Source organism: Lemur catta, chromosome 2 (genome assembly GCF_020740605.2).
Source record: "Lemur catta isolate mLemCat1 chromosome 2, mLemCat1.pri, whole genome shotgun sequence".
In the NCBI taxonomy this organism is placed as follows: Eukaryota; Metazoa; Chordata; class Mammalia; order Primates; family Lemuridae; genus Lemur; species Lemur catta.
In genome coordinates, this window is record NC_059129.1 from 109,918,724 (window position 1) to 110,062,902 (window position 144,179).

Consider the following 144,179-nt stretch of genomic DNA (forward strand, 5'->3'; position numbering starts at 1 on the left):
TAATGATAAGCTTTTGGCTGCTTTCAAATTTTCATAGTTTTATACAAGCTACAAAATTACTTGATTTGGTATCCTTTATGCCTAATATTGTATCTTCCCATAGCAGATACATTTCTTTCATCCTAGTCTCAACTGGCTTCCTCTCTGCATGCTTTACAAATCAGAAGCTAGTCCATGGTAACTCTCTCTTCTCATCACCGCATCTTCCATGTGAGCCCATTGTCTCCCTTTCCCCTCTGATTCCACTGGGCCAAGCACACCTCCTCCAATTGCTTCAAAAAGGCTGTGTTCCCACCTCTCCCTTCTCTCTTTATCAAGACACTGGGCCTTTTAGATTATCTTAAAAATTTAGAATGCAATACATTCTCCCTTTAAAAAATTCTCTTCTAATGATTGTTTACATAAAATTTGAAATCAAGCAAAAGTAAAGTATTCTATCTAGACTCAGGCAGTGAGGGGAGAGGTGATTGGGAGAGGGCATCACGGGCTTCTGGGGGTTGGCAGTGTTCTTGTGCTCCACCTGGCCATGTTACATAAATGATTCATGGAGCTGCACATTTCAGCTATGTGCACTCCACTCTATATGTCTAATGCCTCAGTAAGAAAGTTAAAAACAAATTCTCTTCAACCCACACACTCCTCCAACTACTCTCTCTATTTTTCTGTCCATATTTCAATTTCAAAAAGTCTTCAAAGAATTGTCTACACATGCCATCTGCACTTCCTCCCCTCTCATTCACTCTTTGTCCTTCTCTCCTGAGACTTCTGTTCACAGTTAAGAGCACCCAGACTCTTATCTCTTTTCTGTCTTTTCTCCCTGGATTTTTCCCTCCGTTTTTATGTTTTAAATACTGTCTCAATGTTTACAACTACTGAATGCATTATTCTGACCTAGACCTCTGAAGTTCAAATTATGTTTGACCATCTACCTGGCTTCTTCACTTGGATATCTCACAGGCACAGCAACCTCAGCATGTCTGTATCTCAACTCATATCCTCCCCTTCATCACATACCTGGAAATCACATTATATTCTTCCCTCGCTTGAAACATTTAAACTTTTTTAGGTTGCATCTAGACTCTTAAAATGACCTAACAAGGCCGGGCGCGGTGGCTCACGCCTGTAATCCTAGCACTCTGGGAGGCCGAGGCGGGTGGATCGCTCGAGGTCAGAAGTTTGAGACCAGCCTGAGCAAGAGTGAGACCCTGTCTCTACTAAAAATAGAAAGAAATTATCTGGCCAACTAAAAAAATATATAGAAAAAATTAGCCGGGCATGGTGGCACATGCCTGTAGTCCCAGCTACTCGGGAGGCTGAGGTAGTAGGATCGCTTAAGCCCAGGAGTTTGAGGTTGCTGTGAGCTAGGCTGATGCCATGGCACTCACTCTAGCCCAGGCAAAAGAGCAAGACTCTGTCTCAAAAAACAAAAACAACAAAAAAAATGACCTAACAGTTCTAGCATGAGCTAGATTATCTCTGATTATCTCTCTCAACTTCTTATATTGTTCTATTCCTTATTATTTAGGATTTGGTAGCCCAACCATTTTTTGTTTTGTTTTGTTTTCCTTTTCTTTCCTTTCCTCTGTTTCCCTGTCCTTCCCTCCCTCCCTCCATCCCTCCCTCCCTTCCTTTCTTCATGACAAATTTCAAATATACATAAAAGTTGAAAGGATTTTACAGTAAACACTTACATACTCACCACATAGATTTTTTTATCATACTGGGTACCTTGCTGTACCCCAAATATGACAAACTCATTATAAGAGTCAGGGGCTTTGCAATTGCTCTTTCTTCTGTCTGGAAATTGCTTTCTTGACCCTTGGCCAAGGTGGTTGTCAACTCATATACCTCAGTTAAAATGTCACTGCATTTGTACATCCCTCATTGACCACCACATATATGTAAATAAATCCCTTGACTACATTATCTTTTAGACTATATTCTGCTGACTTCCTTTGTAGCTGTCGTTATATTCTGTAATAATTTTTTTGATTCCTTGTTTATTATTTTCCTCCTGACTAAATGTGAGCCTTGTTCATTGACATCTTCATATAGGCAGTATTCATCAAATATTAGTGAAATAAATTTATTTAAAATAACATTTGGTTTTTAGATTGCAAGAAGAATGTACACTCAATGAAAGACTCTTTTATAAATGGTATACTGAATATGCTTCTTTACTGCCTACTTTAAAAAATAATAAAATTAGCTAGGCATGGTGGCCTGCGCTGTAGGTGGGAGGATCACTTAAGCCCAGGAGTTGGAGGCTGCAGTGAGCTATGATTTCACCATTGTACTCTAAGTTGGGTGACAGAGCAAGATCCTTTCTCAAAAAAAAAAAAAAAAAATATATATATATATATATATAAAATATAATATTTATTTTTTGTTTTTTCTGTGTCAGAAAGTTCTACTAAGCACTTCATTGATCTTATTTCACTAAAACATGCTGTGAATACATTTATCTATAACATGATTCATGATGACTGAATGGTATTCTATTGTATGGATTTATCATAATTTATTTTAGTAATCCTCCATTCTTGAACATTAGTTTGTTTCCAAGTTTTCATTTTTCAAATCAAATAAATACTTTACGTATACCTTTGATTATTTTCTAAGTATAAAGCCTTAGAACTGAACTATAAGACCGAGGAATGGACACATTTTAGAATTTTATGATTTGTTTTGCCAGCATGAATTTCAGAAAAGTCGTAGCCTTTTAGACTCTCCCCAGTAGTACAGGAGACCAGCTTAGGGCAAAGAAGTAAGTTTTGCCTCAAAATAGGAAATAACATGTTCTCAAAATAGCTGTTCTGAAGATATTCAAGCAGATGTTGCATAAACATCTATTCAGGGAAGCTGGAAAGGGGGATTCATGTTGGGTGGCAGTTGGTTTATAAATTTTAATGACCTTTTCAACTCTCAAATTTGTAAAAATACTATTTCCTGTTCTTCATTCCTCACTGCTTAATTCTTTCAGAACACAATATTCATATGCACTTGTTGGTCTCAATGCCAAGATTACCTTCTGGTTTCTATTTACAGTTCTCATTAGGTCCAGTGTTTGCATTTCCAAGTAAATAAATGATATCTCTTTATTCTTTTCATCATGACTACACTCTTTCTAAAAAGGGCATCAGCACTGTATCTGTAGAGTGGCTGTATGGGAGGAATTCATTTTCAAATTATTAATATATTTTGGCCTCTTAATAAAACCACTTTTTTTGTGTGTGCTGAGAAGTAACATATGTGAAATTAAGACTTGATCCCTGTGAAATTAGAATCTCCATGAGAAAGTTTTCTCAAATGTGCATAACAAGAATAAAAATCTTGATGATATAAAAATTAGGAATATAACACACTTAAGTGAACTTTGTAAGGATATTTTCACTATGCTTTCACACTAAAGACTTCCAAGACCAGCATGATTATTTATATTTTAGGTTAGTGTAAGATAAAGTGTTTCATTAAAGGATTGACTATTTCATAATTAAATCACCATTGATCACAGTGGTTGTGGGTTCATTTTGTAAAAATTACCAGCACGGATATTGTGCTGCAATATCATGCATGTATTAAAAAGTACCACAATGTAAGTACTTTGTCTTTGAACACTGTACAATCAATATTCTATTACCACATTGCTGGTTTTGCTGCATTGTAGCTAAATTAGAGTGTCAGGTATAGAGATGCTTAAACCAGACATTCATGTAATGAGGATGATATAAGAATTCTAATTATTTTCTCATCTAACATGTATTTATTTATTTTTCCAGGGATTTTAGCAATAACTCTCTATTTAAAAATCATTAAGATATTTATAAATATCCAAAGGAGTGTATTAATTTGTATTATTATAAATAAAATTGTGTGACAAAAGCCACATTTTAGTAATAACGATGACATTTGTATAGGACTTTATGGTTAGCATCCAGTGGGTGTTAATTCTCAACTTGGTATAAATATAAATCCTTAAAAGTATGAAAATGTAGGCTATTTTAAAAAATGTAAATGGAATGGAAAAGTTACTAAAATACTAAGAAAGTTACATTAAAAAGTCTAAAGTATCTAAAGTATAGGTTATCTGTATAACCTTTTAACTGTAAATTCATTAGGAGAAAGAGAAAATATAGTAGCATGTATATTAATATACACTATGATAATATGTATCCTGCCACCTTAAGAAACACATGGAAGCTAATGAAAATAATTTGAACTTATCCTAAGCAATGTTATATCATCTTAATATTTTTTATTAATATAAGATCCAAATTTTTAATGTTATATACCATATTATATTAAAATCTTTATTGTATTCACTTGTATTTACTAACAGGAATTAATAAGTTTAAGTGTATATTTTTCTGTTAGTTTTTCCAGCATTGTCAGGCAGATCTTACAATATTGCCTAAGTTTTACAGGATTAAAAATTTTTATTTTGTTTCCTGACTTTATAATAACCTTAGGAATTAAGATATTTTTGTGTGCGTGTGTGTGTGTGTGTGTGTGTGTGTGTGTCTGTGTTTCTGAAAAATGGGACTGAGGAGAATTGAGAAAAATAAATGTTTTGTACACACACACACACACACACACACACACAGTTGAATAACTACAAAGGAAGAACAACATTTTTTTTTTCTTTTCATTATGAAGCATCATAGCTTTAGTGAAGCTGAATAGTGAAAAATTGGTCTTAAGAGTATCCCCAAAGAGTAGAAGAATTTTATCTGAATTGGATAAAATGTGTATCTTAGTTAGAATAACCATGTGAAATTTCTCTGTAAATTATAGACTACACACACACACACACACACACACACACACACACACACACACATTTTGTCTTGGTGGACCTGCAAGCTATTCTATGAGGCAATTGTGGCAGGTTATGCAGAGAATAGCTTGCTGTTTTTCTGGAACTGTTTTTCTCTCAAGGTAAATATCCTAACTGTGGTTTGCTTCTCTTTTCTTTAATGTTGTTTTCCTTTTTGTTTTTGTGGTTGCAAAAATAGAGATTTGAGTTGTCCCCACTAAAGATAATTCCAGGTAAAGTTGTGTGTGTACAGACAGTAGGGAAAATCCAACAAACTGGCCTCAGGAAGAGTGAAAGTTTTTGCCCTGGAGGCATCAGCAACTTGGTCAGGGACTTTCACTCCAGTCTCTGACTCAGCTACTCTCCAAATGCTTTTCTCTTTACCACCTCATTTCCTAACCCCATGTCCCATCATTTTCTCCCCTTCCTAATTTCTGTGCCATCACAATACTGTTTTATATACAGAGGGGTCTACACAGCCTTGCAGGTGTGTGGAGAGCAAACTGGCATGTCGCCAGTACTGACGTGACTGTGGATGTGACTGAGAGAGCTGGGAGACCAAAGGGGGACACCTAATTAAGACAAGCAGAGAAGTGACAGAGGTGATAACTTGACAGCATATTGAAAGAGGAATAAAACCAATTAGTGCTTCTGAAGACTGGAAGTGATCGAAGTACCATGAGTTGGTAAGATTTAGCAAACATAGGAGCTTGAGAGTTATACAAAGCTTAATTATAAAGATGCAAAGAAATTGACATTTTATGCATACTTCAGTTTTGTGACTGAGTAAAATTCAAACCTGCTACATAGGCAAATCACATAAAATGGTAATTTTGTGTCTGCCAAACTCACTCATCCCAGATAAAGCCATCTATCATGCTAAGAAAAGTATTAAGTGCAGTATTCACTTAATGTCCGAGAATTCGTGTGAATCTTGAATAGTCTGCACATAATATTGTTTCAATGGCCATCCTCATTTACTTTCAATTAATAAATTGATTTGTCTGCTTGCTAATGGTTCTTTGTTTTCCATTTGAATATCTTGAGGATGGATACCTTTTCTTTTGGCAGATTTCCAAAATATGTTCTCTTATTCTCAGTTCCAAAGTTCTCAGGAAATTATCAACTACCTCTCTAACGATCCTCTCAGAACTCAGGAAGGGGTATACATCATGGTTAATATTATTAAACTCTTTTATTATGATTATCTGACCAATAGATGATATAAACTTTAGGGGCTACATTGCTTCTGAAAGATTAAAATTAAAGCAACTGATGGTTTCATCTAAGAATAAATATAAGTTTTACAAACATAAACAATGTATATACATGAATAAATTAGAAGGTGAAAACACCCTATAATCAGCGAAGGGGTTAAGTGTGGAGTGAGAGTGGAGGGGCATATGAAATTGCTTGGCAATATAAAACAGTGATTTTACATTTTGACAGATTGTTTCGATGAGTTTGCATTAATGTGACTGCATCAAAATAGAAATGTCAAAATTTCAGCATCAGGAGATTGCTATGGGAATGCAGGCGTGCTGAATTTGGCCTATCTGGAATGTGGGGCCATTGTTCAACTGTGGTATCTTGTAACAACCAGGTATCAGATGAATAAATAAACCTGCTAACCAGATTACGTATATTTGAGAATATGCAGTTCTGCTTTGTGGCAAAAGGCATCAAAATGCCTAGCACGATATGTTAGTACCCTTTCAATTTTTTTTTTCCAGAATGATGTCAATATAATTTCTCAAATTAACATTTTTATCTGTCAACTGTTTTGGGCGAACATGGTTACCATGTCAGTACAAATAGAGAGGGAGGAATGGAAGAAGAGGATGAGACGGGAAAAGCATTTGCAGTTTACAAATACTCAGGTTGAAAAAATATTGAATCCCGGCCACTTGGGGTTGCCTTATGACACCTGACATATAATCCTAGCCTGAAAAATTACCAACTTTCTTCAACCATGAAGGGAGAAAGGAATTAAGCCAATTAGCAAAACAGACTCTTCCACTCCAAGTGGCCTAAGCTTTATTATTTGAAACATTTAGAACCAGACTTGGCAAAGTGCACAACAAATCTTAGCAGGGAACAAACCTGTGTCGGTAGGGGGTGAGTAAGAGGATAAAACAGTCAGGCCTCCTCTCTTTCCTGATCCTGCTCTTGGGATCCCTAAAGCTGTTCTGCTGTAAAATTAAATTAGTACTTTTGGGTGGGAAAAAAGGTTGGGTTAGAGTTTTTCTTTATGATAAATTACTTTAGGGGATTTGCTCTGTGAGAAAGCTTAATTATTTTTTCCATAAAAAATTCTCTCTAGCATTCTGGCTCCAGGGAGAGAACTTAAAAAAGGAGGGAGACTTTGTGGGAGATCATAAAGAAGTTCCCTCAAATATGTAATGAATATGGAACAGCTTTCCCCTCACAGATAAAAAGTAAAGATTTTCTTTTTACTTAAATGAACAACTAATGATATGGCACGGTTAAAGTCCTTCATTGTACTAACTCATCACCATACGCCGTCTTTTCCAGACGCACAGACGCAGCTGGGCGGCATCTGTATCTTTTCCCATTCTTTAAGGACAGCGGGAACCAATAGGGAGGCAGCAGGGCGCTGAGGACAGGCCTGGGCGCAGGTCTAGATTTTGCCATTTATTGGCTGATGAATGAAACCACCTGGGTAAACCTCCTGAGACTCAGTTTCTACATGTCTAAAAGTGGAGATAACAGTGTTTACTCCAGAGGTCTCTTGAGAGGAACAAACTTTACGTGAGAGGTTGATAAACTATACATGCAAGTTAATTATTGTTGCAGGGCAGAAATCAAAAGAATGATGTGAACTTAGACCTCTTTTTAGGTGGGCAAGGTTAGAAACAATTCATAAAATAAGTCCTTGAATGGCATAGATTCCAGGGATAAAACAAACAAACAAACAAACAAACAAAACTCCATCTAAGACTGCTTAAACACAATTCCAAATATTGTAAAATTCCCTACAAATATTGACTCTGCTATTAGAATAAAAGTTAAAAAGCCTTCTTTTTAATAAAGACTAAACTTTAGGTGGAGACTAAATTGTTTCAAGATTTCTGATCTAAGTCTTTTAGTTCTTTAAAAAGTATGTGTTTATTCCTATTATTTCTCTTCTCCATCCATCCATTTCTGTATCTGTCAAATATCGTTAGCAGATCCTATGCCAGATCTGCTATATTTAGAAACGAGTACAGGAGAAAGTACATTGAATTGGCTGCAACATTGCTTCAGTTTGAGCTGTGAATCCTTTGTCCTTTCAGTACCATCCCGTCCCCACCCACCTTTTCCGCTTATCCTCTCTATTGAACCAATTCTTCTTAGCCTTCAAAGACCGACTCAAGTTTTTTCTCCTCCAGTGAAGTAATCAGTGGTGACACCAGCCCTTAGCAGTCTCCCCTTGTTGTACTTACTTCTGAAACCTCTTATTTTGGGCTTACATGTGCTCCACCAGATGACTAGTAATGATTTATTGTGTATTTGAGTTTGCTCCATCCATCCATGCATTCCACAAATTCATATTAAGCATAATTATGTGCCAGATATCAAACTAGATAACAGTGTGCAACATAGTCATGGTGTCTACCCAAGTGGATCTTACATTCTAATTTATAGCTTCCTAAATTAGAATATTGCCCTATGAAGAGAGGGACTGTGTCTCATTACTGAATCATAGGATTTAGAAGTGAGATAAACAAGAAATGTTATTTTCTTCATCAGACTTACACAATTTCTATTTTGAGGCTTATTCTGTCAGGGTGGCAGAAATTAAATGTCAGTGAATTCAGAGATTTCTCCTTCTTACCTCTTTCTCCCTTCCCTGGGGTTGTGTTAAGGTTCCAGAGAGTTTAACTAGAAACAAGATTAGGGAGTGGGAAGGGGAGAGGATGTGCCTTAGGTCCCTGCTGTCATCTGGCTGCACAGGCATGTGCTAAAATGGCCTTTGCTCCATCGGCTGCTTGGTCAGTGGTCCCCATGCTGGACTGGAAATGTTTTTGTTCTCACCCACATGACTCCAGCAAATCAGGCAGCTTTCGTGGCTGCTTCTGCATCACTTTTGGGTACAGAGTGCTCATTCTGTGTCCTCTCTACCACTAGGAAAGTCTAGAAACACACAGGCTGCCTAAGACACAGCAGGCAGCCATTTATTCTCTAGTCCTGCATCTTCCCTGGGGATCTACTTGGAACTTGGTAACCAGATCTGTCTCTCTGTTTTTGTCTTTCTCTGTCTCTGTCTTTTTTCAGCAGTCTTACTGAAGTATTAATGATAAGTAAAATACTACATGTATTTAATATTTTCTGCTGTGTGCATGTCCCCATGAAACCATTATCATGATCAAGACAATGAACACACCTATTACCCCCAAAATTTCCTTGTGTCCCTTTGTACTCTCTCAAGGAGTACATACTATGTCTGACTTTAAAAATTCATGCTCAAAATGTTAAAGCATTTTTTTGTTAAAGCATTTTGATCTAGTAATTTAACTTCTTAAATTCTATGCTGAGGGAATAATGAGAAATTTTGATAAATTTGAATATATAAAATATTTGTATACAAATTAAAATATTGAAAGTATCCTATTTGTGGTTAAATAAACTATGTACATTCATATATTATGGAATTATTGAAATTATCTTTATAGAGAGTAATGATATAGACAGTGTTCAGATTATAATGATAATTTGGAAGAAAAACAGGATATAGAATTAAATGGTTATATTATTGCAAATGTCTTCAAAATTTAGTAGGGAAAAAAGAATGAAAGAAAATACAACAAAATGTTAATGAATAATGAAAAAATTTTGTATGGTTGGGTTATGGACACTTTTAATTTTCTTCTGACTTTTGATGTCATTAGAAAATTTGTCTTAATAATGTGAAGATCAATGTTGTTTTCATTTTTATATTTTCCTCAGTATAATTTCTCACAAAAATGCAGTTAGTTGTGTAGAACAAGTTTAAAAAATATTTACCATCAATACACTCCTACTAAGTATACTGGAAGATAGCAAGTCATTTAAATTTGTTCATTACAGTGTTTTTAGTAGTTAAATACAATTCTTCCTGTGTGGATCTTCTTGTGGAAGCAAATTAAATTTGGCATGTGGCCTCTGCACTTTAATAATATTTGAGCTACAGCTGACCAAATAGAAAGTGTAATCTCTTTTGTTTAGAGACAAAAGTTGAATTCTACCCTATATCAATTGTACATATAAATTTACTTCATGAAGTATTGAAGATGGTGCGTCTTGCTTCAAACCCTAGTGATTGAGAAAAGCAGATAAACAACTTTCAGATTTTTTCTGTGAATTAGAAACATTGCCAGCCCCTTGTCCTCAACCCCAGTTGAGTCTGAGAACCAAATTACAGGACAACAGTGCCAATTCTCCAACTGATAGAATGGACAGTTCCTGGTTACATGTTTATTTTCATTTTGTGAGTTTTAGCAGGTTTCTTGCTTTTGAGAGTTTAGCACAAACATAAAGTTTGTTTGAAGAATACTACTATAGAAAACAATATGTTAGGAACATTTTGAAGTTGGAATTGGAGAGAAAGTCTTTAGTACAAAGGCGAAGACAAAGAAGAAGTAATTTCTGTCCTGAATTAACCTGGGGAGGAACACTGCTAGAGGAATGCTGTGTGCGAGAGCAGATGAGATGACGGAGAAAGGCCGGAGGGAGACGGAGGGTTCAGCAAGGCCCAGTGGCACCTCTGCTACCTATGTAATTATGACATTAAATTTCAGTAAATCTTCAGCACATTCCCTGAAATTAAAAAAAAAGTTTTTTGATTAGTTGTAGACTGTTTCCAGAAATGAATCATACAGCATCTGGGGAAGTGCCTCTAGGGGTTTTAAAGAAATCCTCTATTAGTCATGAGCAATAGGCTGAGTTATAAAACCACATCTGGAGAATTACATTTCAAAAGACTCATCCTTTTCCCTTTTATGTTACCAGGTGCTGAGCCAGGTGTTTTACATAAATTATCTCATTTGTTTTCTCTGACAACATAATAAGGTAAGTATTATAAATCCCATTTTATAGATGAGGGAGCGAAGGCTCAAACAGTTAAATTAGTTACTCACTGTCACTTGAGTCACCCTGGGATTTGACAGGAGATCTGCTCAATTCCAGTGCCCCTGCCTTGCCCCATAGCACTCACTGGAATGCAGGGCATGATATTGAAAGGTGCACAGAATATGAGAGGCATGTGGCAATGAACTCACAGAGGGCAATTATTTTGTGTGGCCAGGAAATAGAGGACATGAAGTAGACCCATGTAGTGGGATCTATTTATGGTAATGTTATACAACAAAGAGGTGAAAGCACCTGATGATGTACGCGGGGATGAAGCTGTCTGGAAAGAATAACAAAGAAAAGATTAGTAGGTTGGAAGGAAGTCCAGATTCTACCAGGTAAACAGGCAGATATAGGAAAATTGCATATGTGGCTTAAGGACCTTATTGCATCCTTAATGCCTTCTGATGGATGTAGTTTCAAGTGCATGCAGGTTTCAGATAATTTAGCTTTGATTGCCTGTGGATGGAAGTGAGTTTTTGGGAAGCAAAATGTATTTTCTTTCCTCTTGGAAGCTTTGTGCACTGCATCAAATAGCCTAAATTAAAAGATTTGCATTGGCTTGTGTGTGTTGACAAAATTACTTTTTAAAGCAAATAGAGGACTTCAATTTTTCAGAAGACGAGAGAATTAGAGATAGAAAATTGGTAAGCTGTGACACCTGCACAGAATCCTTGTTTGAAGTTCAGAAAGGGAATAAGCTATGTAAAAACTTTTTTTTTTTTTTGAGAGATGTGAGATGTTAGTGTCCTAGTTTAAATATATAGAAACAGGAAATGTGTTGAATTAATTAAATAATGTGGTAATTTCCATATAGTCTGGTTTCCAGGAAGGAATGAGATGTTTAACTGGGATGTTCATGGTAAGGTGATTCAGACAAATGGGTAAAGAAATGTAAGGCAACATAGACCAAACTTGACTCCTGTTTGAAGCTCAAAACTAGCTAGGCAGAGACAGGCTCATTAGGGAGCCCTGAGTTAGCACCAGTTATAAATGGGAAAGTCAGTTACTCTGCTACTTCTGAGAAGGGAATGCTGAGCTCCTTGCACTACTGATGGGAGGGTTGAGGATAAGTACAGATTTCAGATGCAGTCTAATGTGAACCTACACTCTGGAAAGTGCCTGCAGAATGGAATATGGAAGGTACTTTGTGACTGGCAGCTTGTTCCAGATGGGTCAGGCCAACAGAGGTAATTTAATCAGAAACCACTCCAGCTAGTTTTTGTTTTTATATTTTTTGTCATGTTTTTTTTTAATTTCAGCATATTATGGGGGTACAAATGTTTAGGTTACATATATTACCTTTGCTCCACCAGAGTCAGAGCTTCTAGCGTGTTCATCCCCTAGATGGTGTGTACCACACCCATTAGGTGAGAATATACTTACCCCCTCCTTCGCCCTCCCACCTGCGCGACACCCGATGAATGTTACTACTATATGTGCACTTAAGTGTTGATGAGTTAATACCAGTTTGATGGTGAGTACATGTGGTGCTTGTTTTTCCATTCTTGTGATACATCACTTAGTAGAATGGGTTCCAGCTCTATCCAAGATAATACAAGAGGTGCTATATCACCATTTTTTTGGTCACTGAGTAGTACTCCAGGGTATACATATACCACATTTTATTAATCCACTCACATATTGATGGGCACTTTGGGTTGTTTCCACATCTTTGCAATTGTGAATTGTGCTGCTATAAACATTTGAGTGCAGATGTCTTTTTTATAGAATGTCTTTTGTTCTTTTGGGTAGATGCTCAGTCATGGGATTGCTGGATCAAATGGTAGCTCTACTTGTATCTCTTTGAGGTATCTCCATTTTGCTTTCCACAGAGGTTGCACTAGTTTGCAGTTCCACCAGCAGTGTAGAAGTGTTCCTATCACTCCGTATCCACACCAACATTTATTGTTTTGAGACTTTTTGATAAAGGCCATTCTCACTGGAGTTAAGTGATATCTCATTGTGGTTTTTATTTGCATTTCCCTGATGATTAGAGATGTTGAGCATTTTTTCACATGTTTGTTGGCCATTAGTCTGTCTTCTTTTGAAAAGTTTCTGTTCATGTCTTTTGTCCACTTTTTGATAGGTTCATTTGATTTTTTCTTGCTGATTTTCCTGAGTTCTATACAGATTCTTGTTATCAGCCCTTTATCAGATGTGTAGCAGGCAAATATTTTCTCCCATTCTGTAGGTTGTCTATTTGCTGTACTACCCAAAGTGATTTACAGATTCAATGCAATCCCTATGAAAATACCAACATCATATTTTTTAGATATAGAAAAAATAAATCTACGCTTTACATGGAACCAGAGAAGACCCCATATAGCAAAAGCAATCTTAAGCAAAAAGAACAAATTAGGAGGCATCAATTTACCAGACTTCAAGCTGTACTACAAGGCGATAGTAACTAAAACAGCCTAGTACTGGCACAAGAACAAAGACATAGACTAATGAAACAGAACTGAGAACCCAGATATAAAACAATCCTCATATAGCCATCTAATCTTTGACAAAGCAGACAAAAACATACACTGGGGAAAAGAACCCCTATTCAATAAATCGTGCTGGGAAAATGGGACAGCCACATGTAGAAGACTGAAACAGGATCTGCACCTTTCACCTCTCACAAATATCAACTCACGGTGGGTAACAGACTTAAATCTAAGACATGAAACTATAAGAATTCTAGAAGCAAATGTTGGTAAAACTCTTATAGACATTGGCCTAGGCAAAGAATTTATGAGGAAGACCCCAAAGGCAATCACAGCAACAACAAAAATAAATAAAAATATAAACAGGACCCGATCAAATTAAAAAGCTTCTGCACAGCCAAGAAAACTATCATTAGAGTGAATACACTCCAGCTAGTTTAAGAGAAAAGATTAATTACAGTAATTACAATTACTGAATTGATTACAGAATCAGTGGGGAAAATAGAGAAAACAGAAACTTTAGTTTTCAGAGACTACTTTGAGCTCATGTCACACAGAGCTAGGTTATCAAAAGAAACTGCCTTTCCTTTGATCAGTAACATTGCCATGGCGAGGGAACAGCCATGATCTGGAAGGTCAAGAGAAGCCTTGGGAAGTGCAGCCTTATTCTTAATTCTGCCTTTTAATTATTGTATATGTGTGGGTGGAGCTTAATAATGTCTGGAGCCCTAGCCCAAGACATGTATTCTGACTTCAGGGATGTGTACCAGGAGGTTGGATGGGTCATGTACTTGTTCACCACATCCAGCACTAGAAGCATTACATGTTTGGAAGGACAATGTCTGTTGTGGGCAAGATAGTTCCTAGAGATGATGTTCCTCATCTCTCACTCTTTTTGTTTTCTTTATTCTTGATGGAAAACTTTCCATGTACAACATAGTCAAACAACAAAACATTAAGTTTTATGTTTTACAATTTATGTAGCTAAGTTACGTTATATTTTCAATTACATTTTTTCCCTTCTCTGGAAGGAAAGATTGTGATATTGTGTTATTTTGAGAGAGAGTTATAGAAAATGGAGGGTGAAGTATACTTTTTTTCCTTTAGAGGGATTAACTTTCTATCCCAAATGTATACTCCTGCTGGCTAATACTCTAGATGCTGATTGCCCAAAGAGAGTGTGTTCTAGGTCATGGAAACAGAGCCACGCAGGAACTGTGATGTCTTAGCAAAGGGAAGGGTGTTTTTGATGTGTACAGTCAATTTCTCATTTTATATAATTTCCACATCTTTCTTCCTGGAAAATTCCTAGGTACTAGGATTCCACACTTTCCTTGAAATGTGCTTAGATCTGTAGAAAAACAGGTACTTTTTTGAATCCTTATCCATGGGGAGTAATCTATGTATTCTCTCATATTTTTTGGTTAGTATCTACATTTTTGAAATCATAATTTTATACTGTTGCAAAAGATGTATGTTTTGACAGATTGTGATGATTGATATTTTACAAAAACTGTTATACTACTTTTTAAAATATATTCAATGGCATCTCAAGTAAAAAAAAGTATAAATTTAGAACAATTCTATGGAATTATTGAAATGGTTCCAGATAATACTCAATATCTCAGATTTCTCAAACTTCTGTGCCCCTCTTCCTATATCCTCTCTAAGATTTAGTGAAATGTGTTGAAGGGTGAATATATAGGAGGGAGAAGTTTCATTTAACCTCCTGGCAGAGGGGAGGAGTCACTTCCCAGAAGACCAGTTGGTGAGAGGAGGAAAGATAGCCCTATCCATTGGAAATTTCTAACCGACCATCCCCCTTGAGTAGTACCACAATGCCAGAGAGGGGGAAATCAGGACATGGCTGGCTGTCTTACATTCTTTGCCCATTCAAAAGAGGATGACTTTTCTTTTTTTCTTCCTATCCTATCCTTCTAGCACAGACCCATCAATTTCATCACCTAGCTGTCATAATATCTCTTCCAGTAGTCTTCAAATTATTTTATTTGAATAACCTCAAAATTATTTTCAAAATATGTAAATGCTATCATATGTTTTAAAGTTATTGTTTACAATTTATCATTCTAACTTTAATAGTTGCAAACAATGTAATTTTTAGCATATGATAAGTATTGATATATTTGAAGAAACCATTAAAACACTTTTTAAATGTGTCTAATAGGATCTAAATATGTTTGTGACCTGACCTTGCTATTATCCACTTAAAAAATATGAACAAATTCTTCTTTAACAGTAATTTTACATTGTTTCTTTTTCTTCTAAAATTTCATTCAGTTTCTTCCATAAGATTTTATCCTACTCTTTAGGGTAAAAATGCATTATGTTTAGGGTTAAAAAACAACCCTGTTATTATATATAATAATATTATTTATATATTACAGGCATAATATTATGCATAATAACTTTTATTTTGAATCAAATATATAAATTGAAACTTATTTTATTTTATTTATTGTAACTGAAAATTTTATGTCAATGTCTGTTTGGTTTTGGTACCAGTATAATATTGCCCTCATAGAATAAGTTGGGAAGTGATTCTTCCTCTTATATTTTTTAGAAGTAGACCATTAACTTTCAATACAATTATTGAAATGGTTGGATTTAAGTCTACTATTTTATCATTTGTTCTCTGTCCCTTATGTTTTCTCTTTCTCAGTTATTCTCCCCACCTACCTCCTTTTGTGCCTCCTTTTGGATTATTTTAACATTGAATTTTTGGCTGTACATCTTTGTATTATTTTTCAGTGGTTGTTTTAGAGATTTCAATGTATATATGTAACCTTTCATACTGTAATATGGTGAATAGTATACCACTTTATGGTAAATGTAGAAATCTTGATACCTTATAGCTTTCTTTGACCCCTTCATTCTTTATGTTTCAGATATCATATAACATCTACATACATTTGAAATCCAGAACAGAGTATTATAATTTTTGCTTTCAGCAGGCCTTAAGAGAAAAAATAATCTTTTTTACTTATACATATATTGATCATTTCTGTTCTTTATTTATAAAAAGTCAAACTTTTCTGTAATATTATTCCTCTTCAATGTGAAGACTCAATCCTATCATTTCTTATAGATTATATCTATTGCTGATGAATTTTGTTAGTTTTCCTTCATCTGAGAATGTCATCATTTCTCCTCCATTTTTGAGGGCCACTTTTTGCTGAATGTAGAATTCTGTGTAGAAAGTCCTTTTATTTCAACTGTTTAAAAGTGTTGTTCCACTGTCTTCTAGCTACCATGATAAATCCATGGTAGTTCAAATCATCATTTCACTGTGTGTCATAGTTTTTGCCCTAGCTGCTATCAAGATGTTTTCTTTATGTTTGGTGTTCAGAATTTAGGTTATAAAGAGCCCAGGAATTATTTTTATTTTTGAAGTTATCTTGTTTAGGAGCAGCCAAGAGCTGTGAAGGGTCTGAAACTTTACCCTTACCTGCAAGCTAACAGGCTAGCCTGCTCTAGTTTCGTGGATTCTAGAAGAAGATACAATACTCCTAAGCACTTTATTAGTCATGGCACTGCAGGCAGCATGAACTTCATATTCACATTGGTTTACTTGCTTCCTAAGTCCTGTAGGGCAATATGGAGCAGCCCTGGCAGATATTGTACGTGCAGTAGATTTGAATCATAGCCAAGGAAAGCCCAATATTTTAGAGGGGGCTGATAACAAGCATGTCCAATTTTGTCTGAAAAAAAGACATTATGTTTTGTTTTATAATGGTCATAAAACAAATCTACCCTCTGTCTCAGAGGGAGATACTGTCTCTATCACCCAAGATTATTTGCCATACGCTTAAAAAGATAATCTGAAACAAAAGCTGATATAAAATGTGCAGAAATGCCATAGAGAATTGTCTTCTAATAAAGACATGCTAGACTTCTTGGATCTGCTAATATATATCTTTTATCAAAATGTATTAAATTTAAGGCCATTAATTTTCCAAATATTCTATCTGAATCTTTTTCTTCTCTTCTTTTGGGACTCCATTGTCCTATATGTGTAGACCTTTTGACAGTGTCCCACAGGTCTCTGAGGTTCTGCTAATTTTTAAAAAATATTTTAATTTATTTTCTTTGGATTAGGTACTTTCTATTCATTTATTTTCAAATTCACTAATTTTTCTTCTCTGTTATCACCAACCTTCTGTTAAGCTTATCTGGTGAATTTTTTTATTACAAATATTAGTTTATTCACTTCTAAAATTCACATTTTTTAATAGTATGAATTCTCTCAAGAACTCTTATCCTTTCATTCATATCAAATGTGTTATTCTTTAACTCACAGAGCATAGCTATCACAGCTGCTTAGAAGTCTTTACCTCATAGTCCCAATATAGGAGTCATTTTAGAAATGGGATCTGTTTATTGTATCTTTCCTTGAGAATTGGTCAGATCTTACTGGTTCTTGGAATGTTGAATAATCTTGGATTTTATCCTGGACTACGTGAATATTATGTTGTATAGACTCTGGATCCAGTTATAATCCTCCAGAGAATGTTGACATTCAGAAGGCAAACAACTTGAGTAGGTTCAGACCAAGTGTTCCATCTTATCTTCTTTGGCTGTAGTTTATGTCTCAGTTCAGTTCTCAAAGCATTTGCAATTCTAGTTTGAGTCTGTTCTACACACCAGTGACTCAGATGTTAGTCTGAGACATTGGCAGTGGTTCAAATCTCAGTTTATTTCTCAAAGCCATTACTGTGCTGATTTGGGTCTGCCCAGACACATGCACAAATGAGGGGTAAGCCTGAGACTTGTATAGATTTGTAGATTTAGAGGATCCTCTTTTCTAGTTCTCAATGCTCTGGGATCCCTTATACTCTCCAGCCTGCAAGATCTACTGTTTCTTATCTCTCTGTACAGAAATATGTGGTTCCCGTGGAATTTTTGTGGCTGCTGCCACTGCCAAGCCACTCTATGACTAGTGCTTACCCTTGGGGACAAAGTTGTGAAAAAGAAAAAACAAAAGAAAGCCATCCCAAGTTATCCCAAGTTTCAGCTCCTCTGTCTGCTCTTGTTTGCTTTTCAGAACGCTTGTTGATTTTTTAGTCAGAGCTCTCAGTTAGGTGACAACAAAGTTTTAGGTGTAATTAACCAGAGGAATGAGCTGTGGTGTTTATCTCCAGTGCTGATTCCAGAACAACTCCCACCCCTTAACAGTATTAATGGGGATAATTTCTCTGTAAGGCATGTCCTGATAAGGAAAGTTTGGGGTCAGTCACAGAAAAAATGGTGATTATATCTTTCCTTTTCTTCTCTTTCCTGACTTCTTCTCTTACCTTACACTGGCCCATCTTTCCCTAAAATACACAATGCCTTTGTGTTTACTCTTGGCTTTCTAGTGCCTGCTATTAAAAATCTTACTTAGGCCAGTTCTCATCTCTTTTTTTAGTGGTATCTCAACCCTGTTAAGAATCTCATTTTCTCAGTAACCTACTTGAACTTAGTTATCAGGTGAACACATTTGATAAACTAATTCTCTTTAAGGTGCTATTGTATGATAACGGTTATCTCTCCAGTAGTATTCCACCACTCCCTTTAAAGTGTTTTTTTTAAGGAGACTTTGGATCAAATCTAAGGCCGCATCTCTAACAGTGGAATTTTAAGTTTCAGTATCAGGTAATTATAGAGATACTTTCATAAGGAGTAAATCAATAGGAAAATATTACCCAACTGTAAGGGCAATCACGGTTGGTAACTTATATGTGGTAATTCTTATATTTATATTTTATAATAAAAGCCTGTATGATAATTAAAAAATCTTATTAGTAATAAAAATAAATGTGCATTTTAGTAATGGTTTAGAATTTTTACTGTAATTTTTAAATTCAGCAGTAGAAAATGGAAAATCTCTTAGGCACAGCCAGGATTATCTTTTTGTTATTATATTACTTCCATGATGACATTTAAGATGTCATTAAATACTTTTACTAAATGAAAGGAAAATGGTAAATGTAATAAACTGTGAAAAACAGATAAAGGCTTAAATATAAGTTTAAAAAATTCTAAAAACTACACAGATGTATTTTTCTACCTTCTCTCCGCAAGTCACCCATACCTACCTGAGTGAAATTTCTAGAATATAAATATAATCTTAAAAGTTCCCTTCTTCATATTGCCTGGAAGTAATGTGTGAAAACATCGACCAATAGCATAGTATTTGGGCAAAATAATTGGTAGTCCTTAAAAATTAGCTCAGACATCATCTGCTCTGTAGAGTTTTCCCTGACTCCCCCCAGATGAATAAAGCACTTCACTGTGTATGGGTCTAGAAAACACTGTGTTCTAACACCTTGTTTAACTGTCAGTCTCTCTCACTAGACTACATGTTCTTTCAAGTCAGAAACTCCCTCAATCTTTGCTTCTTCAGAGTAATCGTAAATCCCCCTTCAATATCTGACCAAAGGCAGCATGAAAAGTAAAGAAGGAAGGAAGAAAAGGAAGAAAGAAATGAAGGAGAGAGGATTGGTAGAACCAGGGTTATTACGGTCCAGAGCGGACAGGACAGCTAAGTGTTGGACATTCAAGTGAGTGGTAAGAAGTAAAGCTTGGAAATCCAGAGCATGGGGTCCTGTCACATGGGTAAGAGGAAGCCAGTGTGTTTGTGTTGACTCTGGATTTGGAGGTAAAGAATTCATCCTATCAACAAGAGAGGCAAGGCAGGCAAGGAGAGAACCCACCATGGCATGGCATGACCAACTGGGTTAAGGTCTGGGTGGTTGGCACTCAAAGGTGAGCCAGGTGCTCACCATGGGAAACCATAAACATGAAGAGACTCTGATCTCAAGGGCATTTTCTGACATTAGTTGAGGAGAAGGCACAGTGGCTACTGGCATCCCTTTTCTGGTCTTTTCTTTACAAACAGCCTTTGAGATTTCATTTCACCCCCAGTCTTGGGCTATTTGGAAGACAGTCTCAGGACAGTAAACTACTTAAAGTGGCAAAGTACTAATTAAGTGTCCAGTGTGTACAGACAACTATGCAAGGTGCTATGTGCTGTGCCAAGCAAAAGCTCAACAGACAAAGAAGCTGCTTTAGGCAAAAATAATATGACCTTTGTATGTGTGTGTCACTTCAACTGAGCTGAAATAATGTGTTTAAAGCTTGGTCTGGTAGAAATACAGTTTGTGAAAAAGTCTGAAATAATATTGGGGGAAAATGCAACAAAGACTTGAAAATCAATTAAGGTTTAGAGGTTAGGGTAGGTGAAGCATTTTTCCCTTGTGCTTTACACTTTTTTATTTTATCCATGAAAATACTGGGCTAGACTCTACTATATTCTGAATAGAAACTTATTCATCCCTTTTGGAAAACTAGTCAGTCAATCAATTCAGTTAAATAAATATTTTCGAATACATTTCATGTGTCTGGTGTTGTGCCAAATGTGGAAGATAAAAGAGAATTCTTGGCTTCATCTTGTCTTTGAAAGTTTACTGACGAAGGACAAACAAAGCAGTATGAAAAAAATAATGATAAGATCTTATTGAATTTAATAAAAAGCCATCAAGCGCAGTGACATATAAAACTACTCCTTGCATTCTCAGATTATTCTGGTCATGGGGATAGTCAAGGACTTCAGTGACCATTACAATAGCTTTTGACTCTAGGCCCTTGCTTGATTTTGCTCCTCTTCTTTGGATCCTTTTCTTTCTCTTGGGTTCCTGGACACTCCTGGGTAATTTGGTGTCATTGTCATGGCTTTTATGCTGGTGTTCTGGCTGTGGCTACCTAAGTGCTGGGACTCGGGGCAGTCCTACGGAGGTCTGGTCTTTCTACCCTCTAATTGGCAATAGGAAAGGAATACAGCAGTCTGTAAGCACTGTGTGGGTGTGTTTCAGACAGCTGAAATAGGCACAGGGAAGAAGCAAAGATTTTTTCAGCTTATATATGACTAATATAACTGACTCTGTTTCTCTTGAGTCTGAAAGAAGACATTTTTTTCCCCCTAATCTAATGACAGCTCTTATGGCCAGCCCTAGATGGTCTTTTATTTTTTTATTTTAAAGTATTACAGGGCACAAATGTTTTGGGTTACATGGATCACTTTTGTAATGCTTGAGTCAGGGTTGTAAGTGTGCCTGTCACCCACATAGTGTTCATTGTACCCGTTAGGTAGGTTTTTGCCCATCCTCTGCTTTCCCCTCCCCACTGCTTGATCTCCATTGAATTGTACTTCTATCTATGCACATATCGGCTCATTGGTTAGTTCCAATTTAATAGTGAGTACACGTGGTATTTGTTTTTCCATTCTTTAGATACTTTACTCACGAGGATGGGCTCCAGTTCCATCCATATTGTTGCAAAAGGCCTTAAGTCATCCCTCTTCATGGCTGAGTAGTACTCCATGGTGTACATATACGACATTTTGTTAATTCACTCATGAATTGATGGGTATTTGGGTTGATTCCTCATCTTTGCAATTGTGAATTGTGCTGCACTAGATGGTCTTATCTTAGGTAATCCCAGATGTTGGTGTTTTAATTTCACAATAAATGTTATCAAATAACCTAGAATACATTCTTCAAGAATAGTGTATTAGACCTTTGATTGCAAGAAACAAAGCTAATTCAGTGAAAGAATATTTATTTAACATAATAAACATGGAAATAAGCTGTGTCTCATGGAAATGGAGTTGGAAACTGGAAAGCTGTTAGGAATAGAGAAACTGCCTTCTCTTTTTACTCTAGGATTTTGGCTTTTGCTTCTCTCAGAACATCTGCTCCATTCCCTTGTTTCTCTGTGAAATTTGGCTTTCTCTGACTTAAACATTAGTGCATACAGTAGTCAGCAATGGTCACTCTGGGCCCACCTCTCCATGATCCTTCAGCGGAAGCTCCTATTATCTGACTCTTGCTTTATACGTCTCAGTTCAAAATCTCAGGGAAGGATGTACCCTGGAGACTTATGTGACCTGTTGCCCAATATGTGGCCACCAAGCCCACCCCTACAGTAAGTACTGTGCTGTAACAGGTAAGATAACAGACTGTGCAGGAACCCCCAAACCTACCTAAGGAGTGCATATGAGTGACATCTTCCCATGGAGCAATGCTTCTTGCCAAAGTCAAATCACCTTCCTAGCTCTTTCTGAAACAGGATGACTCACTGCTTTTCTGGATCCAGAGTTTGAGAGCTCTCTCTTTACTTAAGGGCCTCAGGGATCTAACTGCCAAATTCCAAAGTTTTCTTAAGAAGAAAAGTATTTATGGAAATGGGTCCTCATGTCATAGGAGTTCCGGTGGCCTGCCTGGGTATCCCAGTGTTCTGGATGTGCTCAGGCTGAATTGGACACCAGTGTAACACAGTATAGATGAATAAGTTGCATGTTGTTAAAAAAGGGGAAGAGAGTAATATGGCCAAGTTGATATGGGAAAAGATTATCTGTGGGGAAAGTCTCCTTTTTTGATTTTTTTTCCCTATAAACCTTAAAGAAAGTCAACTGTTGGGAGCAGACTAATATCTGTTTTGAAAATTAGGAAGTAAATTTGATTTAATTCATTCAATGAACATTTTCTGTTTGTATACTTTGCATCAGACACTGTATGACGTTCTGTGGCAATGGAGATGCTGTTCTTTGATTTGTAATTGGCCTCTCTGTCTGCAGGATTGGCTACACAATTTGAGGGGCCCAGTATAAAATGAAAAGGTAGGGCGCCTCCTTCAAAATTTATGAAGAATTTTCCAGATGGTAAAAGAGCATTAAATCAAGGGCAGGGCCCTTCTAAGTGTGGGGCCCTGTGTGATACGCAGCGTGGGTGTCCATAAAACCAGCCCTGGCTGAATAAACACGGGCAGTTCACTTCTAACTCTGTCCCTCATCATTTCGTGAGGAAAATAGGGAACACTTCATTTCCTTCCTATGGAGTAACCCTGAGGATTCTGTTCCTTCCTCAGACTGTTATTATGCCATTGGCAAAAAAGTTCACAGTTTGTAATTTTTTGGGGGGAGTAGAATTCATTTTTTTCAAGTATGATATATCACAATTTAGTTAAAACATTGGCTACTCAGCAGTCATTAGTTAATTATAAAAAGGTATTATCTATATCAGTTTTCATGTTAAATCTCCCCTTTCTTGTGTTTTCTTGTTATTGTGTAAAACTTTCAGGTGGTAAATTTATCAGATCCTTTGTAACAGATTTTACATACAGTTAATTTTGGTTTAATTTGCATTCTGGATTATAATAGTCTACAAAATAGCAACTCAATACATTTTAACTGAGGAAGACAATTGACCGGTTGTGTTTCAAAGGGATACAGTGATTTATAATGCCTGAATTTGCAAATTTCAAGTATTCATTATGCAAAACCAGAGGGAAGTGGTTTATCCTGAGGGGAAAATGGCAGTTTTCTACAAGCTGTATAACGTACCTTAAAATAATTTAAGTAATAAGTTTCATCTCAGGATTTTCATTAACTCAAGTGGCATGTATTATAAAATACATCAGGCTGATGTATTATAAAAATTCTGGATTTTTTTTAAGAAAGAAGGGCTTATGTAAAATATTTAGACAAAAAAGTTTCTGAAGATAGAATAAAAGTTCTTGAGAATTCATAAAAATTATGGTAAAATTATCCTTTGTAACATCAACATTTGGTCAGAAATTTAGTATATAATTATACTGTAAAGGTCATTCTCTTTTTCAAGACTGAGCTTTGGAATTGATCTATCTTCCTTTATGTATTCTTTTTCTCACTGTGGTGCTCCCATGCACCTGGGCTGTGCTCTCCGCAGAGCTGTCTCACACGCTCCCATTTGCAGATGACACTGTGTCAGGGGCAGGGAAGGCAGTACTGGGTATCCACGCCTGCCACCTGCAGGCTGGTTCAGCCCTGCTTGGTTCCTGAACCAGGGGAAGCCTGACTGGCAATATACACTGAGAGTCCCTTTCTCACCCATGGGGATGATCTGTAAATAGTCTGTTACTATGCACTCATTGCCTGGAATGTGTCAAAGATTCAGCATCTGGCTAAGCAGAGATCCGGGACTTCACCTCTGATTGCCTTGTAATCCCATTGTAAGTGTGGCCGGTCTGCTGTTCAGATCTTCTGCCTGATGGGTTCTTGACTTCTGGTTCCTACTCTAGTTTTCCCCTGAGATGAGATCCTAGGTCATGATGTTGGCTAGGACTGAACCTTATTTCCAAGCTCTTTTCTCTGCTTCAAGCATTCTTTAGAGAGACTTGAATGTCGATGAAATATAATCTGCCTCTGCCTCCCGCTTGACTGGACAACTCTTCTGTGTACTTTCTCCTACCTCTTGGAATGAGATGTTTGCAATGTTGCAACAGGCCCAGATGCATTTCGGTTTGCTATGCTCCAGTGAGATTGCTGCTCTTCCCATAGTGGCCTCACCTTGTTGTTAGATTTCCTTCAATTCCTGCTCTATGCTGGTCTTAAAGGCCCCAGAATGTCACAGGGCTTGGGCTACTATAACAGGAACCAGGAAATTGGTTGAGATCAATCATTAGTTGCAATGACTTATCAGTGCTTTGGATGTGATCTGAGTTGAGTGGTTGTAACTGAGTTGATCTCCTCTATTGACAAAATATGAACTATCTTCCATCTATTGGCAGAAAAATTCTTGTAAGATAACAAAGAATGAAAAGGACCGTCATATGAGTGTTTGTCACCCTACCTCTACCACTCCTGTGGGGTAAAAGCCAAAGTGCGGCTGCTTTTCTCTTAGCCACAAAGGCTGACCCATGATCCTCTCCTGTTTATTGGCTCCAAGAGACTAAGCAGTTCTGGAGGTGACACAGGCTTCTGTTCTTTCTTTGGTGGCTCTCTGATCTGGAATTGACTCTAGAGTCTGCTCCAGAACAATTAGGCAACTGCATTTCCAGCTCTCGTTTGGCAATCCACTGACTGCTAAGGACTTACTCTCTTTTATCTTTTTCTTCTCCACCCTGCACCTGCTCAGAACCAAAGTTTTTCCCTCAACAAAGTTGATTGGTGATTAATGTGACAAAGAAAGGTGCTGTCAGCATCCACCACTTCCCATCTTGGCTCTGGCTCTTTTGTTCCCTATACTCCATCCAAGTCCCTTCTTCCATGTAAAAACCCATTTTCAGATACTACTTGAGAAAGAGCAGAATACTGTCATTATAAAGTGCAAATAAATAATAGCTAGCTATCATATTATTTTTATTATATATACACATATATAAATGTGTATATCAAATATATCATTATCTATATGTATCATGCTTACAAGCAAAAAGGATATGAACATTTTTTGATACTAGGTACATAAGAAAAACAATCATTAGAATTAGGTTAATAAATCAAAATCTAAGTAGTGAGGATGAGGAATTTGAAAATAGGGGGAAAATGTGACCAAAAACATAGATAAAGAACACTAGGTATAATTGAGAATTAATTTTCTCTCTACGATTTCTGATATTCAAGACCAAAATGACAATATGATTAGGTTCATCAATCATATTTTGTCCTTGATCAAGGAAGGCACATATTTTTAAAAGGAGAGATAAAATGATAAAATATATATAATCTCTACACTCTGAGAAAAAATTATCTCACAAGTTCTCTTTTATAAGCAGTATGAATAAATTATATATTACACATTTCTATATGTTTTTGGAATATATTTATAGAGTATGTATTATATATATGACTATAATTCTTAAAATTTTAGTAGAAGGAATTGTTTAGCACAAAAGGAGTGTGAAAGGGTATTTAGGTGGTGTGCATTGTTACCTGATCTCCTCATATCATATTGCCAACACTGCCTTTGAAGCCACACTTTCCTCTGCAGTGGGTAAAATACTTTCAGGACATGCCTAGTACAAAAGCTGTACAAATAATGCAGTGACTCCTCAGGCCACACAATTACCCTCTTGGTGAAGTTATCCTGGCTTTGAGGGTTGGGCAGGGACAGATCATTGTTAGTAGTTATTTGTCAGTGGTCTTTTTTATGTTTTATTTTTTTTAAATTTCAGAATATTCCAGCTAAAAACAAATATTTTAGTTACATGGATCACTTTGGTAGTGCTTGAGACAAAGTTATAACTGTGCCCATTTCCCAGAGAGTGTACATTGTATGTCTTAGGTATGATTTCACCCATCCCTTCCCCACCCCACCTGTTTGATTTCCGTTGAGTTTTAATTCCTACTGTGCACATGAGTGCTGTTCAGTTAGTTCCAATTTAATAGTAAGTACATATGGTGTTTGTTTTTCCATTCTTGTGATACTTCACTTAGAAGAATGGTCTCCAAATCCATCCTGATTGTTACAAAAGGTATTAATTCATTTTTTTAATAGCTAAGTAGTACTCCATGGTATTATACATATACCACATTTTATTAATCTGCTCATGAATTGGTAGGTACTTGAGTTGATTCCACATCTTTGCGATTGTGAATTGTGCTGCAATAAACATTTGAGTGCAAGTGTCTTTTTGATAAAATGTCATTTTTCATTTGGGTAAATATTCAGTAGTGGGATAGCTAGATTGAATGGTAGGTCTACTTTTAGTTATTTGAAGAATCTCCATACTATTTTCCAGAGACGTTGTACTAGTTTGCAGTCCTACAAACAGGATATAAGTATTCCTTTCTCTCTGCATCCACACCAGCATCTGTTGTTTTGGGAGTTTTTGTTAAAAGCCATTCTCACTGGGATTAGGTGATACCTCATTGTGGTTTTGATTTGCATTTTCCTGATGATTGGTGATGTTGAATATTTTTTCATATGTTTATTGGCCATTGTCTATCTTCTTTTGAAAAACTTCTGTTCATGTCCTTTGCCTACTTTTTAATGGGGTTGTTTGATTTTTTTTCTTGCTGATATGTTTGAGTTCTTTGTAGATTCTGGCTATTAGCCCTTTATCAGACATGTAGCATGTGAATATTTTCTCCCATTCTGTAGGTTGTCTATTCACTCTGTTTATTGTTTCCTTGGGTGTGCAGAAGCCTTTTAATTTAATTAAGTCCCATTTATTCATTTTTGTTGTTGCCGTGATTGCACTTGGGGTCTTATTCATAAATTCTTTGCCTAGGCTGATATCTAGAAGAGTTTTTCCAACATTTTCTTCTGGAACTCTTATGGTTTCATATCTTAAGTCTTTTTATCCAACTTGAATTAATTTTAGTGAGTGGCAAGAGATTTGGATTCTGTTTCAATCCTCCACATGTGGCTATACAGTTTTCCCAGCACCATTTATTGAATAGGAATTCTTTTCCCCAGTGTACATTGTTGTCTGCTTTGTCAAAGATCAGATGGCAATATGTGGATGGTTTTATGTCTGTGTTCTGTTCCATTGATCTATGTCTCTATTTTTGTGCTAGTATCATGTTGTTTTGGTTGCTAGAGCCTTGTAGTATAGCTCAAAGTCTGGTAGAGTGATGCCTCTAGACTTGTTCTTTTGCTTAAGGTTGCTTTGGCTATTTGGGCTCTTTTCTGTTTCCAAATGAAGCGTGGAATTATTTTTTCTAGAACTGTGAAAAATGACATTGGTATTTTCTTGGGAATTGCATTGAATCTGTAAATCACTTTGGGTAGTATGGGCATTTTAACAATATTGATTCAGCTGATCCATGAGCATGATATGTTTTTCCATTTCTTTATATCCTCTGCAATTTCCTTCCTCAGTGATTCATAGTTCTCCTTGTAGAGGTCTTTTACCTCCTTAGTTAAATATATTCCTGGGTACTTTATTTTCTTTGTTGCTATTGTGAAAGGTATTGAGTGTCACTGGTCTTGATGTTATCATTTTAGTGTTGATTTTGTACTTCAGGCCTGCCCTGGCAGTCATATTAGTTGCTGTAATGAAGTTGTATTAATGTATTTTCTACTTAGGATCAGTGACCTGTCAATAGACTTTTGTTGGGTTAAGAGTGACAAATTAATTTCAGCAAGTTTAAAATTATTTTCTGCTTGATTTCTTAGAAGATGTAAATTGTTTGGAGATTTTTTTTGTTTATAATTATTTTATTCTTCCAATACTAAGTAAGATGCCACTAGTGGTATTGATTTTCTGTTAGAACATATTTTAGTTTGTGTACACCTATATCCCTTCTAGGAAAAGAGAAAAATATCCATTCACTGGATTCTAGGGATACATCAAAATAAAGAAATGGGAAAAGGCTCATTTACTGTCCTCCAACACGTAATAAAATATGAATATTGAAAGGTGTATCAACTAATATGTAGACAAAATCAATAGTTTCCTACCTATATTTCTTTCATTTAAAAATTATATTTATGAAGAATTTGATGAAGGTAATCAGCGATAAAGTAAAGATTTAAAGAACTTAGACTTCTAGCAGTATTTAGCTTGGGATAAAAATGACTTAGTGATGGGTATTAATCTTCCCTTGGTCCTGGAGCATTTATGATACTGTGCGCACACATATGAACACACAGTTCTGAAAGACTAATCACTCCTGTGGTGTTGGTAGCTGTTCTTCTTAGAAATTCTTTCTGATACCTATGTACTCTTTCTAGATCTACTTATGAACTCCCTGATATTCCCTGAGTTCATCTGTTCCAGGAACTTGTCTCATGGGCACTTGTTTTGATCATCAGTTTGGACAACCAACTGTCACCCCACCACCTCAGACAATATTCAGTCAATGTGCTGTGTTCATCATAGCAGTAGGGAAGTACCTAGTTCTTTCCTTGCAGACTGCTTTATTTTCAAACCTTTTTTCAGAGGGGGTCTTTCTTGGGCAAGTAGAGGACATTTGAGAAACACCTCTAGCATACATTGTGCTGGGTCATTCTTACCTTCATATCATGTCTCTCGTAAGTGAAATTTACAGGCATCTAAACATACCAGTGCTGCTTTTGATGCTTGACACTCCCTCAAGAGATGAAATAGATAGAAAATGGGAACATTCATCACATAATTAGAGACAAGTTGTAAAGGGCAAATATTTCAGGGAGATATGACTTATGAGGTTAAATTCCTCCTAAGATGTAAGGGACTGATATCTGATCTTTTCCCTAATTATGGGTGGGTGAGTGATGAGTGGAGGCAAAGACAGAGAGAGAGAAAAAGGAACTGAATGTCTTTAGAGGAATTCTGAGGGCAATATGGAAGAAAATTGGGATGGATTGGGGAAGAGGCAAACCCAGAGGCTGGGAAACATCATAAATTTTACCTGCCTCAAAATGGTGCCTGAAATCAGCCCTATATAAAACATAAATAGGTTTTGGATTGCTCTTCTCATTACTTGCCTCCCTTGGCCAAAATAATTGGAAATTAATTGGGCATGCGTGTTTGGAAGGAAACCCCTAAAGAATAAAGTGTACAAGAGCCAATAAAATCAGCCTGCATTGTGGTATAGGCACTCACTGATTCTTGATTCCCTACTTAGCACCAACCTGCTTTTCCTCTCGTTTTCCTCATCTTAGTAAATGACACCTCTGTTTATTCCAAGACTCAGTCTGAAAACTTTGCAGTTAACTCCTTTATTTTGCTCAGACCATGGGGCCAGCATGAAATACAAATTTGTTTCCATAGCTGATAGGCCCTTCAGGACCTGGCTCCTGGCTAATCCCTGATTTCATCTCCTTTTACCCTTCTCTTGCTTACAACACCATTGACTTTCTGCTATTCTTGGAATGTACATATGTGGTCCACCTCAGGGCCTTTGCACATATAGTTTTCTCTTTCTGTAGTACTTTTTCCCTGGATATCCCTCTGATTCACTTCATTCACGTCTCTGCCCACATGTAGTGCATTACAGAGGTCTTCCCTTGCTACCCTATCTTAATTAGCACTTCTCATTCTTCTGTTTATCTTGCTTTACTTTTTTTTAATTGTAGTACTTACTACTGTCTGACATAATATTACGTACTATTAGGTTTGTTATATGTCTATATATGTATTGATTTATTGTGTGTCTCTCTCACTAAAAGGTGCTATATCCATTTTCTTTATTATTTGTTTCTCATTTATGATATGAAGATTTGTTGAATGAATAAATAAACAAAAAATAAGGTGACATTCTTGGACAGTAGCCATAACCTAGAACCATGTACAGTGAAACATCTTTGTGGTTAAGGAAAGGATGAACAGCAAGCAATTGCATCATGTTCAGGATGCTGGGTGTGGAAACCACTTACAGCTTATCCATAGGTACTGCCTGCTTTTGTTGGCCACCAAGGAGAGGTGTTACCATTTGGTGCCTCATGTGTCCCTGGGGGAAACCAGCCCCCATGCAGAAAGATTTGACAATAAATCCAGGGAAGGTTTTTGTAACTTCTTGAACCACAAGTTTTTGATGAATTAGATGCTTTCCTGGGGAAGCTCACATCACAAACACTTAATATAACAAAGTTAAACCCAAAAGTGACAATGACTACCCATTTCTAAGGAATTGTAAGGGAGGAATGAGACAAGTTTCAAACTGGAGTTCCATGGTGACTGAATGGGTTTTTACAACTTGGTCTGATAACCCTCACAAACTGTGGTGGTAGCCTCTGGGGATATGCTATAGTCTGGACTACTTGAAACAATGGTATGAATGTATTAATAATACAAAATATAGACTAATTAACTACTTATATAAGGCAAAATCATATGATCCTTATAAATAGAGGAGTCCCTCTGTCTTTGTCAACTAAAGGACAGACTGAAATAGACCAGTAAGTGTATGGTATATAAAATGAACCAATGACATGTATGGTGTACAAAATGGACCAATAAGTGTATGGGGTATAATATGTACCAATAAGTGTACGGTGTACAGAATTTGGGAGGTCATGACTGGCCAGACTGTCATTTAGAAGCACGGAATGTGTGGATTTCAAACTCAAGATGAATTTAGGAGACATGGAAGGGCCCAGCCACAATAGAGATGAAAGACTCAGAAAATATAATCCAGGAAGAAGAAAACTGAAAGTTGAGCCAGTAGCTCTTTTCAGATTGATAAAGTAGTCTTTGGCAGAGAATAAGGAACTGCCCTTTTTTTTTTTTTACCACCCTGTCTTTGAAGTGCCCATGACTGTCTACACCTATGAAGCTCGTACCTGTCTTTTATGGCTGTTCCTTGCCTATGTGATACTCTTAACTCTGTTGTCTGGGATGGCCTTCATTCCTCTTTGTTATCTGGTAAAGTTTATTTCTATTTCAAGGAAGGCAACTTCCCAACCCCTCTAGCAGCACAAGTGCTCTGTGTTCTTTTATTCCATGGTGCTGTGATTTGTTTATACCATCACTGTCCCACATTGGCCCACTGTAGTACTTTCAGGACTTGCTCCCCTGATAGCCCAAGATTTTTCATAAAGGCAGTATTGCCTTATTCATTTCTGTCTTAGTTTGGCACAGAGTAGATTTTTCAGCAAATTTCACCTTCTCTACCAGTCTTTTCACTGCCCCAGTTTGAAAGTAATCTGTGTCTCCACTAACATTTTGCTTGTACAGCTCCTGCTGCATTTGTCATAGTCTGTGCTTCCTTAGAACTATCTGAGTTTATGTGGAGGCCCCTTGAGAGCAGGGACCAAGTCTGATCTTGTATTCCTTAATGTGCCCAGTACAGTCTCAGGTCCTTAGTGAATGCTCAGAAACAATTTTTACGTTGTACTGAAGCAGATATCGTCTTAAGCCTCCAAATAAAAAATTTCTTACTAGATGAGAAATTGCCCATCTGTGGTGGTTGTTAAGCATTGGTTTATATGTAAGAATATTATGTCTAATTTATTTTATGAAGATTATGTAATTAAAAATGGAATAAATTCATATCTTTGAAGGGGGAAGAATGGATGTCATGAGCCTACAAACTTCACTTATTTTTCATTCAAAATTAGGCAGATTTCCTGTACTTTTATATCTAATTTTCAAAATCATCTTTTCACTCTGCCTTAATCAATCATCCTTGGATGTACGCTAATCTAAACATTCATGTAAAGTTCTATAAGGGATAGAGATTCAGAAATGCCAAAGGCTTTTCCAACCACAAAAAGCTAGGCTACAAAAGACCATGGTGCATTTAAAATCAAAATCCTATAATATCCGAAGGGCTACATTGCTAATAGTGGAATTTTAGGCACATAGGGAGAAAAAGGATGGATTTGATGATGAGATTTGATCAGTCTTTCCAATCATATCATGAAGGATAAGTGTTTACTTATATGCCAGACTGGTAGGATGAAAACCAATTATGCCATCCTTTCCTCATATGATTGAACATCTTTTCTCCAGAAGAAGAGACTCATGATTAAACTACAAAAATGTAGAACAATCTATCAAGTATTTTCTGTATCCTTGCTGGCCCTGCTTTTTTACTCACAGTAAGTCACTCAACCAGCCTCACTGGATGATTATGTGACAGACTCTGCTCCTCTATATAAATGAATTTAACATTTTACTCTTTCCTTCACTGAAATTTTAGACATAAGATTATAGCAGGGCAGGTTTTTCTCACTGCAAGAATATGAAATCTATATCTTTGGGGCCAGTGGAGAATTCCTTCCTTTTCCTAATGTGGTAAACAGTTCACTTGAAGTAAAAGAAAAATCAAGAAAAATCTCCCTTTGGCTATTCCTTTTGAGAATGTTATTGAATCAATGTGGTTAAAGTCTTTTATTTTATAGACCACATAAATGTATCTCTCTCCTTTCCTCCAAGTTCCATTTGGCACATACTCTTTAAGATAATGTATGTATTGTCAGTGATTGAAGGCAATATCCAATATTTCTGCAGGAGAGAAACAGCATTGACTTTCTTGTTAGTCCTTTCAAGTAAAAGTTTAAGAAATTTTAGTATTTGGAAGTTAAATAACTCTAAACTAGATATTCCTTGAGACCTATTTAATTTTAAGGATAGTATTTTTGCTTTTACAGATAGTATATTCTAATTTAGTTAGCTGGCAGAGCAGATATCACAAAAGTAGATTCATTTTAGAGTTGCACTGTGAGCTCTTCATTCTGTAGACGGCTCTGTTTATTAATCAATCCAAGTTTCATATTTTTACTTAAAAAAGGATTGCATTTCTTCAGAGTTAGGCTGCATTGTAACTCAGATGTCTTTCCGTCATGCACTTCACATGAAATAAAGCTCATCTAGAAAGAGCATGGTGATGCCGATCCTTGGTTATTCTGTGTCTTCCAGGAAAGTGCAAGAAGTATGTACTTCTCTACATGTCAGATGCCTAATTGCCCTTTGAGGATAGTTTGACGTCAGGTTCACGTCAAGAAGGATGGTAAGGAAAATTAAAATGTAAGCTTCAAGAGGTCACAGTCTGTCTTCTTTATCATTGTTTGCCAGTGTCTAGCATAGCTTGAGGCATAAATAGGAGTTTAATAAGTACTTAGAGAATGAATGAAGATCAGTGGGTTTCATGTTCATAATCTTATTCTTTATGTAGGAGATGTCCTCTGTTGCTCTATATTTCAGTGATTAAGAACAAGAGTTTTGGCATTAAGCAGGCCTGTATTAATTTTTCACTTTGGTCAAGTTACTAGATATTCCTCTAAACCTCAATCTCTTCATCTAAAAATGTGAGTTGCTGTATATAAGGCCTTTTGAAATGTTTGGCACCTAATAAGCTTATGATAGACGGACTTTATTATGAATAGTGGATTCTATAAGATATTTGCTTATATTTTTGCATGCAAAAATCTACTTTGACTAAATGAAAAACATCTAAATGAGTCAGAGTTATTTTTCTTTTCTTTTTTCTCACTTGCTGCGTTATAGAAATAGAACAGTCCCTGCCTGAGCCCAAGCTATATTTTATTCTTGGATTAAGACCTCTGTCTGTGTATGTCTGGAGAACTGAGTAAGGGTCTATCAGAGAATTATATATACACTGTAGGAGGAACTGTGGTTTGCTTCCTGGAAAGGACAATCATAACAGGAGAGAACTTAGACGCATATTTGCGTGGGTCAAAGTCAAAGGCGAAAGGTCATTTTGAATGTGGTTTTCCAGCTGCTCAGCCAGCTTCCAGATTGAATGCTAGGGTAAAACCCTTAAATAAGAGTGAGCAAATACTACTAAAAGCTAAAAAAAGCAAACATTAAAAACAATATTTCTCCAAAATCTCCATCAGTCTTTGAAACTTTGAAAACATAAGCCATCAGCATAGTGGTTGCTAGCAGGGTTGGTAGCTGAGGAGACAGGGTTTGACTTGGGGAAATGGCACCTTCAGGACACGGGGTGCCTGGCCAGCCCACACCAGCAACCTCAGAGGAGATATTTTCAGCCTCCTCAACAGCATTGTCAGCATTACCACTCCTGTTTGTGCCTCACTAATGGTGCTGATGACCTAAGTATTATCATGACAGTGAGATGGTACAACAAAAGGAGATGTTGGTTGCCAGCTACACGGTAACCAGGAACATCAGTTCAGATGTGCAGGTGGTACCTAACAAACTCCTAGATATATTTGTGAGAAATTTGATGGAAAACTCAAGTTCCCACACCATTGTAAGTAAATTAAAATAAAATAGAGTTTGGGGATTGTTAATGTGACTTTAATTTTTGCCTGTGGACTGTGAAGCATGTCCCACTTTGAGAGGAATAAGTCAATGTAAATTGTGTTAAAAAAAAAACCTTCAGATGATCCTGACTTGATAGCAATTCAGCATTATATAAATTTCTGTGTGTACAAAGAAAGTGCTTGATTATCATTCCTGAACAAAAATTATTTTGGAAGAAAGCAAGATTAATATTTAGGGTTTTTTTAATAAATTTCTGATTTTGTTTTGTGGAATCAATTATAAAAATCATGCTGAAAATTCTTTAATAAAAATCTGATTGTCATGAGCCCTAGTTTTAGGGAGAGGAAGGGAATTATGAATCATCTACAATTAGTGTTGCTCTATATCCTCTTTGGGGTCATCTTTGTTATAAGATGCTCATGAAGAATGAGTGGATTAAAATATGTTGGTCCTACAGGAAGTGGAAAAATTATGACATTATGTTGTACTTTGTTCTTCCTCCCTGAAGTTTAGAAAATATAAGGATACGCCTTTTTATTTTATTAGAGTTTTTTCCATCAGTGAACATATTTGATACGATTAATAATGGGTTTCATAGAACTAAAAGTTTTGTTATGTTGATTGAATTCAATAGATCAATCAATATATTTGGTCAAAAAGACAGTATGTAAATCTTAGTTCTATCTGAACTGAATGATTCTTTGAATAAAATGAGTGGAGTTACTTCTTTGCTTTAATACAGTATAAGCATAGCAACCACAAATCCTGATACATACATTTACTTGATTAGCACAATTCCAGCTATCTCTCTATGCATAAATATACATGGGATGATAGAAATAATTAAAAAAATAGAATTATTAATGCATGTGATTCAAAATTTAAAGTTATTACATATAACTTTGAAAATTGAATTTTTTTGAAGTGAAACAAACTGATAGAATTATTACTGAATTCTAGATAAATTTTTCTTTATAAGCATACTGGCTTCTAAAAGATCCCTCTAAAATATATAGTTTTGTTTGATGTCAATATCACAAGTTTTTACTTAAATAATTCAATTTTATGAAATATCCATTGACTTAACCTATGAAAGATGAGGTGATTAGTTTATAAGTTAGGTATTAAGAAGTTTGAATACAAACAAAAGAAACTGACTATGTCTAATAGATATTAATTTTTTTGGAAGATACAAGGTAGATCACAGAATTGATAGAAAATCTTTACATTGCCACTAGGATCCTCTTGGTAGAGCCTTATTTTGTATCAGTTAATTATTGCTGTGTAGAAACCATCTAAAACTTAATGATTTAAACAATAGGCATTTTGTTATTGATTATGAGTTTATAAATCAGTTGGATGATTTTCTGATCTGCTCCAGACTTGGATGATCTTGGCTAGGATCATTCATGCATCTTTTGTCAGCTGGTGCATCTGGGTTAACTGACTACTGCATATAGTGACAGGGATAACTAAGCCACATGTCACATGTCTCTCTAGTGAGTTAGCTTAAGCTTGTTCTTATGGGGGAGGAGGAGAGAGAGAGAGACAGAGTGAGAGAGAGAGCAAGAGAGAGCGCTTTGGAGGCCTAGGTTCAAGATTGGCATGCTAGCACTTTTGCCACATTCTATTGACCAAACCAAGTCAATGGAGAAAATAAAGTCTACCTCTTGGGAGGAACTCAAAGTCACTTTGAAAAGGGTATGGATAAAGGCAGCAGGGGATAAGGAGAGAGAATGGGGGCTCCACCATTTGTCCCCTAATTCTGGGGTCTCCAGAAGCTTCCACTGATCCTGACATCAACTTTGAATTCCAGAGTTCAATGCTCTTAATCAGGTTCATGTATGGATATGTCTTCTTAGATGTAGCTCCTTTTGATTCAGAGACATATGAACTAAAAAGACAAGTGGCTGCCTCTCACATACCCAAGATACAATTGTGAGGTAGGAGCAGGATTCCTGCAAACAACAGAAAGGGGAAGAATGGGAGGCACGTCACCATCGCTGGTTTGCAGTAGCTGTGAAGTGCAGCTGGGAACCTGTTGCAGGCCCTCCTTTCCTAGGAGTGGGGAAGGTCCTTGATCAGACCTAGGTTCTTCTCCCTGGAAGAGTCTTCTCAGCTTATATCTCCACTGCTTCTTAGAAGTGCCTCTGTATTCCACTGTTTTCTTCACTCTTTACCCTGTCATCCTTCCTTGTCCATTGCCCCCTTGGCTACTTCGAAGAAACAGCCCACTTTTTCCAGCTAATTTACGTTTTGAACCTAATTCCTTCCCATAGAAAGTTGAAGGCCAAGACCCCTTTATAATTTGAACACTTTCAGTTCCCTTTAGTCCAGGCTGGTGGTATTTTCACATGTGTACTTCCTAAAAACTTTGTGATCTTCCTGTGAATTGAATCAAAGTCTGCTCCTTTTGACAAAAAATAAACATGCCTCTTTCTCCAGAATTATTGCTACTCTGCTGGGATTCCTGAAGTTCTACATTAGAAAACCTATTAGGCACCATCTTAATTCTCTCTGAGGTTTTAACCCTTTATTTAATCTTGTCTTCAGGCTGGGGACACTGGTGATAAGAAGGTTTATTTTTTAACTCACCAAGTTATGGCTCATGATATTACCTCCAAATTCTGCTTTCAAGCCAGTCAGTTATTTCTTTATCTCATCTCCCCCTTCCCCTTTTATCATATCACACACAACTAGAGCACTTTGAACATTTTGCCTGGAGATTTTCTCAGTTACAACCAAAAGTTCATTACATGCATTTTTCATCTTTCAAATAGGCCAGACAACTGTTTTGTCACATGTGTCACTACTACGTAATACAGGTCACCATATTTTCACCCCTCAGTATCATTTTCTTACCCTTTTTCTAATTTTTGCTAGCAGTTTGCTATTTTCCAACTTCTGCTTCTTACCGATCTTGAAACCAATAGTATGTCTTATGTTTTGTTAAGGCAGCATCCCGTCTGAGGTATTAATTTCTAGTCCTTTAGATGTTGCTGCTTAACAAACCAGGCCAAAAGATAGTATTAAAAGCCTTAGTACTTTATCATTGTTCTTGAGTCAATGGGTTCGCTTGGCAGCTTTGATCTGGGCAGGGCTTGCACACATGCATGTCACTCAGCAGAATGGCTGGGGGCTGCTTGAAATAGGATGTCTGGGGGTTGGTTGCTTTTTGCCAATGGGGGTGACTTCTTATCCAGCAGCTTAGTCTGAAATTATTCTCACAATACTGGACAGAATTCCAAGAGAGATAAGGTCGAAACACGCAAGGCCTTTGGATGTCTGGGCTTGGAAGTGGTACACAGCCACTTCTGCCCACTCTATTGGTCAGATCAAATTATAATGCCAACCTAGATTCCAATGTAGGAAAATAGATTTTATTGGCTTGATGAAAGAAACTTCAAAGTCAGTTGCAAAGGCATGGATAAAGAAAAGGGTAGAGGATTAGGGCCATTTTTGATATCGATTATGGCATTTAGGGTTCTATGGACTCAATTCTGTAGGTTACTGGCTGAGACCTGGCACCTCACATCTTTTTGTGGAAGGAGTACAGTGGTGCTTAAGGCATGCGTTGGGGGGTGACCACATTGGTTTCATTGCTTGCTGCTGACAATAGTGGATAACTCTGAAAGTACATTGGAGTTTATCTCCATTGTTGTACCCAATAACTCAGGTCTTTGGGGTTGGGGCACCCTTGAAGCAATGTCCAGTGCTTTTCTAACCCTACAGTTTCCTCCAAAAATTACCTGCCCTGCAAAGTTAACTCAAGATATGTTATGCGTAACCCCTCTAGGTGTTTTAGGGGGATGTGGCCCAGGCTTCACGGAATTACTGTTTTAGTGGTATGGTTGTTCCCCCATATTTGTGGTTTCACTTTCTCTGTTTTCAGTTACCCATAGTTAACAGTGGTTCCAAAATAGGTAGAGTACAATAAGATATTTCAAGAGAGACTACATTCACATAACTTTTATTACCGTATATTGTTGTAATTATTCTATTATTTAGTTATTGGTGTAAATATCTTTTTTATTTTTTGTTTTCTCTAAAAGATAAAGACTTTATTATTATTTTTTTGGTTAGGTAAAGATTTTTTATTTTTTATGTTTCAAAATATTAAGGGAGTACAAATGTTTTAGATTACATGGATTGCTTTTGTAATGCTTGAGTCCCAGCTATAGGTGTGCCTGTCACTCAAATAGTGTTCATAGCATTCATTAAGTAGGGTTTTTCTCCCTCCCCTCCTTCCCCCTCCTCCCTGGTTGATTTCCACTGAGTCTTACTTCCCTCTGTACACATGTGTGCTCATTGGTTAGTTCCAATTTAATAGTAAGTACATGTGGTTGTTTTTCTATTCTTTTTTTTTATATTTCAGCTTATTATGGGGATACAAAAGCTCAGGTTATATATATTGCCCGTGTCCCGCCCATCCCCCTGAGTCAGAGCCTCAAGCATGTCCATTCCCCAGACAGTGCGCCTGGCACTCACCATGTAGTCATACCTCCATCCCCTCCCCCCACCCGCCACCTCCCCGAGTCAGCATCTTCAAACATGATCATTCCCCAGACGGTGCGCAATGTACTCATCATGTAGGCATACACCCATCCCCTCCCCCCACCCCCTGCCTCAGTCTGATATCCAGTTGGTATCATTCCCCAATGTGCATTTAGGTGATGATCAGGGAAACCAATTTTCTGGTGAGTACATGTGATGCTTGTTTTTCCATTCTTGGGATACTTCACTTAATATAATGGGTTCGAACTCTCTCCAGGAGAACCAAAGAGATGTTGTATCACCATTATTTGTTATAGCTGAGTAATACTCTATGGTATACATACACCACAATTTACTAATCCATTAGTGAATTGAGGGGCATTTGGGTTGTTTCCACATCTTTGCAATTGTGAATTGTGCTGCTATAAACATTCAGGTGCAGGTGTCTTTTTTATATAATGACTTTTGTTCTTCTGGGTAGATGCCCAATAATGGGATGGCTGGATCGAATGGTAGGTCTACTTGAATCTGTTTAAGGTATCTCCATATTGTTTTCCACAGGGGTTACACTAGTTTACAGTCCCACCAGCAGTGTATGAGTGTTCCTGTCTCTCCACATCCACGCCAACATGTTGTTTTGGGACTTTTTGATAAAGGCCACTCTCACTGGAGTTAAGTGGTATCTTATTGTGGTTTTGATTTGCATTTCCCTGATGATTAGAGATGTTGAACATTTTTTCATATGTTTGTTAGCCATTTTTATATCTTCTGTTGAAAAATTTCTATTCATGTCCTTTGCCCTCTTTTTGATAGGATTGTTTGATTTTTTCTTGCTGATTTTCCTGAGTTCTAAATATATTCTTGTTATCAGTCCTTTATCTGATGTGTAGTATGTGAAAATTTTTTCCCATTATGTAGGTTGTCTGTTTACTCTCATGACTGTTTCTTTGGCTGTGCAGAAGCTTTTTAATTTGATCAGGTCCCATTTATTTATATTTGTTGTTGCTGTGATTGCCTTAGGGGTCTTCTTCATAAATTCTTTGCCTAGGCCAATGTCTGTAAGAGTCCTTCCGAGTCTTTCATACATTTTCTTCTAGGATTCTAATAGTTTCCCACCTAAGGTTTAAGTCTGTTACCCACCGTGATTTGATTTTTGTGAGAGGTGAAAGCTGTGGGTCCTGTTTTAGTCTTCTACATGTGGCTATCCAGTTTTCCCAGCACCGTTTATTAAATAAGGAATCTTTTCCCCAAAGTACGTTTTTGTCTGCTTTGTCAAAGATGTTTAGATGGCTATATGAGGATGGTTTTATATTTGGATTTTCTGTTCTGTTCCACTGGTCTGTGTCCCTGCAGTTGTGCCAATACCATACTTCACTAAGGAGAATGGTCTCCAGTTCTACCCAGATTGTTGCAAAAGGTATTAATTCATCTTGTTTTATGGCTAAGTACATATGGTACACATATACCACATTTTATTAATCCATTAATGAATTGATGGGCACTTGGGTTGATGCCACATCTTTGTGATTGTGAATTGTGCCGCAGTAAACATTCTAGTGCAGGTGTCTTTTTGATGAAAAGTCTTCTTTTCTTTTGGGTAAATGCCTAATAATGGGACTACTCAATCAGTTGTAGGTCTACTTTTAGATTTTTGAGGAATTTTCATACTGTTTTTCATAGAGGTTATACTAATTTGCAGTCCTACCAACAGTGTGTAAGTGTTCCTTTCTCTCTGCATCCACACCAGCATCCACTGTTTTTGGATTTTTTAATAAAAGCCATTCTGACTGGGGTAAGTTGATATCTCATTGTGTTTTTAATTTGCATTTCCCTGATAATTAGTGACATTGAGCATTTTTTCATATGTTTCTGGGCTATTTGTCTTTCTTTTGAGAAGCTTCTCTTCATGTTTTTTGCCCACTCTTTAATAGGGTTGTTTGTTTTTTTCTTGCTGATTTGCATGAGTTCTTTGTCAATTCTAGTTATTAGCCCTTTATCAGATGTGTAGCTTACAAAATAGTTGCTCCCATTCTATAGGTTGTCTGTTTGCTCTGTTTATTGTTTCTTTAGCTATTCATAAGCTTTTTAGTCAAATCCCATTTATTTATTTTGTTGCTGTGATTGCTATTGGGGTCTTAGTCATAAATTCTTCGCCTGGGCTGATATCTAGAAGAGTTTTTCTTACATTTTCCTCTAGAATTCTTATGGTTTCATGCCTTAGATCTAAGTCTTTTATCCATCTTGAATTAATTTTTGTGAGTGGTGAGAAATAGGGGTCCTGTTTCATTCTTTTGCATGTGGCTCTCCAATTTTCCCAGCATCACTTATTGAATAGGCTTCTTTTCCCCAGTGTATGTTATTGTCTTCTTTGTCAGAGATAGTTGGGGGAAGGTAGATGGTTTTATATTTGGGTTCTCTGTTCTGTTCCATTGATTTATGTCTCTATTTTTATACCAATACCATGCTGTTTTGGTTACTATAGACTAATAGTATAGTTTGAAGTCTGGTACTGTGATGCTTCCAGATTTGTTCTTTTTACTTAAGGTTGCTTTGGTTATTCGGGCTCTTTTCTGGCTCCAAATGAAGTGTAGAATTATTTTTTCTAGATATGTGAAGTATGACTTTGTTAATATCTTACTGTGTCTAATTTATAGACTAAACCTTATAAGAATGCATGTATGTATACCAAAAAAAGTAGCATAAAAAGGGTTTGGTACCATCCATGGTTTCAGGCATCCACTGTGGGTGTTGAAACATATTCTCTGTGGTTTGGGCAGGGAGTGTCACTGTATTGCATTTTGGCATGTTAACTAAGATTTCTTTCCCTTGTTCCTACTACTTACTTTTCTTGTTCCTTTCTCCTCAGCTTTCCATATGTGCTAACTTCAGGGTGAGGGATTATATAGAATAGAACAAGAAAAAAGTTCAATTTCTTAGCATTTGGACTTCTAATGAGACATTTGTATATTGTCAAAAGCCATGATTCTGGCATAAACAATAGGTTAATCTGAATACTTAGCCAGATTTTTCTGCCTTTTGGAATAAAGATAAAGTCAGTTGGCCTAGAGTAGGGGTAAAGTTGAGAAAAGAGAAAAATAAAATTGGTTGTTCTGAGTTCCTGGGAAAGGACACCTGGCTTTGTGTTAGGGAAACAATAAAAATCTAAAAAAAGTTTGAGACTCTGTAAGGAGAGGGATCTATACCTTCCTCCTGTAATCACGAGAAACTACAGGTCTTCCTGAGAAGCCCTGGGTGTAGCATGGAGCCAGGGCAGCAGTGTGCCTAGTTGAGAGAGATGTCTAAGCACATGGTCCTACATCTCACTGCAGGGCAGAAAAACAGCTGGGCATGCCTGAGGTTACCCAGTGATGGTTGGCAGACTTGCAGGCACCTTGCAGTGTTGCTCATGCTGGGCACAGAATACATGGGCCAGGAGAAGAGAAGCCTTGGAGAGGTTACAGATGGCCACAACAGATTGAGTTACATCTCAGCTGAGATGCTGTGGCATGAGCAGGATGGTGGCATTCATGAAATTTAGAAAGCAGCCCCTCCCTCTGAACTATTTCCAGGAGAACTCCAAATTGACTGTTTACCCAAATGAGACTGAGTAAAATCCAGAAAAAACTGAGTTTACTTTGAACTGGCAAGGTCAATGTCTCTGTTATCAGTAAAAATGGGGTTTGAGAGTTAAGTATACTTATAGACATACTTTAGTTCATTGATTACAAGACATATTTTTTCACATTTTAGCACTTCTGAAATTGAGATGCAGCTCCCAATCCGTGGCATATCATAGTTTAGTTTGAGTGATTTTTCTTTCTTAATAGTATATAAAACAACAGTGCATCTTAAAAATGATGGTGTCTTAAATTCAGTGAAATACAGTATAATGGAATTTATATCTTTGCATACTTGGGATTTGTAAATCTCTCTTTTTACCACTGAAAATGCTAGTAACTCAAGACCTATTGCTTAGCTCTTCTTGGCATTCCTAACTCTTTCTTTATTCACGAGGACACCTTTACTTATAGTCCCAGGGAATGGCAGCTCAAAGTTGTGGTGGCATCTAAGATGAGAGTAGCTGGTAACTACTGCTCAAAGTTGAGCTGAATGCCACTTGAGGTCAGGGTGGCAATAGCATGGGGCCACAAGTTTATTTCCCAACTATCTTTAACATTTTTATATTTTTGCCATACTTCATTGAGCGATCATCTGTGATTCACCAGCACACACAATTCTTCCCCACATTGGTAGCAAATGGTAGGACAACATCTTTGAAGGAGCTGTCATGGAACTTCTTCTGCCTTACCACTGTGAAGAAGTTCGAGGGTCTGAAGACCCTGGCAAACTCTGTGAAAATTTGCTTTGAAGCCAGCATCTTAGGAGTACGAGAGTGGAATGAGCCTTGTTAGCTTTCTTCATGCACCATCTTTAAAGGCAGCGCCCTCCAAGCCTGAGTAATCTGACTGCCTTTCTCATTCTCTGAAACAAATGGACTATTCTCTGGCATAGTCCACTCCCATAATAATTGCATAGTGAGTTAAATACCAAGTCCAAATCTTCCTTTCCTGGCATTTGCCATACATGCAAATTTCTGAACTTTGGCACCCAGTATCACAGCCTTAGCATTGGCAATGCCGGATTAGTGTTGGCTTGGGTTCTCCTAACTCTGCAAAAATTACTCTGGCAATTTTTCCCCCTTCTCCATAAGTAATCCATCTTTCTCTAAACATTCTGCATTCGAGGATGCAGAGGTATAAGTAATTCTCCATGGGTCCACTTTCTCATACCCTCTCCTCATGAAATTTCCTTCAGAGATTAACCTAATGAACTCATTCAATGTTGCAAGTATCAATTTTCTGGTCTCTGGTTCTCTCCCAGAGTGGCCATGATGCTTTGTTCATATCTATCTCCACTACATTATTCTCCCATTGAAGAGGCATTTCTATCATCATGACTGCCCAAGCTGAATCTTCCGCCACTCCTCTGTGTCACCTTGTAATAGTGTAACTTCTCTGGTGCAGTGTTTCTGGCTATGTTCTGTGCTGTGACTTTATTTGGGCCTGGTCAGACACTGCCTACATCTCAATAATCCCAGATACTGGTTCCCCAAAATATAAACCTTTAATTATGCCCATGGAATCTCAGAAAGAATGCAGGTACCAAAAAGATAGAATTATATCATTAGGTAATCATGAAAACACAGCATACCAGAGGATGATGCAAGACATTACTTTGCCCATTGAGTCCTCTTTAAAATCAGGCTCTACCTCAGGTGGATGCCCAAGATTCCTTTTTTTCATGAGGGCTTGGAACCAGGTTCTTGAAGTTCTCAGGGTTTCTGCCTTTGCCATTCTGGAAGTTAATGATAGAGCTTTACCATGAAGATCTGGAGGAAGCTTTAGACCCTTCAGAGTTTCCAAAGTGAAGAACATGCAAATAAAACATCTGTCTTTGGACAGTACTGACTGTTTCTTCACATAATTCAATTGGTTCTTGGGCTAGCAGTCTCTGTATCTTTAATATGTTTTACCAAAGAGCATCCCCAACCTCCCTAACAAGGATGAGAAGGATATATTCAGAAGGGGATGATGAATAACAAAAGTTATATTTTAGAAAAATTATTCTAATTGTCTTTATGATAAACATAGTAAAATCCTATGCCTTTCCTCCCTTCCTCAGAAAAAAGATTTTAAGTCTTATAAATTATCTTTTCTTTATAACTTGTACATTTTCTTCACTGATGTCTCCAAAATAAATAAATTTGATTAGGTAGTTAGGATTACATTATAAATTATCCAGGGTATAGAAAATTAGCCATGGCATTTTCCTCTTACAAGGGCACCACAAAAATAATGAATTTTATAATAATGTTGTTTTTCTGCATGGTTGAATTTTGCCTAAAAGTATTTTGTTTTGGACCTCATAAAAGAGACTTAGCTACTGAGAAAGCTAAAGTACCTTTTTCTTATAAAACTGCTTCACCATAGACTTCAAGGATAATATTACAGCCAAATTTAGAGGCTACACAAACCAAAACCAAATAAGATTTATATCAAATAAGCTGGAAGAAAAAAATTCTGGGATGCGTATTGCTGGTGAGAGAAGATTACTATAGTATTACTACCAAATTGGCAATGTATATTAGAATCCTTAAATGTATTCGTAGCTCTTGACACAGTCATTCTTATGCAAATTTTTATCCTGAGGAAACTGTTAAAAGTACACACAAAGAGTTATATACAAGGATGTGCCTCACTGTATTACTTATACTAGCAAAAATTTAGAAACAACGTATATGTTTGACAAAGTCCGATAGATTGAAAATGGGCACAAATTCTTTGCAGCATCTCCCATAAAGAAGTGAAATTCATTTCTTCACTCCTTGAATCTCAGTGGCCTTGTGACGTGATTTGACCAATAGAATGAAGCAAGAATGACATGTAAATTCCAGGCATAGGCCTCAAGAGACCTCACAGTTTCTGTTCTCTGTTTTGGAACCCTCTTACCATGGGAGCAACCCTGGGCTAGACTTCTGGATGGTAAGAGACTTCAGGAAGAGTGAGGTCCAGCCATTTAAGCTGACCCAGCAGGGAACTGGCATGTGAGGGAGCCCAGCTAACACTACATGGAGCTATTGAGATATCCTAGCCGAGCTCAACCCAAATTGCTGGCTCACAGAATTGTGAGCAAATAAATAATTACCATTTTTAAGCTACTGAGTTTTGGGGTAGGTTGCTGTGAAGCACAGATGAACTGGTATGCAGGAGAATATTTTAATTTAGTGTTTCTCATACTATTGTATAGTTCACTAGTATCTCATAAAATATTAAAAGAAATCTTAAAATAGATTATATAATAACTATATAGTAGCTATAGATTATCTACTGTAGAGACATAATATAGAACATAAGAATAGATTATATAACAATGGAAATCATGAAAAAGGATACCAGTGTTAGTTAAATAAGCCTGGGAAACTTTATATTTACTACTCCCTTTTACAGTTTAGTCATGCACATTAATATATTAAGACACTGAGAAATGCTGCAGTAAACAAATTTATTTAATAGTGTTTCTAGACTTTTTTTTTTTTTAAAAAAAAGATTGATCTCTTTTCTTGTGTAATATCCTTTCACATCATACCAGATGATATGTTCTAAGGAACACAGTATGGGAGAAGCAGTTTTGGTAAACTATTATTTATGTAATAAAATACTTGGCACCATTAACAATATATTTTTGCAGAATTTTTAGTAAAAGTAAATGTTCTTTTAGTCCATATAACATGTTTTCATTTTGTGAAATATATTGTATATCGTATATTATGTACATTACATACACTGAAAACAGTTTGAAAATCAATTTTGATAGTAATATATGCCTGGAGAGTAGGGTCATGTTAATTTTCTTTTTTATAATCCTCTATTATTTAAAATGTCTATAATGTATATTATATACTCTTTTATAAATTATAAAAAAATAATTTTTACAAAGGCACAATGCCAGGGTCCTATGGACAGTTTCCAGGCCGCTGCTGCTCCCCTCCATCTCTTTACTCCACAGGTCATGGACAAAGTAATGCGCATCCTCTGCTACACATGCCATCAGCATTTCATGAGCTATTCCTTTTAAGGAGCTCATGTGTAAACACTACTTATTTCCTTCTTATTGTTCTTTAATATCTATAAAGTAGACAGTAAGTACTGGTTAATTGGTCAGCCAAACAGTGTGTGGGGATTTTTAAGAAACTGAACAATATACCTCTAGGAAATATGCTGGGCATCAAAATATTTTGACATAATTTGTTCTATAATATTTAGTAATTGCAACCTCAGAACGCCAAGCATATTTTATCTCAGATAGGATTTATTTTCTTTTAGCTCAGCTAATTACTTTGTTTTGTAGTTTTTAAATCCCTGATCAATAAATTACAAAACTGTAGACAAGCCATTCTAAAATAGTGTGTGATTAACTGTGCTTGCAAAATACCAGGGCGAGGGACTGCATGCACCTTCAAATCTGTGTTTCACCATGTTCACACTTCTATTACCGTCTTCTCACATACTATATATGCAATAGGCTATTACTGAACAAAGTGTAATGTCTAAACTAATATTCTACACTATAAAATAGTATTACATATTATGCTATAATGCTGGAATTCTATGCCCCCATAAAATTGTTTCAGGAAATGATTTTAGGGTCCAAGCTTTAGGCCTTTTTTTCCTTGGGCATATCTCATTCTTAAAGTGGTTTCTTTTTTAAAAGTAGTTTAGCTGGCATTTATTTTTCTTAAAAATCAAACACCATGAAACATGATAGAATATTGATCACTTCCATTTACTGTTTTCAAAATCCATTATCTCTGTTGTGACATAGAACTGTTAACATTGCATGGTTTGGTAGCTCACCAAGATTCATAGAAAGATTTAAGCAGCACTCATGCAGTGCACAGGATGGCATCCAGGACACTTACGGAGACCTCCTTGAAGCCCTCTCTGAACCCCAGCTCTAGCTTAGATGACTTTAGTGTCAAGATTTTGGTTTGTTCCTAAATATAAACAGCCATGATGACTATGAACAAATTTCTCAACCTTTTTTTCTCCATACATGACTATCAGATTTTACATTTATGGATCAAATTGTTTTTAGATATTTGGAGAAGAAGTAAAATGGTTCCTAAAACTGTTGAGAGAAAGTAAAAGCAACAAACAAAATAATAAAAAAAAATTCACACAGATGATGTTTTCGTATAATATTCCAATAAGATTTGTCCCAAACAGGTGCTCTTTAAAGACCCCAAAAGATGGCATAGGACAAGGGAAAATGGTTAATCTCTTTATTAGAAAAAATCTAAAGGCGATCTTGCTTTTTTCTCTAGATGCCTACTCAAAAAATAATATACATAACGACAAAACAGCAAGTATATACTACATGTGCTATTGAAGAAAAAGGAAGAATGTATATTATGTTACTCATTTTTTAAAAATCGAAGAAAGGTTGGACTTTATTAAAATTAAAACTTTTATGGTTCAAAGGATACTATTAAAAAATGAAAAGAGAACTTTCAGAATTAGAGAAAATATTTTCAAATTATATATCTGATAATGTACTTGTATCTAGAACATGTAAAAAAATCTTACAACTCAATTATAAAAAGACAAACCACTCAATTAAAAAAGGGACAAAAAATCTGAATGAACATTTCTCCAAAAAGATATACAAATTATCAATAAACACATGAAAAGCTGTTCAATATTATTAGTCACCAGAGAAATGAAAATCAAAACAATAACCACAAGGATGGCTATAATCAAAAAGGCATAGTAACAAGTGATAGCAAGGATGTAGATAAATTGGAACCTTCATACATCACCGGTGGGAATGTAAAATGGTATAGCCACTTTCAAAAACAGTCTGGCAAGTTCCTCAAAATAATAAACATAAAGTTATCATAAAACCCAGAAATTATTCTCCTAGGTATATACTTAAGAGAAATAAAAACATATGTCTACAAAGAAAACCTGTACACAATTATTTATAGCAGCATTATTCATAATAGCCAAAAATGAAAAAAACTCAAAAGTTTTCCAATAGAAGAATGGATAAACAAAATGTAATATAACTGTACAATGGAATATTATTTATCCATAAAAGGGAATAAAGTACTGATAAATGGTACACCATGGATGAAACTTGAAAACACTGTGCTAAGTGAAAGAAGCCAGTCACTGAGGACTGGCATTGTATTATTCCATTCATATGAAATGTCCAGAAAAGACAAATATATATTGATACAGAAAATAGATCAGTGGTTTCCTAGGACTGGGGAGGTTGGATGGAAATAGAAAGTGACTACTAATATGTACGGGTTTTTTTTTGTGTGTGGGGGGGAGAATAATAAAAGTGTTCTAAAACTGAGTGTGATGATGGTTGTTCACTTCTGTCAATATATAAAAACCATTAAATTATGTACTTTAAATGAGTAATTGTATGGTATATGAATTATATCTCAATAAAATTGTTATATAAAAAAGTTGAAAGGAATGTTTCTAGTTCTGCCAAGAAGGAGGATTTCTGCTTCCACCAAAAATGTATAGCCCCATCATCCCTCCCATGCTCCCCTTCATACAACTGAAAAATTCTAGACATAATTCAAAAAGTGTAGGAATATTTCAAACAGTGGAAATAAGGTGAGCAACCTAGGGACTTCAGGATTTTAGGAATGACATGGAAGTGAGTTCCCTAGGACTTTTTATTGCCTCCCATATATCTCAGACGGAACACTTCAGAAGCCTCCAACCTGGAACTGGGCAACACAAAGAGACAAAATTGGCTCCATGAAAAGCTTTCCCTTCATGCAAAGGATGAAAAACGTGTGTTCTAACAGCAGAAAACCTTTTTGGCTATACCCACCCTACTCCCTTCAAACACCAAAGGAAAAACCACCTTGTGCCTTCCATGTTTTCAGTTGTACCAGTTGGGAGTTGATCTGCCACCACCTCTCCCACCCCTCTGCCCTGAGGAGGAAGGTAGCACACTCTGATTCTTCCCCTTTGTGACATTAGTGGGACAATCTGGGCACTGTTTCTCATCTTCTGCAAAGCAGAAGCTGTCAGAAGTTATCTGATGCCCCTGCTGATGTATTATTGGCAGAATGGAGGCAGGGTGCAGTTGATCCGCCACTCCCCACCTGGCAGAATCAGGCAGTCCTCTGATGTTCCCATAGTGTTTGGTGAGGCTGTGGGAAGCAGATTTTATATTTTCACCTGGTAAAAGAAGATGATGCTCTGATTCCCTGTGTCAGGGTAGCGCTAACAGCGTTCAGTGGCAAGTTCAACATTCACCTCCACTCAGCAGTGACAAGACTTAACACAGTCTAATGTGAAGCTAGTCAACACAGCACTAGGCTTCAATACCTACCATCCTGTTTCAGCAGGGCCCAATGCGGAGCTGATCCTCCACCCTAACCTGGCATTATGAGATGGAAAGAGGTGGTGGAAAGTAGGGTTAGTTGGCACTCAGCTTTCATATCCCTTTGCTTGATGTCAGTGGGGCCTGGTGGGGAGCTGAATTTCTGACTCCACCATGTAGCAACACAGAGGTGTTGAATCAGCCCTCCACTCTCCCTCTTGTTGTGGTGGAGCCCAGAGTAGAGGTGATCTTCCAACTGCACTCAGAGCTAACAAGGCAGTTCAAGTCAGTGATACATTTTTTCTAGGGTGGTGTTGGCAGGGACCAGAGGGAAGCTGATCATACACAGCCACCCATCCTTCATGCTATACTGAAAAAGAGGGACAGCCTGCTAAAAAAAGATTCAATAGGATACAGAGCCTCATAATATAATATCCAAAATGTCCAGGGTATAATAGAGAATCAGTCATCATACCAAGAACTGGGAAAATAACAACATGAATGAGTGAAAAAAAATCTATAGACACTAACCCTGAGAAGAATTAGATATTAGAATTATTCAACAAGGATTTTGAAGCATCCATAACAAAAATATTTCAACAAGAAATTATGAATTCCTAAATGAGAAAAAGAGAAAATCTCAGCAAAGAAATAGAAATTATAAGAAAGAACCAAATGGGAATTACAGAACTGACAAATATAAGAACCAAAATGAAAAAACTCTCTGGATAGAGGAGTATAATACTCTCTGGATAGTAGGTAGTAAAAACTCTAACTCACACAAGAGTAGTGTGTAGATGACAGAGGATAGAAAAATTAAGGTTAAGTACAGATTGATAGAAATTACCCAATCTGAACAACAGAGAGAAAATAAACAAAACAAAACAAAACAGAATTTCAGAAAACAGTGGGGCAATAACCATAAAGCAAACATCCATACCATCAGATTTCCAGAAGTAGATGAGAGCTTGAACTTAGAAACTTTATTGAAGAAATAAAGTCTGAAAACTTCCCAAGTTTGGCAAAAGACATAAGTCTATGGGAAAAAGAAGGTAAGTGAATACCAAATTGGATAAACCACAAGAAATCCATGCCAAGATATACCATATTTGTACTTCTGAAAACTGAAGATAACAAGAAAAAAATCTTGAAAGCAGCCAGAGAGAAACATTATTTATAGGAGAATGCCAATTTGAATGACAGCAGATTTTTCATTTAATACCATGAAGGCTAGAAGGAAGTAGCATAATTATGTTCCAGTACTAAAAGAAAATAAATGTCATCTATGAATCCTACATCCAGGAAAAATGTCCTTCACAAGTAGAGGGAAAGTAAAGATGTTTTTAGATGGAGGAAACCTAAGAGAATTTGTTGTCAGCAGTCCTAACTTTAAGAATGACTAAAGGAAGTTTTTTACATAGAAAAGAAATGATATCAATAAGATTCAAAACTTCCGAAAGGAAAGAAGACCATTCAAATTGTGTAAGCAGAGAGGTAAATATGGACTGCCCTATTTCTCATAAATTTCTTAAATCATGTTTGATGGTTGAAGCAAAAGTTGTAACACCAGCTGATCTGATGCTCAATATATGTAGAGGGAAATACTTAAGATGATCTTATTTGAAAAATAGGAAGGGTAAAGGAGCCTAAGCAGAATGTTTCTACACTTCACTTGAAGTGGTAAAATGTAATACCAGTAAACTCTGATAAATTTTATATGTATATTGTAATACCTAGAGCAACTAATAAAAAACATACAAAGTGATACACTCAAAAACTGTAAGTCAAGATGAAATCCTAAAATACATTTAAATAATTCAGAAAATTAGAAAAGAGAGAGAAAACAAACAAAATTATAGATTTGAGCTTTAACTTGTTGATAATTTTTGCTATGGATTGAATTTGTATCTCCCAAAATTCATATGTTGAAGCTCTAATGTGACAATATTTGGAAGTGGGGACTTTGGGAGATAATTAGTACATGAAGGTAGAGCCCCCACAATGGGATTAATGTCGTTAAGTAGAGAAAGAGAGTTAGTTCTTTCTGTCTCGCATGTGAGGATACAATGATAAGATGAGCATCTGCAATCCAGGACGAGTGCCCTCAGCAGGCAACAAATCTGCCAGAACCTTGATCTTGGCTTCTCAGCCTTCAAAACTGTGAGAGATAAACATTTGTTGTTTAAGTCATCCAGTCTATGGTATTTTTGTTATAGCAGTCTGAAATGACCAAGATGATACTGTTGGTGGAAATGTAAAATGGTGCAGCCACTGTGGAAAATCACAATAAAGGTTTCTCAAAAAATTAAAACTGGAACTACCATATGATCCAGCAATCCCACTTCTGGGTATTTACCAAAAGAATTGAAATCAAGATCTTAAAGAGGCCGGGCATGGTGGCTCACGCCTGTAATCCTAGCACTCTGGGAGGCCGAGGCGGGTGGATCTCTCGAGGTCAGCAGTTCGAGAGCAGCCTGTGCAAGAGCGAGACCCTGTCTCTACTAAAAATAGAAAGAAATTATCTGGCCAACTAAACTATATATGAAAAAAAAAAACAATTAGCCGGGCATGGTGGCGCATGCTTGTAGTCCCAGCTACTCGGGAGGCTGAGGCAGTAGGATTCCTTAAGCCCAGGAATTTGAGGTTGCTGTGAGCTAGGCTGATGCCATAGCACTCACTCTAGCCAGGGCAACAAAGCGACACTCTGTCTCAAAAAAAAAAAAAAAAAAAAAGATCTTAAAGAGATATTAGCACTTCCATGTTCCTAGCAGTATTATTCACAATAGCCAAGAAATAGAAAAAACCTATATGTCTATAAATAGATTAATGGATAAAGAAAATTTGGTATACACATATAATTAAATATTATTCAGTCTTTAAAAAGATGGAAATTCTGCAATATAGAACTACATGAACAAACTTTGAGGTCATTATGCTAAGTGAAATAAGCCAATCACAGAAAAACAAATAATGCAAGATTTCTCTTCCATGAGAATATAATGGTGGTTGCCAGGGGCTGGGCAGTTACTAATCAAGGGGCTATAAAATTTTAGCTAAGCAAGATTAATAAGTTTGAGAGAGCTACTACATAGTGTTTTATCTATAGTTAACAATTCTGTATTACATACTAAAAAATTTATTAAGGGTTGGTATCATGTTAAATGTTCTTACCACAATGAACTAAATAAAAACAAAAAGACAAAAAACCAAAAACCAAAACAAATCTAACAATGAATAAAAACAATTATATGCCATGAACAAGTGGAATTTATTCCAGGAGTAAAGGCTAGGTGAATATTTGAAAATCAATCTATATAATCTACCCTATCAACAAGCTAAATACAAATTGTATGAATATATCAATACAGAAAATGTACTTGACAATATCTAAAATCCTTCATAATAAAGACTCAGTAAACTAGGAATAGATAGAGAACTTCCTCGTATTGATAAATGGTATCTATAAAAAAAACTTATAACTAACATGATACTTAACAGTGAATGACTGAATGCTTTCTCTCTAAGATCAAGATTATAGCAAGGATATCAACCTTCACTACTTTTATTTAAAATAGTACCAGTGATTCTAGATACTGCAATAAGGTAAGAAGAAGAAATAAAAGGCATGTAGATTGTAAATGAAGAAATAAATTTGTTTATATTTGTAGATGATGTAATTGTCTATGTAGAGATTCCCAATGAATCAACATAAAATCTCCTATTATTAAGTTGGTTAAGCAAGTTCACTGGATACAAAAGATCAATCACACTTCTAATAATGGCCACATGGAAATCAAAATTAAAAATATGATACCATTTATAATTACTCCAAAGACATGACATATTAGGTATAAACTTAACAAAGCATGTATAGGATCTGCATGCTGAAAATTACAAAAGGCTGATGAAAGAAGACAAAGAAGACCTAAATAAAGGTAGAGATTATTCATATCATGTTTGCAAATAGATCATGCTCATGGATTAGAAGACTCCATATAGTAAAGGTGTCAATTTTCCCCAAATTGATCATAGGATTAATGAGATTCCTGTCAAAATACATGTAAGTCTTGTCGACATAGATAAGCTTTTTCTAAAAGTTATGTGAAAAGGCACAGTCACTAGTGTAGTTAAATCAAGATTGAAATATAAGAATAAAGTGGGAAAAATTGTTCTATCCATTATTAGGGGCTACTATATAGCTACCACAATTAAGACCACATGGTTTTGGTGGAGGGACAGACACAGAGATCAATTGAAAAGAATAGAGAATCTGGAAATGGATCCACACAAATATGCCCAACCGATTTTTTGATAAAGGTGAAAAGCAATTCCATAGAGAAAAGAAAGACTTTTCAACAACTAGTGCTGCAGTAATTGGACACCCATGAAAAACAAACAAACAAAAACGAAGTGAAACAAAACAAACAAAAAACCCTAGACCTGAACCTCACACTTTATTGATATATTCTTTTCAATGTTTGTATCAGGATTGTGCTAGTCTCACACAGTGATTTGACAAGTCTTCCCTCTCCTCTTTTCCGAAATTATATAAGATTGTTATTGTTTCTTCCTTAAAAGTTTGATATAGTTCATCAAGAATGTTATCTGGCCTGAAATTTCTTTGTGGGAAGATTTTGGATTATGAATACAATTACTTTAGTTTCCATAAGACTATTTAGCTTTATTATTTCTTTTTGTTCTTAGTTTTGGTAATTTATATTTTCAAGAAATTTGTACATTTGATTAAATTGTTGAGTTTAATTTTTATAATTTTTCTTAATGGTCTTACATTTCCAGTGATGTCTTCTCTTTCATTTTTGATATTGGTAATTTGTGTGTTTTGTTGTCTCTTTCTTTAGAAAATTAGCTAGGGATTTATGAATTATACTAATTAACAATTTAATTTTATGACATTTTCAAAATACTAATTTTGACTCTCTTGAATTTCTGTTTTCTTTTTCATTTTCTAGTTTATTAATTTGGTCTCATAGCTTTACTAATTTCTTCATTTTGTTTTCTTTGAAATGTGTTGTGGAGACTCTAGGTACCATTATCTTTCCCTGAACAGTGTTGAATTTTGTTCTAGCAGGAGCTAAAACACTGAGAGATTACTGTAGGATGGTGTAGGCTTGGCTTCAGGCTTTGTTGGATAGGTCTTTATTTAATTTGCCCTTGATTCTTAAGTCATGGTTCATTTCAGTTTCAGTGGAAAGTCACTCTAACTTGGACAGGCATGAACTTACAGAGTGTATTTCTCTCTGATTATGGGAATCTGCAGACATTTCTGCTTATCTTTTTTAGGCCCTTAGCTGTTGATATCCCCCATGGGCTCTTTGGAGTCTTCTCTCACCACATGCTGTTCTGGAGTCAACCAAAGATTTGAGGGGAGTTTTTACACAGATTATGGTATACTCTGCTGTGAATCCCTCAATTTCCAATGGCTCTGGCTGCCCCTAAATGTGTGTTCTGACTTTTCATGGCATGAAAGTGCAGATTTCTTTTTGATCTCTATTTCCCTCTTGGGCTGGGGAATGTCCTTCGGGAAAAGCTGAATAAACATTATCTCACCTAGTCTGGTTCCTTGCTCTCAAGAGTCAAATCCCCTCCAGTTTTAATCCACTGCTGGTTGCTTTCCTATGCCTTTACACAGTTGCATTTTATACTTCATTTATAGCTTATAATTGTATGGGCAGGAGGATCACTCTGACGATACCTCATTTTAACGTTACCATGTTAACATTACATCAGAGGATTTACCGATTTTTATCTTATTATTGTGAACATTATTATTGCCAATTTCACTTGCATTTCTTCTTTATTATCAATTTGTCTTTGATTTAGTAAATGTAAATGTTGTGCTTTAATTAATAAAAGTGTTTTGGCATCATTCTTACTTGGATGCAAAATGGATGTAGATTTATTAGAGATAGATTATCCATCCATTCTTTTCCTTTCTAAAAGTTAACCCATAGGTAAGACAAAAAATGAAACCACCGAAAGTAAAAATCCCAGAACTCACAAGTATTTCATTCCTATGTTTATTGGAACATCAGTAGCCTGATGATTGTCAAATAATATTATTTATGTAACGTATCCCACTGTGGTAAAGCTGGACTTGAAGATGTCAACATGATGGATGATATGGGTTTTCATTTTGTTTGCCTTCCTGCTTTGGCTTCATAATCCCATCGCTGTTCTTGATTAGGACATTTTGTCTTCAAGCTTCAGTGAGTTGTGTTCATAAAGAAGCAGAACAATGGAGAAGGAATGAGGGGTAAGTGAACAGGCCATGGAGGAGGAGGGAGTCTATTCTTGAACAATTATAAATTGTTCACGGGGAATGGTTGAATATATATTAGTACTCTTGACTTTTGGCAACACATTTACTGAGAAAATAGCTCCTATTACTCTACAATGAGAGTGTTCAACAAGTTAACAGCTCAGGGCTCCACTTCATTTTCCTTTCGAATTAATCTCCTCAAAGTCTTTCTTCACGAATCCATTAGTAGGTCAGAAGGCCCAGCATCAGTTTCATTCTCTATTATTCTTGCTCCTCTCAAGGCTTTTTACTCCCTTTGCTTTGACTCTGTTTTTCCTTCTCCTTCGAGAGCCTATAAAATGTGTGAGGGATAATATTTTTTCTTCAACTTAGAATCCAGAGTATTAGTAGTTATGTGCTGGTGGTACTTAGTAATGACATGATTATCATTTAGTGGCATTGTTGTTTATAAGGCAAAAAGAATGTTGTTAATAATTAACATGCATATTTTCTACATAATCCAGTACAAACATAAATGCAAATATTTTAGGTGGAGGAAAGTGTTTTCAGGAAATTCAGATTTTAAACCATCACTACTCTGTCAGGGTTGCTATAATTTTCACTAGGTGTGTTGAAAAGGTAATAGATGTAAGACTGGGCATTGTAACTTATTCAGTTCAATACTTGTGGGCAGTGTTTTCATCTACTCAAAAAACTGAACAGTATTTAAATGTTCCTAAGGGGAAACACTGCATTCCATTGTTTGTGAAAGTTATAAAGCAGATCCTTTATTGATCTCCTTACAAAGTTTTCTAATATTTCTCATCTTTCAGTAAATGTAAATATGACTTTGAAAACTTTGTATAAAAGACGCCTAGATATTATTGTATATACTAGTCACATGGACCTAGCAAAGAGCTTTAAGCCATGAGTTTTGGCCTAAAGTGAGAGTGTAAGTAGGAGATAAAACTCTTATCAGAAACTAGAATTATACAGTCAATAATAGGCACGACTATCTATATATCCAAGTAAAAAGAGCACCTTCAAAGAGGCTGGCTAGATTCTTCACCCAGTTGTATCTTATCCTCTAGCTGCCTGGCAACAAAATAAGCTTAAGTTAGATCTGGACTAAAAGAGAAAAAGCTTCTTCAGATAACTTTATTTGTATCTGAATATAATACTCTATTTCTTATATTGATGTACATATATAACACATGGTTGGTAAGCATTATTTTCAAGTATCATAAGTAACATAAGGACCAAGTTGTAAGGATGACGTAGTTGCAACAGTGCTAAACCCACTGATTTACAATTAGATCCATTTACCTAGGTGGCTGCCTTCCTCTCTCAGGAGTCCTTGTGGATTCCTTCCAAAGAAGAAAATTCAAGTGAAGAGGCTACCTTTTCAGAGATTTTCTTTCATGAATGGTATGTGGGTAATTGCATGCTATTGCTAGACTCTCAAAGATAGCACGAACTGTTTAGTTGTCTAGTTACTAAATTTGAAGTGTTTTTTTTTTTTTTGCAACATAAGGTGAAACTTCTAGCTTTATGTAACAGTTAAAATTTGAAATTATAATGAGATGAAGAATTCATCAGAAAGCCCTCACAAGAATGTCTCATGAGAAAAGAGTGATACTAGGGGGAAGTGAGGAAGGAGGCTGGATCAGAAGTGTACGAAGTAAAGGGCACGTCGAGCACCCTACAGCAGCTGGCAGGCAGGGAACGAGTGGGAGCTGAAGTCTTCTTGGTCTCTTCGTGTTCTGGAAGGGATGTGCTGTGAAACAGAGGAAATGAGGAAGAGAAAGAGGGTGGTAAAACACAGGAGAGCAGAGTGCTGGAGAGTTTTGGTAATAACATTGAACATTTTTCTGGATTGGTGGATGAGGAAATTGAGAATAGTTGCAGTGCAAGAGAATGGAAGAAGAGAAAAAAGGATTTTTATAATATTGCTGTGGGTTATAAATTAAGTCTCTTCCATTTTATTTGATATACGAGAAAAAACTGGAGTTCTTTTAAAATTACTTTTAGTTGCTGGGCTGTGTTGCTTTGAATGTGACTTTGAGTTAAGCCTAAGCCACATGGGGTCCTGGATTTATTTTATTCACAAAAATTCATGGTTTCTAAGTGTGATAAGATACATTAAAAGCTGATTTATCTTTTAGAATAACAGGCACAAAGCCAGGAATAGAAAGAACAGTAAACTCCTTACTCTGGTCTTCCATCAAGTGCCTGCATGACTTTGGGGAACTTTGAACAGTTCTGGGCTGCATTTTCTTAATTTATAAAATAAAATATTAGATGAGACAATTGAAAGGTTAACTCTCAGCTCTACAAACCTGTGCTCTTTGAGTTAAAAATGTCAGCATGAGCAAATGCAGTTATTTTATTCCTAATGGTTATTAGCATGTTTGTAAAACAATGCCAATGATAAAACTAGTTACCCCTTAATGAATCATTTTTCCTAGTCAGGAATTAGCTATGTACTATCTAACGTGGATGATAATTAATCTAAATTAAATATCTCATTTAATTTTGACAACAATCCTTCAAGGTGGGGATTATTATCTCCATTTTATAGTTGAGGCAATGGAGACTAAGGAAATTTAAATTAGCTGAGACCAGCTAATTGACGCTGGAAATGAGATTTGAACCAGGTCTGCCTGACTCTGGGGTCAGGCTGACGTGCATCATGGTAAGTTCCCAGCATTCCCTAGAGCAGAGCTTCTCATGGAGTTGTTGTCATCCAGTCAGCTGGGGCGCCGGTGTGGTGTCCACTTAGCCTTCTCTGTAGCGTTCACTGAGTGAAGTATTGCTGCTGTTTCCTTCCCTCCTTGAAAACACCATTTTCCATATTTAAGTTGTGCCTACCGCTTCCAATGTTGTATGCAAGGTTGGGACCTAACAACTTCTGGTTCTATGTAGAAAGATGCAGAAGGGGATTCTTAAAAACTCCAGGTTTTTTTTTTTTTTTTTTAACTTCAGGGCTAAAGCATCTCTGCTTGTGCCCATAGCTACTCTTGAAAGATATTTTCTGGGTTTCACTATTATGACTTGCCCAGAATCACAGTAAGTGTCTTAGGAAAAATAGTTCTGAGAGTCTGACTCTCTTTTTGGTAAATATAATTTAAAATCAATCCACAGGCCAGACAGGCTGTAAATAAACTATGGTGGCTACCCTCTTCTCCTCTGACCCTTCTCCCATAAGGGAAACACACTCCCCCATTCTCTAGTTACAAAACCCAAGCTCCCATGCATATCTGTGTCTTCCCCACCCAGGAGAGGGAGAATGGTGTATGGATCTGTCTGCTCTATTTTAGCCAGCCAAAATGCCACCTTCAACCCAAACCAAATTTATGGAGGAAATATCTCAGACACAAAGAACTTGCTGTTTTGACATCTAAATCAGGTCATGAAATTTTAGGGAATACATCACAGTCTCCTTCCACATAAATTTTTATGCATAATTATGATCTTTCCAGGTAGAATTAATTGCTTTCTCTTTTGTAGTCCTATACCATATTTATTTATAACTCTATTATAATATGGATCCTACTTTTTTCTTGCATGACCGTGATTTATATATATGTCTTATCTCTCCTCCTTCACTGTAAATTTCTTAAGGCCAGGTACCATATTTATAGACTTGCACTGAATATTTAAATCTTTAGAAACATAGCTTAAATATTTATGATATTCTCCTACCATATATCTATAAAACATCTAAAGTTAAATTTTAAAGTTCCGAGTAATGACTTTAACTTAGAATTCAAGGTTGGCTAAGATGCATAGAATTATTTCTTTATAGTAAACAAAATTTTAGGAAAAAGGATTATTGAGATATATGACATATCTTTACCATCCAGCTGAGTCAGATCCTAGCAGTAGGAGAAATTCTATGAAACAGGAAGAAAAGGGATAATCCTTTTTCTACTAACAATCTCCCTTCACAAAGCCGGGCTGGTTTCTCAACACAGAACAGTGCACCTACAACTATTCTAGGCTTGTGAAAGATGCAGTTATCATTTCTGTCCCTAAGAGGATAAAGCCATATATGATAAATAATGCACTTCAGTCAAAGTGAGATAATCACTTTATCAGATTATATATGTTGTTAAAAATTTTAAACTTTATTTACTTTGATTCCACCGGAGAGGATCCATTTTATTGCCATTCCAAAGCACTTTGGGGCTACTTTTCCTGTCATTTGTTTTTTGGAATATCTCCTTTTTCTCTCCCTTCAGAAAAGATGAAGTTTTAGAGGTTTTCACTGATAAATTCTGAAAGGTCAGTAAAGCAACATTTAGCCTAGAGATTCTGACAATCAAATTTGTGTCAGGACTTTTCACTGTCTTGCTATCTATCTGTCTATCTTATTCATCCATTTATCTACATTCTTATTCCAAGAAGCTGCCTTTGATAAGTAAATAATCCTCTAATTTTGCAAGCATGTTTTCCTCCTTCATTCCCTTGTTCTCTCCTTCCTTGCCTCTCTTTCTTCTCTCATTCCATTTTTCCTTTCTTGAGTTCCTCTTTGGGCCACACACTGCATGCAAAGGAAATACATACACTCTGTGGTGTCGAGGTTGGAGGGCTTTACAGCGTAGCAGTGATACAGACTGGCAAACAAGCCATTTTACAAAACAAGAAGATTAACAGCTTCATGGATATGTTCAAAGTAAAATGAGAGCAGAGAGAAAAGAGCAGGCAAGAAAAAGAGATAACATTTGAGTTGAAATTTGAAGGATGAGTGAGTAGGAGTTTTTATGCAGACATCTCAGACAGAGGGAACTATATGTGCCAAGGCACAGAGGAGCGGTGTGAGTCAACAGGGCATGTTCTGAGTATCGGAGACTTTCAGTATTGCCTCTGAGGCAAATCGTGAAGGAAGGGTGAGGGATGGGATGTGGGGTGCGTGACCTTGGCTGTCATGCCAAGTAGTTTGTTCTTTATCTCAAAGGCTCTGGGGGCCCTGGGAGGAATTTAAGCAGGGAATGATAAACTCAGATTAGCATTTTAGATGGATGGCAGGACTAGGATGGAAGAGGATAGGAAAGTAAAATTGGCCTTTTCCCTTATATCCTCATACATCATTGTATTATCTCAGTCCATGTGAGAAATGCTTGAGGGATTGAAAAAGAGTGGCAATGAAGACGGAAAGCAGGTGAGAGTTAAAGAGTTAGCTGGGAGATAAAGTTAACAAAAGTCAGTGATTGGATAGGGGAAAGGCAAGACAGACTCTATAGCTTTATAGCCCTTATTGCACTCGTTTGAATTGTAGCATTTGTTTTATTACACATTGAACTTTGGTGTTACATATGCTTTTTAGTAATCTGTTGACTGGAATAGTCTGTGAACATTACTTGAAAAGGTTCCATTTGGGACTCTACCATCAAATCATCGAATTGGACTTCCACTAAATTCCTGAGGTTTTAAATTTGGAGTGAGAGATTTTCTTTCAGAGAATTTCTGGAGTACTTTGTAGGCCTATATTCCTGGTAGACTAGGCTGAGATGACTTGCTTTTTATGAGTTTTGCTCAACAGGTGGGTGGTCTTTAGCTAGTGCCCTTAATCTAGTTTGAAGTAGTCTTACTTGGAAATGTGTAAATTCTTTGCATAATATCTGATTCATCAAAACAAGCACTCCAGGAATCCTCAGAGTTTCTGTGGTCTTTTCAGCATGCCATAAAGATGTATGTTACCTCTGACAAGATCGGAAAACATATTGGTTAATTTTCAGATATTCTGATCTGAGACAATTAGATCTACGACAGTCTCATAATTATCAACACATGAAACTTTTTGGCAGTTTTAAAAGAAAAAAATTTTTGGAAAATGCTGTAGTTGGCGTGATTCCTGTTTTTAACTTATGTTTAACATTCTCCTTTTGTTCCATCCTGAAGAGTTGGAGGAGTGCATGATTGAACCTGTCAATTTGAAATATGGTTTTTAGATTTCAAGATATGGTAGAGATATTTTTTCCCTCTTCTCTTCACATGACTGCAAGAGTTAAGTAGCTATTTTGGAAGATATTTTTGTTCCCATTTTGTGAGGCATCCCAATCAGAACATTCAGCTCTTTTCCATTCTAATAATAATAATAATAATTGCCAAAGTTTATTGAAATACAAGTATGTGCTGGCACTATATAAATTGTTTTATGTGATTTATCTCACATAAACTTCTCAGTAAGTCTATGAGTTGATGTTATGTTTATTTCACAGATGAAGAAACTGAGGCATAGAAAGTTTAAGAAATTTTTTAAATTCTAAATATCTAATACAAACAGGACTGGGATTTGAAACCAGTCAATTTCACTCTAGGGTCTTAATCAATTTACTATCTCAGACCCTTTACACTTTTTCTTGAATATGTATACATATATATATATATATACATATATATATATATGTATATATATATAAAATAAAAGAAACATTTTCAAGACTGGCAATCAGATAACTTCATATTACACTTTGTTTCTTGTGTTTCTGGCTAGATGTATAATTTTAAATAATCATTGATTTGCTAAAGAAAAAAACTCTGTTGGCTGAAAATACTAACAAATAAATATCCATGTAACAAACAGGTAAGTAAAGTCTTTCTTAAGGAAATAAATACAAGTTTTAACTTTTACAGCGTTTGGGCAGAAAAGAGTTCTAAAATGTGTATTTAACTTAGTGAGAACCTTTTAACAGTGACAAGCCTGAAATTTTCAACTTATAACCACAGCTCTATTGAAAACCTCAGGCACTTTTCTCACTTCAATTGGTAGTGCATAAAATTTTTTAAAAAGTAGGTGTCTTCTGACTGGGGGGGACTTGCAAATATCCATTTTTATTCAAAAACTTGAATTGCAGTTTATATCTTATATATATGAGAAATATAGCTTAATTCAAAAAACTTTGGGAAATATTCAAACTCCTAAAGTAGAGAATATCACTAAAATGCAGGGAAAGTAGGTATAGAAACTAGCTGCAAGCAAAATTGTGAAGTAGACAGTTTGTTCTCTTGGTCACCAGCCTTCCCAGTGAGCATCTCCTTTTTGTCTAGGATGGCAAGTGTCCTTGGGTTTCACATCTGCTAAGACTGTCTTGTCGATCCTTCATAGGTCTGATTTGCAAATGATTGAAAATAAATGATGGATAAGATACTCTTCCAATGATATTTCCATTTTAAATGGATCAGAGATTTCACCTGAGGAGGTAAGTGTATAACAGAATTTTAGGCAGGAGCCAGCAAATAAAGGTAGTTATTTATGCTCATGGGGGCCTTCTGATCCCTCTAGAAAGCACTGAAATATTTGTCTATATGTGGAACTGGCCCTGTCTCTTAAATTTTATCTTTTCTCAGATTGCGCCGATATTCTTTCTTCACCAAATCAGCGAACCACATCAAATGTCCAGTATATACAAAGGAGATTATAGCAATGACTCATGTCCTTTAATTTGAAGCTAATGTGAGAGCAAAGAATGACAGATGATAAAAACCACAATTAACACGTTTAATGTGTCATAGTTTGCAAAAGCACTTTTTATATGCATTGTCTCATTTAATCGTCACTGCATTTCTGAAGAGTAGGCATTTTTATTATTTCTGCTTTATAGCTAAAAACACTAAGCTTTAGAGAGGACCTGAGCCAGTCTCAAGTCATCTGGTTATTAGGCTGCAGACCGAGGGCTTGAACCCATGCCACTGCCTCCTACGATTCTTGGGACATGGTAGCTAAATAAACATGGATTGTCTTCCTTATTTCATTTGCTTTCTGCCTTCTTGCCTTCATTCATTGTTATCTTCCTTTCTTCTTTAAATCTGTCAACTCGCCAATTCTCCCTTATGGAAATAAAACATATAAATGTAAAATATTGATAATATCACATAAATAAGTTTTAATAATAATTCATTAAGCAAACTGTATGTGAAACAAATAAGCATATGCATAACCTTTAAACAATAAATATAAGTTTATGATAAATATTTGTGAGTGAACGCATGGTGAATGAATGAGTAAATCAACCAATTAGAGTAGTAGAAGAATCTGGGCCAATTGAGAATATGTCAGCCCAAGAGAGATAATTGTGTGGGCATCTGGAAGACTTTTTGGCCTTCCCTCCTCTCTTAATGCATGCCTAGTCACTGTCTAGTGAGAATCTCATTTGCTTTGTCCCTTAATGAGCCATTTACTCAAAGACAGCTTTCACAAATAAAGCCTCTAATTTAGAACTGAGTTTCTTGCATGTTTTGATTGTGGGGAGTCATAAAAACTAGGGCAACATCTGTATAATCAGAAAATGGTCATTTTTGATCTGGCTCCTTCCCTCTGCCATGTGCTTCATTGTGCTGTGCAGTCAGGAAGGCAGAGAGAGGCTGCTGCCGCTGTGCGTGTGTTAGAGAGAAGTCCGGTCTCCTAGCTCAGGGCATGGTAAAAGTGACCTGGCAGCTTGGTCCTTTGGCATCATCACATTGCTTCTATAGGGAGCAGTGGCTGGGGGACGAAATGATGATAGTGAGGACTGGGAGGGCCAAGGCTATGGCTGGGAGTTGGGCAGGAGCAAGGTGAGAGTGCTGTATAGAGCAGAAAGCACAGAAAAAGGTGTCAACATGTCACACATGAGCCAAGAAGACACGGCCACTGAGGCAGTTAAGGAGAGGGTTACAGTACCTGGGATCAAGGCTTAGTTTTGCCACTCATTTCCCGGTGGACTCAAGCAAGTCCCTTGTGTATTATGAACCTCAGTTTGCTTGAAAAGGAATAGAAGAGGATATTGATATCTTTGTTTCTTAGTCATGATGATGATCTCAAAATCAAAAGAGATAATGCAATTCACACTTGTTTGCCAAGACCACTTAGCAAGAGGGTATAGTTCTGAAAGGAAAAGCAGGGCATCTTATCAGTAGGATTGGGAAATGATACTGTGCCAGTAAAAACAAAAGGTATCCACCAGGGAGTTGACAGTATGAACCTCTTTGATACATTTTCTTTATTTATAAAATAAGAGAATTGTGAAAGTGGTGTGTTGGCAAATGTTCAAAAACTGGTCCCCCCAAAAAACATAGACACATAATTATATTTCTATAATATAAAGGATATGTAGCCCTAAATTTTACAAATAATCATATGAAATGTAATACTCTTTATTGGAAATTTCATATAGCCAATTGATTCCCATAAAATGCTTACATTGATTTTTGTGCCAAACTTTTATATCCATAGCTGTGCAATCCTATGATTGCAACTGATGAATGAGTATAGTTCCAACAGGTTTGTTGGGTTATGTTTTTATTTATGTTAATGACCAAGACGAAAATGAAACAATGAAGTTATATGCTGGAAATTCATTTGTCCTTCAATGACATAGGCAAGTTTTTTGCTGAATTAGATAATAGCTTTCAAATGCAGGCATACCTCAGCCATATTACAGGGTCAGTTCCAGACAACTGCAATAAAGCAAATATTGCAATAAAGAGAGTCATACAAATTTTTGGTTTCCCAGTGCACATAAAAGTTATGTTTATACTATACTTTAGTCTATTAAGTATAGCATTATGTCTAAAAAATAATGTACATATACCCTAATTTAAAAATTCTTTATTGCTAAACATGCTGACAATCTAGGCCTTCGGCAAGTCATAGTATTTTTGCTGGTGGAAGCTCTTGCCTCGATGTTGATGGCTGCTGACTGATCGGGGTGGTGGTTGCTGAACATTAGAGTGGCTGTAGCACTTTCTTAAAATAAGGCAACAATGAAGTTTGTTGCATCGATGGACTCTTCCTTTCATAAAAGATTTCTCTGTAGCCTGTGATGCCGTTTGAGAACATTTTACCCACAGTAGAACTTCCTTAAAAATAGTAACCAATCCTCTCAAACCCTACTGTGCTCTATCAAGTAAATGTATGTAGTATTCTAAATCCTTTATTGTCATTTCAACAATGTTTACAGCATCTTTACCAGGAGGAGATTCCATCTCAAGAAACCACTTTCTTTGCTTATTCTTAAGAATTAACTCCTCATCCTTAAGAGTTTCATCATGAGATTGTAGCAATCCAGTCACATCTTCAGGCTCTACTTCTAATTCTAGTTTTCTTGCTGTTTCTGTGATATATGCAGTTGCTTCCTCCAATGAAGTCTTGAACCCCTCATGATGCATGAGGGTTAGAATCAATTTCTTCCAAATTCCTATTAATGTTGACATTTTGACTTCCTCCCATAAATCACAACTGCTCTTAATTGTATCCAGAATGGTGAATCTTTTCCGGAAGGTTCTCAATTTACTTTTCCCAGATCCATCAGAAGAATCACTGTCTATGACAGGTATTGCCTTATGAAATGTATTTTTTATCCTTTTTTGTATTTCAACAGTGGGCTTAAAATATTCAGTAAGCCATGGTGTAAACAGATGTGTTGTCATCCAGGCTTTGTTGTTCCATGTATGGAGCACAGGCAGAGTAGATTTAGTGTAATTCTTAAGGGCTCTAGTGTTTTCAGAATGTTAGGTGAGTATTGGCTTCAACTTAAACTCACCAGCTACATTAGACCCTAACAGAAGAGTCAGCCTGTCTTTTGAAGCTTTGAAACTTTGAAACCAGGCATTAACTTCTCCTCTCTAGCTCTGGAAGTCTTAGATGGCATCTTTTTCCAATAGAAGACTGTTTTGTCAACATTGAAAATCTGTTTTGAGTGTAGCTACCTTCATCGAATATCTTAGCTAGATTTTCTTGATAGCTCTCATCAGAAACCAGACCCTGCTGACCTCTTAGACTTTCTGACCTCTAGAACTGTGAGAAAATAAATTTGTCTTGTTTAAGCGACCCAGTCCATGGTATTTTCTCACAGTAGCCAAGCAGACTAATACACTTACTTACATTTAGTTCAGGGTTCAGCAAATTATGATCCCCGGGACAAATTTGGTCCACCATGGGTGTAATCCTGCCATACTCATGCCTGTACATATGTATTGTCTTTGGCTACCTTCATGCAACAATGGCAGAATTGAGTAGTTGTCACAGATACTACATGGCCTTCAAGACCTAAAATATTTTCTATGTGGCCTTTTACAGAAGATGTTTGCCAACCTCGGTACAGGCAATCAACAAACAATAAATCAAGGCTTGTAGCATTTGCTGATTTTCTTGGTGTAATATCCACATCATGACAGATTTCAAGCTGTCAATGAGATATCACTAAACACAGAGTTGGGATGAGATGTACAGTAGTAGTCTTTCTACCATAGTTATAGTAGATATAAATAACTTCAGGAGTGCATAATAGTAATGTGTTCTAAAATAATTAGAAATTGATGACTTTTGAGTATTTACCTTTGTTTTTAAAATACTTTAATTACTAGTAAGTTTGTGTAATATGATTTATAATAATGCCTATGTTTAACAATAAGCTTGCAAAATTCCTAAATAATTAGGAATTATTGGCTCTCATGAGCCAATGTGAGCCCATTCCAGCTCACCATAGCGTATTTTAAATTTCAGGAAGTATGCTGCAGGAGCCTTAAATATTTATGTTTAGGATAGTCCATAGCTTTGATTTTTCCAAAATGGAAAAAAAATAATAATTTAGAAATAAACTTTCATTTGAGTGGTCTTATGTAGGTACAAGCAACTTTCTTATCTTTCTTCTAATTATTTTCCAAACTTTCCTGATCATAAGAATCACTTGGGGTGCTTGTTAAAAATATACAGATGCCCATACCCTTTCCCTGGAGATTCTAATTCTGCAGGTCTGGGCTGGAATCTGGACATCTTTATTTTTAATTAATCCTCCAACTGACCCCTATGATTGAGTTGGGAAACCCTGATATTGTACTGTGTCTTTGACAAAGGACTTAGGGGTTACTGTTATCCATGTGTAAGAATGTAAAGTTGTATCCTCCTTATACAAAAATAAATTTAAGTAGATTGAAGATTGAAGTATATAAAAAGTTAAAAAGCAAACAGAAAACATAAATATTTTTAGTCTTGGAGAGTGTCCAGTTTTGCTAAGCAAGAAAAGATTGTTGCATTTTATAATATAAAAATGTTGAATCTATAATTAAAAAACAAATGATAAACTGAGAAAATATTTTATTACATTATTACACATAACAAAGGGTTAATACAGCTAATCTAGAAAGAGCTCTGTGGAGTCAATAAGAGAATGCCATAACCTCAACAGGAAAAGGATAGAAGACATGAACAGTCAATTCAGAGAAGGAGAAATACAAATAGCCAATAATGCTTTTATGAAAAGAAATTCAACTGCATAAAAAATTTTGAAAATAAAATTTCTCTCATCAGATTAGCACAAATAAAAATAATTTCAAAACTTTAAATCAATAGGAGTATTTGAAAAAATTTTAGATTATGAAGTGTTAGTGGGAGAGTAAATTGGAAAAACTCTTCCAGAGAGTTTCAAAATGTAAAATACTTATGGGTTTTGATTCAATAATTCCATCTCATTGATTGTTTTTTACTTTAAAGAGATAATTATACCAATGTGCACTCAATGAAGTGATGTTTTAATAGAAAAAATTTGGAATAAACTTAAATTCCAGTTCAAAGAGTACATACATACCAAAGAGCCTTTATGATAGATAGTGTACATTACAACAGATACCTATATTATAATACAATAGAGTGTGCCTAGAGTTAGTAACAGCTCCAGGTAAAATCCAGTTCTGGATGCAGAACTTTTACACTGGGAGGTTTAGGACAGCAATCTAATTAGAAATGAGTAGTAAGGACTTGAAAGAACATTATACTTTTTTTACCTAGATTGTTTGCTTGTTTAGGGTGGCTTTGGGGAGAAAATGCTTATGGAAATCATTGGTGTTATTGACCAATTCCAAATTATCTGACATTCTCTAGATCCAAGTTTAGAAATACAAAGTTTATCATATTTTGCCTTCTTTGCAGGCCTAGATCCCTTGAAAGCCCCCAAAGTTGGTTAATCATATTTTATAGGCCCTCTTTTAGGCTAATATTTTATCTTTATAAATATTTAAAATTCTAACTTGAAGTTGTACCATGTGTTTTTCCTAAGATTGGTCATATCTTGTTTAGCCCCCTTTAGCTCCAGCCTGATACTCAAGAGACAGTGATCTCTGGGTCACTTGAGCAGACTACTTCTATATACAGGGTGGGCTTTCCCCCACGCCTGCAAACACCTTACTAAAGAGAAGAGTAGACCATTGATATATCACCTATCTCACATTTTTTCTTAAAGACTGAGTCCAAATAGGTGAGAGCCCTCCTTCTCAGACTGGTAGTTGGATACCCTCAATGCACACAGGATAAACATGCAAAGTATAATTCTATGGAAAATAATCTTTACATTAGTTTTTATTACAATTAATACAGTTTCATTACAGGGTATATTACATATTTCTATTGAATTTTATGATAAACCAGTAGAGTTCATAGGAATTTTGAAATTGTTGCTAATAGAACTCAGGGCTCTTTCACAATTTCCAGTCCCCACATCCCCACTGAGACTTTGGGAGGTTCATATTTACACTTTTCTCTGCCATTCGGGGGATTCACTGAGGTTTTAGAAAAGTACTGGGTTAGAGGGTTGATTTCTGCTTTCTAAAGTGTTACAATGCCGTCTAGTTTGCAGCTGGGTTCCTTTCCCTTGTACTTGGTCAGCGCTCCCCTGTTGATTCATAGACACACATGGACTTACACCCTGATGCCTCCCTGTAGCCACAGAGCAGAGCATCCTTAAAATTCATCTGTCAGACCCGTTCATGGTAGCGCTGGTCCCATATGCAAAGTGTGTCTGCATGCCTGCCCAGGAGCTCTGCTGAGTTTTCAAGGCAGACATTGTCTGCATAGCTGGTGTCCTCTAGCTTTGATTAAGGTAATTCATGTAATTCAAGTGAACAAATGTAAATGCAGGTACCCAACTCACATTATCTTCTGATCCTTGTTTCATGGATGCTAAGGAGAAACTTGAAGAGTAGGGTTCACAGCAGTCAGAGAAACCAAAAGAGGAAGCTGGCAGAATTTCTTCAGATATTCCTTCTCTGAAGATTGCTAAACTTAGAGAGGACTTGAAGGGCAGTAGAGTTCTTCCATGATTACAAGTACCTGCAAGAGACTTAACCTGACCATCTGTGACGCCAGCACAGGTGACAGTCATATCCTCACTTTTATCATACCAGCAACAATTTTTTATTGATTTTTTTCATGCTTCGGAGAATAGACTTTAACTGTTAGACTTATCTCTGTCTTGGTGTTGCTAGGCTATTTGGATTGGAAGTCACAGGAGCAGAAAATCTTGGTAAAGTTAAAAAAAACACATTGGCTAGCTTTCAAGTATTTCACTCAGTGGGTGAATCAAAAAATCATTTTGAATCTGAAGGTTACTCACGTAATAATTAAGATGACACATTTCGAACTCACCCTTCCTGACAAATGTTTCTTTAAAGAGACACTGATGCCTCATAGAAAACTTGCAAGACATGACACATCAGCAGAAATTGTTTCTGCACAGAATGTGTTTCAAAGATTTTCCCTGAGTAATCACTGGCATTTCCCCCCTTTTTTCTATAGTCTTTGCAAAACCTTCTGTTATTTCATGCTTGTTATCTTTTGCACTCTTAGTAAAGGTTTCATTTTTTAAACAACTTCTGAAACCACAGTATATGTAAAATTGGGTTTAAAATAAAGCAAACACTCTGATTTGAATACTGATTAGGATGAAGCACACTCATCAATAAACATGGAGCCACAATGACCTCAGGAGGACAAGGAGCTTGAGATGTGCATCAATTGTGTTTGGGAAATAGCTTTTACTGATGACTCCAAAGTCTGCCTAAATCCAGGTTCCCAAATGCAAAGGACATGAAGCTTCCACCTTACCTGCCAGTACTGCATCAGGCAAAACTTCTATTTCCATCAGGAAGTCAAGCAGCATAATAACAACATAGTCATTTCTCTAGACCATCTTTCCCCTTTTCCTACCCTAAATTGCCTTTCAGAGGTTTTAGGAGAGCCTTTGCATCTTGGACATGCACTTAGGGAGGTCATTATTCCTCAGCTTTAATCTGATTCTATTGCACAGATTTAAAAACAGAAAGAAAAAATCTAAATGTACTAATTTTCTATCAGAGGAATAGGATGGCTTCACGCAGTATGACTAGATATTGATCCTATAGTAGGCCGATGGAGGGCCGTGGCTGGGAATGGCAGTGGCCATTCATGTGATTGTTACAGGAAGAGTGTGCTTTGGGGCTCTGCAAAGGAGTCAGGGGGACTCTCATAGCACTCAATGTTTCAACCTCTGTTTGGGGAGCTCATGGGCACAACATTCGTGGTGTGTCCCATTGGGTTTCACTGGCCAGCAGAGTACAAGTCAGTTGGAAGCTTCCCCCTATCATGGAAGCCCAGCTCTGATGTGCCCTGGACTAGGATGATGCCAGCCCCAGGAGGAAGAGGGGTGGGCATGCAGGTCAGAATGGGAAGCTGCATTCTGTCCCATGGGTAACACTGTGCAGCCAATTGGAGCCCCAGGGGGCCCTAAATCTGTGCAGAGGGAAAACTTGTCTAGATATTTGTGCCTGTTAGGTGCTACTCTCCCATTCAGGCCCCACCCAAGGCATAGTTGCAGAGTCTTAAGAAACAACTCTCGGGCAAGCGAGACTCAGAGCAGAGATTGTCCTTATTTGTTCATGGAGAAACCTTCCACAATGTAGACATTTCAGTACTAATTTGAAACCGAAGAAAAATAAATTGGTGGTGTAGAGGAGATAGGCAAGAGGGTGGAAAGACAGAGCAAAAGGGAGGGAAGCCACACACTAAATGAAGAGAAATTCCTGAAAGCAGCAACCTTTTGAGGAATTTACAGCCCTACTGATGGCTACTTAGCCACCCATCTGAAAGATCCCAGGCAGGTTAATAAGCTTTGACAACCGGCGGCTCCATTTCATTTTTTTCACAGCGTTATGAAATACTCTACAGACCCCAGCTTATTGATATTAATGTGGTAACAGCTGCACTGGCTCACCCGGTGTGCTATCAAATGCTCTGCACTCAGCCTGCCATGTGCTGTGCCCTTGAGTTGCTTCCTATTCCACACACGGGCCATTTTGCACCTTCCGCAGGTATCTAGGGAAAAGCTTTCAGCACAGGTGCCTTCGTGTCACTTCCAAATTGGGATCCTGGTGATACATTCAGATTTGACACATTCTGGTAGATTTCAAGGTGTAAAATGTACTGAAACACAGGTGCTGGGGAAGAGATGTGCTCTGTTCTAGTCCCAGGCAGATTTTTGGCCTCATTCTCACATAGGAAATAACTCATGGGAAAATAATTAAATGGGTTTGCCTGATTCAGAAAGGGAGAGGTGAGAATATCTCCTTTTAGCAAGTTCAGTAGCCATGTTGGGGACACATGAAGTGATGCCTCGCACCGTAAACACACTCCTGAGAAGCACATTGGGTTACTTTTAAAATTTAAGCATTTTCCAGGGTGAAGTTTATTATCACCAAGGTTTTAAGAGACAGCAAATAATATTGGATTTACTAAAAATCACTTACTAAAGAGTGACAGTGGGGAGGACATAGTACTGCCACAGAATGATCGTAATATTGATTTCTGTTTGTGTTTCCTAATGGAAAATAGCTGCAGTGAAACGCAATAAATATTGATGGGGAGAGGTCGTTATAGCCAAAGGGTGCTATGGCAATAAATTAGCCCTTCCCCTTAGATACCAACAGCGGCCAGTAGAAGGCAGTCAGGTGAAGGGCAGTGGCCCGAGGACTACTACTAATAGTGACTCCAGATGGGGTACTGGGAAGTTTGGAGTAATCTTGGTGTTTCCTGATGAACCTTCTTTCCTGTGTGGCTTTTATTATATAAATATGTTTTTTGAACACAGAAGTATAAAGATATTTATATGATATACAGGAGTCTGTATTGCAGGTACAGTGAATAAAAGAGAATCTAGAGGCTGAAGCATAGTTTAAAGGAAGAAGTGATGATATAATACATGTGTTTGTGGAAGGGGCTATGCCCCAGGAGAACTTAGCTCCCAAGAATAGGCCTCTGTGTTCTTTGTTGCTCACTCACTGTAGTTTGCTTTCTCATGGTGGAACATGAGGCAGTTCATTTCACTGTTAGTGTTGACTTTTTCATTGGTAGAATGGAAATAATTGCACATGCTAACTCTTAGGGTTATTACACAGTTTGAGTAAGGTTATGTGAGAAAATTCCTTTGGAAAGTTTTAAGGCCTTTTCTAAATAATGGGGACTGTCTCAGTCTGTTTGGGCTGCTATAACATAATACCTTAGAACAGGTAATTTACAAGTAATGGAAATTTATTCCTCGCAGTTCTAGAGGTCGGAAAGTCCAAGATCAAGCCTCCAGCAAGTTCAGTGTCTGGTGAGGGCCTGTTTCTCGTAGATGGAACCTTCTGTGTGTCTCCACATGGTGAAGGGCAAGACAGCTTTTTGAAGCCTCTTTAATATGCGTACTAATCCCCTTCATTCCCTAGTGGCCAAATTACATCCCACAGGGCCCACCTTGTAACACCAACACCTTGGTGATTAGGTTTCAACACATGAATTCTGGGGGGACACAAACACTCAGACCATAGCAAGGACCCCTGTATAAAGACCTGCAATATGTGCATTACCCCGAGTGTGCCAATCTGACATGCAGTGAGGCAATATGACAACAAATGTCTTTTTCATAGTCCCATTGGCAAAGACAAAGAGTCACAAACAGCAACATGCTTTGAAACACTCATTAATCATGGAGAAATAGGTGAATGCTTTCCTCAGGTCTGGAAAGATTGATCCTTGAAGCACGAAGAGAATTTTGTCAGACACCTAAAGGAGGTGAGAAGGGGCAGGGCACTGGAACACCTGTTCATATTTTTAAAGACTTGTGTGCCCCTGCTGTGAAGTATGTCCCAAGCCTTTGGTAAAAATCAATACCCTCCCCTCTCTCAGTCCTATGTGTACCCTGTGTTAGATTGTTATAACAGCACTTGTACCATATTTTAAATTTTAATATTTACACATATCTGATGTACTCTACTAAACTGGGGTCCTGAAAGTTGGAGAGTATGTTCTATTCTTAAACAGCCAATTCCTAGTATAATGCCTGGCATGTGGTGGGTGTCCAATACCTGTTTCTTGACTAAATTAATGAATGAAGTAAAAGGCTTGGGGGCCTAAGAACCAAGATGTGAGACAGGCACATTCTAGTTTATAGGCTGCTTGGGCTGGGGAAAACAAAGTCAAGGATTGGAATTTGTGGACAATAAAGTTAAAAAGGGAGGATGGATCAGATTAAAAACTCATGTTTAAGGAGTTGGGGTTTAGTCTTGTGAACCTTAGGTTCTATGAGAATTGTTCAGTAAGAGAGTAACAAGATCAGAAAAATATGGCAACTATGAGGAAGATGGATGGAAGGCAGAAGAACTAGAGGTGAAGAGACAAATAAGGATACCATTGCAGTAGCCCTGGGGAAGGATGAGGGGATGATGGCTGTTTGAATCAGGGCAGTAGCTGCTCTGAGGAATGTAGTAGGAATGGAGAAGAAGGAATGGATTTGAAAGCCATTTTAGGATGGGACCAGTTAATTTTTATTATACTATCTCTTGTTTATCATAATACATAATACATCCCTATTGAAGCAAATTTGTTAAGCACAATGTTACCCCATCTCCAAAAATATGTTTTAAGTTTTAACCTCTATGTGACCTTATTAGGAAATGGGGTCTTTATATAGGTAATCAAGTTAAATTTAAATCATTGGAATGGGCCCTGATACAATACAGTGTCTTTATAAAAAGGGAAACTTTGGACGCAGAGATGCATATGCACAGTGGGAAGATGATATGGAGACACTTAGGGAGAAGAGGGCTATTTGACTGGAGTGATGCATGAGCAGGCCAAGAAATGTCCAGGATTGCCACAAACACCAGAAGCTAGAAGAGGCAGGGAAGGATTCTCCTCTAGAGCGATCAGAGAGAGCATGGCTCTGCCAATGCCTTGCTTTTGCACTTCTAGCCTCCAGACTACGAGACAGTAAAATTTGTTGTTTTAAGCCACTTGGTTTTTGGCGCTTTGTTATAGCAGCCTTCAGAAACTAATACAGATCCAATAGTATGAGGAATTAGAAAAAGAAAAAGTTAATAACTCCCTGAAGTAAGTGCTATTACCATTTTGGTACATTTCCTTCAAATCTTTTTAAAGCCTCTACCAGGACTAAATGAAAGTGCTTGATTCTCCACATTCTATCTAGCATTGACCATCATATTTTATATTCCTTTTGCTAATTTTATAGGTAACAATAATTTATGCCTTTTCTGCATTTCTTTGTATAGAAAATTTCAAAGTATTACAGAGAATAAAGATCCCCCTTTGCACACCAATCACTCATAATTTCATACTTTTCTGTCAATTAATCTCCATATTTAACATATTTCCTTTCAGTTCATGTAAATTTTTTACAGTTCAGTTAAAAAAAAACTTAAAAAATTGAATTTTGCTTTTTAAAGGAAACGTTAAGTTATATTTACTTGCCCATGTCATGGAAACCTTGAAAACTTGCTATTCCATCATATTTTATAATATTCTAATAATATATATACCACAATATATTTAATCACTTAATGGTGGACATTTGTATTTTTTCTGTTTTTTTGACTCTTGTTAAAAGCACACTGTAATAAATATTCTTTTGCTTTATGGAAATGTGTCTACATTTCTGATTATCTCCTGGGGACATTTTCACAGAAGAGCAATTAATTAGTAAAAAGGAAATGAATAATTATAAGACTCTTGATATTATTGCCACTTCTTGCTTTCTGGGATGGTTGTACCAATTTGTTCTCTCACAAGCAGTGAATGAGGGAATCTATTATGTCTCATCCAGTATTGCTGGATGCCTTCATTTAAAAAATCTTGGCCAATTTGATAGGAAAAACACATAGATTATTGTTTTAAATTATAATTCTTTCATTAATGGCGAGTCTGAATATTTTCTCATGTCTTATTTAGACATTTTCATTTCCTCTTTTAAAATAACTTGTCCACATTCTTTGCTTATCTCTGCACTGAGTTTTTAGTGTTTTTTTTTTTAACAATTTGTTTAAATTTATGATAAGTTTAGGGTATTAACCTTTTGCAATGTCATTGTACACATACACAATTTCCTTTTAATTTTTTGTAAGTTTAGCAGGGTCTCCCAGGTAACCTAAACTAGGATTCTGTGTTTGGCTGTCTGTAGAACTTATGAGTAGAGCCAACTCATTTATGGGCATGCATTTATTAGAGCTGATATTTATTGTAGTTTGGGAAATTGGCTAGACAAAGAATAAGGTTATCTTTGTCGGAGATGCAGACTCAGTGACTAGTTCAGGAAAGAGACTTGAACACAAGTGGTTTGCTCCCTGACTTTTGAGACTGGTGGTACTAGGGAATGAGGGGTGAGAAAGTTGGTAGGGTGGTTTTCTGAGAGACGCTGTGAGAGCTGGGTGCCAGTAGTTCTGCTTCTAGGCTGAAGCAGAACTTCTGCTTCTAGGCCGAGGCAAGATGCAGCCTAAGTGGGGTGGAGGGCCATATCTTGACTTGAACACAAAACCTGACACTCTCTAATGTCTCAAAATGCATGGCTTTGGGACACTTAGGGGAGAGGATTCCAGGCAGCATTATTCATTTTCTGGCAATGGGCACCATCAGCAGCGGCAATTATGAAGCACCTAAAGGTGTCACTGTGGGCAGGTCTCACGCCTAAAAAGAAAAGCTAATGCAGAGGAGAGCAAATACTGCAGTTGGCGTAAGCACAGTGAGGCTCTCCCTTTGCAGACTGGGGAAACTGGAGGACCTATGTGTAGATGATATAAGGAGAAAAGGACCTTGGGTTATTTAAGTTTGTGTGATTACACCTATGGGGGGGGGTGAATCCTAGAACATATAATTAACATTTAGAAAACCTTCTACTTTTCAGAAACTTGGTTCCTATTGAGAGATATTTTGAATGTGGATTGAAGGGATGTAGTGACTGATTAACTCTGAGAGGTAAGAAGCAGCAGCTTCACAGGGCTGGCTGCACTGGAGTTTCTAATTTGGGCAATAGGGTAGATTCTTGCCTAAATCTTTGTTGTTGTCCCATGATATGTCCAGATAGAGAGGATTAGGAAGCCCTTGGAAACAAGTGGTTGAGTTTAAGAGAAAGATCCAGAGATACTTTGGAATTCATAGACTATGGCTACAAGTTAAAGCCATGACAATAGATTAGGAAAGAATAGGGAGAATATTATGTATTCATGCATTCATCCTGTCTTTTATTCCATGATTCATTCTTTGGCTTTTTCAGAAAAAAATGTAAACATGTGAAACTCAGAGCATTTAGGAGTCTTAGTTTCATCTGTGAGAGATGTTTCAGTGGAGTGAGGAGGGAGAAGCCAGATTGTAGTGGGCTGAGAAGTGAATGAGAGAAGAGGAACTGTGGGTACAGAATTTAGGGTTTGGAAGAAAGGTAAGGAAAGAAAGAGAATGTTTTAGTCAAAAGTGAGAAGCAGAGGCCTTAGAGGTGATTTGATTTGCGGTAGAAAGAAAGGAAGCAAAGGGATGTATATTTATTGAATGAGCATATGTATGAGGCACTGGGCTGAGTGCTTTATATACACTTTCTCATTTCATTCTCCCCTAAAATATCATGAGGCAGTGGATTTTTATTCCTGTTTTGTAGATGAGGAAACTGAGGTTAGAGAGCTTATCCATGGTAACATATCTAGAAATTGATGTCATAGCTAGAAAGATCTGTTGGCTTCAAAGATCTCTCAGTGGAGACAGAGAAAATAAAAGCACAAGAATGAGGCTGCTAATTGATGGAAACAAATCCTGGAGGATGTTGAAAGGGAGAGAATCCATAAGTAGGCGGTTCACATTGGAAAGGAGTATGACATTATCCTCTGAGAAAAGAGGACAGAAATGGTTGAAGATAGAGTTAAATAAGAATGCAAGGCAGTAAAGGAGAGAGAAATGGAAGAAATTTGTATCTGATGGGATCTATTTTTTTAGTAGAATATTATCAGATCTGTTGGTAGTTAGATTTTGGAAGTGATTTTAGGGGATTTAGAAGAAGATTAAAAATTTGAAACAGCTTCATGGGGGTTTAGTCCAGGGAGTGGGAAAAGTGGTAGAACTTCTGGGTATCACAAAAGGCCCATTGATGTTGGAAACCTGTTTAGAATGGATGTAATTTGCATGTGTATGTGATTATTTATCAGCCATGTCAAATGATCTGAAAGTTAGATATTTTAGTACCTTCAGGTTGGGGACCATAAAGAAATACCCCTAATTCATTCATCAGTATTAAGCACCAGAACCTGTGCTAAATTTGGGGGATAGATGCACAAAGGAGCCAAAGGATATCATTTTGTGAGTACTCTACCTATGAAACAAAATAGACATAAATACAAAGTTACCTTATGGGACTTTAAAGACAACGATAAACGACATAGCAGGGGAGAAAGCTGAATTAGAAATAGGGAAGACCTCAGAGAGGCAATTATTTAAGGTGGGCCTTGACAGGGTTCTAAGAATCTCTTATTTCTGGCCCTACTTAACTCTAGTGTTATCTTGGATAACTTTCTCCTCTGCACTGCAACATTCAAGTTCAAAGTGGGCTACTGGTTTCTGGCTGTTTCTTAATGAAACCAAATACACAAAGCTCTTCCTGAGTACACTTGGTATTAAAAAGGTGAAGGCTCTCCCTTTGTGTACTGCTATCTTGAGACCTGCATTTAGTGTTCACCAGAAAGCATGAAATAGACCTGCTAAGACCTACTGCAGAGTGTGGATGGTCTAAAATCAAATAAAGTACTCACTGTCTTTGAAAAACAGGAAAAACTCACTGAATATCCAAGAGTTACCCAGGAAACCAGAATAAATCTCCCCCTACTCTCCTCCTGGTATTTTGCTCCTTAACAGAAGGCCTCTGCTGCCGAAAGTGCTACGCAATGGCTATTTGAGAGTAAGTTGGAGCAGGAAATGCGATTTTGCCTGAATGCTGGATAGCTAGTGTCCTTCAGCGAGTTTTATAACCTTCAGTCAGTACATTTTAGGCAGAAGCTGTAGAACTGTGGACTAACATACCTCTCTAGGTCAGACAGGCAGAAAACATTCATTCTGACTCAGAATAACAAAACATCCTTAAAAAGTGGCCTTAGAATGATGGAGGGAGGCGTTGAATAACTATTTCTTGCTTCCCTTAAATCCAGTGCTGATATTCTTCTCAAAACTTGCTATATAAAGGCTACAGTATATTTTCCTCCTCTCTTTCCTCTGAGAACGAGTATTTTCCAGGATAAGCTTTAACTGGTGAAACAGACTTCAAGCTTCTCATTTGCATTGTTGTGTTATGCTCTTTCATAGTTTCATGAACAATAACCTCCCACTTCTCCACAGGCTGATGGGATAATTTGCTCTGCTAAGGAGACGAAAACCCAAATGTACAGAATTTTTTTTTTTTTTTTTTTTTAAAGAAGAGTGTTGTTCAATGGAAAGCTTCCAGCAGTGTAGGCAGTGAAGTTTTAAGTCTTTTAGATTATAGCCTGGGATAAAATTTCTTCCAGTAAGGAAGACTACGTACATTCCATGTGATCAATACTTTTAGACTTAAAATCCTTTAAGAATACTGCTGTTTCTCCTGTGGTTTCCCAGCAATGATGCTGGGAGAAAAAAATATATATGTCTACCAGCCTTGCTTTCCACTTTGCCTGCCACCGGAATCTTGATGGCGAGGGTGGATCCCCTTTATTCTTCACTTACAATCTGGTGTTTCATAAATTTCCTGATGATTTGTGGTCCTGGTGATTAGGGAAAGCTAGGTTGTGGCAGACTGCCCTTGGGAAATGTAGCCCTGAGGGCCTTGTGCTCTAGTGTCAGGGTCCTGTCTCTCCCCTTGGGCGCCCCCTGTTGGTGGGGCAGCTGAGAGCTGCAGCATGCAGTTCTGACCCCTCGCACTGTCTGCCCTCTGAAAGCTACATCGCAAGGGGCAGTGGGAGCATAGAGAAAAATCTGTGGAATTTTCTGCTGTCCTGCCTAGAGATATTGTCTGTGTTAATACATACTGGGTAGTTAAATGGCTGCTCTGTTCATCTTTTACCTCTGAGACTACCTCAGAACAGGTAATGGGAGACCCTTGGTTTGCTCCCATATTTAGTGATCGGGGTTGGTAAGGAGAGCCTTGCCTTTGTTTCTCTAACACTGTCATTTTAAATTCTTTCAGTAGAAGAAAAAGTTATAACTCCCCCTGGGATACTTTTCTTAGTGCTCACAGGAGAGTCTAGGCAACCCCAGGAAAGTATATTGCCAAGAACCAGTAATAAGGGATTATACTTCAGATTAATTTTGGGTGTTCAAGGTTTGTTTTGCTTGAGTGACTGACTCATGAGGTATCCTAGTGGGAGCATTCTGTAATCATTACTGTTGTGCTTTCTGTAGGAAATGCCATAATCTTAACAGATGCTGTTCACATTCATGGAAATGTCTCATGCTTTCTTTGCGTTTCACTAAGCCCCATACTCTGTAGCAGCAAAGTCTGCAGGTGAGTGTCAGGCACGGCTGGCTTCCTATGCTGTAACTCTTCGTTCCTGGTCCACCCACCCCTGCCTCCCTAGGAGACACGCTGCAGTCAATCTGACACCTCAGAACACCCCCTCGGAACACCAGAGGACTACAAGAGAATACACATATGTCTTTTTGGAACAAAGCTTCGTCACTGCTTGATAACTCATTTTCTCCAGAATTAAACAAGGTTTCGGAGTGAATTAAATTCGTTGTCCAGAGATTTTTAAGTATGCGACGCTGTAGCAACAAATAGATCCCTGTTCTCTATTTCTCCTGGTAGTTCTGACAATATTTGTTTGTAAGTTTGGAAGCTGTTATTATTAGGTACATTAAAACTTTGTCTTCCCGATCAATTGAAATTTTTAGCTGAAATGACCCACTTTATCTAGAACTTCTTGTCTTAGAGACTATTTCATATTTGCTTTTTATATAGCTAAACCATCTTTCTATGGTTCTTGCTTGACGCATTTTTCTTTTGTCTCTTTTTTTTTTTTGTATGTTTTCCCTTTTCTTTTTACATTCCAACTTTCTGTATTCTTATGTTTTAGATGTCTTTCATTCAGTTTAAAATCATCCTGAATCCTGGTTTGGTGAGTGATTTTTGATTGAAACCTGTACATTTCAAATATTATGTGATGAGATTCTAGATATTATTTAAATCTTCTGTTTTAATAGGTCTTTTCTGGCACTGCTCTGGCAGGGGAAGGGGGAGTGAGGGTGTGGTAGCCTTGCTATTGCAGGGTGGGGAGCGAGGGTAGAACTCCAGGTTCCCCATTTGGCTTTTGTGTGACACCCAGGGAGAGGTGCTCCTTGTTACTGCTGGGTAGGGGTGAGACTTCTGGGTCCCAACTAGGCCTAAGCTGATACCTCCCTGGCTGGGAGGGATAGGAGTGCCTTGTTATTACTCCTCCACTTCTGGTATGATGGGCAATGGTGAAAATCTTGACTCTACACTAGGCCTCCCCTGACACCACTCCAGCAGGGAAAGCACCTTGACATTGCAGGGTGGGGATGGAGTTCCAGACTCTCCAAGTGGTCTTCTATGACACCCTAGAGTGAGGGGCTCCTTACCATTCAGTAGGGATAAAAGTGATAGCTCAATGTTTGGTCTTCTCCGATACCACCCCTGCAAGGTGAGGAGATTGGAGTGCCTCATTACAGCTCAATCAGGGAAGACATCTAGGCTCCCCACTTGGCCTTTGCTGGCATGGGTGAGGCCACCATCTTTTTCTGTGGTGTTTGTCTGGAGTTGGGCAGTTATTATCTAAAAGTTTTCTTCCTTGCTATGCTGTCCCTTTCTTGATCTCAGGCTAGATAGAGCAGGCATTTGTTGGGCTTTTTTATTGTTTGTTTGTGTCCTTGTTGTTTCCAGGTTGCCGGCTTTTTTGGCAAAATGTCTGAGATATATGAAGCAAAAAGAAAACCTAAGGAACTCTCCATCATGTTGTTCCTAGCATCTCAAGGTACCCAGCTAGTCTACCTTCTTTCCACCTTTCAGGATCTTATGTTTGTTTTACACATAATGTCCAAGCTTTTTATTTGCACTTAGTGGGAGGAGTAGGGAAAAGTAAGCATAGTGTACTCCATTTTCCCAGAAGAGAAACTCTTCAGTATGTCTTTCATAAATAGTATTTAGCATTTTTTAAATGAATGGAGCATTGAGTCCTTTTACATTTAATGTATTGCTGATACAACTGTACACACTGTACTATCTTATTTTGGGCTATTTGTTGCCTCTCATGTTTCTCTTCCTTTTTTTATTTTCTTAGATTAATTAATTTCTCTCTCTTTTTTCATCTATTTGTTTAGAAGTTATATACTCCATTTCTATATGTTTTTTTGTAACGACAATATGTGTGCTTAACTTATCAAAGTCTAAACTTAATTAATACTACTTTTTCTCTCTTTTACAACACAAAAGACATTAGACACATTAACTCTATTCACCCTTCTCAATTTTTTTTGTGGTTGTATATTTTAATTGTCTTATTTGTTCTATAACACATTTTATTATAGCTTCAAACAGTTAATGTTCATCAATTTCTATGTTCTTCATTTCTGCTTAGCGATCAGGCCATCCCTCTGGGATCACTTCTTCCTGAAATGCATCCTCCCATATTTCTTTTAGTGAAGAACAGCTGAGTGTAAATACTCTTGTACTTCATTTTTGTGAAAATGTCCTATTTTGTCCCTGTTGTTGATAGATATTTTTGCTATATACATAATTCTATATTTTTTTCTCAACATATTAAATACATCAGTCTAATTTTAAGGTTCCCATACTTGCTGATGAGAAGCCAGCTGTCAGTCTAAACTGTTCTTCCTTTGAAGGCGATCCGTCTCTGGCTGCTGTTAATATCATTTCCTTGCTTTGTTTTTCAGCAGGCTTCCTGTTATGTGTCTAGGTATGGCTTTGTTGGGCTTTTTGAATCTGTGGACTAGAGTACTTCAGTGGTTCTGGATAATTTTCAACCACCATTTCTTTAAATATTTCCTCATCTATGTTTCATTCTGGAACTTCAAGTAGACCCATGTAAATACGTTCTCACTTTGTCTCTTAACTTTTCTTTCTGATTTTCCATCCCTTTATCTTTATACCTACAATCTGGGTAATTTCTTTATATCTGTCTCCCAGCTCACAAATTCTCTCCTCATTCATTTGCCGTTAAGTCTATCCATTGTGTTTTTAAATTTCACTTATTTCATTTGATTTCTAGAAATTATAATTGGTTAATTTTAAATATGTGTTGTCTATTGAGTATATATTTTCTGGTTTTGAATTTTTTAAAAACATATTAAAGATAATTATTTTATAGTCTGTGTCTGAAAATGTCTCTATCTGAATAAAGTCCTTTTGGATTCTGTGTTCTTGCTGCTGGTTCTCAATCGTAGTGTCTCTTTTCTTTTTGCTTTTAGTTTATATTTGTGAACTGATGATTTTCTTTGAAACGAGAGAAGTTTCTTTTGAGCTTTTCATTTGCTTCTGTCTGACAAGTAGGGAAAATTCCAGTTTAGATTAATTTTAATTATAGACTTGAAGCTTTTTCAAACACTGAGACAATGTGCATTTATTCTGTGGACATTTGTAAGAGTTGGCTTGAGGTTCCAAATTCTCAGTAAGGATATTTCCCCCTCTGTTCAACACTAAGTTTTAAGATAGGCAAATTTCCTTGAAGGCCTCTGGAGTTGAGGGGGAGAATATTATTTCTGGTTGGCTGTTATAGTGAAGGTTCTTCTCTTTGGGGTTACAACCTCAAACATCTCATGAATCTAGGAAAATTGAAGCTTACATTTACCTATGCAAATGACCTCAGGATAAAAAGTGGCTTCAGTATTCTGCTTACTTATTTGGGTTCTGGTTCTCAATTAGATTTTTTTTTCACTAGAGAATTTCTTTTATTTTTTCCAGCTTATTGTTTCTTTGAAGAACATTTAAAAATATTTATTATAGCTAGGATGATTAGTTGTTTTCAATAAGAAGTTGTTCCAGGTATGTGGCTTACCATATTACCAGAAACAGAAATAAACCATATTTGAATTTGAACTATAGCAATTATATTGGCCCTATTTGGAGCATGTTTATATATTTTTAAATTGGTAGAGATTTTTCTTTATTGTCTTCCATCTTAGTTTGTGCTGATCCTTTATATTATTTTCCTTTTTAGTCATTTTTGTCTATTTAAAGCCCACCAATTCTAATACATAAGTGTTTTATGTGTGTATTTCTTACCTCTGGGAATATGTTGTGATACCTGAAGAGCCAGAACAATTATTTGTGTCTTTTTAATTCTTTTTTCTTTTTCGGTGTTTAATAAAAAATGGTTCCCAATTTGATTTAATATATATTTGGTCAAGGAGTATCTTCCACAAGGTTATAATACAGGGTGTCCCCAAAGTCTCCATACAAAGGAAAAATTTTGTGATGAATATTTTATAAATATAGGTATATTTAGCCTCAATTTCCCATTTTCCCTATGTATGGCGACTTTTGGGACACCCTGTAGTATTGTTTTTAGCAGTATTCCTAAGCAATCATAGCATTTACTTAAAAAAGTTAGTAACATGGTATTTTTTAAAGTAAAACTGATTTAGTTTCCTCATGCAAGAAATTCTGAGAGTTGATTAAAATCCTAATTTGTAAATCTCTAAAATCTGTTCATATGCAAACACTGGAAATGTGTAGGTTTTGCTTCACTATAAGATTTTATAGAGTCATTAGATTTGTTCAAAAACCTGAAGTATGAGCCACTTAAACAGAACTTAGATGCTTATATTACTAGAAACTTGATATAACTTCCGAAAGGACGGTTATTCAAAAACTTATTCATCACTTAATGCTCAAAGTTCATTCATCATGAGTACTTTGTGTCATTCTTTAAAAAAAAAAAACACCCAACTTTATCAGAGATTCAAATTTCTGTGAGGCACATTGTGATACGTCCATATGGTGCATTTTGCAACTAACAAAAGAAGAAGGAAATAACATCCTAATGTGTGTCATTCATTCATCTGCTCTCTTTATTTCACTCAGGAGATTTTCAACAGAAAGAGCTTCAGTTATGGTAGAAGCTGCAGAAATAATGTCCGGAATGCATTACTGGATGCAAATTTTGGAGAAGAGGGAGAAGCCTAAGTAGTTCTTCCTGTTTTGCTTTGCATAACTAGGTCTATATTCTTATCGAAAAGGGAGAGAGATTTTCCTATAATCTTTTCTATAGGAAAAAAGAACACAGGGGTTTTATTTTTCATGCTGGGAGCCTCAGGTTAAAAATACTAAGTGTTTTGTTGCAAAGTCTTATAGAAAATGATATAGCTCTTAAAGCATAGTAAGGCAAGTTAATGAGAACAGTTTGTCCAAACCAGCACTGTCCAATGTCATTCAAACCATTGGCTAGACACAGTGGCTCATGCCTATAATCTCAGAATGTTGGGAGGCTGAGGAGGGAGGATCACTTGAGGCCAGGAGTTGGAGAACAACCTAGGATACATAGTGAGACCCCAACTCTACAAAAAATAAAAAAAAAATTAGCAGACATGGTGGTGCGCAACTGTAGTCCCAGCTACCTGGGAGGCTGAGGTGGGAAGTTTGCTCGAACCCAGGAGTTTGAAGTTACAGTGAGCTATGACTGGGTCATTGCACTAACTAACTTTTATACTGTATTTTATTTTACCCAACGTATACAAAATATTATCATTTCAGAATTTAAACAGCATAAAACTTTTAATGAGATACTTTATGTTTTCTTTTTTTGTACTAAGTCTTCAAAACCCAGTGTGTATTTTACACTTATAACATAACTTAATACTAATATCAGAAACAATTTTTTCTGCATTTAAGGTTCATAAACATACAACAGATAAAGTAGATTCACATATTGAAGTTGTTCCAAAAGTACCCCAAATTTTCCAATAACTGAAAGGAATGTCACTTTTTAAATTTAAATCTTAATTAAAATTACATAAAATCAAAATTACTGTAGCCACATTTCAAGTGTTCAATAGCTCCATGTGGCTAGGGGCTACTGTATTGGACAGCCAGCCCTAAGCAAGTGTTAGTTTTGGGAAATGAAAACTTATTTAATACATACAAGTGACGGTTAGGCTAATGTTACTGAGGATGACTTGGCAAACTAACATAATTTATATAAAGTGCATATTTTATATAAATTACATAACAATTTATATAGCAATTTTTATAGTGATCTTGTCCTCAAAACTGAAAGTTTTATGGCTAATTTTGGCAGGAGCATAGAGGCAGTCACTTGTTCTAGATTTGCTATTTCCAGGGTAATCAGAGTCAGAGCTCATAGTCAGCAATAACAAAAGCAAAATCTAGGTTAGGTGCTAAGCCTGGATCAGAACCCCAGAGGTCAGGGTCCAGGGTGGGGTGAGGCAGTGGCAGCAGAGTAACAGAGAAAAGGGGCCTGCCTTTTACCCTCAAAGTTCCAAGCTCAAAGTAGTATTAAACCCTGTTGCCCAGCCAGCCTACTGAACTGCTCTGTCGGGTCCTGGGAAATATCTGCAGCTGGTAGGCAATCCAGTAATCAGTACTGTTTATTAAGTAATTGATTAATTAAACAAACAAATGTACTATGCCTCCTAGGCTTCATGTTAGAGGTGACTTACCCAAAATCAACAGATGAGATTACTTTGATATTGCAACATTGCAGGTAAGGTTTTGGCTGGGCAAGAAGAGAACACACACATCTGCTAAAATTCTCAGTTTGTTTAACTGAGGCTACAGAACATAACCTCATGGAATGAGGTTACTGTATGGAGCAGGAATAGAAGTGATGTATTTCTGCATAGCTTTTCCCTTGTCCCTTGTTTTACAGGAGGCACGCTGCAGCTGGTGACTATTTCTTCTCAGCTGCGATCTTGCCAGAGTGAAAATGAAGGTGTATTTTTCATTCCACCACTGCTCTTTTTACTGGAGCTTATAACACTACTTTGGAATAATTACACTAACAATGTTGGCACTTCCATTTAAAGGAATGTCTACAAATATCAGTCTTTTCCAGTTCTTCAAATCACATCAGCAAGTTCCCATCCTTGTCAGGGCCCAGGTAACCCTGAATAGTCTCTGCTCTCTCAGTAACCTGGAAAGTCCATCTTTCCACAGATATTTTGCCCAATTTTGCAGATGTTGTTCCTCTCAGCAATTTCCTTTTACCCTTTGACTAGAATAGAATGGAAATCTGGGGGAAAGAAGGTGGGAGAGAACCTTAATTAACAAAGATCTTGTTTCCATCACATAGCAAAATTGGCACTCAACATAGAAATGAAGTTGAGCCATGAAAGAAAATCATTTTTCTTGAACACCTGCGATTGTTGACCTAAGATTATTCATACTTGTTACAGGTGGTAGCCTGTCCAGAATGTCTAAGAATCCTCATTATCACTCATCTGTGAATAGACTAATTATAAACCTGAGGACAAAGTCATATTGAGGCAATGGGTGTTACCTTGTGAGGGATGTGGTGTGTAGCCATGAGGGGGACTCAGAAGTTACCACAAATTTCAGTGAAAAATTTAGTGTGAAGGAAAATTACAAATTTCCCTTTTAAAGGGGATTCAGGATATCCTGGATATAAGAGAACTGGCAAAAGGAAGGAGTATGGAAGTTGATTTTTTAAGGCTATTATGGACTCTGAATTTCTAAAATAACTAAACCTCTTTCTGTAAAAGGAAGTCAGTCTTTCCAATAATGTCAGCTAAACTGGCTCACCATTTAATCTGCTATAAGTGTACCACCCTGTGTATATGGGGAGAGGCATTCATTCTATGTGTTTTTCATTTCTAAAAATTATTTTTCAACTTATTGTTCCTCCATTTAAAATAGAATTGGTAAAGTATCTATTGCCACAGGACAAAATACCAAAACAGAGAAAAGGATTTTGGGGTTTTGAAAATCTACGCTATTGAAGGTAAAAAGTCAAGATTGTACAGGAGTTGGTCAAACAACAGATTTAGGAGAATATGCATTTTATTAGTAAGAAACTGTTCTTTTCAACCAAAAACCTTGATAGATTTTTCCAACTGTGAGGCAAGGGTTAAGAAAAAAATCTGTAGGGCAAGACGATGTAGGTTCTGTTGGGTCTCACTGAAGGGGCATAATATCTGCCTATTTTAAATAGAGTCCTGGGGATGAGATTTAATAAGACGGCAGTGGCTTGAACAGTGGTGGAAAAGGGTCAGATACTAGACATATTTTAAATGTAGAGACAACAGAATTTGCATAAATATTGAACGAGTGTTGTTAAATAAAAGAGAGGAGTCAAGGACAACTCCAAGGTTTTCAACTTGAGCTTTAGCTAGGAATCTCTAACATCTATGCCAAGAAAGGCTGCAGGCAGGGCAGATATTTTTTGGGTGAGGGAGTGATGATCAATGATTTAGTGTTGGGCAAGTTAAATATGAGATGGCAATTACGTATCCAAAGGGAGTTGCTGTATAGGCCCATAGTGAGGTCAGGATTTGAGATATAAATTTGAGAAGCATTACTGTATAGTGGGTAAATCCCTGACAGTAGATAAGATTGCCAGGAGAGTGAGTGTGGCTAGAACAGAAAAGAGGACCAAGGAACCAATGGTAGGACATTTCAAAATTTGGAGTCATATGGAAGGAAAGGATCCAGTAAAGAGGATGGAGGAGGAAAATAGGTGAGATAAGACAAAAACCAGGAGTCCCCCTAAGTACACACCCACTCAACAATCCCCACACCCTCATACATTTGTGTTCTGCTGTAATTTTCTTTATTGAAAGGAGGCCATTTCTGTACATGGGAGGAGGAAGAAAAATGAAAAAATATTACCAGCCCTCCCCCCGTTCACCCCAAACACTCCACTGTTTTCCAATGAAGATACATGGATTTGTGGCCTGACTGTGTCTATATAGGATCTTCAGGTCTGGGTCAGCATCTACTTTTGGCAGATCCACCCTTTGCTCTCCTGGCCGCCTTCTCCATGAGTCACCAGTACAACTTCCTGTGTGTTAGCAGAGGGTCTTTCATAATTCAAGTCCAAAAGATGAATACCTCAATCTTGTTTTTTATACTGGAATTGTCTCATTCCACCATTTCCAGAAAGTTTTGTGCTTCTGCTTCTTGAACTGTTTCTTGTCATGAAGCTTTCTAAACAGATCTCAAAAAAGTACCTCCTATTTTTGATGAATTTTCTGCTTCTAGAATGAACTTGATTTAGTTAAGGCAGATAATGTTTCTCATTCTTTTCCCCTTGGAGTAACTTCCTATTTAGGAATGTTTGAATTCTATATGTAAACAATTAAGAGAGATTTTTACAAAATCTATTGATTTTAGTTTCAGAATTGAATATTAAAAAAATAAGGTAGGTTATTTAGGAAATAAATGAGGATGAGAAGTCATGCCATTTTCTGGTATATTGGGGAGGAGTATTTTATCTGAATAAAAGAGCTCTTGAGTCCAAAGGCTCAAGTGGTTGCTTCAGAAGCCATAAAGGTAATCAAACGGATTCTAAGGCTCGTGAGAAGTTGACTTCCAGAGAACAGAATGCCCTTCTCTGGCTGACGGATAAGGCAAAACTAGTAACTACCAAAAGCATTCCTTGCCAGTATAATCCTTTGAGTTTCCTCCTTGCTTTATCTTGACCTTTTGATGCTGGGGAATAATAAATTTAAGAGATAACATCATTTTACAGAAGGACAGAGCCATTTCTCTTCTTTTTATGCACAAATTTAGTGACAAATATATTCAGAACACAGACAACTAACCCTAATGATAGAAAAAATTATTTTTTTTATCTTTCCTACTGTTATGTATTTGTGTATTATACAGATGTGTGTCTTTCAATGCATGTGACAGTGTTGGCATTCCTTTAAGCTCTGGAAGGGAAAGGATTATGTCTCCTTCATGTGATTTGTACAATATCTAAGTATAATATTCTACTTCTACTTAGATTAAAATATTACTTAGTGATGACATTATGCTTGGTGACATTAATGATATTTAATACTGCATTGAGTAGTAATGGGTATTCACCTGTCAAACACAGACTTTTCTTTTTTTGATCACCCTTTTTATGCAAGTAAATAATTAGGATGATCTCTATATCTTTTCTTTGCAGAAATTGCCTTCAAGTCTTAGCTAAATCTTTAGCTCTCTTGCACACTGTGACATAGTCTATGGCACTGGAGTCTGACCATTATGGTATTTGCCAAGCAGGCACAAAGGTTAATTGAAAATCTGTAATAGCTACAATACTATACAGGCAAAATCCTCATAGCTATTTTGTTCATTTATAAAGGCTTGAGCTTGTCTTACCATTAATGTCAAAAGCACAAATGATTCCTTTGAATGGGATTTTAGAGCACAGCAATCTGCAAAGAGGAAAGAGTTGATGCATGTGGATTGCTTTCCAGGAGGTATGCAATTCCTTTCATAGGCTTACTTTAAAATGCCTTCCTTACTTCTGTTTAAAACCTATGAATATGTACTAATAGTGCAAAAAGAAATCAATTGTGAGACTAATACAAGGTATAACTGAATCATGCACTTTCAGGTTTTATTTTTTCTCTGCAAATCATAAACTTCTAATTAGGCCTTTCAGATGATGTTATAAGACAAATATTCTAATTTTGCATATGAGAACAAAAGGTCTCATGACAAAAAGGTGGATAGAACTAAACGGAGAGCTCACAGACCTTCAGCTCACAGATCTTAATGCTCTCATGATATTTTCTCACATAATACTTAGGAATTGACCCTCTGGGCTGAGACTGTCAATTGAGACTTGAAAGACTCTGATTTTGAGATTGTTTGCTTACTGACATTTGATCTTGGCTAAATCACAGAACCGGCTCTGCTCCATTTTCTCATCAGTAAAAGAAAGATGATCCTTGACACCTACTCAGCTCGTAAGATGTCATTAGAGTCCCTTTGGTTAATGTGGTATGGAAGAGCATTTTTGGTATCTTAAAAACAGATACCATCTAAGTAAAAGTCTCTGTTACTGTTATGTCATTGCTATTGAGTTTTTGTGCATATAGGAGGAATTCATGTTAAGTTTACACTTGTCTCTTTAGTATTTTGAAAACCACATAAAGAACAATATTCTCTTTGTTTTATAAAGAACAATTGATGTAGAATATATGAAGTCAGGAAGATTTGCTACTTGTTGCAGTCCACTAATTAATTAAGGATTTTTCTTATCCTTCTGATGAAATTTAAAAACTGTTTGCTTCATTTAAAAGGTCTAGCTAGTTTCTGCCACCAATTTGAATTAGAGCCTTTAACTTCACAACAGAGAGTCGGCCATGTAAATATTGTAAGTCATGAATTCCCATCTTAAGCTAACAAATGATTATCCTTCACAGTAGAGCTACAAATGGTGTCTTAATGAATGTCTTAAATGTCTTTCCTTGTTGCTGTGACCTGAAGGTAGAAGGGCCTACACAGATGAGATAATCACTCAGAGAAGAAAAAAAGGAAAAGCCAATAAAACACATCTGAGAGCTAATTTCCAGAGGTCTCAAGACAGTCTCTCCATCATTCAGTTCACCTTGCAATTTGAAACATTGTAATATATTTGCACTGTTCCTGCCCATCTTGAATTTTTCCTAAGATTTTTAGTTCTTTGTTACTGCTTTACTGCTGAGAATTGCTTTCTTCTGTGATACTAAGATTATTTTTCATTGTGCTTTTCCTTACAACTTCATAACTGTAGAATTTGTTCCCCTCAGCAAAAACTAGTTCCTTGTTATTTTCCCATCTTCACTCATTTCCAATATACTAGTCAGCCAGGCAACCAGTAAAATGAAAGGCCTGTTGGCGTCATTAAGTGTGAGATTTTCTATGGGAAAGATTTTCTTTCACTCACTTTTTTTCATAGTGTCTTAGATGAGGACATGAGGCAAAAAGCTCAAATTGGATTTTTTAAAGTAAAAATACAGGAAAAGGCACCAGCTCACAAACACAAGTGACTAAAATGCCATCTTCATTCTAAGAATTGAATATAGCTCTTAGATTGAATTCAAAGGATTCTTCTTTTTTGGGGTCAGCTCCGCTTAGAGAACAGAAGTTACCATATGGAATAGGCTCTAAAGCAATTATGACATTAAGAGTTTGTAATGAAATGATTTAGAAATAATAAAGTCTAGATTAACTAGGGCCAAGTTAACCGGAACTTACAATTACCCATTCTTTAGTCTGTTTTTTCTCTGTTAGAAGAATAGCTAAGTGGTGATTAAAAAAAAAAAAAAAAAAACTTACAGAATTAAAAATCCTTTCTTTTATTATATTGGAGAAAAATGAAGCCCATGGCCTAATGATTAGTACCTATTTTTTTCTGCCCAAATTTAGAGCTCTAGCAACTGCCTCTTATCAGAGATGTACTGAGAATAGGAAAACTCTTCATTTGCAGATATCAAAGACCATTATAAAGTCAGTCTGCTTTTCTATAGTTTCCACAGATATATCTTCTATAGTACTGTACAAAAGAGACTAGACTAGGTGATCCAAAGACCTGATCCAAAGTCTGCGACTATCTAGTGTGTTGCCTTGGGCAAGTGACTTCCTTCTTGTATATTTCAAAGTCTTCATCTGTAGAATGAGGAAGTTGGGGCTGTCCCTTTCAAGCACTAAAATGATTTTGAATCTGGTAATCACTGATCTTCAGAATGATCACCTCACAGTAATGCCAGATCCTCAGCTAAGGTGAGCGATGTTTTCTGTTCAGAATAGTTAAAATGTATCATGTGCTGGGGAAATTGCATACCTTATCCTATTTAGAGAAAACAGTAGCTCAGAGAGGTTAGGTAACTGGCCCATGGTTACATTGCCAGTTACAGCATCAGAGTTGGGGTAAGGACCTAGGACTCTCTGACTTCAGAGCTCAAGATTTTTTTCTACAACATCAATAGATATGTCCCAAGGACTCTTTTGAATTTGAGATTTTGAAATGGGAAATAATGATTCCACATAACAATAAACCAAAGGCAGACCAGAAATACCTATTAAAATTCCGTGAATTTTATCTGAAGGTTAGGGATTACAGGAAATAGAGAAATTAATTCAATATGAATCAAAATACAATATATAGTGATAAGCTTTTAATAAAATTTTATTTAATTTCAAATATACATTTGTATAGTTTGGGCATCCAAATAGTGTTATTACTTCTACTGAATTAGGGTTATTTGCTGCATTGTTGATTAAAATAATGTTAGAGACTATATCTAAAGTCAGCAACACATTTTCTAAAAAACACTGGCATTAATAACAAATTCTCATCTTTTGTAATTGATGAACTATCAATAAATCCTTTAAGAGAAGAGGCTGTATCTTCCTTATTTATATCCCACAGTGCCTATCCTAGTACCATTTACTTCACAGACCATCAATAAATAATTTTTAAAAATTTGATTCATTATTTTTTACCATATTAAAGTGTGAGTGAGAACTTTGTGAAATTCCCACTTTTAATGGATTTAAATGGCAGAACAAGAGGAGTCATTTGTCATTTAGGATAAGACTTTGTGCTGTCTCTTTTGAGAGTATCCAGGAATACTCTTAAACCACTGTTAGAAGCTACTAAAATGAAGTATCTTATGTCTGATACTTGTATCAGGATCCATAAATGCAGGTCTTGGAGGCAGAACAAATGCTTGCCCCACAGAAAATTTTTTTCTTTTTTATTGGAAACATGAAAATAATACATTTTACTATTTACAGTGTTTTAGGTGATAGGTGCAGAGTGGTCCTTCTCATTTTTCATGTGACTGCCTAGCTGAAAACTGTGCAATATAAAATTAAAATTAAAGATGACTGTTTACTCCAGAAGGTTGGCTTGCCTTGGGATAGTCATGAGAATGACCCGAGGATGACTTGTCTTGTAAAAGCTGCACTTGTGGGTTCTACATGTGACATCAATAGGCAGTGACTCCATCTATCTGTGCTCAGATGTAATTCCCAGAAACAACCTCGTGTAAGCTACAGGACACCTGAGCAGTTTAAACTTAGGCCTGCAGGAAAAGAGACTTTCTTTGATTATACTTGATAATAGTCACTCCCCCTTCATTTTCTCCTGTGCAAAATAAACCCAACCGTATATTTTTCATGATGATGTTTTAAGTATTTCAAATTATGTATTGCTGGCCTGAGGATTTTGAGCAAAGTTACATCCTTCAGAAATCCCCATGACCCTAGAACTTCAAGAAGAGCTTTTAAGGATAGCAGTTCTTTGCCACTAAATGAGAATCACACAGTTAAGTTATCTCACAAAACTCAAGAGCATATGCCTATATTTTCCTCTGTAAGAGTCTAAGCTTGAGTGCAAAGGGTCCGATTAGGGCTGATCTTTCAGAAATGGAGTCAGAAGGGCTAGAATTGCTGTGGCTGATAGGCAGATTCTGGATTTTATTTTTCCTGCCTATGAATCAGCACATTCTATTATGTTTTAAAGAATCACATTTTGCTACAACTGCAGTCTTGCAACATTTCTAATTAAAAGTGCCTGCTCTACTGAACAGGTTTTATAAGCTTTCAAAAGACACTTTTGTGTTTATTTCCCTTTATTTGTGTTTTTAGTGCCATTTTTTGGGTATTGCCTTTAGCAAAGTAGGAATATGGAATGCTTAGATATAGTGCTGATAAAGTGCTTATAGCAGTAGTATCTGGTTACTTACATAAATAGATATGAAACATCTGTTGGGATATAGGAAGTTGCAATTGGACCAATGGCTTTCCAGGGCAGCTGCTGGAGTAAAGGTATATAGGCTGGTTTGAAAGTTAATCTAAGATAGATTTTTTTAAAAGGAATTGGAAACGTTTAATTCAGAAGAGAGTAAGAGCTGAAATTTAACGGAGTGAAATAAAAGAAAATAGGAGTAGAGAAGGGAGAGTCTGAAATGTTCAGAGGGGAAGTGAAAAGTCCAAATTGTGGGGAGACTCAGACATCTATCAGTGAATTGAGACATCTGGCAACTGAGATTTGGTTCTCAGTCATTACACTCCTCTTTCCAGATGTCACAGTGAAACACAGGGAAATAAAGGCACTTTCCTCAGATCATACGACTAGAGAATGATGGATCAGGGATTTAAAAGCGTGAGTTCTGAAACAATGTTGCTTTCACTATTGAAATTGGCTTTGGGATACGTGTCCTGCATTATACCCTCTCTGTTTTAGATATCAAATCCCCCCATGATCACACCCTATTCGTGCCCCTCACTGCCAGCAAAAAACTTTATTAGCTATTTGTGTTTGAAACTGTCTTAATCTTGAAGAGAGTGGATGTTCTGTCACCATGTTTCTTCTTCTACCTTTGCTGGGCCATGGGATGATCGCTCACTGGTGACGATTGTACCTTATGACTCAAATGCCTGCCACCCCTTTCCAGGAGTAATTAGTCTGGGACCTTGTTTCTAAGCTCAGTATCCCATCTCATTGCTGCCTCAGCCCGCCTCTGACAAGAAGAAGACATTATTAAAAGTAGTAAGAATTTGAATAGCTTAAAGAGAAGGAAATAAACTTATTTGCAGGCAGAGGGAACTAAATTGATGCTGGGGGCCAGCACTATTTGTGAGAGCTGATTTTTATTTGTCTAACAGACTTTATGCGTAGGAGTGTTATTTAGTTTGCCTTAGAATACTCCTGAGTGCACTTTCACCTTCTTAATCTATTTGTTTGATTATGTTGACTTGGCAGGAAAAGATATTTGAACACTAATGTGTTCAAATATTGTTTGAAAAACAAGCCAGCAGAACAAACTGTAATCTACTTGTGTTACTACATTGGTAAATCTGCTTATTTTGAAAGTCACAATATGTTTCTTTTGTTATTATTTTTTTTATTTCAAAATCTTAATGGGGTACAAATGTTTATGTTACATGGATATATTGAATAAGGCTTAAGCAAGGGGCTTTTAGTGTGCCCATCACCAGAATAGTGTTCATTGTAACCGATAGGTAAGTTTCTACCCCTCAACCCCTCCCATCCTCCCACTTCTTGGTTTCCAATGTCCTTTACATCTCTTTGTGGCCATGCGTGCACATCATTTAGCTCCTAATTATTAGAGAGTACATGTAGTGTTTTTTTTCCATTCCTGAGATACTTCAACTAGGATAATGGTCTCCAGTTCCATCCAAGCTGATGCAAAAGATATTATTTCATTCCTTTTTAGAACTGAGTAGTACTCCATGGTATATATTTACCACATTTTCTTTATCCACTCATGAATTGTTGGGCACTTAGGTTAATTACACATCTCTGCAATTGTGAATTGTGCTGTGATAAACATTCAAGTGCAGGTGTCTTTTTGGTAAAATGACTTCCATTTCCTTTGGGTGGGTATCCAGTGGAGGGATTGCTGGATTGAATGGTAAGTCTATATTTATTTCGTTGAGGAATCTCCATAGTGTTTTACATAAGGACTGTACTACTTTGCAGTCCCACCAACAGTGTATAAGTATTCCTATCTCTCTGTCTCTAAGTGAGGATCTGTTGTTTTCTGACTTTTTAGTAATGGTCATTCTAACATGGGTAAGGATTTATCTCACTGTGGTTTTAATATGCATTTCCCCAATAATTAGTAATGTTGAGCATTTTTCATATATTTGTTGACCATTTGTCTATCTTCCTTTGAAAAACTTCTGTTCTTGTCTTTGTCTACTTTTTAATGGGGTTGTTTGGTTTTATTTCTTGCTGATTTGTTTGAGTTCTTTGTAGATTCTGGATATTAGCCCTTTAATGGATGTATAGTTTGCAAATATTTTATCCCATTTGCAGGTTGTCTGTTAACTCTGTTGATTATTTCTTTTCTTGTGCAGAAGCTTTTACATTTAATTAATTAAGTCCCATTTGTTCATTTTTGTTGCTGCTATATTTGCCTTTGGGGTCTTGCTCATAAATTCTTTGCCTAGGCCAATGTCTGGAAGAGTTTTTCCTACATTTTCTTCTAGAATTTTTATGGTTTCATACATTACATTTAAGTCTTTTATACATCTTGAATTAATTTTTGTATATAATGAGATGTAGGGGTCCTATTTCATTCTTTTGCATGTGGCTATCCAATTTTCCCAGCATAATTTACTGAATTAGGGCATCTTTTCCCAGTTTATGTTGTTGTCTGTTTTGTCAAAGATCAGTTGGTTATAGGTAGATGGTTTTATTTCTGGGTTCTCTATTCTGGTCCATTGGTCTGCATCTCTACTTTTATACCAGTACCATGCTGATTTGGTTACTATAGCATTGTAATGTAATTTGAAGTCAGGTAATGTGATGTCTTCAGATTTGTTCTTTATGCTTAAGATTGCTTTGGCTATTTGGGCTCTTCTTTGGTTCCAAATTAACTTTAGGATGATTTTTTGGCCATGATATATGCCATTGGTATTTGGATGGGGATTGTGTTGAATCTAAATCACTTTGGGAAATATGGTCATTTTAATAATGTTGATTCTACCTATCCAAGGGCATGGAATGTTTTTCCATTTGTTTGTATCATCTGTGATTGCTTTCATCAGTGTTTTATAGTTCTCCTTATAGAAATCTTTCACCTCCTTGATTAAGTATATTCTCAGTTATTTTATTTTCTCTGCAGGTAATGTAAATGGTACTGAGTTCTTGATATGACTCTCAGCTTGACTCTTGTTAGTATATGGGGATGCTACTGATTTGTGTACATTGATTTAGCAACTTGAGATTTTGCTGAATTTATTTATCAATTCTAATAGTCTTTTGGTGGAGTCTTTAAAGTGTTCTAGGTAAAAGATCATATCATGAGCAAATAGGGATAGTTTCACCTCCCCTTTCTCAATTTAGATACACTTTATTTCTTTCTCTTGCCTGATTGCTTTGGCTAGGCTAGGACTTCCAGTACTATGTTGGATACAAGCGGTGACAGTGGGCACCATTGTCTTGTTCCACTTCTTTAGAGGGAACACTTTCAATTTTTCCCTATTCAGTATGATGTTGGCTGTGGATTTGTTATGTAATGGCTTTTATAATTTTGAGGTATGTTCCTTCTATGGCTAGATTGTTGAGGGTTTGTATCATGAAAGGGTGCTGGATTTTATCAAATACTTTTTTGCGTATATTGAGATGATAATATGGTCTTTGTTTTGCTTCTTTGTATGGTGAATTACATTTATAGATTTGCATATGTTAATCCATCCTGACCTCCCAGAATGAAACAAACTTGATCATGGTGACTTATGTTTTGTATATGCTGTTTAATTTGGTTTGCTAGTATTATTTTGAGTATTTTTTGCACCTATGTTAATAAGGGATATTAGTCTGTAGTTTTCTATTTATGGTGTGTCCTTTCCTGCTTTTTTTTTATTAAGGTGATATGGGCTTCATAGAATGATTTTTCTCTTATGATTCTATTTATTTGTGACATCCTGCCAATAACCTCCACTGTCTTTTATTTATTTATTTATTATTTTTTAAAAATTTTGACTATTTTTTATATTTCAGAATAAGGAGGATCCCCTCTTTCTCCATGTTATGGAATAATTTCTGTAGGATAGGGAATAGTTCTTCTTTGTATGTCTAGTAGAATTTGGCTGTGAATCCTTCTTGTAAATTGTGCTGCAATGAACAATTGAGTGCAAGTGTCTTTTTGATAAAATGACTTTTTTGTTTTGGACAAAGACCCAGTATTGGATTGCTGGACCAAATAGGAGGCCCACTTTTAGTTCTTTTGGGAGTCTCCATACTATTTTCCATACAGGTTGTACAAGCTGCAGTCCCACAAACAGTGTGCAAGTGTTCTTTTCTCTCCACAACCATGCCAGCATCTATTGTTTTGGTACTTTTTTGATAAAAACCATTCTCACTGGAGGTAGGTGATATCTCACTGTGGTTTTGATTTGCATTTCCCTGGTGATTAGTGATATTGAACATTTTTTCATATGTTTATTGGCCATTTGTCTACCTTGTTTTGAACAGCTTCTGTTAATGTCTTTTGCTCACTTTTTAATGGGGTTATTTGATTTTTTTCTTGCTTATTTTCTTGAATTTTTTTGTAGATTCTGATTGTTAGCCCTTTATTGGATATATAGCATGGAAATATTTTCTCCCATTCTGTAGGTTGTCTATTTGCACTGTTGGTTGTTTCCTTGGCTGTTCAGAAACTTTTTAATTCAATCAATCCCCATCATTTTTGTTGTTGCTGTGATTGCCATTGGGATCTTCATAAATTCTTTGCCTAGGCCAATATCTAGAAGAGTTTTTCCAGTATCTTCTTCTAGAATTCTTATGGTTTTATGTCTTAGATTTAAGTCTGTTATCCATCTTGAAATAATTTTAATAAGTGGTGAGACAGATGGATCCCATTTCAATTTTCTACATGTCTCTATCCAATTTTCCCAGCACCATTTATTGAATAGGGATTCTTTTTCCAGTGTATATTGTGTGCTTTGTCAAAGATCAGATAGCAGTATGTGGATGGTTTTATATTTGGGCTCTCTGTCCTCTGGTCTATGTCTCTACTTTTGTGCCAGTACCATATTATTTTGGTTACTGTAGCCTTATCGTATAGCTTAAAGTCTGGTAGAGTGATGCCTCCAGATTTGTTCCTTTTGCTGAAGGTTCGTCTGGCTATTTGGGCTCTTTTCTTGTTCCAAATGAAGCATAGAGTTATTTTTTTCCAGATCTGCAAAAAGTGATGTTGGCATTTTGATGGAGATTGCATTGATTCTGAGAGTCACTTTGGGTAATACGGACATTTTAACAATGTTGATTCTGCCAATCCATGAGCATGATATATTTTTCCATTTGTTTACATCCTCTGTGATTTCCTTCCTCAGTGATTTGTAGTTGTCCTTGTAAAAGTCTTTCACCACCTTGGTTAAATATATTCCTAGATACTTTATTTTCTTTTTGCTATTGTGAAGAGTATTGAATCTTTGATTTGATTCTCTGTTTGATTGTTGTTGGTATGTAGAAATGCTCCTGATCTGTGTACATTGATTTTGTAACCTGAGACTTTGCTGAATTTATTCATCACATCAAGAGATCTCTTGGCAGAATCTTTGGGGTTTTCTAGATATAAGATCATATCATCAGCAAAGAGTGATAGTTTGACCTTTTCTTTCTCCATTTGGTTACCCTTGATTTCATTCTCTTGCCTGATTGCTCTGGCAAGGACTGTTATTCACTATGTTGAATAAAAGTGGTGACAGTGGGCAATGTTGTCTATGTCCAGTTCTATGCTTTCATTTTTTCCCCATCAGTATGATGTTGGCTGTGGGTTTGTTTTATATGGCTTTTATAATTTCGAGGTATATTTCATCTATGCCTATTTTCTTGAGATTTTGTATCATGAAAGATTGCTGAATTTTTTCAAATGCTTTTTTTGCATCTATTGAGATGATTATATATCTTTGTTTTGGCTTTTGTTTATGTGATGAATCATATTTAGGGATTTACATATATTGACTCATCCCTGCATCCCTGGGATGAAGCCCACTTGGTCATGGTGGATTATTTTTTGATGTGCAGTTGAATTGAATTTGGTAGAATTTTATTGAGAATTTTGTATATATATTCATAAGGGATAATGGTCTGTAGTTCTGTTGTTGTTGTATCTTTTCCTGGCTTTGGTATCAAGGTGATACTGGATTCATAGAACGTGTCTAGGCATTCTATTTCTCTCTGATTGAATTTAGGGAGGTTATGTGTTCCCAAGAATTTGTCCATTTCTTCTACATTTTCAAGTTAATGTGCATAGAAATTTTTATAGTATTCAGGGATGATATTTTGTATTTCTGTGGTATCAGTTGTAATATATCCTTTTTTATTTCTGATGAAGTTTATTAGGGTCCCTTCTTTTCTGTTTATGATTAATCTAGCAAGAGGTCTATCAATCTTGTTTATCTTTTCAGTGAACCAACTTTTTGTTTCATTAATCTTCTGTGTAGTTCTTTGGTTATCTATTTCATTTACTCTCCTCTGACCTTAGTTATTTCTTTCCCTTTAGTAGATTTGAGATTGGTTTGCTCTTCCTTTCCTTGAGATGATTAATTACATTGTTGATTTTGGATATTTCTGTCTTTTTGATGTAGGCATTTAAGGCTATGAATATTCCTCTTAGGACTGCTTTTGCTGAATCCTACATATTTTTATAACTTTTTTCCACTTTGTCATTTAGTTTGAGCAATCTTTTGATTACCATATTAATTTTCTTCTTGACCCAATAATCATCCACCAATAGGTTGTTTAATTTCCATGACTTTGTGTAGAGTTGAGTGTGTTTGTTGGAATTGATTTCTTATTTTAGTCCACTGTGGTCTGAGAAGATACATGGTATGATTTATAATTTTTTGAATTTGTTGAGACATGTTTTGTGTCCTAAGATGAGATCAATATTAGAGAATGTTCCATGTGCTGATAGAACATCAGCATTTTCAGTAGTTTTGGGGTAGATTGCTCCATAAATTTCTGTTAGGCCAATTTGTTTTAGAGTCCTATTTAAGTCCATTGTTTCTTTGTTTATTTTCTGCTTGGAGAATCTGTCCAGTTCTGTCAGTGGGGTGTTGAAGTCTCCAGCTATTGTGATGCTACTGTTTATCATTTTGTTTAGATCCGATGGGATTTGACTTATGAATCTGGGTACACCTGTGTTAGGTGCATAAATATTTAGGATTGTTATATCTTCTTGTTGAATTGCTCCCTTTACCATCATATAATGACCATCTTTTTCTTTACTATTGTTGATTTGAAGTCTATGTTATCTGATATGATAATGGATATGCCAGTTTTGTTTTGGTTTCCATTTTCATGGAATATTTTTTTCCATCCCTTCATCTTGAGTCTGAATGAGTCCTTGTGGATTAGATGTGTTTACTGGAGATAGCAGATACTTGGCTTGTATTGTGTTATCCATTCATCCATCCTATGTCTCTTGAGTGGGGAATTCAAGCTGTTCACATTTATTGATAGAATTGATAAGTGGGATGGATTTCAGTTTGTCATGTTGAGTAGACTCTTATTGTTTTATATTACCTCTTGAGATGTTATGGTATATGGGCTCTAAGCTTTAGCTTTTGGGTACTTTTACACCAGTGCATGTTTCTCGGGCTGATCAATGTATAATGAAGATCTGAGTACTTCCTCCAGGCCAGGTCTGTTCTTAACAAATTCCCTCAGTGTTTGCTTGTCTGAGAAAATTTTTATTTCTTCCTCATATACAAAACTTAGTTTTGCAGTATACAAAATTCTAGCCTGGGCATTATTCTGCTTGAGAAGACTGATAATGGGGCCCCAATCCCTTCTAGCTTGTAAGGTCTCAGTTGACAAGTCTTCGGTTAGTCTGATAGGTTTTCCTTTGTAAGTTACCTGATGTTTTCACCTTACAGCTCACAGGAGTTCCTCCTTTGTGTTAACTTTGGCTAGTCTGATGACTATGTGTTGTGGAGATTGCTTCTTTGCGATGAATCTCCCAGGTGTTCGTTGAGGTTCCTATACATGGATATCTAAATTTTTACCAAGGCCACGGAAGTTTTCTTCAATTATTCTCTCAAATAGGTTTTCCAACATTTATGTGTTTTCTTCTTCACCCTCAGGGATTCCTATCATTCTTATGTTAGGTCTTTTTAAATAATCCCCTACTTTTTGTAGGCTTTGTTGGTTCCCCTTATTCCTCTGTTCTTTATGTTTGACTGACTTGTTTAATTCAAAGGTGATGTCTTCGTGCTCTTAGATTCTTTATTCTAGCTGATCTAGACTATTCTTAAAGCTTTCCATCGTGTTTTGTATTTCCTTGAGTGAATTTTTCATTTCCAGGAGTTCTGTTTGATTTTTTTTTTTAAATAATTTGATTTCTTTAGTGAATTTTTTAAGCTTAAGAACTGATCCACTCAGATCTGCAGGCAGTGGCATTTGTCAGCCTATGCCTGATTTAGTGCAGCCCCACCTTTGCCCATGGGTGGTGGTGATTGTCTGCTGGTGCTGGCTTGGGAGCTGTCAAGCTAAGATCTATGGATGGTGGCATATGTTGCCCTGTGTGGCTTGAGTTTAGTCCCACTTGGCTCCCCAGTGATGGTGATTGATGGCCTGTGCTGGCTTGAGGGCTCCTGCCCATGTGGCTCGTGAGAGTACCTGGCCTCCCTGATTCTTCCCTGACCCCAGACTGGCAGGGGTGTTGGGGAGGCAGCAGCAACAGATCTGATACTTGGGTAGGGGTAGCTTCTAGGTTTTGTGAGTCAGTGTGTCATCACTGTGCCCTCTCTCCAGAGCAATGCTGCTGCACAGTCTCCATATAGCTCCCTATGTCAGTCTTGAGGCATTTTGCAGTGGACAGTCCCTCCTGCAGGTCAGATTGCAATGATCATGGAGGGGAGGGGGTAGTGTGGAGTCCTATGATTTTCCCCTTTGTGCCTTCCCCATGTGTATACTCATCTTCTCTGTGTACCTCCGAACTGCAGAGTAGGTCACCTCACTTCCTTCTCCTTCACTTTGGGTGCCTCCTGTCACCTCTCTTTTGATTCATAATGCTCTCTATTAGATGATCAATCTGAAGGTGGATATCCACGTGTTACCTTCAGTTGTCTCCGTGAGCATGGCATATATAGGCTGCTTCTAGTCATCTTGGCCCCTTCCAAATTATGTAAAAGTCACAATATGTTTCTTGTCAGTACCCTTTGGTCTTACCCACTCCAAACTTTTATGAGAATAGAAAGGTTACTATATGTAATACTATTTATTTGTTTCACCAATTTATTGCCATAAAATGAATATTATTAAAAGAAAATTGCTAGTGAACAATAGGGAGGAGATTGTCAGAATAACTCTCTTATAGAAACAATTACAAACTCTGAACAAAATTAAAACACACCTACCCACCCACCCGCACACCTATTTAAGGTCATAGACAGAAACCAGAAGCAGACATCAACTGGAGGGGTTTCAGCCTTAAAAGAAGGAATGCACCTTGAGTTCTTCCATATTTATGAAGATCTTTCTTCTGAGGACATCCTATTGCATGTGGCCTGTAAGGAGGTTAGAACTCAAGTAGAAAGTTTCATTTCTCTTAGCTTGAGGTGTCAGTTTCTAGAGTTTGGAAACTGAAGAGGAAAATCCTGGAATGAATGGAGCCCTCAAATCTGACTATGATTCCCCTGAAATTCTTGGCTGAGCCCTGCAAAAGGCTTTTAGGGCACTACAGGAGGCCCAGAAGAAAACCACAGCTAGAGAGCATAAAGAATTTGTGAGGGATTTCAGCAGATAAATGTCATAGATGAGAAAAAGTTTGATGCTTGAATCCCACCAAATTAGAGGGCCTTGGTAAAGAAAACCAGGCTTCCACAAGTTCAAAGTGATAAGCCAGTAATCCCACTACCTGCTTGAATAAAAATCAATACTCTTCACAAGAAGAAAATAGAATTCAGAATGTTTAAAATGTTTTATCTAAAATGTCCAATAAATATTACAGGTATCAACAAAAACTCAACAATAATTTGATTAACACTGGATTAAGGCTTATGTAAAACTAAAACTATAAAGATTCTATAAGAATACATTGACAAATAGCTTCAAGATCTTGGACTAGACAAAGGTTTCATAGACAAACTGAAAAGCACTAAACAAGGAATTAAAATTGATAAATTTTGTCAAATTTTAAAATGTCTGCTTATCAAAATACACTAAGAAAGTGAAGACAAACCATAAATTGGAAGAAATATTCTTAACTCATGTAACCACCAAAAGACTTGTATCCAGAATATATAAATAACTCTTAGAAATCAATAGTAAAAACAGAAAAAAAATTTTGAAAGAATGTATAAGAGACTGGGATAGTTAATAGAGAAGATATACCAATGGCTAATGAGCACATGCAAAGATACTCAACATCATTAGGCGACAGAGATGCAGGTTAAATCCAATGCAAGGTGTCATTTCATGCCCACTACAATGACTAAAATAAAAAAGACTGATAGTTGAAAATTTTGGCAAGTATATAAATTAACTTGAGCATTTACACATTGCTGGATGGAGTGTCAAATAGTATAACCACTTTGGAAAACTGCTGTGAAAGTCTCTTTTAAAATGAAATACATGATACAGCAATTTTAATCCTGGGTACTTGCCTGAGATAAATGAAATCATATATCCACTAGAAAAATTATATAAGAATGTTTAGAGAAACTTTATTCATAATAGCCCCAAATTAGAAACAACCCAAATGTCCACTTGAGCATACATAAACAAATTGTTATATATTAATACAATGGAATACTGCTCAGCAATAAAAATACTAACTACTATACATGTAACAGCATGTCAACGAACATTATGCTAAGTGAAAAAAGTCAATATGATTTGAAAGGGTATATATGATATAATCCCATTTAAATGAAGTTCAAGAAGTAGCAAAACTAAGACATGATCATAGAAATCAGAACAATGACTGGTTATGGATGTGGGGATTGACTGGTAGGGAGTGCATGAGAATTTTCTGGAGTGATTGGAAATGCTTTATATTCTTGATTCAGGTGATGGTTACACAACTGTATACATATATCAAAACTAATTTTTTATACACTGAAGATTCATGTATTTCACTGTATATAAATTTAAAACATGGTGAGGGCCCCATATGTGCTAGAACCAGCCTACATTTGATTATTTCTCTATCTAATCCTCATTTCAATCTGCAGTCCTCTCTCATGTTTACAGATCACACTTAGCCTTGGGCTAAGGGCTTTATATGCACTGTGTAGTTTAATCATCATGACCTATGAAGCAAGTGTTATGGGAACTTGTTCATCTGACTGGCTGCCCTCTTGCCTGACTTGGTCCTCTATCACTTGTTCCCATTTCTTGCATTGGCTTTACTTCATTCACTGGTACACTCAAGTCTGCTGAGGGCCAATCAGACAAAATTTATTTCCCTTATTGGTTCAATCACAATGGATGCCAAATTCCTTATTTAAGGGGATTTCTCAACTGAGTGCTAACTTGCTGCTGTTCAAATCATTTCATCTTGCTCTGCCTCACTTCTCTTTTTAATGAGGAAGGAAATCATCTTTATATCTTTGAATGGGTGTGTTGAGGAATACAGAAACAATGTTTTTCAAGAATGGGATGAAAAATTATCAATATCTATGGGAATTTTGAATATGTACTTGTATTGTTTACCAATAACAATAATTTAGTTCATGCTCTTAAGTACCAAATAGCACCAAACTTATATAATCTAAATATCCAGTAAAAATAAAAGATTGCCCTTACTGCTATATTTGTAGAAAATTCCAAAATGACTGCATGCTTACAAAATGGGCTACAGCTTGATAGGATGATTTCTCTGGAAGCCAAATCTTAGAAACTCATTAAAGAAAAGGGGGATTCTTTTCAGAAAGATTATAGCTGAGCAGCAGGATAGAAGCTGGGAAGCTAGCTCCACACTAATAGCTCCTAATACATAGAGGAAACTAGCAATTTCCCATCTCATTGAGGGGGGAAACTGGCAAGTGGTATTACAGTCTCCTGTGTCTAATCAGGAAACCCAAATAATAAAACTTATATATTCTCATCAGGGAAGCTGTTGGGTGGTATGGTTGGTGAGGGACAGATTGTAACTTACAAAAGAGTGAAATTTACAAATGTAGTAACACAAAGGTAGTGACAGATGAAGAATTGAAGAACTGCAGGGTAGAGGAAGGCTTTTTAGCTGTTGCTTATTAAAATACTGCGTGGGAAGTGAGAAACTTTTCGTTCTGCACCAACACATTTATCTAAGGGTATTTGTCTCTGTGATGTGAAGGAAGCAAAATCCTGTGATTCTTAAAATTTTCTACCAAAGCACCCTAATAGTGGATGAAATCACACATTTACCTAGGAATCTAAGGTGATGATAAGTAGAAGAAGAGAGGAGAGAGGAAGCTTGGCAGAGGAAGAGGGTATAGTCTGCAATGATCCTATGCAAAGGGGAAAGTTTCTTGAAATCTGTTTATGTTTTTAAGAATTATGTAAATAGCACCCACATTTATTTGAAGAGTTAGAGAATGGTTTAAATTATTCTCAAAGTTGATTTGCCACATTTATCATGTGAATTAGTTTTTGGTGTCCTAGTTTGGGACAGTGGATGAATATATTATCAATAGTCTTGATTTTCTTGTTAAGCTTTCCTGTGGTTTAAGAGGACCATAAGTAGTCTATGTTGTTCCTCTTTCTATTCCCCTGGTGTGCCCAACCTTGGACAGGTTGTAGTGGTGGGGGGTAGTGGTGAGGGCTGGGAAGGCAGGTAAGTAATAGAGAGTGGGCATCCACCTTCCTCCAGCTGTGGGTCCCTGGCCTGTGCGTTTCACTTTCAAACATCAATGTTGGCAAGTGGCTGGTTAAGACAGCATATAACTTTGGGATTTATTGCTTAATACTGATGCTAATCAAAGTCATTGGAAGGAGCTACAGGTCAGCAGTCTCAGAATGTTCTCTCTAACAACAGCCTCAAGTTTTCCGTTTATAATGTCATATTCTTTTTTTTCATGATATCATTCTTTGTCTGAGACACAAATTCTTCCGAGTTCTCCCCAGATAGTTCCTGAAAACACCATCCATAATTACATTTCATTCGCATCTATATGTTATTCTTCTAATGTGGGTACCATAGGTGTGGGTGCTATAGGCAGGGAAATCAGCAATGGCATGTGCACAGAGCAGCTTTGCCTGAGCCTTCATTTCTATCTGGTCATATGCCCGTGAAGCCCTTTCCTTCTCTCAATCTATGATTTTAAAAATGCACATCATTTCACTATTCTCTCCTTTTCCTCACCTTGTTTGGTCTCATTCCTTCCTCAAGGCCTGCCTAAAGATCTTCTTCCTTCTCTCTTTCTCTCCCCACTTCACCTCAAGGTTGGCATCATTTAAGTATTTTTCCCTGAATTTACTACTTTAAATTTTTTTCTATACTCTAACCTTGATGCTTTGCCCTTCTTACTCTAATATATATTTTCCTTGTCTGATTAATATTTCTATACAACAGTGTTGCATGGCTTATGGTGGTGGCTATATTAATAATAATGCCTTTTATTTGTAAGACTTTGCAGACACAGAATACAGTACTTGCATATACATTATCTTAATTAGCAAAGAAATGGATAATGAGAATAGCCAACACATATTGAGTGTTTGCTGTATGCCAGGCACTCATTATGTGTATTTATTTAATGCTTATAACTTTTGAATTTGCGGTAATTACTATATTTTGCAGATAAGGAAACAAACACAAAGAACTTAGCAATTTGTAAAAGGTCACAGTCCTCACAGCACTAAGTATAGAGATGGTATTTGAACCTGAGTCAGTTTGATTCAATATATTGTGTTATGCTGCCATCAAGACTAATTCTAAGGGTATTATGATGGTGGCCATTCTAATCAATTCCTTTTATAAGGCTTTTTTAAAATCATCAACACTAGGTTCTGATATTCAAGTACATTTTAATTTGCCTGTAGATTTCTCAGTGAACCAATAAACAAAAAATTAAAAATCACCATGAGGAAACCTATTTATGATAACAGGCAGTTCACTGTTGACTTGAGTCATCGAACAAGAGAATGTGTTCAGATGTTGATGATGCTATTGAATGTGCTGTCATCAAATCACTGACTTTTAAAACTAAAAAGAATCTTAGATAATGATAATAACGCTAGCCAACGGGCATACCAAATACCAAATTTTCTATATTCTAGGTCTTTTGCTAAGATAATTATTCACATTATTTATTTCATTAAACCCTCAGAATAACAGTATGAGGTAAGCTATCATTTTATACTATGATAATTTTTACCAGTGAGAAAATAGACTTGTTACAGTTAGATAATTTGCCTAAGTGGTAATTGGCAAAGTTGAGATTCAAATACTACAGAGCTTGCACTCTTAAAAATTATGTGATTTATTACAGCTTATTATACCCACAAATTTTTACAAATGATGCAATTGATGTTTAGAAAACATACTTGGTTTTCACAGACCCCGCAACTAGTGAACAGTAGAGGTGAGGCTTTTAGTTGAGGCATTTTCCCATTACTGGTCACATTCTCTTTCATGTCAATGTTCCTTTTTGTACAAATTTTCAACTATTACCATCTTATTCAATCATTCCCTCATTCAATCCCAAACTGAGGGTTAGGTTTATCCAGAGAACAAAGTACAATGAGAAATACAGAGATGAATATGTCCTCCAAGATCTTATAACCTAATAAGGGTAGAGAAGGAAAATATATAAGCAGTTAATTATGTGTCAAAGCAGAAAAATTATACAGTATGTTGAAAGTATAAGTAAAATGTTATGGCAGTGCAGAGTAAGATACAAGCCATCTTAGACTGGACTTGGAAAAAATATTTGGAGGATGTGGAATTGAAATGAGCCTTGAAGGAAGGGTAGGGAATTTGAAGGCAGGGTATTACATTCAGGTACCAATGCATGAGAGCCAGTCAGGTGCTGTGAGAGGTACAGAGGTGGTCCAAGGAATGGTCTCTCATCATGAGGAAGTAAATGCTACCTGAAAAGGCAAGACATGCACATGTGAAGTAAAAGTGAATAGTGAAGTGTTAAAGAGCTGTAGAAAGTCAGAGGCAGAGAAATATCTGAGAGCTAGACTACCCAGTGAAGGTCCATGGAAGGAGCAGAGCCTGAAATGGACCTTGAAACATTGAAAAATGGGAGAACTTTTAGGGGAGAAGAGAGGCAGTTCAATCAAGGGGAAGGTCCCAGGTACAGCCAGGTGGGAATGAATGAGGGTGTTGACAGTATAGTAAAGAGACTTACAATTGTGTGTGAGTATGTGTGTGCACGCACACATGCACACATGTGGTGGCTAAAGAATAATTGTGTTAGACAAGAGAAGTTGGGCAAGCAATACTAGCAGGTAGTGTGACAATGTGTGACAGTTAGAGATAAGGGATCCAGTGCAATGTCCTGTAGACTATGGAATAATGACAGGCCTGGAAGAAGGTCATTATATAGCCCTGAGAGATTGCAGTTCATGTATCAGTCATATGAGTGCCCCTGGGTGAGAGTAATCTTGTTAACATCTTCATGTTTAAATATGAAAATCAAAAGTAGTACCTGGTAATATGAGTTGTTTATTTTTAAAGACTTTCTTCTTTTTACAGGGAAATAATGTTCTGTTATGTATACAATCTAAACAAATGCTGGAGAAGTCTGTATCAGCTTACATCACTTTTTTATAATTATACATTAGAGTGGTCTCAGATATACTTGCATAAAAATTTAAATTAGATTGCTGGTGATAAAGAAATTTGAATTCTAGTATATAAAAGTAGTGGGAGAGGCAGCAGAGAGATGCAACTGACATAGGTTAAGAATCTGGGAGAGAGGAATGGGCAAGATCACTGACTAGAGACATTGGTCACCATATCATCTCAGAAAGAAGAAAAAATTTCAGATGGAAAAAAACAGCTCAGGTGTAATTCTAAGGGAAATGTGCCAGAACCTACTGTAGATTCCATAGGAAGAAGTTATGAAGCAGAACAAGAAGGAGCAATATTTCAACAGAGATCAGCCCTGGAGAAACTTGGATCCCCATGGAAAATGTTGGTGGGGGTTTTAGTCCTCCTCCCCTCATACCTCTAGCAGACTACAGGTTCCTGAGCTGCTGGAAAGCTTCTCTACCCTCACAAGCTCAAAAGCTGCTGATTCCAGTGAACTGGAAGCTTCTTGAGAACGAAGCACCAGGCTGCCTGTCCCCTTGGGGTGGCTCTCTCTCACCTGTCATACTGCTTTCTTCACCCATTGTGTGCCTTTGTCCTCCCCAGGGAACTTCAGCCCTTCAGTTTTTGTGTCACTGTTCCCCAAACAAACACTTCCCAACTCCTGCCCAGATTGCATTGGCCACAGGGGGCTGGTGGGTCCCTGGGGAACTGTTTGATCCCAGATCTTAGACATTTTGGGTGGGTTGCCTTTCACAGAGAGGGAAAAAAGGGACCAGAGTGCCAGCTCTACTGCTTTCAGACACTTCTCCTACTCCTCCCCTCCCCTGCCCACAGCTGCCAATGAAGCAGTGTCAGTTCCCACATGAGTCAGCATAGGTGCCCCAAGGAATGTTTGAGCCAGGGTTCTCAGGAGTGGCTGTTTCCTCTTGGTGCCTACAACACCAAGGCTTCCACAGAGAGTGGGGCTCTTTCCTCATCAAGGCCTGCAGTGGACCAAAGGCTGCTCAGATTATGAGCTCCCCGCCTGTCAGCCCTCCTCTGTGGTGCTCACTTGCCTGTTCTAGCAGAGCAGAGGATACTATGGAGCAAAGAGACTGCTGAGTACTCCACAGGCAATTCAGGACCACTACATTTCTCCCTGGCATGATCAGGGATTGAACTTTGGGGATCAGAGGACAGGCATGCAGGCTGGATCCCATACCCCCAGGACTTAATTGTGTTGCTCTGGGACATGGAGGGGAGATTGGTGAATTAATTTTGGAAGGTAAGGGAGCCCATGGAAGTAGAAAGAAAAGGAGCACGCAGTGTGAAATAAAACCATCTACCTATAACCAACTGGTCTTTTTTTTTTTTTTTTGAGACAGAGTCTCACTTTGTTGCCCGGGCTAGAGTGAGTGCCGTGGCATCAGCCTAGCTCACAGCAACCTCAGACTCCCGGGCTTAAGCGATCCTACTGCCTCAGCCTCCCGAGTAGCTGGGACTACAGGCATGAGCCACCATGCCCGGCTAATTTTTTTTTTGTATATATATTTTTAGTTGGCCAGATAATTTCTTTCTATTTTTAGTAGAGACGGGGTCTCACTCTTGCTCAGGCTGGTCTTGAACTCCTGACCTCGAGCGATCCACCCGCCTCGGCCTCCCAGAGCTAGGATTACAGGCGTGAGCCACCGCGCCCGGCCAACCAACTGGTCTTTAACAAAGCAGACAACAACATAAACTGGGGAAAGATGCCCTATTCAATAAATGGTGCTGGGAAAATTGGATAGACACATTCAAAAGAATGAAATAGGACCCCTATGTCTCACCATATACAAAAATTAATTCAAGATGTATAAAAGACTTAAATATAAGGCATGAAACCATAAAAATTCTAGAAAAAAACATAGAAACAACTCTTTTAGGCATTGGCCTACTCAAAGAATTTATGAGTAGCAATTATAGCAACAATTATAGCAATAACCAAAATAAATGGGACTTACTTAAGTTAAAAACCTTCTGCACAGGAAAGGAAATAATCAACAAAGTGAATAGACAACCTATAGAATGGGAGAAAATATTCACAAACTATACGTCTGACAAGGGACTTATATCAAAAATCTGCAAAGAACTCAAACAAAGCAGGGAAAGAAAACCCATCAAAAAGTGAGCAAAAGACATGAACAGAAGTTTTTTGAAATAGGATAGAGAAATGGCCCAAAAACATATGAAAAAAGACTCATCACTAATCAGAGAAATGCAAATTAAAATCTCAATGATACTACCTTACCACATCCCAATGGCCATTATTAAAACATCAAAAGACAATAGATGCTGATATGATGCAGAGAGAAAGGTATGCTTATACACTGTTGGTGGAACTGCAAATTAGTACAACATCTATGGAAAACAGTATGGAGATTCCTCAAAGAAATAAAAGTAGACCTACCATTCAATCCAGCAATCCCATTACTAGGTATCTACCCAAAGGAAATGAAGTCATTTTATCAAAAAGACACCTGTACTCAAGTATGTATAACAGCACAATTCATAATTGTAAAGATATGGAATCAACATAAGTGGCCATCAGTTCGTGACTGGATAAAGAAAATATGGTATGTATATACCATGGAGTACTACTCAGCCGTAAAAAGGAATGGAATAATGTCTTTTGCAGCAACTTGGGTGGAACTGGAGACCATTATCCTAAGTAAAGTATCTCAGAAATGGAAAACCAAACATCATATTTTCACTTATAAGTGGGAGCTAATAGATGGACACACACGGGCATGAAATGATATAAGGAACATGAGAAACCAAGAAGGGGCGAGGGTGAGAGGGGGTGTGTACGATAAAAACTTACCTATTGAGTATAATGAACACTATTCTGGTGACAGGCACACCAAAAGCTCTGATTTAACCATTCATTATACAAGGTATCCATGTAACTAAAATTCTCATACCCCCCTTAATTAATGTTTTGAGATAAAAAAATAAAACAATAAAAAGAAATGTTACTGTTTACAACCAAAAAAAAAAAAGAGTCTTTTAGGAGGAGTGTAGAGACTTGGCAACCTCCATTTTCCACACTTTTGGGATCTGGCTCAGCACTCACATTGAAGCCGTGCTACCCATGTGCTGTTTCCAGTTGATGCCTGAGCATAGGGTTTAGCAGTTTCTTTCTAATGTAGGAACACTTTGTGATTGCTCTGTGCACTGGAGCTCCCTATTGAGTTGGCCCAAACTCTCTCAAAGCCACACTGTTGTCTGAGACTCTTCCTAATGAAGCCTCCTCTCTTGCCTCTCTCCTTTTGCAGGTGTCAGCCTGCAGGTGTCAGCCTTGCATCTTGGTCTGAAAGCTTTCCCTGACTGCTTCTGCTTCCTCTCACCCCAAAGTACATCTCTTGCCTGTAAATTCTTTTTTTGTTATAGATTTCCTGGAGGCCCTAAACTCACCCAGCATCTTTATGATGATCTAAATCTAATAAATATTATAGCTATAGTCTAGAATATGGGTCAGCAAACATTTTTGTAAAGGGTTCAATGGTAAATATTTGAGGCTTGGTGGGTCACTCACAGTCTCTGTCACATATTATCCTTTGTTTTTTCTTACAACCCTTTAAAAATTGTAAAAACTGACCATAGTTTGCCTACTCCTGCTCTGGGATATAGGGGATCTAGTTTTAAAGGTATTTGCTTATTTGCTGCATGTTTCCATTTTGCTGTCTGTAAAATGGGGTTAATTTCTGCCTGCTGTGCTCACAGGAGTGTTTTTTTTTTAGCTATATTAGTGACAGAGAATAATTCAACATGGTCTCAAGGAGGAGGAGAGTGAGATGTGGTAGAAATTCAAGATATGGAGGTGGATACAAATGAAAAGATGTAGGATTGAGGCATGTAGTCTCTGATGAAAAGAGAAAAATTACAAGAACAGAAACAATGAGAATATTAGAAGCTCTCCCTTCCAAAATTTCTGTAAGTCAGCTGTATATGAGAACTTTGAAGGAGAGGAGAGGCAAGGCAAAGCTAGAGTAAGAATGGATAAAGAAACAAAGGCAAGTAGACAATGAGAATATGGACAAGAAAAGGGAGAGAAAGCAATATCTATTTTATAGTTTTGTTCTATGTAACAAAACAGTTGAGAAAAGATGGAAGACAAAGAAAAATATTCAGCCTATGGGAGTGAAGCAGACAACCTAAAGTTTAATTGAAAGAAGTAATTGTCCAGAAGTTATGTTTTTCATTGCATAAATGTTACTCTCCAGGAAGAGAGCAGTGTGTAATGGAACCCTGATTAGAATCAACTATGATAAACTCAAGGAACATATTCTGAATTATTCAGATTTGATGTGAATGCTAGCTTTCAGAAAATTTGTGCTATTTTAATGACTACATTAGAAGAAAAAGGGATTTAGATTACTTAGTAGAACACTGTTCTGTTCATTCCCTCCAGGAAAATGTATCAGGATGTAGGAATCTTTGTACTGCATTAAATGTCATAGTGGAAAGAACTTTCTGGTGTAGTTTTAGACTAGAAAATATAAGTAAGAAATTGAGCTAAAGTGAGGGTCTAGATGATATTAACTGTCTAGGGAAGACGCCTACTATACTTCATTATACTATTATACTACATTTTTCTGGGCAGTTAATTTGGGGCAATACCTATGAGTTTTGGTCATTGACATGAGGGAAGAAATGTCTCTTAAAAGATTTCTCCTGACCCTCCACTGATCTCTACGTCTGCATTGATGTTGAAGGCTAAGTGTTGCAGTTGGAATAGGTACAAACTGAAGGAGGGCAGCCCAATCTATCCCATGCTATGGCTATGTGAGAAATAAACTCTAATTGGACTAAACCAATGCTATTTTGTGATTTATTTGTTTCTTAACAGAGGCTAGCCTATAGTGACCAATAGAGATTCCACAGGTACCAAGCCACAGCCAATGACTTGCTACATGTAGAGCTCAGGAAAATATCTGAATGTTTGGTAAGCCAGTGTGGTTAAGAGAGGCATACAGGCACACAGGAATGTCTTCTGTTGAACAGCAGATTAAGAGGAAACCAGATATTGTTGGAATCATTTCAAGGGTACAGAATTAAAAAAAAAGAGCCCAATGGATAACAACTGTCCAAATGAATTCAAGCAAACCTTTTAAGGCTATAGGAAAAGGGGAAAAGTTGGACCTGTTACTAGTATTGAGGCAGAATATGATGACTAGTGCTGGTGCTGTTGGTTCAAGTTGAGTGTTGTATCAAATTCTGCTTTCTAATGTTTAAAGATTTGTGAAAAGGGAAGAGTCTCTTCAAGATAAATTATTGTTGAAAATAGGGAGTAGGTAATACACTAAAGGGTAGATATCTCTGCAGTGGAGGCCTGATAAGGTATTTTACCAGCTTTGATCTTTCCTGGCCCCTGCTTAAAATTATAATGTCGTCTTCTGTCTCCTCCTTTAAGAACTGTGCATGCTTGTTACAATTAGTTACTGTTTCCCAAATAAATCTTCCATTCTCCTAGTTTAATGGCTTCACTTATCTTAATTCCCCTGATGGATGTGCTCTTCTTTCTCACTTTTTCTTGCTGAAATCCTACCTCTTTTTCACAGCCTAGATCAAATGCTATCTTCCACATACAAGATTTCCCAGTGGTTCTAGTCTACCACTTTCTCCCTCAGTTCTCTCATAGAACTTGATAACTTTGATACCACTTTCTTTTTACTTGTACTACAGATGTTTGTATTTATGTCTTTTCTCCCCCACTATTTTGTAAACTTCTCAAGATCATGTTGAATTCATTTTTTTGTATACCACATAGTACCTACCAGAATTCCTGCTCCTAGTATGTAATACATAAATATTTAATTAAATTGAGGATAACTGAAGAATAAAAAGAAAATAATAATTCCTTTTGGCATTACTAAATATTAAGACATGTTAAAAGTGATGAATTATCAGAATAGTGTTATAAGAAATGAAGAAGTGAAAAAAGTGAGAGAGGAAAAATTGGTAGTCAAACAATTCTTAGTAAATATAAGGAGATAAAAATAATCAAATATCATAAATCAATGATGTTGGGGTAGGTAGTTTGCTAGTTGTTAAGAAAAAAAAGAAAAAATTGATTGAGATCTTACTTTATACTCCATCAAAATAAATTCCAGGTAAAATTAAACATTAAAATAATTGTACAATGAAACACTGGAAAAAATTAACATTTATATTGTATCTAGATTTGGAAGGACTTATAACCTTAAAAGCAGGGAAAAAAAAATCACAGAGAAAAAACTGACTTAAGACTGCAATGGACTTAATAAACAAGTTCGATCAACTTTGGTTCTTCAAAACAAACAATGCAAACCATGATTTAAAGCCTAGCTTCAACTTAAGGGAAATATTTACAAGAAATATGATTAAAACAGAATTTACAGCCTCAAAATATAAGAGCTTACATAACTTAGATGGAAAATAGGAGTACAATAGTGCTTGAACTGATAATTGATAAAAGAGAAAATAAAATGTTAAACCTATTAGAAGTTAAAGAAATGCAAATTAGAGGAGCAATGAGAAACAATTTTTGGCCTATAGATTGAAGATTTAATAATTGATAATACTGAATGTTCATGTCAGTCAGTGAGTCATACGTTTATGTAATACTAATGGAAGTGGAGACTTCCTACAAAGCAATTTAATAACATGTATTAAAAGACTAAAATATTCATAACTACTTATTAATTCCACTGTTAAGGATCAATCCTAAAGAAGTGTGCAATATAGGCAAAGTTTTATGCACAATGATGTTTATAGAAGTTTTATTAAGAATAGTGAATATCAGCAGCAACCTAGATATCTAGCATGATGAGAATACTTCAGCACATTATAACATTTAGTGAAATAATTATATGCAGTCACTGAAAATAATTTTATAAAGAATTTTAAATAATGGGAATAATTTCTTATGATTTTGAACAAAAACATAGATTATATACCTGTGTAAAATTTCATACAGAGAAAAATTTTTCAAGATATTTGTGCTTATCCCTGCTGTTAGCATAATAAGTGTGTTTTTTCTTCATAATTTTCAGATATGTCTACAATAATCATGCATAGACTTTTCAACAGAAAATTGTAAGCAAAAGATACAAATTTTAAAGACCAAGGACTTAAATTAAAAAAAGCTAGGAAAGTAAGATGGTAAAGGACCTACATGTGCAAAATATAAGTTCATGAATTTGAATTTCAGAGTATTTTCAAAGGTTTTTAGGAAGCCATAGCATTTAGAAGTACATTCAATTTGTGTAGATTGAGGGAAGTTTAAGAAAGAGATCACTTACTAAAGTGTACAGGGTGCTTAATGAAACTAACAAGAGATAGTTGAGAATCCAAGGCCTAGAAAAATGAGGAGCTGTTTCCCTTCCTAGATCTGAAGTGGCAATGGGACCAAGTGGTAACCAGAACCAAGAAAGGGGTAGCTGTATGGAGAAGGTTTCCTGGCAGGGTCAAACAGTACACAGAGATCTGGTAGGAGAGCAAGGGGCCTAATGACTTCAACTTCGCTTGCCTCCTGCTTGCCAAGTTCCTGCCAGTGATCTTCACTGGACAATCCAAACAGGAAGCTGGAGGGCAAGGGAGCCTGTTGATGAAATCAGCTTCAAGGCACAGAGCGGGGTGGAAGGAGGAGAGTGGATCTGAGGGGAAATGAAAATACAGCACAGATGCTGTGGGAAAAAAGAAGAACTTGTCATAATGGATCTCATAAGATGTTCTTTACATACGAACTGTTCATTAAAGTCAATATGAATTTGGGGATTGATTGATTCAAGATCTTTCCCAGGAAGGGGGAAACCTGGTCGAAGAAAGTTTGCATACATCACACATAGCAAAAGATTTGTGGATACAACTAACATTATGGGAGAAATAAAATAGGCTATAGCAAAAATAACCCATTTCTACAGTCTCATTAAAATATTAATAAAAGCAGAATGACAAAGTCTCAGCAATTTACGGAAAAAAATTTCCTGGAATAGCAAAAATGCTGCAGCTTACAAATAAATCTGTGTGGGGATAAGGGAAAGAACTAAGAAGGTTAGGACAAATTATAGTTAAGAAGATACAGGAAATGGTGAGGAGAAAAATTATGATAATTTGAAAAATTGGAATGTTGGAGAGGTTTGTGTTCATTGCATACATTTTGGTATATTTCTATATGCAAAAAGGATAAAAGTGGAAGTTTGGGAGGTGGAATTTGAAGTTAAAAATCTATTAGGGTTTTTCTCATTTGTGATTATTTAGAACTAAATGTAATGACAACTTTTGCAATCTCCTTATCTGCTTTATTGAGTGTTAATTTTCAATGGTGCTGAATCATTTGAAATACATTTTTATGAATGAGTTTATGTTATAAAAATCAGACTTGCGAAAGGTTTTGGATAATTGTTTTAAGCCCTCATAGTACAGTATTACCCTTGACAGATAAAACGTGGCTGTTTTGGAAAGATAGCATTTCCTTCAAAGGTTAAAAATATATTGACAACCCCTGAGACTCAACAAGAATTTGTCTTGAAGATAAGGTCCACATAAAAATTTTAGATATTGCCTGATGGCAGAGAGATAAATGGTTGTCAGAATATAGAAAAGGCTCATTTTCTAAGTCTGAGTGGCAATTTTCCTATAACTCTGTCACATGGATAAAATACTTGCCTTTCTGAAGCAGTCTGGCTGAAGGGAAGGAAGGAATGTCCAAGATTAATGAGATAAACAAAAATAATATTTATTTTCTGAGGCACTCTATTAACATCTTAAAGTGGGTCTGCCAGAGCCTTTCTCCCAATATCATTATATGGATGACATAATTAAGACATTTATTAAGCTACTAGAGGTGGGAGAATAGACACCCTGCAGAAAGACTGTTGGCAAAAATGAAGGGATATGTTGCAACTTTGCATAGATCAGACCAAAGATCTGATCTTACCTCTGTGTGTTTGAAATTCGTTCACTGTGGTTTTGTTCTACTTAGAGCTTGATGAGAACTTCGAATATATGTCATTTTTAACGTTTTAAGAATACAGATAACCTATGGCTTAGCTGAAAAACTAATTACATAGCAAAACTAGTGTTTATATCAGAGAGAGAGAGAGAGAGAGAGAGAGAGAGAAATTTGTTACTGTAAGTAAGGACCTAAAACTTAAAAAAAACCAAAAAAACACTTTTAACTGGCATGGCATGAAGTGTGTTTGCCTGTCTAATTGTTTTATTTACTTATGTATTAAAGAGTATTTCCATGTTTAGTTGAGAGTCCTCCATAACTTCTGGAAAGGAATGCTTATGGGAGATAGTGCTGCCAGATACATGTGTGATATATTCGTTAGTATATAGCATAATACAAATTTGTATTATAGTACAATTTTCCCCTTACTTGCCATAAATGCTAACCAGCGGACTGATGTTGGTATGAGACAAGATGTGGGGCAGTCTTGAATTTATATGCTATTTCCCTGTCTAGGGCGTTATATCATGAAGGTACCCTACAGTATTTAAAGATATCTTGCACAAAATACGCTAATAAAATGACCAACAGCATATATGTGTATATGGGTGCATTTTGCCTTTCCCAGTGCATCCTTTTGGTTGTTTTTGGTCCAATCTTTAGATCTGTGTAATTGTGGGAGATCCTCAGGGGCTCAGTAAGCCCACTCTCCAGAGGCAAACTCTGTTATGAGTATTTATCTTTCCAGCCTTCTTTGATGTACATTTAAATGTGTGTATGTTTTATATTATGCAAACTGAACTGTAATCTACTTTTACTCATGTAATATATGATAAGCCAATATCTAGCAATTATCTGATTCTTTCTAAGGGCTGCATGATATTCTGTTGTATGGATGTTCCCTAATTTACTTTAAAAACTATTGGTGAACTTCTAGGTTGTTTCAGATTTTACTAATGAAACAATGCCCTCATGAACTTCACAATGACATCTATTTTTACATTTTTGTTATTTCCATAGCATAATTCCAAGATATGTAATTTCTAGAACTATGTACATTTAGATTGCTGAGGTACATTGCAATATTTCCATCCAGAAAGCTTGTGCAATTTATACTCTGAATATGAGAACTTTATTTCTTCACACATTCTCCAGCATTAGAAGCAGTAGCTCTTTTTCCTTTTTGCAGGAATAATAGATACAATGTGATATTTTTATTGTTTTAATTGGTACATTTCAACTTGTAGAAAGGTTGAATAAAATGTTACTTTTTAAATGTTAAAATCCCAGAAGATACCAATAAAAATGGGGGGGGGGAATTTTCCCAGAATACAATGATTTTTTTTTTCATTATTTGGTGTAGATGTTAAATGTTATCATTTATCTCTCTCTTGTGCCACTTTAGGAGCCATCTGTGTTTGGCAGTGTTCTTCCTGTAACGTTGTGACCGGAGTTACTGATCCTTATTGTAATTTGTGTGGACTTTTCTCTTTCTGGAAAAGTGCACATCCCTTTGCAGGATTAACTGAGAAGGGAAGGTTCTCTGTCATCTGATGAGATTGATGCTAATCCTGACATGACTCACTGAGTAGAACCTATTTCTTTCTAACTTAATGGTTGTGATTTTTGCAGCTTTGAAAATAAATTCTATTTAAGATTTGCCTGTTACTTGGGTTTTTTTCCACCCTGAATAATTTCTTTTGTACAACAACTGTATATGATTATATGATTTCTGATTGTGTGAATTTCAGCTGGATCAGAGCATAAATGTCCAAACTCAATAGTCATTAGACATTGATAGCCGTTAAAATTTCCATCAGACACATTATTTCTCTGTGTGCTCAAGCTTGGATTTCACAGTAATAATAGAGGACTTTTTCTGCATTTTATATTTAAGAAATCACATTGAACTTTATGATCATAATAAAAGAAATGTGTTTGAAATTTAAAGCCTTGTGTATTAACATTTCAATGTTATAATAGTATGTATTGGGATAGTAAAAATGGCACTTTCTCTGGCTTTATGTGAGATTGATATATACGTACATGAAAGGAATTGATGAGAAGTGGAACTGTGAGTAAATTTTTTGATATTGGTTGTACCTACAACAATGAGAATATGATTATTTATAATGAAAATTTTTGAGTTTTTATCATATAGTGGTTTGTAAGTCCAAGATCTTAATATGTACATAATTTAACCTCTTGGAACAAGGGTCATTTAATCTGGAAAATGAGGATAATGATATCATTCCTGTCCCACACATAAAACAACGTATTTATGTGAGGCAGTCTTGAATTTATATGCTGCATAAATAAATCTATATTTGACATGAAATAAAATATGTATCATTTTTCTAATACTTATTATAACCTAAATCCTGTTTTTGCTGCTTATATAAAATATTAGGAGTTCTAAATGGCTGTTCTTGATGCTTTATACTAATTACATAAATGATCCAGTGTATAGTTTATGTGTCCATTGCTGCAAAGAGACCACTTTCTATGGAGAGAAACATAGATATAATTGACAAAGAAAAAGTTCACCCCAAAATGCCATTTTGCACTTTCATTTTGCTTTCCATTCTTCTTTCCCATGTTCTCCATCTAATGTTTAATGCCTTGGAAAATATATGTATTAAACTATTAATAGTGTCTGAGAATCTGTATTAAGTACTTTAAAAAAATTCTACTTTGTTGCTATAATGAAAAGTATTGAGTCTTTGATTTGGTTCTCAGTTTGACTGTGTTGGAGTATAGGAATGCTACTGATATATGTACATTGACACTGTAACCTGACACTTTGCTGAATTTATTTATCAATTTCAGTAGTCTCTTGGTAGAATTTTTGGGGTTTTCTATAATAGATATAAGATCATATTGTCAGCAAAGAGTGATAGTTGGACCTCTTCTGCACCCCCATTTGGATACCCTTGATTTCCTTCTCTTGTCTGATTGCTCTGGCTAGGACTTCCAGCGCTATGTTAAATACAAGTGGTGATAGAGGGAAACCTTATCTGGTTCTAGTTCTAAGTGGAAATGCTTTTAATTTTTCCCTGTTCAGTATGATGTTGGCTTTGGGTCTGTCATATGTGGCTTTTATCATTTTGAGGTAAGTCCCATCTGTGCCTATTTTGTTAAGCATTCTTATCATAAAAGGGTGTTGAATTTTGTCAAATGCTTTTTCTGCGTCTATTGAGAGGATCATATGGTTTTTGTTTTTAATTCTATTTATGTGGTGAGTTACATTTATAAATTTGTGTATGTTGAACCATCCTTGTATCTCTGGGATGAAGTCCATTTGTTTGTGAAAGATTATTTTTTTGATGAGCAGCTGAATTCAATTTGCTAAGATTTTTTGAGAAGTTTTGGATCTGTATTTATAAGGGATGTTGGTATGTAGTTTTCTTATTTTTTTGAGTCCTTTCCTGGCTTTGGTATCAGGGTGATGTTGGCTTCATAAAACATGTTGGGGAGGATTCCTTCCTTCTCAATGTTATGGAATAATTTCTACAGGATAGGCTCCAGTTCTTCTTTGTAGGTCTGGTTGTGAAACCATCTGGTCCAGGACTTTTTTTTTAGGACGGTTTTTTATTGCTGCTTCAATTCCTGTAATTGATGTTGGTCTGTTCTGGAATTCTGTTTCTTCATGATTGAGCCTAGGGAGGCTGTGTGTTTCTAAGAATTTGTCCATTTCTTCCATGTTTTCACATTTATGTGCATAGAAATTTTTATAGTATTCAGATGTGATATTCTGTATTTCCATGGTATCAGTTGCAATTTCTCCCTTTTCATTCCTGATTGAGCATATTAGAGTCCTTTTTTTTTCTGCTCCTGGTTAATCTAGTCAGAAGGGTGTCAATTTTGTTTATCTTTTCAAAGAAACAACTTTTTGTTTCAGTAATCTTCTGTATAGTTCTTTTATTATCAATTTCATTTAGTTCAACTCTGATCTTTGTTATTTCTGGGTTTGGGATTGGTTTGCTCTTCCTTTTCCAGTTTTTTGAGTTGATTCATTAGATTGTTAATTTGTGATATTTCTGATGAATGTAGGTAGTCATGGCTATGAATTTTCCTCTCAGGACTGTTTTAGCTGTGTCCAAAAGATTTTGATAACTTATATGCCCTTTATCATTTAGTTTAAGAATCTTCTGATTTCCATCTTAATTTTTTCCTTCACCTGACTATCATCCAGCAGTAGGTTGTTTAATTTCCATGATTTTGTGTAGAGATGAGTGTTTCTACTGTAGTTGATTTCTAATTTTATTCCACTGTGGTCTGAGAAGATGCGTGGTATAATTTATATTTTTTTAAATTTGTTGACACACATTTTGTGGCATAGGTTGTGGTCAGTCTTAAGGAATGTCCTATGAGCTGATCATAAGACCATATAATAAGCAAAAAGAAAAAATTGGGAGGCATCAATTTACTAGACTTCAAGCTATACTACAAGGCTATAAACTAAAACAGCATGATACTGGCACAAGAACAGAGATGTAGACCAATGCGATAGGACTGAGAACCCAGATATAAAATCATCATCATATCTGATCTTTCACAAAGCAGACAAAAATATACACGGGGTAAGGAATCCCTATTCAATAAATGGGGGTGGCAAAATTGAATAACCACATGTAGAGGACTTAAACAGGATCCACACTTCTCACCTCTCACAAAAATCACCTTATGATGGATAACAGACTTAAACCTAAGGCATGAAACCATAAGAATTATAGAAGAAAATGCTGGAAAAACTCTTATAGACATCAACGTAGGCAAAGAATTTATGAAGAAGACTCCAAAAGCAGTCACAGCAATAACAAAAATACATAAATGGGACCTGATCAAATTAAAAAGCTCTGCACAGTTGAATAAACTATCACTGGAGTGAACAGACAACCTACAGAGTGGGAGAAAACATTTGCATGCTATACAGCTGATAAAGGACTGATACCTAGATTCTATGTAGAACTCAGCAAGAAAAAAATCAAACAACTCCATTAAAAAGTGGGCAAAGGACATGAATAGAAACTTTTCAAAAGAAGATAGACTAATGGTCAACAAACATGAAAAAATGCTCAACATCTCTAATCATCAGGGAAATGCAAATCAAAACCACAATGAGATATCACTGAACTCCAGTGAGAATGGATTTTATCAAAAAGTCTCAAAACAACAAATGTTGGCATGGATGTGGAGAGATAGGAACACTCATACACTGCTGGTGGGACTGCAAACTAGTACAACCTCTATGGAAAGTAATATGGAGATACCTCAAAGAGCTACAAGTAGACCTATTATTTGATCCAGCAATCCTACTACTGGGTATTGTCCCAAAGTAAATAAAGACATTGTATAAAAAAAGACATCTGTACTTGAATGTTTATATTGTAACAGCACAATTCACAATTGCAAAGATGCGGAAACAACAGAAGTGCTCATCAATACATGAGTGGATTAATAAAATGTAGTATATATTACATTACACACATACTATACATATACTACATTAATAAAATGTAGTATATGTATACCATGGAGTACTACTCAGCCATAAAGAACAATGATAAATTAATACCTCTTGTATTATCCTGGATGGAGCTGGAGCCCATTCTTCCAAGTTAAGTATCACAAGAATGGAAAAACAAACACTACATGTACACACCATTAAATTTTCACTAACTGATCAATACTAATGTGCACATATGGCAAGTGACATTCACAGGATGTTGGGCAGGTTTGGGGGAGAAGGGGACGGGTAAATCTACACCTAATGGATGCAGTGAGTGCTGTATGGGGGATGTGAATGCTTGTCTGGCAGTAAAAAGTCAATTTATGTAACCAAAGCATTTTTAGCCCTGTAATAATATGAAAGTAAAACAAAAATAAAGTGAAATTAAAAATTAAAAAAATAATTTCCACTTTACAGACAATGAAACTGAATCACAGAGAGTTTCAGTGACTTTCTGGAGCTTGCATTAAATAGAGAGTTGGGCCTGGAACCCAGAGCTCTTCTGTACCCAAATGTTGTTCCTCACCTCTTGTTCCCTGCCTCCTGGGACATGTGTGTTCATGTACTGTGTTGTGTAACTTTTATAGTTCATGTGCACTAGCTGAGTGTAGTAAAAAGAATACTGCATTAAAAATCAGAAATCTGGGGATCCAGGTCAACTTTTTTATCTTATTAGCTTTGTGATCTTGGGTTGTGATTTAAATTTTCTTGAACTTTCACTTTATACTCCAGAGAATGAGGCTGATAATAAAACCAACTTTTCCTACCTATTTTGCAGGAATGATATATGCACACAATAAAAGTTTTATATTTTGTAAAGGCTTTGGAGAGACTGTATTATTGTTCAAAATTTTCCCTGTGTCTCCCTGTGGAAAGATTTATACTTCTCCTTTCCATTAATGTATGATTGGATGTGTGCTTTGCTTTGGCCAGTGAAATATGAGCAGAACCTATATGCTTTGATATAAACAGAGGCTTTTGATTTCTGTTCCTTGAGTCTATTCTCTTTCATTTCTGCTTGCAAACCAGACAAATCTTTTCTGAGCTCATCTGTTTTTTGTAATTAGTTGCTGAACATAGCCAAGAGTAGCCCATATATAGTATTAAACAGTTTCCAACTGTTAAAAGACAAAACTTCAAAGGCTTTGCAGCAACATGAGCTAACTAAAACAGACAAAATGGCTTGGACAAAAGCAAGAGCGTGGCCCTAAATCCTATTGGTAAAAATCTTCAAATTGACTAAAGTGACACCCACTAAATTCTTTCACCTGGATAAAATTTCTCAGGGAGAAGACACTATGATGATAACTCTTTCATAGAAGTCTGATACGCTAAGTCTAGCGTGGAGGTGTGTTCTAAAAAATATTGCTGCTGTGATTCTTGGCACATGGTACTTATTTGAATCAAACAGTCAAGAAATCATGTCTTTTATAGACAATTATATCCCCAAACCTTCTAGCCTTAACTAAAAGAGACTCAAATTCCAAAACTTAATATGATCATTGGATTTTTACTCCTTTATGGGTGGAAAAACAGGATGTCAAATTTGCTCAGGTTCTAAGAAGGCTGCATGCTCTAATGTCCTCCTTAGAGGTCAAGGAGGATGAGGGAAAAAAGACTTCCTAAGGGCAAGGCCAAGGGCTATTGAGAACAATAGAATAGACAGCTTTTTCTCCAGGCAGAAATAGAGAACAGTGCTTAATCAACAAATATTTCCTGCTGGAATGTTCTGCTAGAGTTGCCTTAACAATATACCAGACTGAATGGCTTAAACACCAGAAATGTATTTTTTCAGTTTGGAGGCTGGAATTCTGAGATTAGGGTGTCAGCACAGTGGGTTTCTGGTGAGACCCTCTTCCTGGTTTGCAGATAGCTGCCTTCTTACAGTGCACTCACCTGGCCTTTCCTTGGTGTATGCATGTGTGTGTGTGTGTGTGTGTGTGTGTGTGTGTGTGTATGTATGTGGCAGGGTTGTGGGGTTGTTAAAAAGGGGAGATGAGAACAAGCTCTCCTGTGTCTCTTCTTATAAGGACACTAATCTCATTGAATTGGGGCCCCATCCTATGGCTTCATTTACTCTCAATTGTTTCTTTAGAGGCCTCATCCCCAAATACAGGCACATTGGGGAGCAGAGCTTCAATATATGAATTTTGGAAGGATGCAAACATTCAGTCCATAACACCTGAGATGAGAGTACCTTCAAGATAGGGTACTTCTGATGCCAGAGAGTGAGATTTTAGAATTACTAATGGAATAATGGCTGCTTGTTTCTTCCATTCTTTCTGTTTCTGAATAGGAGTGCTTATTGTGATGGAGGGTAGGGAAAGGAAGGCTAAGAATCTGGCTGTTTGTCCTGAGTCTTTGGATCAAGAGGAGCCACATATGGACCTAACACTGAAACTCTCATAAGAGTTTGAGCCTCATACTTTGATGAGACAATGAGACTTTTAGATTGTCTCCTTGTAGAGAGAGGATGGGAATTATTATATTTTATATATGGAAATAGGATGTTAAATATTTGGTAATCAGACAGAAGACTATGATGTATTATAATATAGTTCAAGTTTTTTTTCTGTCTTCTCTGCTGTACTGCTTCTTGTTGAATCTCTCCCTGTGGAAAGATTACATATTCAATCCTATTGACGTCAGATTTTGCTATGAGGCTTATTTTGTTTGGCCATGAAAATGTGAACAAAAGTGATGTTTGTCACTTTCAAGTGGAAACTGAAGCCAGAGTGTGCTACACTATATGGTGGACAACTTCTTAGATAAAGGGTGCTTTGTCAGTCTGGATGCCGTTAAGATACACTGAGCAGAACCATAAGGGACATGTGGGATGAACGAGAGGACAAACACAGTAAAACAGCTTTTGTTGTTGTGAGCCCCTGAAATTTTGAGATGGTTTATTATCACATTATAACCCAGCCTAGGCAAACTGATAGTGTGCTCTACGTATATGAGGAATTAATTTTACATGTGGTATATAAGTTATATCTAATTTATCCAAATTGATCAAAGGATTGAACAAATACTATTTTATTTAATTCGCTAGGAACTTGAGGTAAAGACTGAGCTAGAGAAAGGCACGTTTTTATACCAAGTACTAGCCCAGGGAAGAGGCATATAACTTGTTTTAGTGTTAGTATTGTAAGATCCACTAAACTGCTCTTAATACAAGCTTGGAATAATATCTTAAAATGAAGAGTGGAGATTTTGGAATATGATTAGTTCTTCCAGCAGGTGTTCCATGACTCTACCTAGTTCCTTTACTTTATCATGGTAGGGTTATAGTGCACTATTTCGGTTTCCAGAGATGACAAACATGCTGACTCATCCAGTCCCATTTCATTATAATAAATTTAGGATGTCTTCAGCAACATTTTCTATGAACTGGCCAAAGCTATTAAGAGGCTAACTCTGCTTTTTCCTAATTTAAATTCAACTGACGCTCCAGTCTGAGATCTCTAGTTTATCTGGTCTTCATTAAGGGCCTGTTAAACTATGACAAAAGCATTACATTTTTGGACATTTACACCATTACATATAATATTAATTGCCCAAGGGTACTAATTAGCTGATTAGAATAACCGTTCTTTGTGTATATATCACTTTACTGACTCCAGAGTCTGCATTTTGATTAGCAGTATGGAATGGAGAAAAAGAATTTTTGTGTTGCAAGGGAAAGGGTGACCCAAGCAATTCATGATCATCAGTATTCTTTTCAAAGTTGCACCACTAAAACTCCTTTAGTCACCCCTTGTCTTCAATCACTCAAAATGACTTGAGTGCTCATTAGTAAGCTTCTCCTACCAGTTTTTGGTGCTGGGAACAGTGTTGAAGGAGGGAAATAAAGTGGACTTACTCAGCATTACAGATAGAATCAATTGATCTTCCAGGCAGCAAATACTTGATCAGCTATTCTCATACTTACCAGCATCTCTATGTGGAGATGTCTGAAATCAGTGAACAGCAGCAGCTTAGCCAAGTGAGATACCAACAGGATGTGCTGTAATTATAAAAATGTTCTGTCTGCCTACATTAAGACTCAGAATAATTTGTGAGCATGAGGGCCCAGGCTAATTAACAAGATTTTTTTTTATCTTTCAATAATTCTAAAGTCATAAACCCTCTGTTATCAAGTGAATATATAATACTGTCCCAATGCAAATACTTAATTTTGTAGATATGAAGTATAGATATTTGCTTAAGGTTTATACAATGTAAGAAAAAGAAAATTAAGATGATTTTGTCATCAAAACAGAATGATCCCACTTTATCTTGTTACTACAGAGACCAGGACTACTAAGCGTAACATGGTCATTGATAATAGTCCAAACTGGGGAGGTCTGGGGGTGAGAAAGCTAAGCATTCAGGGAGTCAGGCCACTACAGTTCTGCAATGAGAACATCTGAAAATAGGTGACTTCCTTTATGAAAATAGAAAAGAAACATCAATAATATATTATTTGAGAAGTCTATGTATATGTTTTCTGAATATTGCCAATAGAAATGCTGATTAAACTGATGGAAATTTCCAAATGTGGCTGCCAAATTTCTAATATGTATTCCTCACTTTCTTGTTTTGCTGTTTATTTAGCTTTGTGCTTTATTTTCATTTTAATCAGTTTATGCTCCCAAATATTTGGAGAAGGTAAATCCTTATGTCAAATCATCCCTGCAGTACAACAAGGATAATTTAATATTCTTGTTCATATTTATTCAATACCTAGTTCTAAGTGCTTATTCAGTTTTAACAATCAGCTTATGTGTTGGCAACAAATTTCTATTGATCACTCACTTGAGTAATTTCTTGTACAATGGCATGGCAAAAGCTTTTATTTATATTGGTGCTAATTTCAATGTTGACATCCCTTGCTGTGTAAATAAGATCATTGTTAAGGAAGAGTGAAATTTTTCATAAAAATGTGTTGAAGAAAGTTTAAGTACTTACTGTTGAGAAAAACCATTAAGAGATGATTAGCCAAGAAATTGATAATCTGTGTTGCTATCCTAGTATATGCTATAGTATATATACGTGGTAAAGAATATGTTAGTTTAGGATTCAGTTGGTACAGGATATCCTAAAAGATGTTCGGCATTGAATCTAATATAAGAGTCTAGAAGAATATTGAGAAAAAGATAATCAAATATGAAGATATTTCAGAATGGCTTTAACTTGGGTCGTAATAATTGAGAATATTTCATAACATTAGAAATAACTATGGGTAACAGAATATAAAACTTTAGATCTGAAAAAGTCTTCAGAAATCACCTTGCTCAGCTGCTAAATTTAGAGATGAGGAAAATGACCGAGATGTATCCAATGCCACAGCACAAGGAAGTGACAGGTAAGAGGCTTGAATAAAGGACTCTTGGTGACTAATTGTCGCTCTTCTGCTCAAGATGACACCTTATGATCTTAAAAAATCACAACTTTGTAAGTTTATTAAGGAAATGTCAGGGCACAATCAGTGTCTAATTTTCTTACCGGATCGAATGGGTATCGTTGGTGTTGTGACTTGGTATAATGTACCTATCCTTGAATTCTAAAATTCATAGTGTCAGGGAGAATTAGTGGAAACTAGGAAATTGATATTTAACTTTTTAAAGACAGGTGTGAAGTTCTTTTTAATCTGGCCTATAACTCATCTTTTGTTTCTATTTGTAATCTCTTTTTGTCTATTTACTGAACTAAAGGCTTGGATAAAGAACTCATCAAAATCCTTTTATTCTATTATTTGTGATATGTGGGAATATCTATTACAATAAAGCGAATAGCAGTTATTTTTCAGTATAACTTGCCTATGTTGATTTCTGTAAACCATTACATCTAACATACATCTCTGTTAGGAGAGCTTGATTAATACAATGCTTCCAGTATTTCTCCATATTTTCTCACTCTACTCCTGGCAAGAAAGGGTGGCTTCTCTGATTAGAGAATTTGGGGAAAATAAACTCATTTTTGCCTCTTTTGTCCTTTTTTTTCTCTTTGGGGCTAGCGGGCTCAGGAGGAAGGAGTTCTTTACCACGCCACTCACCTGGAGAGAAGAGAACTTCTGTTGTTTAGTGTCACCTATAACGGGGGGTGGGGGGGTGGGGGGTGGTGGTGGTGGTGAAATCTGCTTAATTCTTGGGTTCTGTTTGCAGGCGTGTCATAGTTCTCACAGTAACCTATGTCCTCTAACTCCATCTTATGGGTAATAGATGTGATACTTTGATCTATCTCTCTTCCTTAGCTAAGTTTTCAGTTGGTCAGGAATACACAAGGGCCCTACTCAGAGATTTCAATAAATGCTCCTGGTATAGACTAATAAAGACACACAAAAAATGACATTTTAAAATTAGCTTAAAAACATTATAGAGTGAAGAAAAGCTCCCATTTCTCTCCTTCTCTAGCGACTCTATTAATGAACTCTTGGGTGAGTGAGCATTCTTAGGTTGGTTATTAACAAAGAGATTTTTTCTACATGATTCCTTCTTGGAGCTGTAGTCCCTATCTGGTTCTATAGGTGACATTATCCACTTCCTGCCTTCTGAGAGTCAAGTGTTGAGCCTTCTCTCTTTCCTGGGAATCCATCAGCCTTGCACATCCAGTATTCCATAGAATCCTGGCTATCACATACCTGCAGGCTTTTCCTAAAAATAAGCTCACATTTTAATTTTAATTTCTTCTTCTTCTTCTCTTTTTTTTTTTTTGAGACAGAGTCTCTCTCTGTTGCCTGGGCTGAAGTGCAGTGACATCATTGTAGGTCACTGCAATCTCAAACTCCTGGGCTCAAGTGATCCTTCTGCCTCAGCCTCCTGAGTAGCTGGGACTACAGGTGCACTATAATGCCTGGCTAATTTTTCTACTTTTAGTAGAAATGGGTTCTCACTCTTGCTTAGGCTGGTCCATTTTAATTTCTGTTTATTTTAATATTCATGTTTTCTCTCCTTCCCCTAGAAGTCTGATCTCCTTGGAGTTTCTTTTTCTCTCTCTTTCTCCCTGTGTCTCTGTTGTACATTTCTATACTATTCCTTCTCCTCAGTCCCCCACACTCACACATAACATACACAAGTGTATCTATCTGTCCAGAAAGTATCCAGTCATGTAACCATTCTCTTTATATTAACAATGGCTGGATACTTTCCAGACAGACATCGTATATCTGTATAGTATACATAATTCTTACATTTTGTACTGTAGAAAATGATGAGTGATTTGCAGTGAATAACTCTCACCCACTTTGCTGTTTATGTATCTGCTATTACTCTTCAAAGTTATCAAAGAAGAGTAAATGAAACTGACAGTCTGAATCTACCTGACTTCACACACACCCTTGAAGATGGAAGTCAATAACACAAATGGAGATTGCAGGGCCTAGTGCAGAGGTGCATTTGCACATATGATTTTCTAAGGAAGAAAATGTGTTCTCCGAAGTGTTCGGTGAGCCTCTGTGAAGAGTCATTTTTCTTTATCTTTTGCACTTTCTTTGTTATGACTACAACTTTTAATATTTTATATTCTTTAAAGCTTCACTTAGAGTACAGTGAAAAGCAACATTTGAAATTTCTTTCTTTTGGAGCCATACCATTAGATAAAGAGAGATTTTACAAAAATTTAGAAAAGGGTCAGGGCCTCATTTGGCAAAGCAGTCAGTATAAAGTAATATGAACTTAAGAATTTTGTTTTCCAAGATGCTAAAGGGTAGACCAACTTAACAGTGTTGGAGAATTTTGTCCATAAGGACTTAAAATTTAGATTAGCTATTGAAGTTAAGTTAAACTACTTAGCAAGTTTTAACTGTTACTCGTCTTCAAGGACAAGGGCTAAAGTCACTTAAAGACTGAGGCGAAGTTCACTGCAAATCAACTGTGTTGAGAGTGTCAAGTAAACGGCTCTGTGATGGACTGAAGAAAGGCAACTCTGTGCAGGGTAATGGAGGCACTCTGCTAAGGAGAGCTCGGTTCCTGCCTGTGTCAGCTTTGAAGACTCCAGAAACAACTCAGATCAGCCTGATGTGAAGATAAGTGGGCGGTCAGGAAAGACATCCAATTGATTGGGAAATAGATGAAGAGCCTAAAGCCATATCTGTCCTAATGGAAAGCAACAGAGGTTTAAAAATGAATCTTTGGTTTTACTTAAAAATTAGTTCTAAAAGATCAACAGGAAATGAGCTATTGACTGTGTGTTGACATTTCAGGCCATAAAGGGCGTGGAAGTAACACAAAAATATTCCTTCAAATATGCTGATACAATCGAGTGACATTTACATGGGAGAAATATTAAAATCATATTTTTCCCTCTCTGAAGGCTATGCATCAAAGCTAGGGAATTAAACAATGGCCTTTTCTAAGGATTTTTAAATTTATAATGCCTGGTTTTGCCCCAGGAGCTTTTTGGGCATTAAGACCAATAACCAAGTTGACCCTAGGACCCGATGACCTTCAGGTCCTCTCTATTGACAAACAGTGCCCCCTCCAGGCAATTTTGTGTATATTCTTGTCAAAAATAACCAAAAGGATAAGCTGAACCTGAGTCATGTCTCAGAGCTGAGGATGAAAAACAACAGTGCTTCCAGAACTTTGTCATATTTTCGTTAATATTGGCCAAATTGCAGAGCAAACTTTTCCTTTTGTCTTATAATTATTTCCTTCTAGGACAGAGGTCACATAAAGCAGCCTTTGAGCTGAAAATGGCTTATACATAGGTTTTGTTTGTCCTTTTCAGTTTGATAAATATTGAGGATGTTTAAAAAATTCTCCACATCTTCAGATTCTTTTAATAAATGGGAAGATCTGACACCCCTCTTCCAACTTCCCTGGCAGCAATGACGTGAAGGAGTGGAGTCGTGCTGCGCATCCAAGCAGAGCGGGTGCGTTCCAGTGTGGTCCCACTCCCTGTGGTCTTATGTCAGACTAGCTGCATCACTACTTTACCTCGGCATCCCTGCAGATATTTGAATCTGTGATCCTGCTCTTGATGATCTAGCGCTGTTACTACTACCTGCTCCATCTTCCAATCGTCCCCTGCAGACCTTTCTGCCTATCTTGCCGGTAACAGCATTTTCCTGTATCTACAAAAAATAAAATATTAGAACAGCCTTGAAAAAACTCAATCTTTATTTTCCTCCCCCTCAATTATGTCAGACTTTGTCATTTTGACCATCCTTCATTTGAAATATTTATGACGTCAGTCATATTGGTGTGGTGGGTGGTGGTAGAGAATGTGAAAAAATTAAATTAGAAATTAACATACTGACATTATTCTTTGTGTGATATGAGATTAACTAAATAAGTAGAAGCTAGGAAATAGATGTATTTATTTTGTGTAAAACAATATTCATGTTGTCCATCTTGTTCTGACAGGACTTTGACTTTGATATGTTGGTTTTTCTCTTGAGATCTAACTAACCTGTGTCACTTTGCTGCTTTTCATCTTTCTGGAAATGTGTTACATTTAATGCTTAAATTTCAGTGGATATATGTGTGAACACCTTACGCAAGCTGCTCTATGGGGAAGGAAACTCGTCTAGCAGTCTTTATTTTTCTTTGACTTAGCAAGTGGCAAAAACCCAACTTGCTACCCTGATTCAGTGAGTGGAATAAATTAGGGTTAGACATATCTGTATTAAAATTCTAGTTATGATGGGTTCCAATTTATTGCTTATAGTACATTATTCTTACTTTTTAGTTTTTAGTTGAATCTTTCACATACTTTCCAACCAGACATCGACCAACATGACCCTTTCCCTGTGGATATGGAAGGAGTGTTAGTTGCCCTTTCTTTTTATCTTACAAACACAAAAACACATACAGTGAGTATGAAATAATTTTTGCCTTATTATATATAGTCTCTCTTTCAAAGAGGGCTTTCAACCCAATATTTTTTTATAAAAATTAACATTATTATAGAGTTTATCCCTCCCCCTTTGGACATTTTCTGGTCTGATTTCAAGATTTCAAATATTAGTAAAACCAAGACCTAAAAGTGGAAAGAAAGTATATCACCACACATTAGAAATTTGATCAGTTACTTGTTAATATTTTGAAAAATAATGGTGGTGTTTATTGATTTTTGCAATATGTATTGTAGGATGGCAGGCAGTACAGATTGGGAGAGCTTGGTAGACAAAAATAATTTTGATCATTTGCTTGAAACTCAAATTTACCCCATGGGGGAATAAAACAGAAGACAGTATATTTAATGAGGCACAAGTAGATTTGAGAGGAAAGCAAACACTTTGAACAGTAAAGAACAGAAATTAGATAAAAACCAACACTGGCAGTTCATTCCAAGGTTGGAATGTATAAATACCTTGAGCACAGGGACTAGTTTTATTCATCTTTGAATCTCTAGTGCTGGTGTATGGAGAAGCACTCAGTAACTGTCAGGCGAATTACCTTGAATATGGTTGTGTGGGGAATTAGGCTGCTACTCAGGTTTCTAAAGACAGACAAGCCCAGTGGGAACACTTGTCTCCCAAGGACCTATCACTAATAATAAGTGTCCTTCAGACAATGTAGAAACAATATGGAAACATGCTATTGATACAGTAATAAAAAATGCTTATTAATTTAAAGGCCAGTTAAACTCAATGTATTATAAGAGACCCAGAAATGGGCAAGCCTTGAAAATGTTCCTGGATCATGCAAAAGGAAATAAAAACTGAAGTCACAAAAGTTATGTAATAAAGAGTAAGAAATCACTTATTTTATTTTTTTAGGAAAAATTAATGCTGAAAGACCATGGAATTTTGGAGCTCTTGAGTATACTTTCCAGCGTAGTGCAAAGGAATGTTAGATATGACATTAAGGATAATACTGATCAGAATAAAGGTTTTGCATATCAGTGACAGAGTTTTTATAATCTAGATTAGTGGCTTTTAAGGTTTTCTGACCACTATGTATATCCCTTTGGATACATGCATATACATATAAAAGAAAACAACATGATTATAGAGGATTTTCCCCAATCTCTACATTGTTTGAATTGATTTCAAGATTTCAAATGAACTCTTGATCACATTCACTCAGTTGCTCTATGACGTTTATTTTTTCTTTTCTTTTATTATTTAATTAAAAATAAGTTGATTTCAACCCATTAAATTCATCTTATGACTCACTAATAGGTTGCAAAAACCTATTAGTGAATCATAATTTTCATATCATAAGTTTAAAAATCACTGTAGCAGAGCTACCAAAATTACAGGAAACTAAATTGGTACCAATTTTTTTGTTTTTAAAGTAGTGTTTATTAAACATCTTAGAGAGTACTTAGTCAAACAGTCTTCCATGGCTTCTTAATGTGCCCTAATGATTGATAGGAGTACCCGTGAAAGGCAGGATTCTAAGATGACTCCCAAGATTTCCCACCCTCCACTAGTGTTCATGCCTTGCAAAATCCTTGGGATGGTGAATATGATGAATTTTACCCTCATGGTTAGATTATGTTATATGGCATAGTTGCTCTTAACATAAGATTTATTTAGTGGTCTGAACTAATTACATGAGCCATTTAAAAGCAGGGAGTTTTCTCTGGCTAGTAGCCGAAGAAAAAGCCAGAGATTCAAAGCATGAGAAGTATTTGATGCCTCATTACCACTTGAGGATGGAGAGGCTCACATGTCAAGGAATATGGGCCTTCTCTGAGAGCAGCCCTCATTGATAGCCAGCAAGGAAATGAGCATCTCACTCCTACTAAAGCAAGGAATTAAATTCTGCCAACACTGAGGATAAGCTTAAAAATAGATTTTTTTTTATAATCTTCAGGCAAGAACTGATTTTAACCTTGTGAGCCCTGAACTGAGAATCCAACCACACAACATTTTACTGTGATGCTAATACATTTGTGTTGTTGTATGTAGTAGGTTTGTGGTAATCTGTTTTGAAGTAATAGAAAATTAATATAACAACCAAAGTACTTTGCCATTTTTAATCATAAAAGAAATTTTGTTCAGAAAGTTTTCTCTACAAGGCAGGAAAATATCTAACCCATTTTATTAGATCATTCAGTAGGAAATGTCCGATTTCGAATCACAGTGTAGTTTATTGTATCTCAAACAAGAATTAATCAAAGTATGTGCCTATACTATGGACAGTTTTGCCATCTTAACAGTAGCCTATTTATGCCAGCAGCAAAGAAGCCTGGAGAGTTAGTGGCGATGAAATTGCAAAAGGCGTTTTCCACAGCTTGTTGAGAATTGAATATTTTTCCTAGCAAGAAGTGGTCCAAAGCCTGAAAGAAATGGTAGTCAGTTGGTGTAAGGTCTGGTGAATACAGTGGATGACAGAGAGTTTACAAGTACAGCTCCTGTAGTTTGAGCAGCATTGTTTGTACTATATATGGTCGAGCATTGTCTTGCAAGAGGATTGGCCTGTCTCTATCGACCAATCTCCACTGATTAATTATAAACAACCTCATCATTTTGTCCAGTTGGTTGCAGTAGACATCTGTTGTAATTGATTGACCAAGTTTCATAAAGTTGTAGTGGATAATACCGGGGCTGGACCACCAAACAGATACCCTTAACTTTTATTGGTGAATATTCAGTTTTGGACAGTGTTTTGGCACTTCATCTTTATCTAACCATTGTGCCGAATGCTTGTGATTATCAAAAAGTATCCATTTTTATCACATATAACAATACAGTATAGAATATTTTGCCTTTATGTTGTGATAGCAAAGAAAGGCAAGCTTCAAGATGATTTCTCTTCTGATGCTGGTTTTATTCACATGGAACCCATCTATCCAGCTTCTTTACCTTGCTGATTTGTTTCAAATGGTCCAATATTGTTGGAATAGTAATATCAAACCTTGCTGCTAATTCACATGTACATTGAGATGGATTCTCTTCCCCTACAGCTTTCAGCTTATCAATATCCACCTTGGTCTCAGGTCGCCTGTGTGGCTCATTTTCAGGATTAAAATCACCAGAACAGAACTTCTCAAACCATCGACATACTGAGTATTCATTAGACACATCCTTCCCAAACACTTTGTCATTATTTTGAGCTGTCTGCCCTGCATCAGTTCCATGATGGAAGTCATGTTTGAAAATAACACGAATTTTGGACTTATCTGTGGTTTCACAAAAATTGCTCTAAAAAGAAAATTTGAAAGATAATCACAAGCCAAAATATACATTTGCAAGACCAAAGATGTACCTTCACAATAAAAGTAAAACAAGAACTGTCAAAGTGAAATGTCAGAGATATCAACTGTCAAACTTAGCACTTAAGGAAACTGGACATTCCATACTTAATAACCTAATGGAATATTATAAAGAACAGTATTAAACATGAAGATTTTCTTCATTTTTCGATCATTCTGGTTACTTCAGGTGTTTCTTTGTCAGTCTGTCAATAATAACTTTTTTCATGTAAAAATGTTGTCACATAACATTTAAATGTCTCATTTAAACCCCTTAATAGCCTGGTAAAATTTGTAGAACAGATACACTGGCCTCCATTTACAAATGAGGATGAAATACATAATGAGTGAAAACTTGCTAAATGTGGCAAATCTAGAAAATGATGGATCTGGCTAGAACACAGACATTGGATTAATTTATTCTTTGACTAATTTACTCATTCAGTAGTATTTATAATAACAAACATTGTTCTAGGTCCAGAGAATACTGTGCTAGTCAAAACAGAAAAAGTGCTACTATAATGAAGCTTATATTCATGTTTTGGGAATTAGAAAATGCTTTCACTATAATATGGTGCTTTTAAGCTTTTTTAAACTTGTAAATTACAGCATATATATATGCTGTGTGTATATATATATATATATAGAATAGTGCACAACCAAGGATGTACAGCTTTATGTTCTATAATAGAAAAAAACTTGAATAAACATGAAATAGGGCAAAATATGACACAAAAACAATACTCCCAGGGCCTTCCCAGACCCACTCTTAATCACTGACCATGCCATTCATAATGGTGGTTATTTTCTTGACTTTTATAGTAATCCCTTCTTGATTTTATTGTTTTACCATCTAAGCTTGAATTCTTACATGTGATTGTTTAAGTTTTTTAACTTCATAAAAATGAAACCATACAGTATGTATGCTTTCGTGTCTGGTTTATCTGAACATGAAAAATTTGTGAGATTTATCTATGTTGTTTTGTTCATTTTCATTGCGATATGGCATTTATGTGAATATATCAATCTATTTGTCTATTCTATTTGATAGACCTTTGGGTAGTTTCCTGTTTGGGGGGTATGAACATTCTTGTACATACCCTTTGTATGTGTGTGTGTTGTGTGTGTGTGCACACATGCATTTCTGTTTGTTATATGCACAAGAGTAGAAAGCTGGGTCAAAGTGTGTGAATATAGCTTTAGTGGATATTATCAACATATTTCCCAAAATAGTTTCATGAACAGACTCTAGAGTGACCCCCCAATAAATTCCACTTCTTGGTGTCCATGCCTTTGTGCAGTCTTATTCCTGAGTGTGATCAGAACCCATGACTTGCTTCTAATCAATGGAATGTAGAAAATGTGAGGAAAAGTCACTGTCTTTTTTTTTTTTTTTTTTATTTCAGCTCATCATGGGGCTACATAAGTTCAGGTTATATACAATGTCCATGTCCCGCCCATCCCCCTGAGTCAGAGCCTCAAGCGTGTCCATTCACCAGACAGTGCACCTGGCACTCACCATGTAGTCATACCTCCATCCTCTCCCCCCACCCCCCACCTCCCCGAGTCAGCACCCTCAAGCATGACCATTCCCCAGACGGTGCGCAACGCACTCGTCATGTAGGCATACACCCATCCCCTCCCCCCACCCCCATCTCAGTCTGATATCTAATTGGTACCCTTCCCCGATGTGCATTTAGGTGATGATCAGGGAAACCAATTTTCTGGTGAGTACTTGTTTTTCCATTCTTTGGATACATCACTTAATATAATGGGTTCCAACTCTCTCCAGGAGAACCAAAGAGATGTCGTATCACCATTATTTCTTATAGCTGAGTAATACTCCATGGTATACATATACCACAGTTTACTAATCCATTCATGGATTGATGGGCATTTGGGTTGTTTCCACATCTTTGCAATTGTGAATTGTGCTGCTATAAACATTCGGGTACAGGTGTCTTTGTTGTAGAATGACTTTTGTTCTTCTGGGTAGATGCCCAATAATGGGATTGCTGGATCAAATGGTAGGTCTACCTGAATCTGTTTAAGGTATCTCCATAATGCTTTCCACAGGGGTTGCACTAGTTTGCAGTCCCACCAGCAGTGTATGAGTGTTCCTGTCTCGCCGTATCCACACCAACATGTGTTGTTTTGGGACTTTTTCATAAAGGCCATTCTCACTGGAGTTAAGTGATATCTCATTGTGGTTTTGATTTGCATTTCCCTGATGATTAGGGACGTTGAGCATTTTTTCATATGTTTGTTGGCCATTCTTATATCTTCTTTTGAAAAATTTCTATTCATGTCCTTTGCCCATTTTTTGATAGGGTTGTTTGATTTTTTCTTGCTGATTTTCCTGAGTTCTAAATAGATTCTTGTTATCAGATCTTTATCTGATGTGTAGTATGTGAAATTTTTTTCCCATTCTGTAGGCTGTCTGTTTGTTTTCATGACTGTTTCTTTGGCTGTGCAGAAGCTTTTTAATTTAATCAGGTCCCATTCATTTATTTTTGTTGTTGCTGTGATTGTCTTAGGGGTTTTCTTCATAAATTCTTTGCCTAGACCAATGTCTGTAAGAGTCTTTCCTACATTTTCTTCTAGAATTCTAATAGATTCCCCCCTAAGATTTAGGTCTGTTAGCCACCGTGATTTGATTTTTGTGAGAGGTGAAAGCTGTGGGTCCTGTTTTAGTCTTCTACATGTGGCTATCCAGTTTGATGAGATTACACTACATAGAAAAGGAGATACAATGTCATTTTCATGATTATTATGTTATATCAGACTACTGAGCAGACTCTGCTTAATCTCTTGGTCTCTCAGTCACTCCTTCCAAAACCAGTCAATGCCCTCAGGGGAAAATTAACACCAAGAGGCTGGGTACTTTCATGATTTGTGTTTTAGAAATTTTTCATTGTCTTTAATGCTTCCAAGAAGATTGAAAAATATTTTGTCCAGTTTCTTTAGCTGTTCTCAACTGGACAGTTGGCCCAAATTACCTACCATTACCAGAATTCAATGTTTTCAAAACCTTTTATTGTGTTTATATTTTATTAAAATGAGTGCTCATGACAAGAACTTTATATGAATAGCAGGATACATGTTCATATATACTTTTGAGTTGATTATCAAATTAATTCCCTCTAAAGTGAGAATTTTTGAATTGCTTTACTCTAGAAAAACATTTTTCCTTAGGTGATAATTGCTTTTCTCCCCCAAACTGAAATAAACTCTGCTGTTCACTTTAATAAAACTTGTAAGCTACTTACAGCTGTAGTTTTGGCTTCCTTTTTTAGAGTATTGCATTAAAAATTCTGGGCAGATTTGTTGACATCCTTTTAATGACTACCCAGTGGCTTTAGAGACAGTAGTTGGTCACTGAATTTCTATCTATTGCATTTCTGTCGGAGATCATCCTATGTGTATTATAACCTGACATTGGCACATTAAAATTTTGTTGTCGTTTCTTCATAATTAAACTGAAGACACATAACAGAAAATAATTTGTGGTTTTGCTGAAGCATGGACTTGACTCATGAACTCTTTGAGGCTGGTATGGTGGTGGGAGAAAGTCAGCTATTACCTAGAGATTGAGCACAGCTGGCGATCCAGAATTCATCTCTCAGGCAGACATACAGCTTTTATGCAGATTTGTGCTTCTCTATGGTGATATTTAAAAACTTGAGGATTGTGAAAAGTTCCAGGAACTATCTGATCTAAATGTCAAGGGTCTAGTGTGTTTCATTTTAATTAGTAAAGAGAATGTGGTTTCCTCACTTAAATTTTGAAATCTTACCACAGCTTTTGCAAAAAAACTGTTGGAACATTGGGTAGCAAAAACATATTGAGCCATGTTAGATTATTTGTAAATATGTTCATCTTTACCTACAAACATCTCACTACTGTCCCTTTAATATATCGAAGTAAGGAGAAAGAGATTCTATATACTTCCATATATGCAGATTGATATTTAGAAGGTCAAAAAACATTCTGATCTTGAGCATTAAAAGTTAAATTCTTAAAACACATTTTGATAATTTAGTTAAAAGAAACTTCACTATTATAGCATAGTAAAATTGTTACCAAATTATTGAGCCATTTTATTTAATGTTCTTTTTTGTGTTATTTCTGACTTTTTATAAATGCTTAATAAATTTTTAGGAAATAGGGGCTTGAGGTTCATTTCATTTCTGATGAATTTGTTTTTATATTGTTGGAAATAAAAAATTTGCATCCACTTGACCAACTTAGTAAAATATAGCAGACATAATTGAGTTTCCTTTTTTGATTATGACACTTATGATAAATGATTCATGGTGGTCATTCAGATCATCAGAATTTCCTGTATTGTTTAGGAAACTGAATGCAATGGAAATGATTTTCTCAGATTGCGTGGTATCAGCTTGTGTTCTTGCAATTTGACTCTGTTCCTTAGGGTTATAAACCAGAGAATGTAATAACATGCAAATAATGGTTTGTAGAGATAGTACATCTACCTATTGGGAATGAATTTGTTTATATTAATTTTGGGACGTACAATATTCACTTTTATTGATAAGAATAAAAGAAGCTAGAATATATAAACATATCTAAAACAGAATTTACATCACTTGATATGATATTAGTGTAAATTTGGCAGCATTTTTGGCTTGTTAAATGATTGATAATTTGAGAAGCTATAGCAGAAATTTTCTGTAATAGCTTACAAACTGTGTCTAATTTCTCCTTGGGGGAGAATTTCAATTGTGTATTACTCCCCAAATATGGACAGATTTGGCTGCCGACTCTTTCATGAATTTGGTATTTATCTTTCTAGTCAGCTTGCAGTTTTCATGTATTTATCACAATTATTTTTGATGTGAATAAATAACAAAATCCACTGATACTTTCTTAACCAGGAATTAACATGTTGGTTTAAGAAAAATTCACAGCAAACATGAAAACAAATCTCTTTGCTTGAAGTCTCTGAGTTCAGCTTTTGATGTTAATAATCATAATCATAATCATAATTATTCAATGAGGAGTTATTGAGAGCCTGCGACTCTGCTGTGTGTGCTGAGCAGTCTGATGGGTAGAGTGTGGAGCATAGTACACAGGGCTCTGGATTTATGAGTTCACATTTTAACAATGATAGCACTTTATATATGCATGCACCTGAACAAAAGTTTTCTGTTTCAACAAGCTTTTAACATGTCACTTAATCCTCAGGATTTAAGAAGTTCTGAAGTTGAAGTTTAGAAATTTGCTAAGGTTCTTCATTATTTTACAGGTATGAAGTCCACTGTAGCAAATGTTTTGGTCGCTCAAAAAATGACTAATTTTGCCATGTTGTGTGACACACAGAAACTACCTAATATGACAAGTGGGGGCTATTTTTGTTTCCTTCTTGGCTAAGACCTCAAATTTTAGACACTGTCCTAGTTCTGTCAGGCTTTGAACAAAGTATTTAGGCTTTCAGAACCTTAGCTACTTCAGCTGCAAAATGGGTAAAATGGGGGATACTAAGATTTAACCCACAGGATTGTGAAGATTTGTCAATGCCCTTGTAGTTCTGACATTCTGGTAGTCCTTTTGCTTCTCACCAGAGTATAAATTGCCTATAAATTGGCTAATTCAGGAGCTTTTTCATCAGCAGAAAAGAGCATGGTCAAAAATATTCTTTCCTATATGATCTAACTTTGTTAACACAAAAGATTTTTTAAAATAATATGTTTAGCCAGAAAAAGATTGTGAAGTTTCAGTGAAAAACCAATCAGCAAACCAACGAAACCAACCAACTAACCAACCTACATCTGTTCATAGATCCCAAAGTGATAAAGAATGAAGGTCTTAGAGAAATAGAAAGTAACAAGTTGTAGTTATCACTTGTTATGTC

At 36.4% G+C, this 144,179-nt stretch overlaps 1 long non-coding RNA gene across 1 annotated transcript; it reads left to right on the forward strand.

Moving 5' to 3' along the window:
• Positions 1 to 56,475: 56,475 nt before the first annotated feature.
• On the forward strand, positions 56,476 to 121,114 carry LOC123632229. The gene is made up of 3 exons (XR_006733304.1): positions 56,476 to 56,488; positions 57,804 to 57,901; positions 121,067 to 121,114. It is a non-coding gene; the product is annotated as an uncharacterized LOC123632229 (long non-coding RNA).
• Positions 121,115 to 144,179: the final 23,065 nt, after the last annotated feature.